We start from the raw sequence: 135,438 nt of genomic DNA, 5'->3' as shown, positions 1-135,438 counted from the left end.
CCGATCCACGCTTTAGAGCTCCGAGCGCAAGACAAGAAGCGCCCGATTGGCACCGGGCCGATGAGTACGGGCATTCGAGACCCTAGGGATGGCGCCCGAAGCGCCTGCCGCGCTCCCTGAGCGCAAAGACTGATGACGGCATTGAGAGCCAACGAAGGTCTAAGGCACAGAAGACAGACTACACAAACCACACACCACCACAGACACAGGCTGGAACTGCCCTGCCCGGCACACCGCTGCTCTCGTGCTGAAAAGCAACCCGCTCCCTTTGCCTGCCTAAAGGGGACTGCTCCTGGACAGCCCTGCCCTCCTACGCTAACTTTCAAACCCCTCCCTGCAATTCCCAGCTGTGTCCCTCCCTCCCAGCCTCTCCCCAGCCCGGGTCCCTCAACTTAACTTTCAGAGGGCCAAGGGTACGAATCCATCCTCCAACAAAAGTCACACGGCCTAACTGGGATGATCCGGCAGTCGCCAGGTTCCTCTTCATCACCTGCAGTGAAGACAAAAAAAAAAAAAGCCAACAAAGTCAGAAGAGGCGGTAACCAACCCATCGGCCAACACCAACTACTTTCCCAACCCCCCACTTAATCACACACACCACAGGGTTACGCCTACCTGCTCATTCCAGAGTCAGACCCTGCGGCCATCATCACTCATGGTACCTGAGACGGCAAGACACACCAAATTAGCATAGCAGTCATGAGAAGTCACCAGCCCCATGCTCCTCCTCCCTAAGCCACAGCTCACCTCAAACGCTCATCCCATTCCAAAGGTGGCCCGCACAGCGCCTGCAAAACAAAAGGTGAACGCTTAACTGAGCAACCACATAATACTTTGATATTCAACAGCAACCCGGCCCACAACCACCTCACCTTCTCAAACTCCTCATCGGCCTGCGACTTCGCCCCTCCGAGGCTGTGTGCTCCACCTGCAAAAGACAAATGACAAGGATGCTTCCAACTTTGCCAACAACACGACACCTCCAAAGGAACAGTTCCTTTAACCCAGTAGTCATGACTCACCTTGCCTGGGACACCTCTGGTACCAATACCCCGCTTTGCTCCTTGCTTCGTACCTTCAAAATAAAAAGAAAAAAAGAACCCTATCAGCTACTCATAGAGCCACCGGCCACATCTTCCCTCTGATTCCACTCACGGACCACCTTCTTGTGCTGCTTCGCTCCCCTCCTCCGTCGCTCTGTGGCACACAACTTGTCCCTCTGCATCTGAAAAAAAACCATATTCAACGAGTCACCTGGATGCACAGCAAGAGCTTCACAATTCCAGAGGTCTTGATGCCATCTGGGAAGACCATCTGGAGTCCAACTACAGCCTGCCATCTTAAAAAAAAAAAAAAAAAGGGCCAAACTTTAAGCCCATCATATGCAAGCCTCAACACTTCAGAGGCTCAAATCTGCTTCAGTGCCCCTCAACAGCCCATGCACACAGCTCCAATCATCTCCCTAAAACACTATTGGCATGGCTGTCCGCAAAGCCCGCCCACAGCTACTAGACCCAAGATAACTGTACAACCCTCACCTAAAGAATTAAGGCAAATCAACATTTCACCCATAGACTCCTACTGCTGTTCCACCTACCCCTGACTCTACAACCGCGGGCAGAGCAGCTCCAAGCCAAACACACCCATGCACACAACACACACAACACAGAACACTAACAACAAGGGGATTCAAAGCGAGAGAAACTCTCAGCAAGAAGAAGGACTCCCGGACGGGAGGTGCCATCCGGCAAGATGACCTACGGCGTCCAAAACCACGAAGCGAGGAGGCCTCTACGACAGCCCCAGAGAAGAAGAGGCAAAACTAACGGCCCCTTACAAGATGGTACTGTCTAAACCAAGGTGATGGATGCGTAAGAAGCCCGTCATCAAGACCTAGGAACATCAAGATGCAGGGAAGAACTCCCAGTCCAAGACGACAGGCGGCTAGGCAGCAGAGCCGCCAAAGCAGCCTGGAAGAGCGCCGCAGAGGAGAACCAGCTGGTTCCTTCCAAAACCGATCCACGCTTTAGAGCTCCGAGCGCAAGACAAGAAGCGCCCGATTGGCACCGGGCCGATGAGTAAGGGCATTCGAGACCCTAGGGATGGCGCCCGAAGCGCCTGCCGCGCTCCCTGAGCGCAAAGACTGATGACGGCATGAGAGCCAACGAAGGTCTAAGGCACAGAAGACAGACTACACAAACCACACACCACCACAGACACAGGCTGGAACTGCCCTGCCCGGCACCACGCTGCTCTCGTGCTGAAAAGCAACCCGCTCCCTTTGCCTGCCTAAAGGGGACTGCTCCTGGACAGCCCTGCCCTCCTACGCTAACTTTCAAACCCCTCCCTGCAATTCCCAGCTGTGTCCCCTCCCTCCCAGCCTCTCCCCAGCCCGGGTCCCTCAACTTAACTTTCAGAGGGCCAAGGGTACGAATCCATCCTCCCCAAAAATCACACGGCCTAACTGGGATGATCCGGCAGTCGCCAGGTTCCTCTTCATCACCTGCAGTGAAGACAAAAAAAAAGCCAACAAAGTCAGGAGAGGCGGTAAGTAACCCATCAGCCAACACCAACTACTTTCCCAACCCCCCACTTAATTACACACACCACAGGGTTACGCCTACCTGCTCATTCCAGAGTCAGACCCTGCGGCCATCATCACTCCTGGTACCTGAGACAGCAAGACACACCAAATTAGCATAGCAGTCATGAGAAGTCACCAGCCCCATGCTCCTCCTCCCTCATCCACAGCTCACCTCAAACGCTCATCCCATTCCAAAGGTGGCCCGCACAGCGACTGCAAAACAAAAGGTAAACGCTTAACTGAGCAACCACATAATACTTTGATATTCAACAGCAACCCGGCCCACAACCACCTCACCTTCTCAAACTCCTCATCGGCCTGCGACTTCGCCCCTCCGAGGCTGTGTGCTCCACCTGCAAAAGACAAATGACAAGGGATGCTTCCAACTTTGCCAACACCACGACACCTCCCAAGGAACAGTTCCTTTAACCCAGTAGTCACGACTCACCTTGCCGGGACACCTCTGGTACCAATACCCCGCTTTGCCCCTTGCTTCGTACCTTCAAAATAAAAAGAAAAAAAGAACCCTATCAGCTACTCATAGAGCCACCGGCCACATCTTCCCTCTGATTCCACTCACGGACCCACCTTCTTATGCTGCTTCGCTCTCCTCCTCCGTCGCTCTGTGGCACACAACTTGTCCCTCTGCATCTGAAAAAAAACCATATTCAACGAGTCACCTGGATGCACAGCAAGAGCTTCACAATTCCAGAGGGTCCTGATTCCATCTAGGAAGACCATCTGGAGTCCAACTACAGCCTGCCATCTTAAAAAAAAAAAAAAAAAAAGGCCAAACTTTAAGCCCATCATATGCAAGCCTCAACACTTCAGAGGCTCAATCTGCTTCAGTGCCCCTCAACAGCCCATGCCACACAGCTCCAATCATCTCCCTAAAACACTATTGGCATGGCTGTCCGCAAAGCCCGCCCACAGCTACTAGACCCAAGATAACTGTACAACCCTCACCTAAAGAATTAAGGCAAATCAACATTTCACCCATAGACTCCTACTGCTGTTCCACTACCCCTGACTCTACAACCCCAGGCAGAGCAGCTCCAAGCCAAACACACCCATGCACAACACAGAACACTAACAACAAGGTGATTCAAAGAGAGAAAACTCTCAGCAAGAAGAAGGACTCCCGGACGGGAGGTGCCATCCGGCAAGATGACCTACGGCGTCCAAAACCACGAAGCGAGGAGGCTCTACGACAGCCCCACAGAAGAAGAGGCAAAACTAACGGCCCCTTACAAGATGGTACTGTCTAAACCAAGGTGATGGATGTGTAAGAAGCCCGTCATCAAGACCTAGGAACATCAAGATGCAGGGAAGAACTCCCAGTCCAAGACGACAGGCGGCTAGGCAGCAGAGCCGCCAAAGCAGCCTGGAAGAGCGCCGCAGAGGAGAACCAGCTGGTTCCTTCCAAAACCGATCCACGCTTTAGAGCTCCGAGCGCAAGACAAGAAGCGCCCGATTGGCACCCGGGCCGATGAGTACGGGCATTCGAGACCCTAGGGATGGCGCCCGAAGCGCCTGCCGCGCTCCCTGAGCGCAAATACTGATGATGGCATTGAGAGCCAACGAAGGTCTAAGGCACAGAAGACAGACTACACAAACCACACACCACCACAGACACAGGCTGGAACTGCCCTGCCCGGCACACGCTGCTCTCGTGCTGAAAAGCAACCCGCTCCCTTCGTCTGCCCGAACGGGGACTGCTCCTGGACAGCCCTGCCCTCCTATGCTAACTTTCAAACCCCTCCCTGCAATTCCCAGCTGTGTCCCTCCCTCCCAGCCTCTCCCAGCCCGGGTCCCTCAACTTAACTTTCAGAGGGCCAAGGGTACGAATCCATCCTCCAACAAAAGTCACACGGCCTAACTGGGATGATCCGGCAGTCGCCAGGTTCCTCTTCATCACCTGCAGTGAAGACAAAAAAAAAAAAAAGCCAACAAAGTCAGAAGAGGCAGTAAGTAACCCATCAGCCAACACCAACTACTTTCCCAACCCCCCACTTAATCACACACACCACAGGGTTACGCCTACCTGCTCATTCCAGCGTCAGACCCTGCAGCCATCATCACTCCTGGTACCTGAGACAGCAAGACCCACACCAAATTAGCATAGCAGTCATGAGAAGTCACCAGCCCCATTCTCTCCTCACTAATCCACAACTCACCTCAAATGCTCATCCCATTCCAAATGTGGCCCGCACAGCGCCTGCAAAAACAAAAGGTAAATCCTAACCGAGCAGCCACCTAATACTTTGATATTCAACAGCAACCCAGCCCACAACCACCTCACCTTCTCAAACTCCTCATCGGCCTGCGGCTTGGCTCCTCCAGGCTGCGTGCACCACCTGCAAAAACCAAAGCAGAAGACGCGTACTGAGAGGCTGCCCGAAACCTCAGCCCCGCCGGACCGATTCCCAACTTGCTCTCCTTTACCTTGGGCGCTCGACCACCCCGCTCTGTCATCAAGAGCTTGCCACGTCAAGGCCTGCATACCACCTGCAAAGACAAATGACAAGGGATGTTTCCAACTTTGCCAACAACACGACACCTCCAAAGGAACAGTTCCTTTAACCCAGTAGTCACGACTCACCTTGCCTGGGACACCTCTGGTACCAATACCCCGCTTTGCTCCTTGCTTCATACCTTCAAAATAAAGAAAAAAAGAACCCTATCACGACTCATAGAGCCACCGGCCACATCTTCCCTCTGATTCCACTCACAGACCCACCTTCTTACAGGGCTCCGCTCCCCTCCTCCATCGCTCTGTGGCACACAACTTGTCCCTCTGCATCTGAAAAAAAAACCCCAGATATATTCAACAACAAGTCACCTGGATGCAGAGCAAGAGCTTCACAATTCCAGAGGTCTTGATTCCATCTAGGAAGACCATCTGGAGTCCAACTACAGTCTGCCATCTTAAAAAAAAAAAAAAAAAGGCCAAACTTTAAGCCCATCACATGCAAGCCTCAACACCTTACAGACTCAAATCTGCTTCACTGCCCCTCAACAGCCCATGCCACACAGCTCCAATTATCTCCATAAAACACCATCAATGTGGCTGTCCACAGAGCCCACCAATGGCTACACAATCTCAGATCACTTTACAACCCTTGCCTAAACAATTAAGGCAAATCAACATTTCACCCATAGACTCCTTCTGCTGTTCCACCTACCCCTGACTCTACATCCCTGGGCAGAGCAGCTCCAAGCCAAACACACCCATGCACACAACACACACCCACTACAACAAGGTGATTCCAAAGTGAGAGAAACTCTCAGCAAGAAGAAGGACTCCGGACGGGAGGTGCCATCCGGCAAGATGACCTACGGTGTCCAAAACCACGAAGCGAGGAGGCTCTACGACAGCCCCAAGAAGAAGAGGCAAACCTAACCGGCCCCTTACAAGATGGTACTGTCTAAACCAAGGTGATGGATGTGTAAGAAGCCCGTCATCAAGACCTAGGAACATCAAGATACAGGGAAGAACTCCCAGTCCAAGATGACACGCGGCTAGGCAGCAGAGCCGCCAAAGCAGCCTGGAAGAGCGCCGCAGAGGAGAACCAGCTGGTTCCTTCCAAAACCGATCCACGCTTTAGAGCTCCAAGTGCAAGAAAAAAAGCACCCGATTGGCACCGGGCCGATGAGTACGGGCATTCGAGACCCTAGGGATGGCGCCTGAAGCGCCTGCCGCGCTCACTGAGCGCAAAGACTGATGACAGCATTGAGAGCCACGAAGGTCTAAGGCACAGAAGACAGACTACACAAACCACACACCACCACAGACACAGGCTGGAACTGCCCTGCCCGGCACACGCTGCTCTCGTGCTGAAAAGCAACCCGCTCCCTTCGTCTGCCCGAACGGGACTGCTCCTGGACAGCCCTGCCCTCCTACGCTAACTTTCAAACCCCTCCCTGCAATTCCCAGCTGTGTCCCCTCCCTCCCAGCCTCTCCCCAGCCCGGGTCCCTCAACTTAACTTTCAGAGGGCCAAGGGTACGAATCCATCCTCCCCAAAAATCACACGGCCTAACTGGGATGATCGGGCAGTCGCCAGGTTCCTCTTCATCACCTGCAGTGAAGACAAAAAAAAAAAAAAGCCAAAGTCAGGAGAGGCAATAAGTAACCCATCGGCCAACACCAACTACTTTCCCAACCCCCCACTTAATCACACACACCACAGGGTTACGCCTACCTGCTCATTCCAGAGTCAGACCCTGCGGCCATCATCACTCATGGTACCTGAGACGGCAAGACACACCAAATTAGCATAGCAGTCATGAGAAGTCACCAGCCCCATGCTCCTCCTCCCTCATCCACAACTCACCTCAAATGCTCATCCCATTCCAAAGGTAGCCCACACAGCACCTGCAAAAGAAAAAAGGTAAATGTTTAATTAACCACCCAATTAGCTAATCAAGACCTACCCAGCCAACAACCACCTCACCTTCTCAAACTCCTCATCGGCCTGCGGCTTGGCTCCTCCGAGGCTGCGTGCACCACCTGCAAAAACCAAAGCACAAGACGCATGCTGAGACACCGCCCGAAACCTCAGCCCGCCCGCACCGATTCCCAACTTGCTCTCCTTTACCTCAGCCGCTCACATGCCCCACCTGTGCCGTCAACAGCTTGCCACATCGAGGCCTGTGTACCACCTGCAAAACACAAATGACAAGGGATGCTTCCAACTCTGCTAACAATACAACGCTACCAAAGAAATGATTGCTTCAACCCATTAGTCACAGCTCACCTTGCCCGAGTCGCCTCCGCTGCTGATAGCCCACTTCGCTCCTTGCTTTGCACCTTCAGAATAAAAGAAAAAAAGAACCCCTATGAACTAGTCATAGAGCCACCAGCTGCATCTTCCCTCTGACTCCACTCACAGACCCACCTCCTCACGGCGCTCCGCTCCACTCCAGAGCCTCCTCCGTAGCTCTGGTGCACGCATCTTGTCTCTCCGCATCTGAAAGAGAAACCCATATTGAACGAGTCAGCCTGGATGCAGAGCAAGAGCTTAACAACTCCAGCTACAGCAAGCCATTTTAAAAAAACAAAACAAAAAAAAAACCCAGAGCCAAACTTTAAGCCCATCACATGCAAGCCTCAACACCTTACAGACTCAAATCCGCTTCACCACCCCTCAAGAGCCTCTGCCACATGGCTACAATCAATTCCATAAAAAACTCTCAACATTGCTGTCCACACAGCCCACCAATGCCTACTCAATCCCAGATGACCGTACAACCCTTGCCTAAACAATTAAGGCAAATCAACATTTCACCCTTAGACTCTTATTGCTGTTCCACCTACCCCTGACTCTACATCCCCGGGCAGAGCAGCTCCAAGCCAAACACACCTGTGCACAGACCAACACAACACAGAACGGTACAGACAAGGTGATTCAAAGAGAGAGAAAACTCTCAGCAAGAAGGACTCCCAGACGGGAGGTGCCATCCGGCAAGATGACCTACGGCGTCCAAAACACTGAGGCAAGGAGGCTCTACGGCAGACCCCGAGGAGTCCAACGTAACGGCCTGTTAAAAGACAGCACTGTCAAAACCAAGAGGATGGATGTACAAGAAGCCTGTCATCAAGACCTAGGAACATCAAGATGCGGGGAAGAACTCCCAGTCCAAGAAAATGGATGGCTAGAGAGCGGAGCTGCCGACGCAGCCCGGAAGAATGCCACGAGAGAGGACCGACCGGAATCTGCCGAGACCGATCCGTGCTTTAGAGCTGCAAATGCAAAAAAAGAAACGCTCCAATGGCACTGTGCCGATGAGTTCGGGCATTCGAGACCCTAGGGACGGCGCCTAAAGCGCGTGCCACGCTCCCCCGGCGCAAAGCGCAATGAGGACATTGAGACCCGCAAAAGGTCTAAGGGACAGAAGACAGACTACACAAACTGCACACCACCGCAGACAAAGGCTGGAACTGCCCTGCCCGGCACACGCTGGTCTCGTGCTGAAAAGCAACCCGCTCCCTTCGCCTGCCCAAACGGCACTGCTCCTGGACGGGCCTCTCTCCTGCGCTACCTTTAAAACCCCTCCCTGCAATTCTCAGCTTCGTTCCTCCCTCCCAGCCTCTGCCCAGCCCTGGTCCCTCAACTTAACTTTCAGAGGGCCGTGGGTCTCAAACCATCCTCCACAAAAACCACACAGGCTAACTGGGATGTTCCTCAAGGTGACACATTGGTCTTCAACATCTGCAATGAAACAAACAAACAAAAAAATCAGAAAAGGGAGTAAGCATCCCGCCGGCCAACGCCAACTACTTGCCCAACTCCCCCCTCCTCATAAGCACCACCGTGTTTGCTTCCCCGCTCGTTCCAGCTCCGCTACTTGCCCACAAAATAAAGTCAAGCCCCAAGGCTTGTAATCTACGAGGGGCCTGCCGCAAGCTGCAAAGGTTCTAGGGACAACACGGCGTTCTGTGGGCAATGAGGAAAGGTGACGAGGCATCCCAGAGCCTGAAAGGCGCTGTGCCTCCTGGCCCTTCTGCTTTCTTCAGAAGTACTAAAACTCCATATATGGATGCATACAAGATGTTCACTCTAACCCCTGCTAAACAACGTCATCGTTGGTCCCGTTAAGAGAGATATCAGCAACTTACACAGCATACAGCAGAACTGGTGAAATAAAACAAGGTTCCGTTTTCAATAAAGTTGGGGATTCCAGGAAAACACAATGCATGAAGAATTAAAAAAAAACCCAAACAAACAATGCATACTATTAAACCAACTTTCTACCCCTGAACACTCAAAACAAAATTACTGACCTGAAAAAAAGAAAGGAAAAAAAGAAAAAAAAGCTGCACACAAGTGTTACTTTCTACTACACATGCTGCCAAACCTTAACCGGTCCTGAAGGTCTTACCTCGAGCAGACACCTCTTCCCAAAGAGCTGAGCCAGCTCAAAAGCTGCAAAGGACTCAAGGATGAGCTGAGCACCAACACCAGAGAAACCCAGGAGCACAATGAGCTCCCTCAGCAGAGGCTGTGGCTCAAATACCCCGAGCCTCCGCCCACCACCCTTCCCACAATCCCCTGGGAAAGGGGAAGGGCAAACCACCAGAAGGTATAAAGTCAGCTGGAGGAGCAGCAGGAGTGTTCTTACCTGCCTTAAATTTACAGTAAGCGAGACCCTGAACAGAGAAAGCGACCTTTACTGGCAATGACGCTACCTGCTCCTGTACTACAGCTACAACTATTGCATCGGCAACGTGACTGGGTAAGGAGTTAAACTTAATTTTTCTGAGGCGTAGACAGAAAAAGATAGATGTGCCTCTAAACTAGGTAGGAAACTAGCTCATTAAATGCAATAACAATGTAGTTATTAAAATCACATCAATCGGCGGCGAGGCCAGCAGACGCAATGGTAAGTCGGTGGCTAAGCGCTACATTGAGGCGGACCGGGAGGTTCCCGAGGCCCGGGAGCCCCGGGGAAGAGCAGAGGGACGGTGCAGAGCCGGCAGCTCTCGTAAGAGAGGCTGACGCGGCGTGGGCGTTGCCAGGGGCGACTGCGGGAGATTTAAATGGCCCTGAGGAGCGCCAGCGACCAAGAGCGTGGCAAACAGGGCGTGGCGTGTAAGGGTGTGGTGCGGCAGTTTGCGCGGCAGTTCGGGCAGGTAGGGCGCAGCCCCCCCCTTCCCAGCTCGAGAAGGCTACTGAAGCGGTGGACGTCGGCCTCAGAAGGAGACCCCGATATGGCTGCCGCTCGGGTGAAAGCCATTGCTAGGAAAAACGTGGCGATGGAGACAGAGCTCCCGTGTAAATGTGCAGCTGTCCAGGTCTCTGGCTGCAGGGAGTGCCTGAGTCTATCAGAAATGATGGAGGTCAGTGGGGACGCCTCTTGTGTGAGCTGTGACCAGGTGAGTGATTTGCTCAGCCTGGTGGTAGAACTGAAGGAAGAAGTGGAAAGGTTGAGGAGTATCAGGGAGTGTGAGAGGGAGATAGATTGGTGGACCCACACCCTACCGTCCCTGAGGCAGACGCAGCAGACGGAGGCTCCGCGAGAAGCGGAGGTTCCCCTGCCCCCTTGCCACCAGGCAGGAGGGGACCTAAGAGTTGGAGGGGAATGGATACAGGTCCCTGCTCGGGGAGGCAGGCGAGTCCCCTCCCGGTCTCCCTCACCTTCCCGGTTGCCCCTACGCAACAGGTATGGGGCTCTGGAACTTGAGGACCGGGTCTGTGAAGATCAGGGTGTAGGTGAAGCCCTATCCAGGGAGGTGCCTAGGCTCAGTCGGGCAGCCCCACGCATTCTCGCAGCCTGTGAAAAAAGGAAAAGGAGGGTAATTATCATAGGCGACTCCCTTCTGAGGGGGACAGAGGGCCCAATATGCAGTCCTGACCCGTCCCACAGGGAAGTCTGCTGCCTCCCTGGGGCCCGGGTAAAAGACATTACCAGGGAACTCCCGGGTCTGGTTCGGACCTCTGATTATTACCCATTGCTGGTTGTGCAGGTTGGCAGTGATGAGATTGCGGGGAGAAATCCAAAGGCAATCGAAAGGGACTTCGGGGCACTGGGGCGATTGGCGGAACGAGCAGAGGTAGTGTTTTCCTCAATCCCTTAGTGGCAGGGAAATATACTGAAAGGAACAGGAAAACACACCTGGTTAATATGTGGCTCAGAGGCTGGTGCCGTCGGTGGTGTTTAGGGTTTTTTGATCGTGGGGAGTTTTTCGTGGCACCGGGCTTGCTAGCGACAGATGGTAGGTATCCAGCTATCTCAAAGGGGTAAAAGAATCCTCGCTCGTGAGATGGCGGGGCTCATAGAGAGGGCTTTAAACTAGGTTTGAAGGGGGTAAGGGATAAGGCTAGGTGCACCAGAGATGAGCCTGGGGGCAGCGTGCCAATATTAGGGGTGGATTCGATAGGCCAGCTCAAATGCATCTATGCCGATGCACGCGGCACGGGCGATAAACAGGAGGAGCTGGAAGCCATCGTGCGGCCGGATAGATACGACTTAGTCGCCATCACGGAAACACGGTGGGACGACTCCCGTGACCGGAGCGCCGCGATGGATGGCTATAAGCTCTTCAGAAGGGATAGGCGAGGTAGAAACGGTGGTGGGGTGGCTCTCTCTGTTAGGGAGGGTTTGGACTGTACGGAGCTACACGATTGTGATGACAAGGTGGAGTGCTTATGGGTGAGGATGAGAGGGAAGGCCGATAAGGCAGATATCGTGCTGGGAGTCTGTTATAGACCGCCCGACCACGTTGAAGAGACGGATGAATCGTGCTACAAGCGGCTGGCAGTAGTCTTAGAATCGTGTGCCCTTGTTCTCGTGGGGGACTTCAACTTTCCAGACGTCCGCTGGAAATACGCCACAGCAGAGAGTAAACAGTCTAGGAGGTTCCTGGAGTGCGTGGAAGATAACTTCCCGACGCAGCCGGTACGTGAGCCCACCAGGGGAGGAGCCTTGCTAGATCTATTGTTTACGAACAGGGAAGGACTGGTGGGAGGTGCGATGGTCGGAGGCCGTCTTGGGCTTAGCGACTGTGAAATGATAGAATTCTCAATTCTTGGTGAGGCAAGGAAGGGGGTCAGCAAAACCACCGCTATGGACTTCCGGAGGGCAAACTTTGGCCTCTTTGAGGCACCGGTTGAGAGAGTCCCTTGGGAGACGGTCCTGAAGGGCAAAAGGGGTCCAGGAGGGATGGACGTTCTTTAAGAAGGAAATCTTAACGGCTCAGGACCAGGCTATTCCCCTGTGCCGCGAGTCAAACCGCCGAGGAAAACGACCGGCCTGGCTGAACGGGGAGCTTTTGCTAGGAGTCAGGAAAAAAAGGAGAGTTTATCATCTCTGGAAGAAAGGGCGGGCAACTTGGGAGTACAGGGATCTTGTTAGGTCACGCGCAGAGGAAATTAGAAAGGCAAAAGCTCAGCTAGGACTAAATCTGGCTGCTGTCATAAGAGACAACAAAAAATGTTTTTACAAATACGGTAACAGTAAAAAAAATCCCAAGGAGAATATCTGTCCTTTAATGGATACAGAAGGGAACGTTGCCACCAGAGATGAGGAAAAGGCTGAGGTACTTAATGCCTTCTTGGCCTCAGTCTTTAATAGGGAGACCAGTTATCCTCAGGGTACTCTGCCTCCTAAGCTGGAAGATGAGGATGAAGAGCAGAATATAACCCCCCTTAATCCATGAGGAAATAGTTAGTGACCTACTACGCCCTCTGGACGCTCACAAATCTGTGGGACCAGATAGAATCCATCCAAGAGTACTGAGGGAACTGGCGGAGGTGCTTGCCAAGCCGCTCTCCATCATCTATGGGCGATCCTGGTCAACAGGGGAGGTCCCAGAGGACTGGAGGCTTGCCAGCGTGACGCCCATTTACAAGAAGGGTCGGAGGGAGGATCCGGGGAACTACGGGCCTGTCAGCCCGACCTCGGTACCGGGGAAGATTATGGAATGGCTTGTCCTGAGAGCGCTCACGTGGCAAGTCCAGACGAGCAGGGGATCGGGCCCGGTCAGCGTGGGTTTACGAAAAGCAGGTCCTGCTTGACCAACATGATCTCCTTCTATGACCAGGCGACCCGCCTAGCGGATGAGGGAAAGGCTGTGGATGTTACCTACCTTGACTTCAGCAAGGCCTTTGACGCTGTCTCTCATGGCATACTCCTTGAGAAGCTGGCGTCTCGTGGCTTGGACAAGTGTACTCTTTCCTGGGTGAAAAACTGGCTGGATGGACGAGCCCAGAGGGTTGCGGTGAATGGGGTTAAATCCGGTTGGCGGCGGGTCGCTAGTGGTGTTCCCCAGGGCTCGGTGCTGGGCCCGGTTCTGTTTAATATCTTTATCGATGATTTGGACGAGGAGATCGAGTGCACCCTCAGCATGTTTGCAGACGACACCAAGTTGGGAGGCAGGGTCGATCTGCTTGAGGGTAGGAAGGCTCTACAGAGAGATCTGGACAGGCTGGATCGATGAGCCGAGGCCAATTGTATGAGGTTCAACGAGGCCGAGTGCCGGGTCCTCCGCTTCGGTCACGGCGACCCCGTGCGGCGCTACGGGCTTGGGGAAGAGCGGCTGGAAAGCTGCCTGGCAGAGAAAGACCCGGGTGTGCTGGTTGACAGCCGGCTGAATATGAGCCAGCAGTGTGCCCAGGTGGCCAGGAAGGCCAACGGCATCCTGGCCTGTACCAGAAATAGTGTGGCCGGCGGGAGCAGGGAGGTAATTGTTCCCCTGTATTCGGCACTGGTGAGGCTGCACCTCGAGTACTGCGTTCAGTTTTGGGCCCCTTGCTACGGGAAAGACGTTGAGGTGCTGGAACGTGTCCAGAAAAGGGCAACCGAGTTGGTGAGGGGCCTGGAGCGTAAGACTTATGAGGAGCGGCTAAGGGAGCTGGGGCGGTTTCGTCTGGAGAAAAGGAGGCTGAGGGGAGACCTTATCGCTCTCTACAACTACCTAAAGGGGGGTTGTAGCGAGGTGGGTGCTGGTCTCTTCTATCAGGTGGCTGGAGATAGGACGAGAGGAAATGGAGGTCCCTGGAGGTATTAAAAAAGTGTGTAGACGAGGTACTCCAGAACATGGTTTAGTGGGCATGGATGATGGTGGGACTCGATGATCTTGAAGGTCTTTTCCAACCTCAATGATTCTATGATTCTACATGCCGAGGAGACCCTCTAAAGCCAGGGGATGAACTAAGAGAAGGGAAAAAAAAAAAAAAGACATAAAGAAAATTTAAAAAGCATCAAGGTATGTGACAAACAAGAAAGAATTAAAAACAAGGGATAGACAGCTTGATAAAAGTAGACACGCAAAGAAAATTTTAAAAGCGACCAGATAGAATACAGGAAAAAAGTAAATAATAGAGACAAAAGCATGTAGAAGTGAACACAAACAAAAATTCAAAAGTGAAAACAGGAAAAACTGAAAAAATAACAAAACCCCCTAAATAGACAGAGACAGAGAGAGAAAATTTTAAAAGCAATGGGATACAGGACAGACTAGAAGGAATTCAAAAATAAAGACGGCGAACTGGCTACAAGTAGATGAGGAAAGAAAATTTAAAAGCGACAGAGCACAGGACAGACAGGAAATAATTAATAAACAGGGAGAGAGATCATGATTAAAGTAGACATAGACTGAAAAATGTATAAGCGAGAGGATACAGGAAACGGGAAAAAAATTAGGAAATAGGGAGAGAAAACGTGATAAAAGTACACCTAGAAACAAAATTTCACAACAAAAAGAATTATGAGAGTACAAAATTGAAAATTAGGGACAGCTAACTAGATAAAAGTAGACATAGAAACAAAATTTAGAAAGCAACGTAATTCATGACAGACAGGAAAGAACTGAAAACCAGGAACAGGGATCAGAGTAGAAGGAAACATTGAAAGACAATTTTAAAAGTGACGGGGTATATGGAAGCAAGGGAGGAATTAAAATCTAGGGAAAGTGAGCGAGATAAAGGGAATTGTTGAAAGATAAATTAAATAGCAAAGGGGTATAAGAAATATAGGGAAGAAATAAAAAATCAAGAAAGGAAGCCAGATAGAGGGAGACATAGAAGGAATTTTAAAAAGCAGCTGAGTACAAGAAACACAGACAAGAATAAAAACACAAGGACGAGGAGATGGATAGAGGACAATGTAGACAGGAAACTTACATGGCGATTGGGTACAAGAAGCAAAAGATGGAAAAATAATTTAAAAATAGGGACAGGGAGATGGATAGAAGGAACCATAAAAAGCAAAAAGTGATGGGGTACAGGAGAGAGGGAGGAATTTTAAAAAGGGTTGGGGCATCAGAGGGAGGGAAACATAGAAAGAGAAATTAAAATGCAACTGGGTACAAGAAACATGGGAAAGCAGTAAAAAATAGGAGCCACAGAGAGGGAAACGTAGGAAAAAAAATGTATAGATGAAGTGGTACAGGGCAGAGTTGGCAGAGGAGTAACAAGTTTTGGAGAGCCAGGCAGGCAGGTGGGCTGGTGGAGGGAGAGGCGGAAGGAGGGACAGGCAGGGAGGCGGACAGAGATCTGGGGAAGGGCGGCAGAGACGGAGCGGGATGCACGCGACAGAATGCGTGACTCTCCGCAGCTCCCGACGCCGGTGGGAGACATTCACCGCCCCGATGCTTTTCTCTCCGCCTCGGCGGCAGGTGCCTCGACGCTCCTCTCCCGTGAGGCTTCCCGGTGGCTTGTGCGCGCGGCTGACGGAGGCGCCGTGTGCTGCTGGCGCGCTCTGCCGGGGATGGCTCGGAGGGATACTTCCTCGCCGCGGGGGCTGGCTGTTCCTTGCTGGACGTGGCTGCCTGCGGGACCCCCTTGGATTCCCTCCTCGGATGGTTCACCTTCGTCAGCTCCCTCAGGTGGGTGTGCCTGGGCAGACCCTTCCCCAGCTAAAGGGAGGGATTCAAAAATAGGGACAGTGAGCTGGATCGAGGGGGACATAGAAATAAAACTTAAAAAGCAATAGGGTATGAGGCAGATAGGAAAACATTAAGAAATAAAGGCAGGGAGATGGACTGGGGGATACATAGAAACAAACAAGAAAGCAGCAGGGTACAGGAAACAAGAAACAATTTAAAACCAGGGACAGGGAGGAAGAGAGAGGGAGAAATAGAAAAAAATTCAAAAAGCGACGGGGTACGATTCACATGGGTGCAAATTAAAAAATAAGGCCGGGGAGCTGGGGAGAGACATACGTATAAAGAAAATTTTAAAACTGACAGGGTAAAGGAAAGAGTGAGAAGAAATAAAGAGGAGGAAGAGGGAGCTAGATAGAGGGAGGCATAGAAAGAAAGTTTGACAAGAAATGAGGTAAAGAGCAGAGGGAGTTTCCTGGTTTTGGCTAGAATAGAGATAATTTTCTTCCTAGTAGCTGGTATAGTGCTGTAGTTTGCATTTAGCATGACAATAATGTTGATAAAACAGTGATGTTTTAGTTGTCACGAGGCAGTGTTTATACTAAGTTGAGGACGTTTCAGCTTCTCATACTGCCCTGCCAGTGGAGGCTGGGAGTCCACACAGCTGGGACAGCTGACCCAAACGAGCCAAAAGGGTATTCCGTAGCATATGATGTCCTGCCCAGTATATCAACTGGGGAAGCTGGCCAGGGGATGCCGCAGGCAGGGGATTGGCTGGGCACCGGTCGGTGGGTGGTGAGCAAATGTTTATTTGTTAATGCGTGTAAGTCCTGGGAGTGAGTCTGCTCCGAGGCTCGGTGCCCGTACGCTCGCCCTTCCCCTGGGACAACTTGGCAGTTGTTACTGCGGCAGCAGATACAGAGAATGAAAATACAGTGTTGGGGAGCAAGAGAGAGGAACAGAAAGAGAAAAATAAAATGAGGGAGAAAGGCTGAGGAGCAGAGAAGGAAAAGTACAGGGAAAAGGACAGTGAGATGGAGAAATCAATAAAAAAGGGATGAGGAGCCCCGCAGGGACGTGGCAGAAGAAACACAGGGTCGGGGAGCATCACGCAGCCCCGCTCGCCTTCTCCCTCGGCGCAGTCGCGGCCCGGCAGAGCTCGGCAACTGCTCCGCTCCTCCCTCGGCCTCTCTGCAGCCAGCCAGGGCAGGGCAGTGCTGGCCCCTCTGCAGGCAGCCACCCCGTTAGAGGCAGGGGCTGTCACCATCATCCTCACTGCCTGCACCTGAGGCTCCTCCAGCCCTGGCCCACAGCTGGAGCCCAGCAGGACCACCAGGGGGCCATCACCCGACCCCCACAATGCATCACCTCCTCCCCTGGACTCCCTCGCAGCCCCTCGCTCTGTGCAAAGGGAGCACAAAGGAGACGGCGAGTGTTTATGCAGTCATGCGTGTAATAAGTTCTGGGAGCAAGTCTGCTCAGGGCCGCCAAAGCTCCCCCTGCCCCTGGGACTCCTTGGCAGTCAGTTGGTTGGCTTCTGGGCTGATGAGCTGGTGGGCAGAGGTGGAGGCTGCCAAAAATGACCAGGGTGCTGCACGCTAGATGAGAGGATAAAAGTGGCAGCCTGCTGGAGAGTGCGGGTGTAATCAGAAAGCATGAGGCAGAGAACGGGACAGCGAGCCCGACAGGGATGGAGAAAGACGCAGCAGGGAGAGGAGGAAGAGATAACGGGACAGTGACTGACGAGGAAGGATGGGGAGCAGGATGGAGATGCAGAAAAAAACTGGTGTAGGCAGCATGACAGAGAGGGAGTTAAAAAGAACAAGGGTGCGCAGCTGGACTGAGAGAGATGAGGAAAGAAAAAGTGACAAGAAACAGGGCACAGACAGAGGAATGAAACAACAGGGACTCAGGACAGCAAATGATGGAGGGAAGGGACAGGGGGGTGGGAAACAACACAAAACAAACAATATAGCTACACACACTACAGGGAAGAATTAAGAAGGGGTAACAGGGAGGAATTAAGGAAGAGGGACAGAGAGCTTGCCAGAGAGAGGTGAAGAAAGGCAAAAGATCGTACGTGTGACAGGGCAGACAGGGAGGAATTGAGAAACCAGGGACAGGGAGCTGGACAGAAAGAGAGGAAGAAATAAAACGGGAAAAAGCAACAGGCCACAGGGCAGAGAGAGAGGAATTGATAAATAAAGGACAGGGGACCAGACAGAGCATGATAGAGAACAGAAAAAACCAGCAGTGGGCTACAGGGAGGAGGAAGGAATTAAAGAACAGGGAGTGGGAGCCGGACAGAGACATAGAGAAAGCAGAGGGGGAAGCAATGGGCTAAAAGACATGTAGGGAGGAAGTAAAAACTAGTGTCAGGGAGCCAGGCAAGAGAGATGGGAAAAGACAAATACTGTGGGGCTACGAGACAGAGACTGTGGAGTTAAAATGCAGAGAGGGAGCCCAACAGAGAGAGGGGGAGCCCAACGGGGGGGGGGGGCAACAGAGAAGAGGGGACCAACAGGAGGCGGGGGGCAACGGGGAGGGGGGCAGCAGAGAGAGGGGGAGCCCAGCCGAGACAGGGGGAGCCAGGGGGAAGTCCAGACATGCTATGCGGGCCAGAGGGAGGAATTAAGAACTGGGGACAGGGAGCCAGACAGAGAGAGATGGAAATCGCGGGGAATAGCTCTGGGCGCAGGAAGGAGGAGGAATTAATAAATAGGGACAGGGAGCTGGACAGAGAGGGTTGGAGAAAGGCAAAAATATCGGCATGGTACAGGGCAGAAAGGAAGATTTTAAAAATGGGGGCAGTGAGACTGACGTAGAGAGATGGAGAAAAGAAAAAAGCGACGAGCTATGCGGAAGAGAGGGAGGAATTAAAAAACAGGGCCGGGAAGCAAGAAAGAGCAAGGTGGAGAGCAAGGTGGAGAAAGGCGAGGGGGAACCCGAGGGTCAACAGGACAGAGTGGGAGGAATTAAAAGTGAGGGACTGGGAAAGGAGAGTCAACGAAAGAAACAGAATCACAACGTGCTGCAGAACCGAGAGGGAAGAAACTGAACAACGGGGACGGGGAGCCAGAGAAAGAAAGAATAGCGATGGGCTACAGGACAGAGAGGGAGGAATGAAAAAATAGAGATCGGGGGTTGGACAGAGAGAGATGGAGAAAGAGAAAATAGCCAGGGGCAACAGGGCAGAGAGAGGGGAGGGAGGAAGGAAAAAACAGGGATCCAGAGCCAAACACAGAGAGAGACGGCACAAGAAAGTTATAGCGACGGGCTACAGGGAGGAGAGAGGAATGAAAAGAGAGGGACAGGGGGCCAGATGCAGGGCGACACACACGGGATGTATAGCAACAGCCAGAGAGTGGAGAGGGAGGAATTAAAATGGCGACAGGGAAGCAGAGGTGGTGGTGGTGGGACAAATAAGGGGCAGGGGGAAGAAAGACAGGCTGCGGGGAAGAGAAGGAGGAATTAAAAAAATTGGTATCCAAAGCTGGACAGAGAGACAGAGAAAGAAAAAAATTGAAAAATAGTAAGAGGGAGCCAGCTAGAGATACAGAGAAAGGACAAAAACGCGATGAGCACCAAGACAGAGAGGGAGGGATTTCAAAACGGAAGGGACCGGGAGCCATGCAGAGAGAGACAAAGGGAAGATAGTGGCAGGCTGCAGGGCAGCGAGGGAAGAATTAAAAAGTAGGTACAGGGAGCTGGACAGAGAGCAACGGAGAAAGAAAGAAAAAAACCCCAAACCACCCTGCAACAGGCTACAGGGCAGAGAGGGAGCGATTAAAGACTCAAGCCAGGGAGCAGGATAGAGAATGCAAAAATAGCAACGGGCCGCAGGGCAGAGAGGGAGGAATTACAAAACAGGGGCGGGGAGCTGCACAAGAGAGAAATGAGGAAAGATCAATAACAACATTGTGCTACAAGCCGAGAGGGAGAAACTGAAAAATAGGGACCGAGAGCCAGAAAAAGGAGAGACAGAGAAAGAACAAATCACAGTAGGCCACAGGGCAGAGAAGGAAAACTTTAAAGAGCGATGTGTACAGGGCAAAGAAGGAGGGAATTTTTTTTTTTTAAGTAAAAACAGGGAGCTGGACAGAGAGACACCGAGAAAGAAAAAACAGCAATGGGCTACAAGACAGACAGGGAGGAATTAAAAAATCCTGGTAGTGAGCCAGAGAGAGAGAGCGCGCGCAAAAGAAATGAAATTGCAATGTGGCACAGGGCAAAGAAAGAGAAAATTGAAAAACAGGGCCTGGGAACTGGAAAGAGAGAGCCGGGGCGGGGGGGAAGCTGCTCTAGGGCAGAGAGGGAGGAATGAAAAAACAGGGGCAGGGAGCCAGAGAGAAAGAGAGACGAAGAAAGACAACTTGAAAAGCGGTGCTCTGCAGGGCAGAGGGGGAGGAATTTTAAAAAAGAAATCAGGATCTTGAGCTGGACCGAGAGAGACAGAGAAAATTAAAATGTTGATGGGTACCAGGGCAGAGGTGGAGGAAACAAAAAACAGGGGCAGGGAGGCAGATGGAGAGACTGAAAGGGGCAAAAGTCCTGACAGGCTTCTAGGGAGAGAGAGAGGGGTGAAATAAAAATGAGAAAGAGGAGAGTTGGACAGAGAGAGACAGAGAAAGAAAAAAGGCTACAACGAGCTATCAGGCGTGTATCAGGCAGAGGAGAAGAGTTTAGAAATGGGGACAGTAAGATGGACAGAAAGGAAAGAAGCAACGGGCGATGTGGCAGATAGGGCGGAATGAAGAAAGAGGAATGGGGAGCCAGACAAACAGAGATGGGGATAGAAAAATATAGTGACGGTCTAGGGGGCAGAAAGAGAAGACTTAGAAAAACAGGAACAGGAAGCAAGAGAGAGTGACATGGAGAAAGGAAAAAATACTGATGGGCAACAAGACAAAGAGGAGGGAATTCAAAATGAGGGGCTGGGAGCAGGATAAAGACAGATGGAGAAAGAACAAGATGCGTGATGTGCTGCAGAGCCAAGAAGGGAGACCTTGAACGACAGGGAGCCAGACAGAGTGAGCCAGAAACAGCAAAAATACCGATGAGCTGCAGGACAGAGAGGGAAGAATGCAAAAATAGTGGCTAGGAGCAAGACAGAGAAGGAAAGAGTTAGCTATGGGCTACAGGTCAGAGACAGAGAAGACCTAAAACATGGGGACAGGGAACTGCTCAGAGAAAAACGGAAAAAGGAGGTACAGGGGAGGAAAAAATGGGGTAAGGGAGGGCCCGGGATGCCCAAGAGGGGCGACAGGGCCCTGAGGGCCCAGGGCTCACCGCAGCTTTCGCTCTTGACGCTGCTGGGAGAATTTGCCAGTTCAGCTGCTTCTTTCTCCTCCTCTCCTCCCTTCCTCTTCTGTTAACTCCGGTCGCTTGGCTATCCTCCACCTAAGAGAATACGCGGGTGTCTCACAGCTGTTACGAGACAAAGCTTCCTAGACGCGTAGTCTCGCTCCCTCGTGCGGTACGCGCAGGAGTAGGACGGAGGGAGAGAGAGAAAGAAGGCAGGAAACAAGCCAGAAATATTGAGGAAAAACGAGACGGCAATCATGAGAAAGGGATGGAGAGATAAAAACCAGTTCCGGGATGAGAAAAAAAGCCAGGGAGCGGGACAGAGGGGTATAATGCAACAGCGAGCTGGGCAGGGGCATATAGCGAGAAACGATGGAACAGGCAGTATGGGCATGTACAGACAAAAAGTTAGGGGGAGGATGGAAGACAGAGAGAATAAGAGAAAAGGGACAGGGCATAGATGGAGAAAGGAATATTAGAGACAGGGAGAGGCGGAGAGTGATAGGACCGAGGCAGAGAGATGGAGAAAGAAAAAAATTGGTGATGGGCAGCAGGCCAGAGGGACAAGGAAAGACAGGAGGAAGGACAGCTGGATATAGAAAATAGGTAAGAGACAGAGAGCCAGAAAGTGGGATACTGCAAAAGAGAGCGGGATGGGGATTGGGACGCTGGCATAGGGAGGCAACGAGAGCAACAGAGAAAATGGGGACGGAGAGTGGGACGGAAAGCGAAGCAACAAATAATAGGGCCGGGGAGCAGGATAGAGGGCGAGAGACAGTGAGGGGGGGACAGGTAAGACAACAGATCATTAGAGAAAGAAAATGAAAGGAACAGCACAGAGGGTCACAGAGAAAAAGAGAGGGAGAGCAAAAAGGAAAAAATAAGATGAGGGAGAAGGACTGAGCAGCAGAGAGAAAAAGGACGGAGACAGAGAAAACAAAGACTGGAGGCAGAACAAAGGGAAAGATTGACAAGGACAGGGAGCGGGATAAAGGGATGGAAAATGAAGAAATAGCGATGGGCAGCAGGATAGAGGAAGAGAGAGGAAAAGAGCAAGAAGAGCAAAATAAGGACTATGACAGAAAGATGTAGAGAGAAAGACCAGGGCACGTCATAAGGGTAGAAAGAAAAAAAGAGGGATAGGGAGCAAGACAGCGTGATAGGGAGGGAGAGGGATGCGAGGATACAGCACAACACAGGCACGGGGAAGAAGAAAGAATGACACGAGAGAAAGTGGGGGATAGGGAGCAGGAGAGATGGAGAACGAAAAAATGGCAATGTGCAGAAGAACAGAAATATAAAAAATTAAAAAATGCTTATAGGGAGCAGGACAAAAGGACAAAGCAAGAGGAAAAATCAACGGGCAGAAGGATGAATAACACACAGCAAGATACTGGGGGAGTGAGAGCAAGGGAACACGCAGCAGGACACAGGGATGAAGAAAGAAAACATAGGGAGAGGAAGAAAAGCTGAGTAATCAACAGAGAAGGGGGGGAAAAGGGAACTGGACAGACTTGGGCAGCAGGACAGAGACATGGAGAAAGAAAAAACAGACAAGGACAGAGGGATGGAGAGGCAAAGAGAGGGAGGGGACGGAGACAGCGGGGTGTAAACAGAGAGGAACGGCATGTGGTACGCAAGAGAGCAGAGCGAGAGGTACAAGGAAGCAGAAAGAATAACAGAGAAGAAACAAGGGGGATGGGGACCAGGTCAGAGAGCTGGAGAAAGACAAAATACTGATGGGGAGCAGGATGGGAGAATGGAGCCAAAAGAGATGAATGGGAAACAGGGCAGTGGGATGCAGACAGCAAAAATAATGATACGTACCAGGACAGAGAAATGAGGGACAGGGAACAGGATAGAGGAATGGAAAGAAAAAATACTAATGAGCAACAGGACAAAGGATATAGAGCAAAAGGAGGAAAAAAGGAAGGGGGAAGGGAGAAAGTAATGGGGATAGAAAGCGCGATACACAGAGAGACAAAAAGCAGGACAAGCAACGGGACTGGTGGCAGTGGAGGGAACCAGATGCAGATTAAGAAAGAGATGGAGGGGGGGGAAAAAACAGACAGAGATAGAGGAAGAAAAAGTAGGGGCAGAGTAGGGAAAAGAGAAAAGAAAAAAGGGACACCTAGCTGGACAGGCAGCTATAACTAGAAACAAGGAGACAGGCAGCGGGACAGAGGGATAAAGGCAGAAAAAACTGTGAGAGGAAGCAGGATGGACAGTGAAACAAAAAAAGGGGCAGGGAGCGGCACTGAGAAATGGAGAAGGAAGCATTAGGGGCAGAGGGAGGAAAAGGCAGGTTGGAGGAAGGACAGAGAGCAAAAGAGAACGACAGAACTTGGACAAAGAGTGGGAGAAAGAAATACCAGTGACGAGCAGCAGGCCAGAGGCAGAGGTGGCACAGGGAAGGAAGGACAAGAGGAAGGAGATAGGGATACCGAAAACAAGCGAGGGACAGGGTGCAAGAAAATGGATACAGAGAAAAAGAGAGGGATGGGGAGAAGGACACTGGGATAGAGAAAGAACGACAGGAAGAATGATAGGGAGATGGAGCCAGAGGAAAAACAGGGACCAAAATCAGGATAGAGAAATGGAAACAGAAAATGAGGAAAATTAGGGTTGGGGAGCGGGACAGAGGGGTGGAGAGACAGCAAAGGACTCGAGGATAACAACAGAGAAAGAGGGAGGGAGAGAGGGAAGGAGGGACGGGCAGCAGCACGGTGGGATGGAGAAAGAGAGGCAGGGGGAGTGGGGCAGAGAAATGGAGAAAGAAAATACAGTGATGGGGAGCGAGACAGAGGAGTAGAAAGAGAAAAATAAGACAAGGGAGAAGACTGAGGAGCAAAGAGAGAGGAAAGGTCAAAAGAAAAGGTCAGATAGGTAGGGAAATCAAGAAAGAGAGAGATGGAACAAGAAGATGTAGGGTCAGTAAACAGGACAGAGATGGGGGTAGAAAGAGAGAACAAACAAAGGAGGAGTGACAACTATGACAGAGCACAGGGCATACAGACAGAGACAGAAAAAGGACAGGGAATGAGAAAGAAAGAAAGGTTCAGATCTGTACAAAGAGATTAAGAAGTGGGGGGGGGGGGAAAGCAACGGGCTAGAGCAGAGAGAGGTGAGGAGGAGAAAAAAAGGGCCAGGGAGCGGGACAGAGGAGGAGAGAAAGGAGAAAAGGGAGAACCAGGTGGACAGGGAGATATAGCAAGAAACAACTGGGCAGGCAGCAGGATAGAGAAATAAAGATGGAAAAAGATGGGGACAGGAAGCGGGACAGAGGAACAGTGAGAGGAAACAAGGGGCAGGCAGCAGGACAGCGGTGGAGAAAGCAGCATTGGGGCAGAAGGCTAGAAAGAGAAAAAAGAAAGACAGAAAGCAGAATGCGGGATGGGGTGAGGGGGAAAGAAGGACAAGGAGCAGGACACAGTATCAGACAGGAACAGTGAGCGAGACAAGGTGATACAGAGAGGAAAAAAAGGGCCAGGGAAACAGGACAAAGTGAAAGACAGGCAAAATTAAAAGACATGGAGCAGGACAGAGACAGAGTGAGAAAAGATAGCGGCAAGGAACAGGACAGAGCATCAAAGAATAAGAAAAACTGCAGAGGGAATAAGACAGAGAAATGGAGAGGGGAGACAAGGAGAAGGACACAGAAAAGGGCCAGGGTGGGTAGGATCCAGGGAACTACAGGCCTGTCAGCCTGACCTCAGTACCGGGGAAGATTATGGAGCGGTTCGTCTTGAGTGCGCTCACATGGCACGTGCGGGACAACCAGGGGATCGGGCCCAGCCGGCGTGGGTTCATGAAAAGCGGGTCCTGCTTGACCAACCTGATCTCCTTCTATGACCAGGCGACACGCCTAGTGGATGAGGGAAAGGTTGTGGATGTTACCTACCTTGACTTCGGCAAGGCCTTTGACGCTGTCTCTCATGGCATACTCCTTGAGAGGCTGGCAGCTCATGGCTTAGACAGGTGTACTCTTCGCTGGGTAAAAAAAACTAGCTGGATGACTGAGCCTAGACAGTTGTGGTGAAGAGGGTTAAATCTGGTTGACTAACGGTCACAAATGGTGTTCGCCAGGGCTCGGTGTTGGGCCAGTTCTCTTTAGTATCTTTATCATCAATGATCTAGATAAGGGGCTTGAGTGTACCCTCAGTAAGTTTGCAGATGACACCAAGCTGGGAGGGAGGGCTGCTCTACTTGAGGGTAGGAAGGCTCTACAGAGGGATCTGGACAGGCTGGATCGATGGGCCAAGGCTAATCGCATGACGTTCAGTGACGCCAAGTACCCGTTCCCATGCTTCAGTCGCAACGACCCCGTGCAGCGCTACGGGCTTGGGGAAGAGCGGCTGGAAAGCTGCCCGGCGGAAAAAGACCTGGGGGTGCTGGATAATAGCTGGCAGAATATGAGCCAGAAACAGTGTGGCCAGCAGGAGCAGAAAAGCGATTGTTCCCCTGTGTTCGGCACTGGTGAGGCCGCACCTCGAGTACTGCGTTCGGTTTTGGGGCCCTCGCTATGGGAAAGACATTGAGGTGCTGGAACGTGTCCAGAGAAGGGCAACTGAGTTGGTGAGGGGCCTGGAGCATAAGTCTTACGAGGAGCGGCTAAGGGAACTGGGATGGTTTAGTCTGGAGAAAAAGAGGCTGAAGGGAAACCTTATTGCTCTCTACAACTACCTAAAGGGGGGTTGAAGTGAGGCGGTGCTGGTCTTTTCTATCAAGTAACTAGAGATAGGACGAGAGAAAATGGGCTGAAGTTGCGCTGGGGAGATTTAGATTGGATATCAGAAAAAATTTCTTTACTGAGATGGTTGTCAGGCATTAGAACAGGCTGCCTAGGGTAGTGATGGAGTCACTATCCCTGGAGGTGTTCAAAAAACAGGTAGACGTGGCATTTTGGGACATGATTGGTGGGCGTGGTCATGTTGGGTTGATGGTTGGACTTAATGATCTTAGAGGTCTTTTCCAAATTTCGTGATTTGATTCGATTTGATTCTATTCTAGGGAGCAGAACAGAGATGTAGCAAGAAAGGAAAAAAGGAAGGGAAGGAGAACAAAGGGAGAGAGAGACAAGGACTGGAAGAAGGACAAAGGGATGGAAGAGGAAAAAAATAGTGATAGGCTGCAGGACAGAGATGGAGAAGTTAAAAAAAAGACACAGGGAACATGACAGAACGAGAGTGAGAAAAAAGGGACAGAGAGCAGGACAGCACTGGAGGAAAAAACAACTGTGTTTGATAGGCAGTGAGAGAGAGAGATAGAGGAAGAGAGAAAAGAGAGAAGGGACAGCTAGCAAGGATGTAAGAGGGAATAGAACAGAGAAATACAGAAAAGATAGCAAGAGGAAGCAGGGCAGAGGGACAGCAGTAGAAGAAAAAAGGGACAGGGATCTGGACAGATGGAGAGAAAAAAGCAGGAGGAACAGATACAACATGATATGATGGGACAGGAAGTAAGACAGAGTGACAGATGAGAATAATGACAAGAGAGAGACTGTGAGAAACACAGGAGGTCGGAGAAAGAGAGGTATTAGGACCCCTGCAGAGAAATAGAAGACGTAAATAGAAAGAGTAGGGAGCACCACAAAGGGTCAGAGAAAGAGAAGAGCAGGAAGAAGAACGGGGACAGGGAGATACAGAATGAAAAAAAACCCCAGATATTATACCCATATTATCCAGTAACCAAGCCCATTTCAGAGTTACACGCTATCTGAGCCCATTTCAGTGCCGCGCCCGAGCCCATTTCAAAGTTACACACTGCCCGAGCCCATTTCGGCAGCGCACCGCGCCCGAGCCCATTTCAGCACCGCACACTACCCGAGCCCATTTCAAAGTTACACTGTAGCCGAGCCCATTTCAGCGCCGCACCGCACCGCGCCCGAGCCCATTTCGGCGCCGCACCGCGCCCGAGCCCATTTCGGCGCCGCACACTACCCGAGCCCATTTCAAAGTTACACTGTAGCCGAGCCCATTTCGGCACCGCACCGCGCCCGAGCCCATTTCGGCGCCGCACCGCACCGCGCCCGAGCCCATTTCGGCGCCGCACCGCACCCGAGCCCATTTCGGCGCCGCACCGTGCCCGAGCCCATTTCAAAGTTACACTGTAGCCGAGCCCATTTTGGCACCGCACCGCGCCCGAGCCCATTTCGGCGCCGCACCGCGCCCGAGCCCATTTCGGCAGCGCACCGCACCCGAGCCCATTTCGGCAGCGCACCGCACACTACCCGAGCCCATTTCGGCGCCGCACCGCACCGCGCCCGAGCCCATTTCGGCGCCGCACCGCACCCGAGCCCATTTCGGCGCCGCACCGCGCCCGAGCCCGAGCCCATTTCGGCGACGCACACTACCCGAGCCCATTTCAAAGTTACACTGTAGCCGAGCCCATTTCGGCGCCGCACCGCACCCGAGCCCATTTCGGCGCCGCACTGCACCGCGCCCGAGCCCATTTCGGCGCCGCACCGCACCGCGCCCGAGCCCATTTCGGCGCCGCACCGCGCCCGAGCCCATTTCGGCGCCGCACCGTGCCCGACCCCATTTCAAAGTTACACTGTAGCCGAGCCCATTTCGGCACCGCACCGCACCGCGCCCGAGCCCATTTCGGCGCCGCACCGCACCCGAGCCCATTTCGGCGCCGCACCGTGCCCGAGCCCATTTCAAAGTTACACTGTAGCCGAGCCCATTTTGGCACCGCACCGCGCCCGAGCCCATTTCGGCGCCGCACCGCGCCCGAGCCCGAGCCCATTTCGGCGACGCACACTACCCGAGCCCATTTCAAAGTTACACTGTAGCCGAGCCCATTTCGGCAGCGCACCGCATCCGAGCCCATTTCGGCAGCGCACCGCACACTACCCGAGCCCATTTCGGCGCCGCACCGCACCGCGCCCGAGCCCATTTCGGCGCCGCACCGCACCCGAGCCCATTTCGGCGCCGCACCGCGCCCGAGCCCGAGCCCATTTCGGCGACGCACACTACCCGAGCCCATTTCAAAGTTACACTGTAGCCGAGCCCATTTCGGCGCCGCACCGCACCCGAGCCCATTTCGGCGCCGCACTGCACCGCGCCCGAGCCCATTTCGGCGCCGCACCGCACCGCGCCCGAGCCCATTTCGGCGCCGCACCGCGCCCGAGCCCATTTCGGCGCCGCACCGTGCCCGACCCCATTTCAAAGTTACACTGTAGCCGAGCCCATTTCGGCACCGCACCGCGCCCGAGCCCATTTCGGCGCTGCACCGCGCCCGAGCCCGAGCCCATTTCAAAGTTACACTGTAGCCAAGCCCATTTCGGCAGCGCACCGCACCCGAGCCCATTTCAAAGTTACACTGTAGCCAAGCCCATTTCGGCAGCGCACCGCACCCGAGCCCATTTCAAAGTTACACTGTAGCCGAGCCCATTTCGGCAACGCACCGCGCCCGAGCCCATTTCGGCGACGCACCGCGCCCGAGCCCATTTCGGCACCGCACACTACCCGAGCCCATTTCAAAGTTACACTGTAGCCGAGCCCATTTCGGCAGGGCACCGTGCCCGAGCAAATTTCAAAGTTACACAGTACCCGAGCCCATGTCACAGTTACATAGCTACAGCACCCCCTTCAAAGTTGTGCAATTACTAGAGCCAGTAACGTGCACCCTTTCTATTAACCCATCAGCAGCTACATTTACCTCGAGGTATCTACAACTCTCCCTTGGATGCCTAATTCTAATGAACTTTCACTTACTTAAACAGCTAAGTTGACCTATGGGCACTAAACACACATGCTTCGCTCTGCACTTGCCTTTGTGATTGCCATTAGTACTGTGACTCTCACAAGGAGACCTAATTACCTGCCTTTTTTTCATTTTATTTTTGTTTCATTTGGTCCATTACTGACTCCACGTACATTCAGCTGTGTCAGTATTTACAGTCCAATTCTACAATGTACTTTTACTACAATGTATAGAAAAGAGTTATGGCCGCATTGGTCAAATATTTGCCACTATTAGTTTCATTCCTCTTTTAATCATTATTTCTACAAATACATTTAAACTCCAAAACTTTAGCATTACCTTAACAAGAATTGCCACTATTTAGTGCCTGCAATTCTCTACGGAGTGGTCTTTTCCACATTCCTCGCTCCCGTTACGTCTGTCGCTTCACGTCCAGAGGTTTTCCTCCCCGAGGTGACGTTACTTCCACGATCCCTGTTCCCAAGCTGAAAACGAGTGAGCTCTGCTCATCTTGACAGACTGTCCACTTCCACACCTAGGCACAAAAATAAAAATTGAAAAATATCATTACATCACAAACTACAAAGACCACCCAAAGATTTGAGAAACCCACCACGGAAAAATACAGTTACACTCACCCACTTCACAACCCTAGCATACTCAATGCTGGCTATCTACTCCAACTCCACACCCCCCACCCCACCCCCCCCGCAAAATCCTCAACTGTCTTCCAAAGACCATCCGCTGAACAAAATAATTCCCTGTGCTAAGTGGCAATTACCACATTCCAGGGCAGCGCTCCATGGGAACACTATTCCCGGGAGCCTTGAAAAAAATCGCCCTGCCTGTGAAAACCCTGGCCCGAGCCGGACCCCGGTCCGAACATTGGCGATCAGCATCGCCTCATGGAGCGGCTAGGACCAGGGGATAAAAAAAAAAAAGGGGGGGGGGGGGCATGGAACGGGATGGGACGACACCAAAAACCAACCTATATCGCAGCTGGGGTTTTTTTATTCTAATTTTTTTTTCTCTCTAATTCCCTGAAAAACATCTCAACTCTACGTCCAACCTGAAAAGAAAAAACATAAAAAGGCTAAACCACATAACCCTACAAGGTTACACATGTTCGCAACACACCACTCATTCAGATCGCATACATGCCAGCCCTCACTCTCAAATCATCCATGCAACTGCCCACCACCATCAAAGGGCCATCACCCCGTGCCTGCGGCACCGGGGGACTCAAAAATCGCCCTACCTGCAAAAACCCTGGCCCGAGCCCACTCCCCTTCCAAACTACCCTTCTGTTACACCAATGTTTCAACACACACCATCATCTCCACCATCCGTGCATTTTCAACCCGATACTTAGCTTTCACAGTGCCACATGTCACAGTCCAACCTCCATAGCAGCCATGTCACCTAAACACAAGGTTCCTTCAAGCACCTCGTGCCCTGTCATCACCTGCAAAAACAACACACAAAGCTTTTTATTAAGACACTTCATCCTTGAGAGAGAAGTCCTCCACCGCTCCCCTCCCCTGCTTCCCACCTATTCCAAAAATAACACATTCTCACAGTCAGTGTCCTCCATGGCACTTGAAAAAACAGAGCATCACAAACACAGAGCTGTCCCAAAGTTACCGATCGCTCCGAGGCCCGTCACGCTGCTACTCGGACCTCGAGGCCTTGACCGTTTCTAGAGGCTTGCCACAAAGCATCCGCATAAACAATATGAACCATTGCCCAGTTACTGCCTTACTCTATGCTAGTTCACAGTCCAATTGCGATCCACTCAACTCCTTGCTTGCAAAGAACCCAAAGTCATTAAGCTTTCTATGCTGTCTCTGCAATGACATACGATACACACACAAACATAGAGCCATGCAATTCGCGTGCAAATATAATGCCATACAAGGCAGTACTCTTATCTCAGTCAAGACAAAAAAACTCAGAGCACTGCCATACCAGACAAAACAGGACAGGGCCAATGCAAGAGACTCTCAGATGACAGTCAATACGAGTGCAGACCAAAACAATACAAAACCAATACAGACCCATAGAATGCAAGGCAGTCTCAGATGGCACTCAATACAAGTACAGAGCACTGCAATACAAAACACAATGCAGGGCCATGAAAGCGAGACAGTCTCAGATGGGAAACAATGCAAGTACAGAACACTACAACGCAAACCAATATCGAGCAATACAATGCAAGATAGTCTCAGATGACAGTCAATACAAGCACAGAGCACTACAATGTCAGAAAAAAACACAATAAAGGTCATACAATGCGAGACAAGTCTCACGTGACAGTCAATACAAATACAGAGCAAAACAACGCAAGACAAAGGCAAATACAGATCAATACAAAGCAAAAAAACCCACAAAGCACAGCAAAGCAAAGCAATCTCATAAAGCCACCGGCTGCATCTTCCCTCCAACTCCACTCCCGGACCCACCTCCTTACGGTGCTCCGCTGCCTTCCCCCGTTGCTCTGTGGCACACATCTTGTCCCTCCGCATCTGAAAAAAAAACCCATATTGAACAAGTCACCTGGATGCAGAGCAAGAGCTTCACCACTCCAGAGGTCTTGATTCCATCTACGAAGACCATCTGGAGTCCAACTACAGCCTGCCATTTAAAAAAAAACCAAAAAAAAAAAAAAAGAAAAGAAAAAGAAACCCAACCAAAAGAAGACCAGCGCCAAACTTTACGCTCATCACGTGCAAGACTTAACACCTTAGAGATTCAAATCCGCTTCACTGCCCCTCAACAGCCCCTGCCACACGGTTCCAATCGTCTCCGTAAAACACTATCGGCACGGCTGCCCACACAGCCCGCCGACGGCTACTCGAGCCGAGATGACTATGCAACCCTCACCTGGACGGTCTAGGCACATCAACATTTCACCCGTAGACACTTATTTCTATTCCACCTACATGACTCTACATCCCCAGGCGGAGCAACTCCAAGCCAAACACACATGCCTACTCACACGCAGGGGGCAGGGAAGAATGGCCAGCGCTCGCCAAACAGGGGTTCAGGGAGGAAATGCCCACACCCACCGACTTGGGGGGGTATGGGTGAATATAAACCACTGCAGACAGGCAGGAGGAGCAGAAGAGAGGAGACACCGACCGACGGACACGCCGGAGCACGGTGGGGGGACATATGGACCAAGGGACAGGCGAGGCAGGGGGAGACACCGACTGACGGACAAGCAAGGGGGGGGGGGGAGTTAACAACTGACGGACACAAAAAGACAGAGGAGAGACACTGACTGATGGAAACACAAGAAATGGGGAGACACAGACCGACAGACAGGCGGGACGGGGCGAGACACTGACCGATGGACAAGCAAGGCAGGGCAAAATGCTCACCGATGGACACGCGAGGTGGGGTGAGACACTGACTGACGGACACACGGAGCGGGGATCGAGAGAAAACCACTGACAGAAACACCGGGGGAGAGGAAAGACACTCACCCACAGACGCATGGGGGAGGAAAGACACCAACCCACGGACAAGTGATACCGAAAAGCCGGTCAAAGAAACTCTCCAAGACTCGTTTGGGACTGCTAGAAAGCAGGCATTCTTTATTGCAGCGCTGGATACACGGGGGATAATTCCACCTAGCGTGCATACCACAGCTTTAGCACAAACAGGTTATATGGAATAACTAATTGCATATTAACCAGATTAGTATACATATTCATAGAAATGATTGTAAGTGATTATCATAGCGCTGCCTACATCCGATCACGCGTAACGAAGGATCCATTTGAGTCGAAGGGCTGCTTTTACAACCACCGACCCATTTGAAGTTCTCGTTGGCTGTCCTCCAAGTCTTTATTCTTGTCCTTGTTCTTTCATCTTGAAGCTTAACGCAGTTTCAATCGCATGCGGTCTGTTTCAACATTGTTCTCATCTAGCGCACAGGAACATCTACTCCTAAGTGCAAAGAACGGCGAAACTTGGGAGTAACTACTTCTACTAGTTAATTGCTCAGCTATACTTTTGTCTATTGTTTCAATCATAGTGTTAGTAGAAGATTTCCAATCATTATTTACCAAATCTCACTTTTACAGTCACCTAGCAGCAAACCAGTCTCCATGGCTGGTACAAAATATTAAAACCATCAAAATATTTAGACATACCATACAGAACGTACGGAAATATGCTACCAATTCCCCCCCCCTTCCCGCTTGAGGCTACTAATTCTTTTAGTAGTCTCGCTTGAACAGAGATCGTGCCGCAGCTCGTTTAAGACAGCTAAAAGCGACACAGATTATAACAATGATGATAACTACTTCTCTTGCTTCGTTGGGGCGACAAGGGAAAGCTTCAGGCTACCCGGTAAAGGTATCGACTAGAACTGGGATATATCAGTATCCCTCTTTTTGAAGCAATTCTGTAAAATCAATTTGCCAATATTTTCCTGGAGAATTTCCTTGCTTAGTCATTCCAAAAAGGATTTTATTATTGGTTTGGGGATTATTACATATACAAACCTACTTGTAATTATTCGGATACTTTTTATCATATCTCTATTCAAAATACACGTTTGTAAATGTTTAACAAGGTTTTCTGTTCCCCAGTGTACTTTGCTATGTTCAGCCAGGGCAATTTCTCTCATTGTTGCGGGTGGGACGCTTATTTAACCTGTTGGTGTTAACGGCCCATCCTGTTTCATTTTTGTTAGCCTGCAATTTAAGAATTAGTTCTTCACCTTTTTCATTATAACTTGGAGCACCTTTAGGTAAATTTACACTTGCTCTGGAACTAGTGCTAGGATGCCTTTTTCTGCAGCCTCTTTAGCAGCTCTAGCAGTCAACTGGTTACCTGTCACAGGGACAGTCCTACCCGACTGATGTGCTTTACGGTGCATTATCACGACTGCTGTTGGCTTTGGAATGGCTTCAAACAATTTCAGCATTTGTTCTGCATGCTGAATGGTGATTCCTTGTGGAGATAACAGTCCTCTTTCTTTCCATATTGCTCCACGCGCATGTACTACTCCAAAAGCATACTTTGAGTCTGTCCAAATGTTGACTTGCTTTCCTTGACTTAGTTCCAGTGCTCGAGTAAGAGCTATCAATTCAGCCTTTTGGGCAGATGCATTTGAAGGCAAAGCTCGCGATTCAATTACCTTCTCGGTAGCGGTTACCGCGTATCCTGATAAACGTTTTCCTTCACGGATGAAACCGCTTCCGTCGGTATATACTTCCCAATCCGTTTCTTCAGGTGGCGCATCTCGGAGATCCGGTCGGCCGGAGTAGACTTCTTCAATTGTCTGCAGGCAGTCATGTTCCAGTTCTCCTTCAACCTGATCGGTTGTTAAAAACACAGCAGGGTCAACGATAGGAGTACTTTTTAAGGAAACATCATCTTGCTCCAGCAACACCACTTGGTATTTCGGCATTCTACTAGGGGATAACCAACGCCCCCCTTTCTGTTCGAGCACAGCGATCAGCATGTGGGGAACATACGCTGCAATTCTGTCCTAGGGTGAACTTACGAGCTTCTTGGATCAATAGCGCAGTTGCAGCGACGGCACTCGGATGACCGGGCCATCCCAGACTCACATTGTCTAATTGCTTTGAGAAGTAGGCCACAGCTCGCCGACTTGGTCCCAGATATTGGGCTGGCACACCCAGAGCTATACCTTTTCTTTCATGAGTAAAAAGTTCAAATGTCTTTGTGAGATCTGGCAGGCCTTGGGCTGGCACCTCCATTAAAGCCCGTTTTAGTTGTTTGAAAGCAGCTTTCCTGGCACCAGTCCAATCTATAAATCCGTTGTTTGAGGTTTTGAGCTGCTCCTATAAAGGTCGGACCAGCAAGCTGTAATTTGCAATCCACAGGCGACACCACCCGACCGTTCCCAGAAACGCTCGCAATTCTTTCAGAGTCTTGGCCTCGGGGACATGACAAATTGTCTTCTTTCTCTCGGTTCCTAATTGTCTCTGTCCTTTCAGGATTTCCAAACCCAAATAAGTTACTTCTCTCTGGGTTATTTGGGCTTTTTCTTTTGACACTCGATAGCCACCGATTCCCAAAAACTTCAAAAGGCTAAGAGTTAACTTGGTGCATGGTTCTTCTGTCTCGGCTGCAAGTAATAGATCACCCACATATTGCAACAAGATTCCTTGATTATTGTCTTTCTTCCAAATCTCTAATTCTCAAGCCAATTAACTTCCAAAAATGGTAGGGCTGTTCTTAAAGCCTTGAGGCAAGACTGTCCACATAAATTGGGGTGCTTCCTGACACCTCCTGCCCTCCATTTGCACCCCGGAACCCCCTTCAGTGGCTGCTCCTCAGGAGCCGCTCTTCTGAGCCACATGCCAAATTCTGGGGACACTCCTAACTCACAACTTCCCAGAGAATCTGAGCTCTGCTACGTGCCCACAAAGTCAAGTCCCAAGGCTTATAACCTACGAGGGGCCTGCCACAAGCTGCAAAGTTTCTAGGGACAACATGGCATTCTGTGGGCAATGAGGAAAGGCGACGAGGCATCCCAGACCCTAAAAGACACTATGCCTTAAGGCCCTGCTGCCTTCTTGAGAACTACTAAAGCTCCATAGACACATGCATACAAGACGCTCACCCTAACCCCTACTAAATAATGTCACCATCGGTCCTATTAAGAGAGATAGTATCAGCAACTTACACAGAATACAGCAAAGCTGGTGAAAAAAACAAGGTTCCATTTTCAATAAAGTCAGGAATTCCAGGAAAACACAATGCATCGAGAACTAAAAAAAAAACCAAAACAATGCATACTATTAAACCACCTCACCACCCCTGAACACTCAAAACAAAATTACTGACCTGAAAAAAAAAGAAATAAAAGCTACATACAAGCGTTACTTTCTACCACACATGCTGCTGAACCTTGACTGGTCCTGAAGCTCTTACCTCAGGCAGACACCTCTTCCCAAAGAGCTGAGCCAGCTCAAAAGCTGTAAAGGACTCAAGAGCTGAGCACCAACACCAGAAAAACCCAGGAGCACAATGAACTCCCTCAGCAGAGGCTGTGGTTCATATACCCTGTGGCCCTGCCCACCACCCTTCCCACATTCACCTGGGAAAGGGGAAGGGCAAACCACCAGAACTTACAATGTCAGCTGGAGGAGCAGCAGGAGTGTTCTCACCTGCCTTAAATTTAGAGCAAGCAAAGCCCTGAACAGAGAAAGCAATCCTTACTAGCAAAAACGATACCTGCTTTTGTACTACAGCTACAACTATGGCATCGGCAACGTGACCGGGTAGGGAATTAAACTTAATTTTTCTGGGGCGTAGATAGAAAAAGATAGATGTCCTTCTAAACAATGTAAGAAACTAGCTCATTAAATGCAATAACAAAGCTGTTATCAAAATTGAAGTGCTTGAGTTTCCTATAAAAAAAGCCAAAATGCTGTAGGGTTACACTTCATTTCTAGCAAGGCTGCACGCACCGCCTAACTTCTGCCAGAACTACCTTCTGGATAGGACTGAATCACAAACCAGAATTACATTCCTTAAGAATCCCTTCTCAAAAATATCTCTGGTTGCAAAGTAAGTTATTTACGGTAAATCGCTGACATTTCAGAGTCGCTATGATTGTCTCTCTGACTGACTCCCTTAAGAGAACTAGATGATTCCCAAAGGACAGAAACCACCAAAAAAACATGGAAATACAAGATACATACCAGGAACTGTATGAAGCAGCCTAATTAATACCTTACTAGCTAAAGCAAAACTAAATTGCAAAACACAATAAACACCACCACGGGAGATGTGTCGATAAAAATAGATGAAGGCTATTGCCTCCTCTGAAAAACTCAAGAGCAGATCTAAGCTGACGATAGACATCTTTGGGGTACCAGACACCAAACAGAAACATACTGTAAGGTGGGGAAAAAAAAAAGACTGCTTTGGACCACAAAGATGGCTTTGGAAAAGGCTCCAGTAGAGCAAGAGGCATCGTCGCAGGGATTAGAGAGATCCAGAAGGGGCCAGAGAGACCAAAGAAGCCTTGGGGGTGCAAGGAGCTCAAAAGGGAATTGAACAAAGAACAGGTGTCCTCAGGGGATCGGGGACCAAATGGAGGTGCACCAAACGGATGACAGGACAGAAAGACCCACCGGGGTACCGGATATGGACTCAGCAAGGGTTTTTTACAACACGTTTTTTTACAACACGGTTTTTTTTACAACAGTTTTTTACAACAGTTTTTCACAACAGGTTTTCACAACAGGTTTTTTCACAACACAGTTTTACAACAGCAACTTCAAAGTTTTACAATAGTTTTACAATACAGTTTTACAGTAGCAACCCTAAAGTTTCACACTTTTTTTACAACACGTTTTTTTACGTTTTTTTGCAACACGTTATTTGCAACACGTTATTTGGCAACACCGTTTTTTTACAGTACAGTTTTTTTACAGTACAGTTTTTTACAACACATTTTTCTACAACACGTTTTTTACAACACAGTTTTACAACAGCAACTTCCAGGTTTACAATAGGTTTACAATACAGTTTTACAACTCAGTTTTACAGTAGCTACCCTAAAGCTTCACAACACGTGTTTTTACACCACATGTTTTTAAAACACATTTATTTTACAACACAGTTATTTCCAACACTGTTTTTACAAAACAGTTATTTCCAACAATGTTTTTTCAACACGTTTTTTACAACACTGGTTTTTACAACACAGTTTTACAACAGCAACTTCAAAGTTTTACAATAGTTTTACAATTCACTTTTACAGTAGCAACCCTAAACCTTCAGAACACGTTTTTTACAACACGGTTTTACAACAGCAACTTCAAAGTTTTACAATAGTTTTACAAAACGGTTTTACAATACAGTTTTACAGTAGCAACTCTGAAGTTTTTCAATACAGTTTCACAATACAGTTTTAGAGTAGCAACCCTAAAGTTTCACAACATGTTGTTTCACAACACGTTTTTTTTACAACATGTTTTTTTACCATACTTTTTTACAACACAGTTATTTACAACACTATTTTTGCAACAAGATTTTTTAGCAACAGGGGTTTTTCGCAACACAGTTTTTTCACGACACGTTTTTTGCAACACGTTTTTCACAACACGTTTTTTCACACCACAGTGTTACACAACACAGTTTTACAACAGCAACTTCAAAGTTTTACAATAGTTTTACAATATAGTTTTACAACACGGTTTTACAACACAGTTTTACAGTAGCAACCCTAAAGTTTTACAATACCGCGTTTCAATACAGTTTTAGAGTAGCAACTGAAGTTTTACAATACGTTTTTAAGGTAGCAACCCTAAAGCTTCACAACACGTTTTTTTACAACACAGTTTTACACAACACAGTTTTCAAACAGCAACTTTAAAGTTTAACAGTACTTTTACAATACAGTTTTATAGTAGCAACCCTAAAGCTTCACAACACGTGTTTTTACACCACGTGTTTTAAAAACACAGTTTTTTACCCCACAGTTTTTCCCCACACACTTTTTCCAACACAGTTGTTTTACACCACGGTTTTTTCCAACACAGTTGTTTTACACCACGGTTTTTTGCAACACAGTTGTTTTACACCACGGTTTTTTGCAACACAGTTGTTTTACACCACGGTTTTTTGCAACACAGTTGTTTTACACCACGGTTTTTTGCAACACAGTTGTTTTACACCAGTTTTTTCGCAACACAGTTTTTTCACAAGACGTTTTTACACAAGTTTTACACAACACAGTTTTACAACAGCAACTTCAAAGTTTTACAATAGTTTTACAATACAGTTTTACAGTAGCTACCATAAAGCTTCACAACACTTGTTTTTACACCACGTTTTTAAAACAAAGTTATTTACAGCACCATTTTGTCAACGCAGTTGTTTCCACAGCGCGCGGTTCTTTTTACAACGCAGTTGTTTCCACAGCGCGCGGTTCTTTTTACAACGCAGTTGTTTCCACAGCGCGCGGTTCTTTTTACAACGCAGTTGTTTCCACAGCGCGCGGTTCTTTTTACAACGCAGTTGTTTCCACAGCGCGCGGTTCTTTTTACAACGCAGTTGTTTCCACAGCGCGCGGTTCTTTTTACAACGCAGTTGTTTCCACAGCGCGCGGTTCTTTTTACAACGCAGTTGTTTCCACAGCGCGCGGTTCTTTTTACAACGCAGTTGTTTCCACAGCGCGCGGTTCTTTTTACAACGCAGTTGTTTCCACAGCGCGCGGTTCTTTTTACAACGCAGTTGTTTCCACAGCGCGCGGTTCTTTTTACAACGCAGTTGTTTCCACAGCGCGCGGTTCTTTTTACAACGCAGTTGTTTCCACAGCGCGCGGTTCTTTTTACAACGCAGTTGTTTCCACAGCGCGCGGTTCTTTTTACAACGCAGTTGTTTCCACAGCGCGCGGTTCTTTTTACAACGCAGTTGTTTCCACAGCGCGCGGTTCTTTTTACAACGCAGTTGTTTCCACAGCGCGCGGTTCTTTTTACAACGCAGTTGTTTCCACAGCGCGCGGTTCTTTTTACAACGCAGTTATTTCCAACACGTTGTTTTTACAACAGCAACTTCAAAGTTTTACAATAGTTTTACAGTTCAGTTTTACAGTAGCACCCCTAAACCTTTACAACACGGTTTTTTACAACACGGTTTTACAACAGCAACTTCAAAGTTTTATAATGGTTTTCGCTACACGGGTTTTAGAGTAGCAACCCTGAAGTTTTACAATAGCTTTACACAACAACAACTCAGCTTTACACAACAACAACTCAGCTTTACAGTAGCAACCCTAAAGCTTCACAACACATTCCTCTACAACACACACGTTCCTCTACAACACGAACTACTTTCCCAACCCCCCACTTAATGACACATACCACAGTGTTATGCTTACCCGCTCATTCCAGAGTCAGAACCTACGACCATCATCACTCATGGTACCTGAGATAGCAAGACACACAAAATTAGCATAGCACTCGTGAGAAGTCACCAGCCCCATACTCTTCCTCCCTAATCCACAGCTCACCTCAAACGCTCATCCAATTCCAAAGGTGGCCCGCACAGCGCGTCCAAAACAAAAGGGAAAAGCTTAAACCAAACTGCCCCATCATACTTCGATATACAACACCAACCCAGCCCACAACCACCTCACCTTCTCAGACTGCTCATCGGCCTGCAGCTTCGCCCCTCCAAGGCTGCGTGCGCCACCTGCAAAAACCAAAGCAGAAGACGCATGCCGAGACATCGCCCGAAACCTCAGCCCGCCCGCACCGATTCCCAACTCCCTCTCCTTTACCTTGGCCGCTCAACCACCCCACCTCTGCCATCGACAGCTTGCCACGTTGAAGCCTCCATACCACCTGCAAAAAACAAATAACAAGGGATGCTGCCAACTTCACCAACAATACACCGCCTCCAAAGGAACCGTTGCTTCAACCCAGTAGTCACGGCTCAACTTGCCAAGTCACCTCCGATGCCGATAGCCCGCTCCGCTCATTCCTTCGCACCTTCAAAATATAAAAAAAGTAAAAACCCTATCACCTAATCATAGAGCCACCAGCCACATCTTCCCTCTGACTCCACTCACAGACCCACCTCCTTACGGTGCTCCGCTGCCTTTCCCCGTCGCTCTCTGGCACGCATCTTGTCCCTCCGCACCTAAAAAAAAAAAAAACATATTGAACAGGTCACCTGGATGCAGAGCAAGAGCTTAACAACTCCAGAGGTCTTGATTCCATCTACAAAGACCATCTGGAGTCCAACTACAGCCTGCCATTTTAAAAGAAAACAAAACAAAAAAAACCCAAAAACACGCCAACCAAAAAAAAACCAGGGCAAAACTTTAAGCCCATCACGTGCAAGACTTAACACCTTAGAGATTCAAATCCGCTTCACTACCCCTCAACAACCCCTGCCACACGGCTCCAATCGTCTCCGTAAAACACTATCGGCACAGCTGTCCACACAGCCCGCTGACGCCTACTTGAGCTGAGATGACTGTACGACCCTCGCCTAAACAGTCTAGGCACATCGTTTCACCCAGACTCTTATCGCTGTTCCACCTACCCCTGACTCTACATCCCCGGGCAGAGCAGCTCCAAGCCAAACACACCCATGCGCAGAACCTCGCCACGTGGAACGCTACCAACGAGGCGATTCAAAGAGAGAAAAAACTCTCAGCACAAAGAATGACCCCCGGACGGGAGGTGCCGTCGGGCAAGACGACCTACGGGGCCGCCACCGTGAGGCCAGGAGGCTCTACGGCAGACCCCCAGGAGAGGAGTCGAACGTAACACCCCATTACAAGACGGCACTGTCAAAACCCAGATGATGGATGTGCCAGAAGCCTGGCATCAAGACCTAAGGACGTCAGGATGCGGGGAAGAAGTCCCAGTCCGAGAAAATGGACGGCTAGAGAGCGGGGCTGCCGACGCAGCCCGGAAGAACGCCACAAAAGAGGACCGACCGGAACCCGCCGAGACCGATCCACGCTTTAGAGCTCCGAACGCAAGAAAAGAAGCACCCGATTAGCACCGGGCCGATGAGTACGGGCATTCGAGACCCTAGGGACGGCGACCGAAGCGCATGCCACGCTCCTCCGGCGCAAAGCGCGACGAGGACATCGAGACCTGAGGAAGGTCGAAGGCACAGAAGACAGACTACGCAAACTACACACCACTGCAGACACAGGCTGGACCTGCCCTGCCCGGCACACGCAGGTCTCGCGCTGAAAAGCAACCCGCTCCCTTTGCCTGCCTAAAGGGGACTGCTTTGGGACAGCCCTCTCTCCTGCTCTAACTTTAAAACCCCTCCCTGCAATTCCCAGCTTCGTCCCTTCCTCCCAGCCTCTCCCCAGCCCTGGTCCCTCAACGTAGCTTTCAGAGGGCCGAGGGGCTGAGTCCATCCTCCACAAAAACCACACAGGCTAACTGGGATGTTCCTCAAGGTGACGCATTGGTCTTCAACATCTGCAATAGAACAAGCACAGAAAAAAAATAAACCAGAAAAGGGAGTAAGCATCCCGCCAGCCAACGCCAACTACTTCCCCAACTCCCCCCTCCTCACAAGCGCCACCGTGTTCACTTCCCCGCTCATTCCAGAATCAGACCCTGCAGCATTTGTCACTTGTGGTACCTAAGGTACCAAGACACACCAAATTAGCATGGCACTCGTGAGAAGTCATCGGCCCCACGCTCCTCCTCGCTAATCCACAGCTCTCCTCAAACGCTCATCCAATTCAAAGATAGCCCACACAGCGCCTCCAAAACAGAAGGTAAATGCTTAACCGAGCAGCCGCATAATACTTTGCTGTTCAACACTGACCCGACCGACAACTGCCTCACCTTCTCGGACCGCTCACTGGCATGCAGCTTTGCAGGAGACCTTATAGCAGACTTCATGGTATGTAAAGGGTGCCTATAAGAAACCTGCAGAGGCTCTTTTTACAAGGGTGTACAGCAATAGGACAAGGTGGTAACAACTTTAGTCCTAAAGAGGGTCCATTTAGTTTAGGTGTTAGGAAGAAGTTTCTCACTATGGGTGGCGAGGCACTGGAACGGGTTGCCCAGAGAACCTGCGGAGGCACCCTCCCTGGAAGCATTCGAGACCAGGTCAGATGGGGCTTTGAGCAACCTGGTCTTGCAGAAGGTGTCCCTACCCATTGCTGGGGGGGTTGGAACCAGAGGATCTTTATGGTCCCTTCCAACCCAAACCATTCTATGACATCCAAATTCAACTGCAAAACTCATCTGAGAAAGGCTGGTGAACCCTCCTCCCTTTCCCCATCAGTCCCAAAACTTTAGAAACCCCTTTTCTTCTTCTCAACTGTCAGGAAAGCAACCCCACTGCTTCCTGACACCTCCCGCCCTCCATTTGCACCCCTGAACCCCCTTCAGTGGCTACTCCTCAGGAGCCGCTCTTCTGAGCCACATCCCAAATTCTGGGGGCACCTCCTAACCTACAACTTCCCAGAGACTCTGAGCTCTGCCACATGTCCACAAAATAAAGTTAAGTCGTAAGGCTTATAATCTACGAGGGGCCTGCCACAAGCTGCAAAGGTTCTAGGGACAACATGGCATTCTGTGGGCAATGAGGAAAGGCGACGAGGCATCCCAGGGCCTGAAAGGCACTGTGCCTCCTGGCCCTTCTGCTTTCTTCAGAAATACTAAAACTCCATATACAGATGCATATAAGACGCTCACCCTAACCCCTGCTAAACAATGTCACCATCAGTCCTGTTAAGAGAGATATCAGCAACTTACACAGCATACAGCAGAACTGGTGAAATAAAACAAGGTTCCGTTTTCAATAAAGTTGGGAATTCCAGGAAAACACAATGCATGAAGAATTAAAAAAAAAAAAAACAAAACATACTATTAAACCCTCTTTCTACCCCTGAACACTCAAAACAAAATTACTGACCTGAAAAAAAGAGAGGAAAAAAAAAAGCTGCATACAAGTGTTACTTTCTACTACACATGCTGCTGAACCTTGACTGGTCCTGAAGCTCTTACCTCAGGCAGACACCTCTTCCCAAAGGGCTGAGCCAGCTCAAAAGCTGCAAAGGACTCAAGGAAGAGCTGAGCACCAACACCAGAGAAACCCAGGAGCACAATGAACTCCCTCAGCAGAGGCTGTGGCTCAAATACCCTGACCCTCCGCCCACCACCCTTAGCACAATCACCTGGGAAAGGGGAAGGGCAAACCACCAGAAGTTATGAAGTCAGCTGGAGGAGCAGCAGGAGTGTTCTCACCTGCCTTAAATTTAGAGCAAGCAAAGCCCTGAACAGAGAAAGTAACCCCTGCAGGAAATGACACTACTTGCTCCTGTACTACAGCTACACCTATTGCATCAGCAATGTGACCGGGTAGAGAATTAAACTTAATTTTTCTGGGGTGTAGATAGAAAACAATAGATGTCCTTCTAAACTATGTAAGAAACTAGCTCATTAAATGCAATGACAAGGTTGTTATCAAAATTGATGTGCTTTAGTTTCCTATAAAAAAGCCAAAACACTCTGGGGTTATGCTTCATTTCTAGCAAGACTGTGCATACCACCTAACTTCTACCAGAACTACCTTCTGGATAGGAATGAATCAAAAAGCAGAATTAGATCCCTTAAGAACTCCATCTCCAAAATATCTCTGGTTGCAAAATAAATTATTTACTGTGAATAGCCAATGATTCAGAGTCCCCCTGAGCGTGTCTCCAACTGACTCCCTTAACAGAGGTACAAGAGTCCCAAAGCGCAAAAGACACCAAAAAAACATGGAAATACACGGGGGGGACCAGGCAGCAGCCATGCCCCACAGGGACAGGCTGGGGGGGTGGGGCAACAACGCCCCCTGCAGTCATGCAGCAAAGGGTCGGCAGCAGCCACGCCCCCCGCAGTTTACGTGGGGACAGCAGCCACAAATGACACCGAGAAAACATGGAACTTTAGGGATACACAGTGGGTGGGGGGAAGGGGGTGACGCCCCCACCAATCGGCATGGGAAAAAACTCGCATGGAAGGTGGGTTAGGTGGATAGTTTGGGGTGGAAAGATATGTGCGCAAGAACATGCACAGGCTGCGGGGGGCATGCATGAGGTTTACCTTCACCAGGGGCTTCACCCACGTAATCCACAGTAGGTAAACTCGTCTGGGATAATCTTCAACAGCAATTCCACTCTGGGTTCTTGACCCAACGCCAGATAATCCACACTGCCTGCCCCATGGAGGGGGTGCTTCCCACAGGATGGGGCATCTGCTGAGCATCACCACACCCTTACGACAACACATCTGAAAAATTAAAATCACAAATTGTATTTCAGCATATTAAAAAAAATAACACCAAATGAGTAGAAGAATTCCAGCAAAGGGAGAGGCTAGCAGGTGCCCTAATTAGGACTCGAGCTAAACAGGTCAGCTCACAATACGACACATCCTTTAGAAGGTAGACTGATGAAAACTGGTTTGCTGCTAGATAACTGTATAAGTGAGATTTGATAAATGATCATATATTAACATTATGGTTGAAACAGTAGACAACGGGTAGCTGGGGACATAATTACAAAAGTGTAGTCAAGTGATTAACTAGTAATTATTCATAAGTTTTGCAGTTCTTTGCTCTTATGACTAGATGGTCCTGTACACTAGATGAGAACAATGCTGAAACTGACCACATGCGATTGAAACTGCATTAAGCTTCAAGATCAAAGAACAAGGACAAGAATAAAGACTTCAAGGACAGCCAACAGGAATTTCAAATGGGTCGGTGGTCGTAAAAGCAGCCCTTTGCCTCAAATGGATCCTTCATTGCGCATGATAGGATGTAGGCAGTACTAAGATAATCAGTTGCAATCATTTTTATGTATATGTATACTAATCTGATTAATATGCAATTAGTTATTCTATATAACCTGTTTGTGCTAAAGCTGTGGTATGCACGCTAGGTGTAAATATCCCCCGTGCATCCAGCGCTGCAATAAAGAATGCCTGCTTTCTAAAACTCCAAAACAAGTCTTAGAGAGTTTCTTCGACCGGCTTTTCAGTATCAGAGAGGTGCAATTGCAACAAAATGAGTCCAAAGGGGGCTTACAGAGCTAAAAGTGTGCTGCAGGGAAAATCTAAGACCTCGGGAGACATTGTGACAGTAGCAGAGGGCTTCTGAGAGGGACAGGCAAAAGAAGGCTCGAGGCCATGATGAAGAAGTCCAGAAGGGATTTGAACAGACTACAGATGTCCTCAGGGGACTAGGGACTGAACAGAGGTATGCTAGCTAGCATAGAGGACAACGTGAGCATTCTGGAGATGAAAGATGGCATCAGGAAAGGTTCTCAGGGAGGGAGAAGGGTGCAAAGTGCACAACAGAGCCAAAAGAGGGCTGTGGGGCACAAGGACGGCCTCAGGAGGCATGATGATGGGAGAAGAAGGGTGCTGAGAGTGAAAGACAGAAGGCAGCTCTGGGACACAATGCAAAACTCAAGAAGGTGTCCCAGCAATGTACAGATGTCCTCAGGGGACAAGCGACTGAATGGAGACATCCAAGATGGCAGTGAATAAGGTAAGAGTGCTCTGGGGCACAATGAAAGCCTCGGGAAGAGTTGTCTCTGAATAAGAAAGAAACAAAGCCTGCTGCAGAACTCAAGGGTAGTGACGGAACACAAGGGTGCTCGCAGGAAGCATCGTGACAGACATAAAGGGGTGCTGAGGTGGCCAAAGACACAGAAGAAGGCTTGAGGGCACAAAGATACTCGGGAGAGGATTTGAACAGAGTACAGAAGTCATGAGGGAGACACTGACCCACTGGAGTCAAGCAAGACAGAGGAGAGGATAAAAAGACTGCTCTAAGGAAGAGGCGATGTTCTGACAAACTGAGAGGGGTGCAAAAGACTCTCCAGAGATAAAAGTGTGCTGAGGAGACCCTCTGAAGCCTTAAGATGAACCAAAACAAAAAAGAAAAAAAAAAAAAGACACTAAGAAAACTTAAAAAACAATGGGGTATGTGACAAACAAGAAAGAATTAAAAAAATAGGGATAGAGAGTTTGATAAAAGTAGACATAGAAAGTTTTAAAAGTGACAGCACTAAGACAAGAAACACTTAAAAAAATAAAAGATGGTGAATAGCATAAAAGTAGACATAGAAAGGACATTTTTAAAAAAGGATTAAGAAAATAAAAGAAAAAAATGAAAAATAAGGACAGCCAACTAAACAAACAGAAACATAGAAAGTAAATTTTTAAAGTGGTGGGGATTAACAGAGGAAAAAAGTGAAAAATAGAGACAGAAAACTAAATAAAATAGACATTAAAAAGCTTTAAAACCCATGGGACTAAGAGAGGAAAAAATTAAAAAATAGGTACAAGCAAACGAAATAAATGGAGATATAGCAAGTACATTTTAAAAGCGGCAGGGTACATGACAGGAAAGAAATAAAATACGGAGATAGGGAGCTTGACAGAAGTAGACATAGAAACAAGAGGGAGTAAGAGAAGAAAGCATGAAAAAATAGGGAGAGCGAACTAAATAAACGACGACATAGAAAATTTAAAAAGCAAGGGCACTAAGGAAATGCAAGAAATAATAAAAAAATAAAGACAGTGAACTGGATAAGAGCAGACACAGAAAGATAATTTAAAAGCAACATATTAAATGACAGAGAGGAAAGGATTAAAAACTAAGGATAGGCCTGTTCATAAAAGTGGTCATGGAAAGAACACTTTATAAGCTATGAGGTACAGGACAGACAGGATAAAATTTAAAATAGGAACACCAAAATAGGTTAAAGTAGACATAGAGACAAAATTTTAAAAGCCAATGGATTAAGAAATGAAAAGATTAAAAAATAGGGACAACAGTTAGAAGGCAGACATAGAAATAAAATTTTTAAAAGAGACAGCACCAAGGAAGGACAAGAAATAACTCAGAACTAAATACATGAAACAGGATGAAAGCAGACATAGAACATTTTAAAAGTGACAAGGACTAGGAGAAGTAAAGAAAAAGCACCTGAAGTATAGAGACAACAAACTAAACAGAGACACATAACGTAAGTATTTTAAGCGATGCGGTATGTGAAAGGCAGGAAACAATTAAAAAACAGGGATAGGGAGCATAGTAGGCATAGAAGAATAATTTAAAAAGCAATGAGATACAGAACAGGCAGGAAAGAATCAAAACTAGGGACAGCAAACTAGATAAAAGTATACATAGAAGTAGCATTTTAAAAGCCAAGGGATTAAGAGAGGAAAGAATTAAACAATATTGATAGCAAATGAAAACGCAGACATAGAAAGAAAATTTTAAAAGGGAGGGCACTCAGGAAAGACAAAAAATAGTAAAGAAATTAAAACAGCCAACGGGATAAAGGTAGAAAGAAATAAAGTTTAAGAAAATAAGGAAAAATAGCAAAGGCAAAACAGAGATGTAGAAATGAAATATAAAAGCCACAGCACTAAGAAAAGACAAGAAATAATTTTTAAAAGACAGTGAAGGGAATAAAAAGTAGGCATAGAAACAACATTTAAAAAGCAATAGGATTAGGGAAATGTGATGGGTTGACCCTGGCTGGACGCCAGGTGCCCACCAGAGCCATTCTATCACTCCCCCTCCTTCTCAGCTGGACAGGTGAGAGAAAATATAACAAAGAGCTTGTGGGTCGAGATAAGGACAGGAGAGATCACTCACCAATTACCGTCACGGGCAAAACAGACTCCGTTTGGGGAAAAATTAACTCAATTTATTACAAATCAACCGGAGTAGGGTAATGAGAAATAAAACCACATCTCAGAACACCTTCCCTCCACACCTCCCTTCTTCCCAGGCACAACTTCACTCCCGGATTCTCTACCAACCCCCACCAGTGGTGCAGGGGGACGGGGAATGGGGTTTACAGTCAGTTCATCACACATTATTTCTGCTGCTTCATCATCCTCAGGCACAGAACTCATCACACGCTTCCCCTGCTCCAGCGTGGGGTCCCTCCCACAGGAGACAGTCCTCCACAAACTTCTCCAACGCGGGTCCTTCCCGCGGGCTGCAGTTCTTCACAAACTGCTCCAGCATGGGTCCTTTCCACGGTGTGCAGTCCTTCAGGCACAGACTGCTCCAGCGTGGGCCCCCCCACGGGGTCACAAGTCCTGCCAGAAAACCTGCTCCGTGGGCTCCTCTCTCCACAGATCCGCAGGTCCTGCCAGGAGCCTGCTCCAGCGCGGGGTTCCCACGGGGTCACAGCCACCTTCGGGAACCCACCTGCTCCGGCGTGGGGTCCTCCACGGGCTGCAGGTGGAGATCTGCTCCACCGTGGACCTCCATGGGCTGCAGGGGGACAGCCTGCCTCACCATGGTCTTCATCACCACGGGCTGCAGGGGAATCTCTGCTCCGGCACCTGGAGCATCTCCTCCCCCTCCTTCTTCACTGACCTGGGTGTCCGCAGGGTTGTTTCTCTTACATGCTCTCACTCGTCTCTCCGGCTGCCGAATACCTCCGTCCCAACTTTTTTCCTTCTTAAAAATGTTATCACAGAGGCGTTGCCACTATCGCTGATTGGCTCGGCCTTGGCCGGCGGCGGGTCCGTCTTAGAGCCGGCTGGCATGGGCTCTCTCGAACCCAGGGGAAGCTTCCAGCAGCTTCTTACAGAAGCCACCCCTGTAACCCCCCCCGCTACCAAAACCTTGCCACGCAAAACCAATACAGGAAATAAAGGAAAAATTTATGAAATTGGGACAGCAATCTAAAGCAGAGATGTAGAGAGAAAATTTAAAAAGCAACAGCACTAAGGAAAGACAAGAAATAATTTAAAAAAATACAGACAGCAAATGGGATAAAAGTAGACAGAAAATTTTAAAAGAAACAGGGACTAAAGAAATAAGAAAAAAATTAAAAATTAGCAATGGTTGTCATGGTTTAACCCCAGGCAGCAACTAAGTGCCTCACAGCTGCTCACTCACTGCAGTTGTTGGATCCAGAGACCTTCTCTTCCCTTTGAGGGTACTGAGGAGTGTTGAACAGGGCTCAATAGGCATGGGCCTGGCCCCAGCACATTGCAGCGATTTGTGTTTCCCTGGAATTGTTGGGGTGACAGCATACTTTTTCCAAATGTTCTACTAGTTTTTCAGGATTCTGCACTTGTTCAAGGATGAAGTTCCAAAACACTGGAGGTACCCACTGTCCTAGGCATTTGCCCATACTATCGCACACACCCTGCCACTCATAATTATCCAGCTTTGGGGCAGATCTCTAGGCGATATTCTTAAATAGTTGTTTAACCCTAAACAAGACCAGAACCGCACTCAGGAAAATGCTAGTTCCTAGCAGGAGGACCATATCCTAAGGTTATTGAAATTTTTAAAAATTCTCAAATGCTGTTGTAATTAGCCTGGTAGAGAAGGGGAAGGGAAAGAAAGGTGTCTCACCCATAGATTGGCTCTCCAAGGAGAAAAGGTAAATGGTGTAATTATTAATAGTTTCCCACAGATGGCTCCTGAAGTATAGAGGTGATGACCATGCTGAGCACAAATGCTGGACTAGTCCCATGACTGATAATTTTATCATACCGTAAGCCAGTATTACATAGTACATCAAAGCAAAAACCTTAATCCATGGATAATAAGCAGCAGCACAGGGACTATACACAGCAAGTGCGGTGATACATAACAAAACTCTAAAAATGAGTGCCACAACTCTAAGAGCCAATAAATCAACATTGTGATCAGTCAATATTAAATTAATAATATGAATGCTTGTAATAAATTTGTTTTAACAGATCTGACCAGAGTGTGTTATCTCAACCCTTTGTGCCCCATGTTGGGTGCCAAAAAGGACTGCCATGGTTTGACCCCAGCCAGCAACTAAGCACCATGCAGCCGCTCACACGCTTCCCCCCTACCCAGGGGAATGGAGGAGAGAATTGGGGGGGGGGGGGGCGCGCAGGGAGTAAAACTCATGGGTTGAAATAAGAACAGTTTAATAAGACAGAAAGGAAGAAAATAATAACGATAACAACAACAACAACAAAATGACACTAATAATAATAACAGAATTGGAATATACAAACCAAGCGATGCACAATGCGATTGCTCACCACTCGCCAACCGATGTCCAGTTGGTCTGGAATATCCCTCGGGTCACTTGGCGTCAGCTGTCCCAGCTGTGTCCCCTCCCAACTTCTTGTGCACCCCCAGCCTCTTCACTGGGGGGGGGGGGGGGAGCAGAACAGCCCTTGACCCTGTGTAAGCACTGCTCAGCGATAACGAAAACATCCCTGTGTTATCAACACTGTTTTGAGCACAAATCTAAAATGTAGCTCCATACCAGCTACTGTGAAGAAAACTAACTCTATCCCATCCAAAACCAGTACACGCAGAAATAAAATTTTAAAAGTTAAGTGGTACAGGAAACACAGGAAAAAATTTAAAAATGGGGACAGAGAACTAGATAAACAGAGACATAGAAAGAAAATTTAAAAGGGGCAGGGTACAGGAAAGACAGGAAAACAATAAAAAATAGGGACAGCAAACATAATTGTTGACATAGAAAGTGCAATAAGCAATGGCATTAAGACAGACAAGAGAAAAATAATAAGGATAGGGTAAAAGACACACACACATGGAAATATAATTTTAAAAGTGACAGGGTAAAGGACAGTCAGGAATAAATGAAAAATATGGATAGAGAGCTTGATAAAAGTAGACGTAGAATGACAAAAGAAAAAGCAACAAGGTTCAGGACAGACAAGAAAAAACTTCAAAATAAAGACAGGGAATTGGTTAAAGCAGACATAATAGAAGAATTTAAAATCAACTTGGTAAAGGACAAGTAGGGAAAAAAATTAAAAATGGGGCAGAAAACTGGATAAAAGTTGACATAGAAAATTTAAAAAGCAAAGGCATTAAGGAAATACAAGAAAAACTTCAAAATAAGGGTAGAGTGATAGAGACATCGGAAGAAAATTTTAAAAGCAGAGGCATTAAGGGAAGAAGAAAAAGTTACAAAATAAGAACAGGGAGAAAAACTACAGGGAGACATAGGAAGAAAATTTCAAAAGCAATGGGGTACAGGACAGACGAGACAAACAGAAAAGACAGACAATGAATTGGTTAAAGTAGACACGGGAAGAAAATTTTTAAAGCTACAAGGTACAGGATAGACAGGAAAACAAAAAAATAGGGACAGCAAAGTGGATAAACATTGACATAGAAAGAAAATTTAAAATGTGACAGCTTTAAGGAAAGACAGGAATAAATTAAACAATAAGAGGGGTACACGGCACAGGAAAGAATTAAAAAATACCAATAGGGAGCTTGATAAAAGTAGACATAGAACGACAATTGAAGAAGCAACAGGATATGGGACAGACAGGAAAGTATTAGAGAATAAAGACAGTGAACTGGATAAAAGTAGCCATAGAAACAAAATTTAAAATTGATGGGAGTATAGGACAGAAAGGGAGGAATTAAAAAATAGGGACAGGGAGTCAGATTAAGGGAGACATAGAAAGAAATTTTACAGAGTGACAGGCTACAAGAAACACAGGGGAAAAAAAAATAGGAACAGGGATGGGAATAGAAGGAAACATTGAAAGAAAATTTACAAAGTGACAGGGTATGCAGAAAGAAGGGAGAAATTAAAAATTAGGGAAAAGGAGCCAGATAAAGGGAGTTGTTGAAAGAGAAATTAGATAGCAATGGAGTACAAGAAATAGAGGGAAGAATTAAAAAAAAAAAAAAACAAAAAAACAAAAAAAGGGAGACGGATAGAGGGAAACATAGAAGGAATTTTAAAAAGCACCTGAATACAAGAAACAGACAAGAATTAAAACATAGGGACAGGGAGATGGATACAGGACAACATAGAAAGAAAATGTAAAAAGTGATCGGGTACAAGAAACACAGACATATTAAAAAAACAGGGACAGAGAGATGGACGGAAGGCAACAGAAAGAAAATTTAAAAAGCAACAGGGTACAGGACAGAGGGAGGAATTAAAAAATGGGGAGCTGCGGAGAGGGAAACAGAAAAAAATTAATAGGTGAAGTGGTACAGGGCAATGCTGGCAGAAGAGTAACAAGTTTCAGGGAGCCGGACAGGTAGGCGGGCCGGCGGAGAGGGAGACAGAATCAGGGACGGGCAGGGATCTGGGGCAGGGCAGCAACGATGGACCGAGACGCACGGGAGAGACCACGCGACTCGCCACAGCTCCTGGTGCCAGCGGGAGACCTTCACCCCCTCAACACTTCTCTCTCTGCCCCTGCGCCTTCCTCTTCCACAGTGCCGCCTGCCCGGCCCTCACCCGCTCCGCAGCACGCAGTGGATGCCTCAGTGCTCCTCATCCACAAGGCTTCCTCGATCCACGGTGGCTGACGCACATTGCCGACAGAAGCGCCGAGCTCCCAGCGCTGCATGCTGGTGGTCTGCTCTGTCGGGCATGGCTCAGAGGGAGCCTTCCTCGCTGCAGGAACCGGCCATTCCTTGCTGGAGGCACCCGCCAGCAGGACCCCCTTGGACTCCCTCCTCAGCCAGTTCCCCTCCATCAGCTCCCCCAGGCAGGCTTGCCCAGGCAGCCCCCTTTACAGCTGGAGCCCCTTCACGCAGCAGGGCCAGCCCCATCCTCAGCCTCACTGGCCACACCTGGGGCTGCCCCAGCTCCAGCCCCAGCCGGAGCCCATCGGGAACAGGGGCCACTGCCAAAGCCCCACAGCACAGCACACCACCCCCTCCCCTGCACCTGCCCACATCCAGGGACACCACTTACATGTACCCTACCTTATCCCAGAATCAGGCAGATAGCTTGCTTCCTCCCACACAAAACACTCACGTATTCCACAAATACACAAAATAGAACAACTTTGTGCTAAACATAACAAAGTCCTTATCCTCTGACATGCTGTGAAAGGAATTAGTGCACCCACATTGTATCTACTTCACACAACTGACCCATGTACTGGACTTCCTCAGGGTCAGCCCTGCAAAGATGAGAGGGAAGCTTGACATTACCTCCCTGGATGCCCCGGCGCTCTGCTCTCCTCTCCACTGTTCCCATCGTGGGAAAATGGTGATGAGGATATCCAGGAAAAAGAGAGGAGAAAGAGCTACAGGCACCTGGATGCCAAAAGACCACCTGGCTTTACCTGCAGGAATAAACAAAAGAAACCCTGCCAAAGAGAATTCTAACCAAAAACCAGAAAAAATGAAAAACCTGGAAAGCTCAAAAAGACAGGACACCATACCATGCAGCAGCCGAGACTACCTGACAAACAAAGCTCTGAGGAAGAGAGGTCCCAAACGGCTTCACCAGCTCAATAGCTGCAAAGGAGCGAAGGAATAGCAGAGCACCGACACCTCAGGAGCACCATGAGCTCCCCGAGGAGAGGCTGTGGCTCATATGCCCCAGGGCCCTCGCCCACCACCCTTCCCACAATCACCTGGAAAAGGGGAAGGGGCAAACCACCACAAGGGACAACAGCAGACACAGGAGCAGCTGTGAGTTTTCTCACCTGCCTCCAATTTACAGCGTGCAAAGCCCTGAACAGAGAAAGCGACCCTTACTGGAAACAACAATACCTGCTCTTGTACTACAGCTACATCTAGTGCATCAGCAACGTGACCAGGTAGGGAATTACACTTAATTTTACTGGGCCAAATTTAACGTTTCTTTAAACAGATATCAATAACTTGAGGTCATACCAAGCTATGTGGGAAAGTAGCTTATTAAAGGTAATAATGCTATTAAGAGCGGAAATGATACGCTTTAGTTTCCTATAAAAAAATCAAAACACTATGCTGTTACAATTCACTTCCAGGAAGACCGTGCATATCGCTTCTACCAGAACTATGTTCTGGGTACAGCTAAATGACAAAGCAGCATTAGATCCCATAAGAATCCCTTCTCCAAATATCCTGTGGTGCAAAGTGCATTATTGACTGTAAATTGCCGACGATTCTGAGTCACCAAGATTCCTTGACAGTCTCTCCAGCTGACTCCCTTAACAGAATCAGGCGAGCCCCAAAGGACAGAAAATACCAGAAAAGTGCAGAAATACAAGAAATGCATCGGAAAATCGCATGAAATGGTCTAGTTAACACCTAAGTAGCCAGAACAAAAATAAATGACAAGAGGCAACAAAAAACACTGTGGGAGACACATCCAAAAAAATGGATGATTCCACGCATAGAAAAAAATGAAGTTGTCTGCCTGGGAGGAGTGCGAAGGCAAGAGAAGGCTCTCACCTTCTCTGAAAAACTCAAGAGGAGATCAGAGCTGATAATAGATGTCTTTGGGGTACCAGGGACTGAATGGAAAAAGTCATAAGTGAGACAGGAACTGAACAGAGACACCCTAGACAGCAGAGAAAAGATAAGAATGTGCCAGGTGGCAAAGAGAGACGGCAGACTCTGAGGGAATAGTAGAGATGGAAAGGGAGCAAAAGTGCTACAGGGTGCCATGGAGAACACGGAAGCATCCTGACTGGGAGGAGGAGAGGTGTCCTGAGGGGCCAGAGAGACAAAAGGCGGCTCTGGGACAACAAGGAGGAACTTGGGTGGTCTTCTCACCAGGGTACAGATGTCCTCAGGTGGCCAGAGTAATCCTAGTGGTCTGTGGCTCAAAGATGGCCTCACCTAAAGTGCCTCAAGACTGCTATGGAGCACAAGGCATCGGGGCTGGGAGTAGAAATGGCTCAAGGGAGCCAGAAAAAAGATTGGGGACACAATGATTAAATCCAGAAGGGGTTTGAACTGAGTAAAGGTGAAGTTGGAGAGCCAGGGGCCGACTAGAGGCACGGCTAGAAGGGAGAGAGGACAGAATAACAGGGCTGGTCACAGACAGGGACTCGGGAAGGTTTCTGAGGGAACGAGAGGGGTGCAAGGACCGCTACAGAGCTAACAGTGTGCTAACAGCAACCTCGAAGGCATCAGAAGGCATCATGATGCCAACAGAAGGCTCCTGAAAGGGACTAGAGGGACCAAAGAAGGCTAGGGGACACAAGGAGGAAGTCTAGAGGGGATTTGAACAGAGTACAGATGTCCTCGGGGGCTGGAGAGGCACCCTGGATGAGAGAGAGGAAGATAAGAGTGCTCTGAGGCACAAAGTAAGCCTGAGGCGGGGTTCTGAGGAAACAAGAGAGAATCAAAGTCTGCTACAGAGCAAAGAGAGAGCTGCAGGACACAAAGAAGGTCTCGGGAGGTATGGTGACTGGGAGCACAGCAGTCGTGAAAGGCTCGGAGGGATGAGAGAGATCAAAAGGGAGGTAAAGTGATACCAGAATGCTGTGGAGCACAAGGAAGGTCTCAGTAGGCATCCTAGATAGCGTAGGGAAGGAAAAGACCACTTTGGGGAGTGGAGATCTTAGAAGAGGTGAGATTGGAACAATACTAGTCCAAAGGGGGCCTACAGAGCTAAAGGTGTGCTGGGGGGAACCTCTAACACCTCGGGAGGCATTGTGACAGTAGGGGAGGGGTTCAGAGGGGGACAGACCAAAGAAGGCTGTAGGACACACAATGAAGTCCAGAGGAGATTTAAACAGACTATAGATGTCCTCAGGGAGCCAGGGAGTGAACCGAGGTATCCCAGCTAGCATAGAGCACAACGTGAGCGTTCTGGAGATGAAATAAGGAAAGGTTCTCGGGGAGCAAGAAGGTTGCAAAGTGTGCTACAGACCCAAAAGGGGGCTGTGGAGCACAAGGAGGGCCACGAAAGGCATGGTGAAGGGAGCAGCACGGTACTAAGAGCATGAGAGACAGAAGGCGGCTCTGGGACACAACACAAAATTCAAGGGGGTGTTCCAGCAACATACAGAAATCCTCAGGGGATGAGGAACGGAGTGCGACTGCTGGAGGACTGACGGCCCATAGAGCGCGACTGCTGGAGGACTGACGGGCACTTCCGGCACCGGGAGGACCGACGGCCCATAGAGCGCGACTGCTGGAGGACTGACGGGCACTTCCGGCACCGGGAGGACCGACGGCCCATAGAGCGCGACTGCTGGAGGACTCCCGCCTTAGCCCCGCCCCCACCTTAGCCCCGCCCCTCCCGCCGTAGTCCCCTCCCCAGCAGGGTTTGTAGCCAAAATCGCTTTAATTCGCCTCATTACAGGACTAGCCCCTCCCCCGCCGGGGGGGGGGGGAGGGTTAATGCTCGTGGATGGGGACGGGGGTCCCTCCCGGATGCCGGGGTCCCTTTTCCGCGTGAAGTCACGTGTCCTCCTGGATGCTGGGGGAGGGGCCTGGGCGGGGTCACCTGCCCCCTCCCACCTGGCCCCGCCCCTCCCGGGGGCGGAGCCGAGGGGGCACAGCAGGGTGTTTGCCCGCCTCGGCCAGCATCTGTGATTGGTCCATCTGGGCTGCCTGCAGTGGGCCCTGATTGGCCTGCAGACCCAGGGAGACAAGTGGGCGGTGCAAGGGCCGTGGCACGAGGGGATTGGCTGTGGCCTCCTGGCCAGGCGACGCCAGTGGGTAGAGGCAGGCAGGGTCCAGGTGGGCATCGGCCAATGGCAGGGCGAGGGCAGGGCCAATGGTGCATCCCATTGGCTGCCCAGCACCGCCTTCGTGCTTCACCCCCAGGTGGGGCCCTGGCCCTTGCACCCCATTGGTCGGCTCAGCAGAATCCACCCTCTGATTGGCTGCAGTCGGGGTCTGGGGAGGGCTGAGGGAGGCTGGGGGGGACGCGGGGGAGGCGCGTCCTGGGGGGGGGGAGGGAACAGCAGGGTGGTCAGGGAGGACCCCCGACCCCCCCAGGACCTTCATTGCCAGGGGACACCCCTGACCCCCCCAAGGACCCCCCATGGGACCCCTCAGTCACCCCCAAGACCCTCAATGCCCCCCGAGCCACCGAGAGACCCCCCCAAATCCTGGGACCTGCCGTGGGACCTCCAGGACCCCCCAGGGACCCCCCAGTAACCCCCAAGACCCTCTAGGACCCCCCAGACGTGTCGTGTCCCCCCCAAACCCTCCCCAGGCTCCCCCAAAAAATTCCCACCACCACTCAAGACCCCCAGGGACCTTCCCCTAACCTTGAGACCCCCCTCGCCCTCGCCCTGGAGAAAACACCCAAAACCCTAGAAGCACCCCTTGACACCCGCCCCCCCAAATCCCTGGAACCCCCAACCTCGCAAAGGTGTCCCCCTCACCGTTGGGTGCCTGGGGGGGGCCGTCAGGGGGTGGGGGGGGGCTGGAGGGGGCTGGGGGGGGCCGTGAGGCCTTTCCCCGGAGGATGTCAATGACCTGGGGAGAAGCTGGAGTCAGCACGGGGGAGGCCCCCCCGCCAATACCCCCATGCACCCCAAAACAACCTGTGCCATCCCGCCAGTCCCCCTAGTGCACCCGCAGGCCCTCCCCAGCACTCCCTGCCGTGTCCCCCCATATCTCCCCAAACCCTTCCACTGCACCCCAAGCTGAGCGGCTCACCCCCCTGCACCCCAGTACCTCCATTACACCCCACGCCTGCACCCCATTACCCCCATTCCACCCCAGTATCTCCATTGCACCCCATTACCCCCATTGCACCCCATTACCCCCATTGCACCCCACTCCTGCACCTCAGTACCTCCATTGCACCCCAATACCTTTATTACACCCCAGTACCTCCATTGCACCCCACTCCTGCACCTCAGTACCTCCATTGCACCCCAATACCTCCATTACACCCATTGCACTCCATGCCTGCACCCCAATACCTCCATTGCATCCCAATACCTCCATTACACCCCACGCTTGCACCCCATTACCCCCATTGCACCCCACTCCTGCACCCCAACCCCACCATTGCACCCCACTCCTGCACCCCAATACCTCCATTGCACCCCACCCCCCCCACCGTCCCCCCGCAGGAGACCCCCCCCTACCTGCCGGCTGCTGGCCACGGCCAGGGGGGTGTCGTTGTGGTAGTTCTTGAGGGCGCAGTCGGCACCGCTGCGCAGGAGCAGCCGCAGGACCCCCAGGAGCCCCCGTCCCGCCGCCGCGTGCAGCGCCGTGCACCCCGCGTACGACTGGGCGTTGACGCTGGCGCCCCGCTGCCAGCACCCCAGATCAGCCCCGGGACCCCTGGCCCCCCCCCCCCGTGGCCCCCCGCCTGCATTCCCCAACCCCCAGGCCCCCTGATTTCTCATAGCCCCCCGCTGCATCCCCAAGGCCCCCCAATTTCTCATAGCCCCCCCCAGCCCCAATGCCCTCTGAAGCCCCCAAATTCCAAGCTCCCCCAGAGCCCCCCAAACTGACCCACATCCCGAAAGCATGCCAAATGCCCCAAAGCCCCCCCAGCCCCCCAAACTGCCCCCCAGCCCCCCCAAAGCTCACCTGGATGAGCAACTCGGCCATCTCCAGGCTGTTGCTCTCCACCGCATGCAGCAGCGGCGAGCGGCCGCTCTTGATGTCCTGGGCAAGCCCGGGGCGGGCGATGGGGGGGGAGTGAGGGGATGCCAACCCCCCCCCCCCCCGACACCCCCCACCACCCTCCCCTGCCCTGGGACCCCTGGACTGCCCCAGTTCCCCTCTGGGCCCCGCCTCCCCCGGGCCCCCCCCCAGCCCCCTGAAGTCCCCCAGACTCCTCCAACCTCCCCACCCCAATGCAGCTCAGACCCCTCCAGCCCGTGAGTGCCCCCTCCCGGGGCCCTCCAAGCCCTCCAGGATCCCTGAGCCCCCCCCCACACCCCCCCCAGGCCCCCCGAGCCCTACCACTGCGTCGACGTCGGCCCCGTGCTCCAGCAGCAGCAGGACGCTCTCGCGGGCGCCCGAGCTGACGGCCACGTGCAGGGGGGTCAGACCTGGGGGGACCAGGGGGCTCACGGGGGGGGCCGGTCCCCCCCGAGCCCTCGCCAGTCCCATGCAGGTTTGGGGCAGCACAGCTAGTTTTGACAGCCCCGTTGGCCCCTGTGGCGGTGCACCCCCCTTTCTGTGCCACCCATCACCCCCCCCCCTTTCTGTGCCAACTCTCGCACCCCGCTTTTCTGTGCTCCCTCACTGCCCCCCCCCTTCTGTGCCCACCCGTTGCCCTCCCCCTTTCGTTGCTCCCCATCAGCGCCCCCGTTTCGGTGCCCGTATACATTTCCACGCACCCCCACTCCTGCGTTCCCCATCCCCCCATTCCCACCGCCCCCATTTCGGGGTGCCGCCCCTTGTAGCCACTTGCCGGCAGCGCGGGGACCCCAGCCCGCTGCCTCCCCCCATACACACACCCTGTTTCGGGGTGCTTACCCTCGTAGTTGCGAGCCTGCAGGTCGGGGCCCCCCCGGGGGCCGGGGCGCAGCAGCTCGCGCAGGCAACGGGGGCTGCGGCTCTCGCAGGCCAGGTGGGCGGCCGTGCGCCCCAGTCGGTCCAGTGCCATCGGCGAGGCCCCGTGGGCCACCAGCAGCCGCACCAGCCCCGGTTGCCCCGTGATCACCGCCAGGTGCAGCGGGGTCTGAGCAGGCGGGTCAGGGCGTGCCCGGGAAGGCGTGGCCGGGTCGTGCCCAGGCGTGCCCAAGGCGTGGCCGGGCACGCCGGCTTCTGGCAGGCACCGGGGACGGGCGAGGGTGCACAGCATCCAGCTCCTCCCATATGTCCCCCCACACCCCCATGTCCCCACATCCCTGTGTCCCTCCAGCCCCCACGTCCCCGCACGCCCTGCCCGCCCCCCGCATCCCCCCCGTCCCCCCCACACCCCCCCCGCCCCCCACATCCCCCTGTGTCGTCCCCCCCCGTCCCACCTGCCGCAGGCGGTTGTAGACGTCCAGCTCCCGACCCCCCTGCAGGAACAGCCCCACCAGGCGTCGGGCGGCCCCCAGGGCCCCCTGAGCCACAGCGATGTGCAGCGCCCTGGGGGACACGAGGGGACACGGAGTCACGGGGGGACACAGAGGGACGTGGGGGGCCACGGGGCCACGGCGACGTGCGGCACCCTGGGGGACACGAAGGGACACGGGGACATGGGGGGACACAGAGGGACGTGGGGGGACACGGGGCCGTGGCGACGTGCAGCACCCTGGGGGACACGAGGGGACACGGGGACGTGGGGGGGACATGGGGGCCACAGCGATCTGCAGTGGCCTGGGGGACACGAGGGAACACGGGGTCACAGGGGGACATGGGGGGACATGGGGACACGGGGATACGGCGATGTCCAGCACCCTGGGGGACACAAGGGGCCACGGCGATGTGCAGGGGGGACATGAGAGGACGTGGAGCCATGGGGAGACATGGGGGAACACAGGGGTCACGGGGGGGACATGGGGGGACAAGGGGCCACGGTGATGTGCAGCACCCTGGGGGACACAGGGTCATGGGCGGACACGGGAGGACACAGAGGACACGGGATCACAGGGAGACATGGGGGGACGTGGGGGGACAAGGGGCCACGGTGATGTGCAATGCCCTGGGGGACATGAGGGGACATGAGGGGACACGAGGGGACACGAGGGGACACGGGGGTCACGGGGGGACACGGGGGGACAAGGGGCCACAGCGATGTGCAGCGCCCTGGGGGACACGAGTGGGCACGGGGGGGGACATGGGGAGGGGCGTGGGGGGACTCGGGGGGACGGGCGGGTGTGGGGGGACACGGGGGGGGTCACCGGGGGGGGACACGATCGGTTTGAGGACACGAGGGGACGCGTTCGGGGGGAGGTCGCAGGCACCTGGGTGGGGGAGGGGGAGGAGGAAGCGGCCCCTCCCCCCCGCGCTTCCAGTAAAGGGGCGTGGCCGGGGCGGTGACGTCAAGCGGCGGCGGGGCGGGGCCGGGGCAGCCCGGCGGGGCCGGGGATTCCCCGCGGGGGGGAGGGGGGGGTGTCAGCGAGGGGTCCCCGAGGGGGGGCCCCACGGGGAGTCATTGGAGGGCTCCCCACTTTGGGCGGGGGGTCCCACCAGGGGGGTGTCCTAACCGAGGAGTCCCCATGGTGGCGGGGGGGTCCTAACGCGGGGGTCCCCACCGGAGGGGGAGGGGCCCATTAAGGGGGGGCATTAGGGGGGTCCCCAGGGGAAGGCTCATTCTGGGCTTCCCATTGCGGGGCTCGATCGGGAGGGCCCTCCTGGGGGGAGCCCTATTGGGGGGACCCCCATCGTGGGGGGGGGGGGGGGGTCCTCGACTCACGTGTCACCGTCCTCGTCCTGCCCGGTGGCGGCGGCGATGTCGGCGGCCAGTTGGGTCTCGGGGGGTCCCAGCAGGGCCAGGGGGGCGGGGGGGAGGGCCAGGACCCCCGGGGGGGCCGCCAACCCCGCTCCGGCCCCCCCCAGCAACGGCAGCGGCAGCTCCCCCCGCAGCCCTGCGCGGCGGGTGTCAGCGGGGGGGGGGGGGACACCCCGGCGTCCGGGGGACCCTCAGCCCCATCCCACCCACGAGGGACCCCGGGGGGGTGGGGGAGCAGGCCCGGGGGGGGGGGGGGTCTCACCTGAGAAGAAGGCGGAGGGCTGGGGGGGGAAGCCGAGGCCGAGGCCGGGGGGGGGCGCAGGCGGTGGGGGGCGGTGCGAGGGGGACGCCGCGGGGCGCTTTCCCCGGGGGGGGGTCCCTGCCCCGGGGGGGGTCCTTGCCCCGGGGGGGGGTCCCCCCATCTCCCCCCGCATCACCGAGCGCCGCTTCCGCAGAGGCAGCGACGTTTCGGGGGGTCCCGATCCGGGGGGGGCCCCGCGTCGCGTCCGCAGGTCCACGGGTAGCTCGTCCGCCATGGGGAGGGGGCTGGGGGAGGCTGGGGAGGGGGGGGTGGGCGCCGGAGTCCCCCCCCCCCCGGGAGCCTGGGTCCCCTCCCGGACGCCTGGGTCCCCCCCGGACGTCTGGGTCCCCTCCCGGACGCCTAGATCCCGCTGCGGAGCGGAAGAGACCCCGGGACTTCCCCGCCGGCAGCGACGGGACTTTCGGGGCCGCCTCCGCCGGGGGGGGGCCCCGGGGCCGCCCCCCCCCCCACCCCGTCCCGGCCCCGGCCCCGGCCCTGGCTCCGCCCCCGCCCCGGGGACCCCTGGGGGGGCGGGGGGTTCCCCGCGAGTGGCCCCGCCCCCTGGGAGGGGTCCCAGGCGGCCGAGTGTTGCACTGCCCCCTGGCGGGCGGGCGGGGGACACGGGCGTCCCGCCGCCCCCACCCCAATTAAGGGGGGACCTGGGCGTCCTGCAGCCCCCACCCCAACAAAGTGGGGGGGACCCGGGCATCCCTGCAGCCCCCACCCAGAAAGGGGGGGGACCCGCGTGGCCAGGGCAGCCCCCGCGCATGCACACACCTGCAGACGTGCACCAGCCAAAGCCTGTCCCACATACACCTCATAGTTCCCCTGTGCACCGCACCACTGCTGTATGCCCTGCACACGCGTGTGCACCTGTGTGTGTCCTGGGCTGACCCCCCCAGGGCCCCCCCGGCTCCACCCCGGCCACGTACCAGAAACAGCCCGGAAAGTCCCAGTGGTGTCGCGCGGTCAGGGCCGTGCAAAGCTCCCCGAGCCCCTCACACACCCCCATGCTCGTGCACGGGCAGGCAGCTGCTGCCCCCCCCCCCCCGCCAGGGCCCCCAGCAAACACCCCCTGTGAAGCACATGCCCGCACATGCCTGCCCCGAGCACCCACACGCGTGTGCACACGCGTGACCGGGCCTGCCCCCGGTCCCCGCCGCCCCCGTGACTCAGGCCCGACAGGTTCGGCGGCTCGGGGCGTGTCTCCCACGGCCATGGGGCCCCCGTGGGCAGGCGACCTGCAGCCACCCGCCATAACTGGCCCCCCCCAGCACCAGGTCCCCCCCCGGCCTCGCCCTCCGCAACGCCTGACGGCACCCCCCGCGCCCACCGGGGCGCCGGCCTCGGGACCGGCCGGGGCCCCCCCATTCCTGGCCTGGGTGGTGGCGGGGGCCCTGGTCGGGGTCCTGCTGGCCGGGGCCCTCGTGGCCGCCATGCTCCACCGGCGAGTCCAGCCCCACGCTCGACGCCCAGGGTAAGGCCGCCCGGACGCCTGGGTCCCCCCCTCCCCAGATGCCGGGGTCACCCCCGGTCCCCTACCCTGGACACCTGGGCTCCTGCCCACCTGGGTGGGTGCTCTGCCCCCCCCCCCCCCCGCCCGAACTGCTGGGTGTCGTCCCCCCCCGGACTCCGGGGTCCCCCCCCAGGCTCCCCCTTGGCTCTTTGCAGGGATGCGAGGAGCGGCCAGCTGGGAGAGAGGAAACCGGCGGCCTCCCGGGAGGGTGATCGCGGCACCCGGACGCCTGCATCCCCCCCGGTCGCCGGGGTCCACCCCCGGAGACCTGGGTCCCCCCCGGACGCCGGGGACCCCCCATCTCCGCGGGTGCCCCCGGGGGCGGAGGCGCCGAGCTGTGAAGCGGGGGAGTCACCGCCCCGGGCGCTGCGGCCCCCGCCCCCCCGAGCCGGCTCCGCCCCCCGAGCCGGCGCTGCACTGGGGGGGGGCCGGTTTCGGGGTGCCCCTGACCCCCCCCCGGGATTAAAACGCCACCGCCTCCCCCCCCTCGTCTTCTTCTGCCCGGGGGGGTGCGGGGGGGCCCGACCTTCGGGGGAAGGTATGGGCGGGGGGCTGGGGTGAGGGGATGGGGACAGTGAGATGAGGGCTGGGTTAGGGTTAAGGTTAGGGTTAGGCTGGGTTAAGTAGGGTTCAGGCTGGGTTAGAGAGGGTTAAGGTAGGGTTAGGCCGGGTTAGAGAGGGTTAAGGTAGGGTTAGGATGGGTTAAAGCAGGGTTAAGGCAGGGTTAGGACAGTTTAAGGTAGGTTAAGGCAGGGTTAGGATGGGCACAAGGAAGAAACATTTTACGTGGGACGTGGCACCCTGAGTGTCACATGCGTGTGCGAGAGAACGTGCGCATCACACGTGTGCGCGAGGGTCTCTCCTCCCGTCACCTCCTTTATTACAAAGCCAGCCCCGCATGGGGCAACCCCAGACCCCCGGGACCAGCCGGGGGGCCCCGACCCCCTCCATGGAGACCCAGGCATCCGGGGTGGCCCCCCTATTTCCGTCTGACCTCGGAGTAGACAGTGCCACCGTCGAGCCGGGGCGGGCCGTGGGGTGCCGGCCCCCCCGGGGCGCTGAAGGTCAGGGTTGAGTACTTGACCTCCTCCTGCAAGGCACCACCATGCGTCTGGGCCCCACAGCCCCCCCCGCCAGGAACGGGGAGGGGACCCAGGTGTCCGGGCCCCCCAGCTACCACCCAGAGCCACTTACCGTGCTGTCTGTGCCATCCGCAGCCGGGGCCTCTGTGGGGCAAAGAGGGGGGTGAGATAAGCCCCCCCCAAGGCCTGGGGGTCCCCACGATACCCCAAGACATGGTGGCGGGGCAGAGGACTCACCGCGGGAGGAGGCGCTGGGTTTGGCTCCATTGAGGGAGATGGGAGTGGAGGACCTGGGGGCAGAGGGGAGCTCTGAGCGGGGCCGGGGGGCCCGGGGGGGACTGAGGGGGCCAGGGGGGTCCCATCCCGTTACCTGCCAACGCGGCGCCAGAGCAGGTACCCGGCGGCCCCCAGCAGCCCCAGCCCCAGCAGCGTCCCCAAGATGATGCCGGCGATGGCCCCGCTGCTGAGACCTGCGGGGAGGCAGAGGGGCACCCCAAAAGGGGGGGCCCCGGCAGCGAGGGAGCGGGGGCACCCGCCTCATCGGGCATCCTCCGCGTGAGGTGGCACGGCCGCCCCTGCTCCCATCGCCCCCGGGCCCCACTCACCCTCGTCCTGCAGCAGCAGCACGGCGGCCTCGGCGGCACGGCCCAGGATGGGGTTGGTGGCCCGGCAGCGGTACTTGCCGGCCTGGCTGGGGTCCCCAAAGTCGAGGCGCAGGTGGCTGCCGGTGGCCAGGCTGGCGTTGCCGCGGGCCCAGGCAAAGAGGGGCGGGGGGGCGGCGGCAGCGGCGCAGCGCAGGTCCAGGTGGGAGCCCAGCCGCAACCGCAGGGGGCCCGGTGGGGTGACGGTGACACTGTCGGGGGCCGTCTGCGGGCGGAGGGGTGAGGGGTCGTGGGGGTGGTGGGGGGGAGACGGGGGGCACGGGGATGGGGATGGCATAGGGGCCGGGACAGGGACAGTACGGGACACGTGGGGATGGGGACGGAGACAGGGACAGCACAGGGGATGCAGGGATGGGGACAGCGTGGTGGACGGCGGGGACAGGGATGCCGTGGGGACTCACAGAGGATGGTAACGTTGACATCGTCGCTGCGGTTGGTGCTGATGGCGTTGCTGACCTGGCACGTGTAGGCGCCGGCGTCACCCCGCTGCACCGGCCGCACCGTCAGCGTGCGGTTGTCCAGGGACAGGGACAGGCGGCCGCCGGCCGACACCACTGCCCCGTCGCGCAGCCAGGCCACCGTCTCGGTACCAGGGGGGCTGCGGCAGGTCAGGCTGACGGTGTCGTTCTCTGTCACCGTCACGTTGTCCGGCGTCACCGCTGGCTGTGTCAGCAATTCTGCAAGCAGACGGGCACGGGGTGTCAGGGGGGTCCCAGCTCGTGCAGGGCCCTTGTACCCACTCCCCCACGGCTCCCCTCTCGCTGCGCGGCGCAGTGGCGGGGATGGTGGCGGTGGCATCAGTGGGAACAGTGACGGCGGCGGCAGCCCTGGCTACTCACCCCAGACCCGCAGCTCGAGCCGGGAGCTGTTCCGGCCGCGGCCGCTGTGGGGGTTCAGGGCCTGGCAGACATAGCCCCCCGCATGTGCCACGGACAGGCGGTCGAGGACCCAGCTGGCCCCAGGGTGCCAGGTCTCCCCAAAAAACCAGGTGAAGATAGGGGCCGGGACGGCAGCGGCGGTACAGGTCAGCGTCAGGAGGGACCCGGCCGGCAGATCAAGGGGCCCCGGCGGGGTGACGGTGACGGCGTCAGGACCGTCTGCAGGGGAGAGGGGTCAGGCACGGCGCGGGGGACGGCGGGGGGACGACGCAGGGACTGATGGGGGGCAGGGGTGGCACAGGGTCGTGCAGATGGAGACGACGACGGCGCTGGGAGACAGAGGAACAGCATGGGGACGTGGGGACGGACATGGGGAGGCTGCTGGGGATGTGTGGACAGACAGAGGGACAGCATGGGGACGTGGGGGGACGTGGGGACAGACATGGGGAGGCTGCTAGGAACGTTTGGACAGACACAGGGACAGCATGGGGACATGGGGACAGACATGAGCAGGCCGCTGGGGCCAGCATGGGGGACATGTGGACAAGCACAGCGTGGGGTCGTAGGGATGGAGCTGACAACGGTGCTGAGGACATGGGGACAGACAGAGGGACAGCTCGGGGACATGGGGACAGAGACGGGGCCAACGCTGGGGCCATGGGGATGAAGGTGGCGTCAGCACTAGGGATGTGGGGACAGACACAAGGATGGCACTCGGGACACGGGGACAGACGCGGGGATGGCGCAAGGGACATGGGGATGGACACAGGGTTGGCACTGAGGACGTAGGGACAAACATGGGGTCGGTGCTGGGGACATGGGGACGGCGCAGGGGACATGGGGATGGACACGGGGCCAGCGCAGGGGACAGGGATGCCGTGGGGACTCACAGACAACGGTGACGGTGGCATTATCACTGCGGTTGGTGCTGATGGCGTTGCTGACCTGGCACGCGTAGGCGCCGGTGTCACCCCCGCTGCACCGGCTGTACCGTCAGTGTGCGGTTGTCTGGGGACAGGGACAGGCGGCCACCGGCCGACACCACTGCCCCGTCGCGCAGCCAGGCCACCGTCTCGGTACCAGGGGGGCTGCGGCAGGTCAGGGTGACGGTGTCGTTCTCTGTCACCGTCACGTTGTCTGGCGTCACCACCGGCTGTGTCAGCGGGACTGCGCGGGGGACAGACGGTGTCACCAGGGCCTGAGGACACCAGGGGGGGAAACGGGGACGGACAGGTCGGGATCGGGCTGGTGCTGCCCCGCGCGGGGACAGGGACAGCGATGAGGGTCCCGAGTGCCCCCCGCGTCCGGCTGCTCCCCCCTCTCAGTGTCACCCTGTCTCCGTCCTGAAACCCCTGGCGGGTGGGGTTGTCCCCACACCCCCATCCTGAAACCCCAAAGCGGGAGGGTTCCGTCCCCGAGTCCCTGTCCCCAAAACCCGCAGGGGGACACGGGCTTGTCCCCACGCCCCCATACGGAAACCCCAGGGCTTGTCCCTGACCCGAAACCCCGCGGGGTTTTGTCCCCACGTCCCCACCCACCACCCCGGGGGTTTCCCCACGCACGACGCCCCAGGGGGACACACACAGCCGCCCGGTCGAGGTGGCCTCCGCACCCCCCATACCCCCAGTGCCCAGGGCAGCGCAGGAAGGCGGAAGCCCGGCCAGTGGTTAATGATTCACCGGGTGCCGCCGGCAGCGGGGAGAGGATGGGGACGGGGATGCCTCCAGCACCCCGAAATGGCGCAGCAGGCAGGGGTGTAGCATGGCCAAAGGCCGCCAGGCACGTCACGGTCCCCACCCTCGCCGTGCCCTTCGCTCGGGGGGTTCGGTGCTCGCTGGGGCGGGGCAGCAGCCAAGAGGAAGGACGGATGGACGGACAGACGGCAGGTCGCCCTGGAGAGGGCCCGGACTGTCCAGGAGTGCTACGGGCGGCAGGGACTCACCGTAGACGGTCAGGTTGATGCTGGCGGTGGTGATGGTGGGGTGCCGCACAGCCACGGTGTAGGCGCTGGTGTCATTCAGGCGCAGACGGCTGATGCGCATGGAGCAGTCGGCGGCACCTGTCTCCCGCTCAGTGTACGCCGGCCCGTTCTGCTGCCCCAGCTCCGGCTGCTTGAAGTAGGTGAAGATCTCGAAGTCCAGGCTGGCGGTGGGTGCCCGGTGCCAGGCGCAGTACACGACTCCGCTGGGCAACAGCTCCAGCGCAAAGGTGACGTCCCCCCCGAGCCGGGCGGCCTCGGGGTCCTGGCGGATGGTGAAGCGGGGGGCCTGGCCCCGAGCCGGCGGTGGGCAGGAGAGCAGGAGGGCGGCTGCGGGGCGAGGAGGCAGCGTCAACCTCAGGGGATGCGTCCCCGGCAGGTTTTCATGGCAGGATAGGGACGGACCCCCGAGGCTGGAGGGGACCGCCGAGACAGACCCCTGTGTGGGCCCCAGGCCGGAGGGAACCCCCGAGGGACCCCGAGGAGACTCTGGGGCAGAAAGCAACCAAGACAGACCCCAGGGGAGACCCCGGGAGACAGAGGGGACCCCTGAGGGAGCCCAGGAGGGCCCCAAAGGCAGAGGGGCCCCGTCGCACCCCGCCACCTCCCACCTGCCAGGACAGCGCTCCAGGGGCTCCGCTGGGGGCCCGGTGTTCGGTGGCCCATGGCCGCTCACCCGGACGCCCGGGACCTCCGCCCGCAGCTGTGCCTGGCGAAAGGGAAGGGACGGCCCAGCCCTCCCCGGGGGACGGGCTTCCCCGCGCCAGCCCCACGGTGGCATGGCACGTGTGCCAGGACCCGCCAGCGTCACCGCGGCAGAGAGCCCGGGGTGCCCCGGCACAGCCGCAGCCCCTCCCCGGGGAACGGAGCCCCCCTGGGGGGCACTGCTGGGACGGGGGGGGTTGGGGTGAAAGCAGCAGGAGCCGGTGACGGGCACGCGGGAGCTGCCATCGGGGTGCCCTAACGGCCCCCCCAAGCCGGGGCCTGTGACGAGGGTGCCCCGAAAGGCCGCAAGGAAGATGGGGACGGAGGTGGGGATGGCGTGAGGACAGGGGGACGTGGATAAGCATGGTGACAGCATGGGGGACGTGGGGACAGACATGGGGATGAGGATGGACGTGGGGACAACACAGAGGGTCCGGGGATGGCACAGGGAGATGGGGACAGACGCGAGGACAGGGACAGCAGGGGGGAGGTGGGGCCAGGGCTGGCCATGGGGACACGGGGCAGGTGGGGGGCACTCACCCCACAAGCACGGTGTCACCCCAGCTCCGGCATAAAGGTGATGTCCCCCCGCTCCCAGCTGACATCGCGGCCCCGCAGCGGGGGTCGAGGGGGGGCCAGCCCCACGGCAGGGGCAGGAGCCCAGAGGGCAGCTGTGGGGAAGGAGACGCCATCAGCTGGGGGGCCTGGAGCAGGAACAGGGGTCTCGGGTCCCAGTGAGGGTCCCGGGCCAGTGTGGGGGTCCCAGTGCCACTGTCCCGCAGCCACCCCCCCATCCCACCGCACCCGGACGCTGTGAGCCCATTCCCACCCATCCCAAGGAGAGTGCACACCCCAGCCTCCCCCCCAGTCCTGGGGGGGGCCCTGCCACACCAACCCCGGGGGGGCTTTGGGGTGAACCCAAACCCCATGAAGCCCCAGGGTCTTCTGGGGGGGGGGGGGCGGAGCCCCTGGGGAGGGGCCCAGCCCCTTTGGGGGGGCAGGTGCCCGTTTTGGGGGGCACCAGGCGCCAGCGTGGGCGCGGCAGGTGGGCGCCCTGCCAAACCCCTCCAGGTACTTCCCGCAAGCGCCGCCCCACGCCGGGGGGGTCGCGGGTGGCAAGGGGGGAATAAAGGTGCGGCTGGGCCTCCCCCCCCAGGGGCAAAATGGGTCCATTGCTGCTGCTGCTGCTGCTGCTGCTGCCGCGCTGCCCGGGGGGTCCTCGCCGCCCCCCGGCCCCTCCAGAGACTCCCAGGGGTGGGGGCTGCCTGCCGGCATCGCCCCTCCCTGGCGATGCCCCCCCGCGAAGTCTGGGGGTGCTTGCGGCATCGGTGGCCCAGCAGCCCGCCCTGGACGGTCGTCGTGTGCCTGCAGGAGAAAGGGTGAGGGAGTGAGGTGGGGGCGGGCGGGGGGGGCGGTGGTTTTGGGGGACCCCTCTGACCCCCTCTGCCCCCCCCCCAGGGTCCTCTCGCTTCCCCAGGAGCCGCCAGGAGCGACGGCGAACCCCACGCTGCTGCCTGCGCACCCCCACCAAGGGGCTCTCCCTGCCTCTCTAGGGACCCCCGGACCCTCCTGGACGTGCATGGACCCCCCCCCGGACCCCCTGGACCTCCACAGACCCCCCAGGATCTCCTTGGACACCCCCTTGCCCCCCCCGACCCCTGCAGATCCCCTCTGTCTGCCCCGCAATGCCCCCCCGAACCCCCTAAACCTCCCCCCGACCCCTTTAACCCCCGACCCACCCCCGAACCCCCCCCAGGCCAGACATGGGCCCCCCCCTCAAGACATGGGCCCCCCCCACACCCCGTAAACCCTTGTTAGACACCCTCGCCCCGCCCCCAAGACCCCCCTACGACCCTCCACAACCCCCTGTAGCCCCTCTGGACCCCCCCTGTGACACACACCCCCCCCCCCCCGGACCCCTCTGACCTCCTTGACCCTGCAACCCCTGGGGGGTCAGGGGTCACGCCCCCGCCCCAATAAAGGTCTCAGCATAAACGCCCGACTCCGTTGCGCCGGGTCAGGGGTCGCGACCCCGCTCGGGGGTCGGGGTCGGCGCGCATGCGCGGCTGCGGGGCGGGGGGGGCGGGCGGTGGCGGTTGCCAGGGCGACGCGCGCGGCGCCCGACGGCGATTGGGCGTCGCGGGTCACGTGCCCGGAAGCGGCGGGGAGGGGCGGCGGACCGCAGGTGGGAGACAGTCCGGGGGGGGGGGGAGCACCCCGAAATTGGGGGGGGGGACACCCCCAAAAGGGGGTGGTGGGAGAATCGGCGAGCGAAACACCCCAACGCGGGGGGGGCGGCGGCGCCAGGCCCGAAACGGTGCGGGGGGGGGGCGGCGGGCTGTGACCCGGGGGGTCACAAGACCGGGTCGGCCGCGCACCCCACGGTCACCCAGACACCGATCTGTACCCCACGGCTGCCCCACGGTCACCCCACGGTCACCCAGACACCGATCTGTACCCCACGGCTGCTCCACAGTCACCCAGACACGTCCCTGGTGCCCCACGGTTGCCCCACAGTCACCCAGACACCGATCTGTACCCCACGGCTGCCCCACAGTCACCCCACGGTCACCCAGACACCGATCTGTACCCCACGGCTGCCCCACAGTCACCCAGACACCGATCTGTGCCCCACGGCTGCCCCACGGTCACCCAGACACCGATCTGTGCCCCACGGCTGCCCCACGGTCACCAAGACACATCCCTGTGCCCCACGGCTGCCCACAGTCACCCAGAAATGTCCTCTGCCCCACAGCTGCCCCCATAGTCACCCAGACGCCTCCCCGTGCCCCACAAGAGCCCCACAGTCATCCAGACACATCTCTGTGCCCCACAGCCGCCCCACAGTCACCCAGGCATCTCCCTGTGCCCCACAGCCACCCCACGGCTGCCCCACAGCCACCCCACGCTCACCCAGACACCTCCCTGTGCCCCACAGCTGCCCCACGCTCAACGCAGACACGTCCCCGTGCCCCACTGCTGCCCCGCAGTTGCCCCACAGACACCCCACGGCCAACTGGGCTTGTCCCATGCCCTTGGCCCCCAGTCCGGGGCCACACGGGGACGTCCCCGTCCCCATCCCCACAGCCACCCCCGTCCCCGTCCCCCCTGCCCCAGTGTCCCCGTCCTGTCCCTGTCCTCCCTGCCCCACTCCCTTGCTCAACCCTGGCTGGCCCCTGCCCCAGACACCCCCTTGGGACCCGACCACCGGCCCCCCGCCTCGTGCTCCCCCCCCGGGGAAGGAGTTGCTGTTTTATAAAGGGGTGACGGCACCCCGTAGCCCTTCCTCATGCCCTCTGCCCCACTTGCTTTGCCCGCCCAGCCCCAGACACCTCCCCGGGGCCCCCAGGGAGAACCAGTGCAGAACCAGTCCCCACAAATCCCACGTCCTTTGCTCCTCCTTGGGGTGGAGCCGGTGGTTTTTACTGGGGCACTGGCACCCTGCAGCTGATCCTCGTCCCCCCTGCCCCACACCCTTGGCCCTATAAGTGACCCTCGTTCCCCATAACCCTTCCTCGCCCCACTGCCTTGGCCCCGCAGCCCTTCTTTGCCCCACCCGCCCTGCCTGACCCTGGCTGGCCCAGCCCCGGCCACCTCCCGGGGTCCCCTGTGCCAGCCCCCCCGGTCTCCTGCTCCTCCTGGGGGCAGAGGGGCCGGTTCATAAGGGGGTGCGGGCACCCCCTGACCCTCCCGCCCCCGGCAGGCATGGACGCCCGGCCGCTCTTCCAGTCGCTGCAGGCACTGGCGGAGGACAACGCCTCCTTCTTCCAGCGGAGCGGCACCGAGAGCGGCCGTCGATTCGCCGCCGCCTTCGCCGCGCTGCGGGAGCATGGCCGGCGCCTGGAACCGGCCCTGCGGCACTTCGCCCCGCCTCTACCACCGCTTCGACCTGGACGAGGCCACGCCGGGCAACGGCTACCGCAGCCTGGTGCAGACAGCGCGCTGTTGCCTGGCCCACGCCGTCCATAAGAGCCGCTACGTGGCCGCCCACCGCCGCAGCGTCTTCTTCGCGCCGGGCACAACGTAGCCGAACTGGAGGCCTACTTGCGCTGCGCTGGCCCAGCTGCGTGCCCTCCTCTGCCTGGCCCAGCGGCTGCTGGCCCACAACCGCCCCGGCTGCCTCTTCCCGCCCGAGGAGGACGGCCTGAGCGAGCTGGTGCTGCGTGAGTACAGCACCATGCACAACGGCTGCTTCTACGGCCGCTGCCTCGGCTTCCAGGTGACAGGGGCGCGGGGACACTGAGGGAGCTTTGCATGGGGGTTTGGGTCTGCGGGGCACGGGGACACGGGGACAGCTTTGTGTGGGGACGAAGGGACAGGCTGGCACAGGGACTAGCTTGCGCGGGGGGCCTTGGGTTTGCGGTGGACAGGGATGTGGGGATGCGGTGCGTCGGAGCCAGGGGGACGTGCAGGGACGTGCCGGGACGTGGCATTGCGCTCACACGGTGCCTGGGGCCACAGGCGTGCCGGGACACGGGAACACGGTGATGTGAGGACAGATCCTGGGGGGCTTGTGTTTGCGCAGGGCTGGGGTTACAGACGTGCCGGGACACGGGGCCACCAGAAGCGTGGCCGCCTGCGCGGGGACAGGTGGGGTCCCACGGGGGCACGCGGTGACAGGCGGTGCCATCCCCACAGTTCGCTCCCTCCATCCGCCCCTTCCTGCAGACCATCGCCATCGGCCTCGTCTCCTTTGGGGAGAACTACAAGCGCAACGACATGGGGCTGGGTGAGCACCGGGGGGGCTGGAGGGCTGGGGGTGGGGGGGTGGTCCCGGGTGCCAGCCCACCCTGTCACCCCTCTGTCCCCCCCCCAGGGGTGGCTGCCGGGTCCCTCTTCACCAGCGGGAAGTTTGCCATCGACCCCCGAACTGCGGGGGGATGAGTTCGAGCGCCTGACGCAGAACCTGGAACGTGCATTTCTGGAAGAGCTTCTGGAACCTGACTGAGAGCCGAGCTGCTGGCGGTGAGCGGGGGGCCCCAAGGACCCCTCCCTGGGACCCCCTGAGCCCCCCCCCAGGGGCGTAGCAGTCTGCTGGGGGACATGGGGGGTCCCACTATGGTGGCAGAGGGAAAGGGCCGTCTCCTATGGGGGTCCCTGCTCCGGGGGCTCTCTGCCGGGGGGCCTGCGGGGACCTGAGCCCCTGACACCCCCCCCCCCCCCCCCGCAGTCGGTGGCCAGCATGACGGCCACACAGGTGGGGGTGTGCCGGGCGCTGACGGTGCCCCCCGAGCCCCTGGAGCTGCCGCTGGCTGCCGACCCCTCGGTCACCGTCACCATCGCTCCCCCCGTGGCCCACACCGGCCCCGGCCCCCATCCACATGCGGCTGCTCTCCTACCAGCTGCGGGAGGGGCAGGTGAGGGGCTGGGGGGGGCTGCTGGGGGGGGGCACGCAATGGGGGGTGCATGGGGGAAGCCGCTGCGGGGTGTGTGGGGTGGAGAACCTGCTGGGAAGGGCTGTCTGCTGGGTGGGCACGGGGTTAACCCGCTATGGGGGGGCACAGTGGGGTGTCCCTGCTGGGGGGGGACACACTGCGGGGGTCCCTGATGTGGGAGGGCAAGCTGGGGGTCCCTGCCATGGGGGTGCGGGGCAGGGGCTGTCTGCAGGGGGGGGGGGCACACTGGGCGGCAAACTGGGGGCTCCTGCCGGGGTGGGAGGGTGTGGGGCAGGGGCTGTCTGCTGGGGGGCACGCTGGGGGTCCCTGCCATAGGGGTGTGGGGCAGGCGCTGGGGTCCCCTGCAGTGGGGCTCACCCCGCTCCTGCCCCTCCCCCCCCCCCCCCAGGGACAGCGCGGCGCTGAGCGCCCTGACGCGCGCCGAGGGTCCGCGGGGCGCCACTGCGGTGGTGGCGGGGGCCCCCCCTACCGCCCTCACCCCCGCCTTGCTGGTGCATTTCCACGGGGGGGGCTTTGTGGCGCAGACCTCCCCGCTCCCATGAGCCCTACCTGCGGGGGTGGGCCCGCGAATTGGGGGCCCCCATCCTCTCCGTCGACTACGCCCTGGCCCCCGAAGCCCCCTTTCCCCGCGCCTTGGAGGAATGCTTCTACGCCTACTGCTGGGCCCTGCGCAACTGCCGCCTGCTGGGTCAGACCCCGGGGGGCTGCTGGGGGGGGCGTGGGGAGGGGTGGACTGGGGGAGCAGGATGCGGGGAGCCCCCCCGTAGCCCTGCGGCTGCTCGCTCCGCAGCCGTGCCGCCATCGTCGGCGTCAGCCCCGCCGCACCGGCTGACGCCTCCGGCGTCGCTGTCGGCGTGACCCCCCCGTCCGTCCGTCCCCCCGTCGCAGGCTCGACGGCGCAGCGCGTGTGCTTGGCGGGCGACAGCGCGGGCGGCAACCTCTGCCTGACGGTGTCGATGCGGGCGGCCCGCCGTGGGGGTACAAGCGCCCGACGGCATCATGGCGGCCTACCCCGTCACCCTGGTGCAGGCGGCCGCGTCCCCTTCCCGCCTGCTGACGTTGCTGGACCCGCTCCTGCCCCTCGGCGTCCTCTGCAAGTGCCTCAGCGCCTATGCAGGTGGGGGGGGGGGGCGTGGGGGGGACACACACGGGCGTTTGGGGCTGGGACGCGGGCGTCTGGGGGAGACGGGGGCCGGGGGACGCGAGGGGCTGGGGGACGATGGGGACACAGGGTGGCATGGGGGGGGGTCGTGGGACACGGCGGGGACTGGGGCAGCCCTTGGGTGCGCTGCCCCTGCCCCCCACCCCCCCACCCCAGCGGGGCTGCTGGGGCGGGTTGGGGACCCTCTGCCCCCCCAGGCACGGAGGGGGAGGCAGAGCCCCCCACCCTGGAGACCCTCAGCCCCACGCGACTGCTGCGCCGGGACACAGCCCTGCTGCTCCGCGACCTGCGACGGGGGGCGGCTGCTTGGCTGGGGGGGCTTTTCCGTGGGGCCCCCACCCACCCTGGTACAGCAGGGGAGTGGGGGGCAAAGCCTGCCCCGCACCAGGGGGTTTAGAGAGCTTGGGGGGCACGGGGGGGAGGGGGGGGATTTGGGGGCACGGGGGGTATTGGGGACGTGGGGGGTGGGGGGGGGATGCGGGGGAGGGTGTTGGGGATGTGGGGGGGGGGGGTGTTGGGGACATGGGGGGGCATTTGGGGTCCTGGGGAGCATTGGGGGATACGGGGGAGGGTTGGGGACACAGGGGGGTGGGGCACCAGGAGTTTTGAGGAACACGGGGAGGGGATTTGGGGGACATGAGGGGGCGGGTTGGGACACTGGGGGGGGCAGTGTTGGGGACCCCAGCAGGAGAGGATTTGGGGTCCTCACACCCCCCCACCCTGCAGACCCGGCACGCAAAAGCATCTCGGAAGCGGCGGGGGCACCGCAGGAGGAGGAGTCCCCCAGCAGCTGCCCCCCAGGGGCTCCCCACGACAGCGAGGGGACCCCCGAGGACGGGGGGGACTCACTGGAGTACCCAGACGAGTTTCAGCCCCTGCGCAGCCGGGGGCCCCCCGCCCGCTTCGACCTGCCCCCCGCTCCCCTGGCCAGGAACCCCTACATGTCCCCGCTGCTGGCTCCTGATGGCATGCTGGGGGGGCTGCCCCCCGTCCACCTGGTGGTGAGTCCCCTGAGACCCCCACAGCTGCCCCGGGGTGGGAGGGGACACAGACACCCCCCCCCCCATCCCTGACGTGTCTCCACAGACACCCCCGCGTCCCCACCGATGTCCCACGCCCCCCCCCCCACGCTCCACGCGCCCACGTCCCCACCGACAACCTGCATCCCCGTGGCCCCCCCGCCCCCGACCCCTTGTGCCCCCCACCCCACCTCCCCCTGACCCCCTGACCCCCCCCACCCCCAGGCCTGCGCGCTGGACCCGATGCTGGACGACTCGGTGGCGCTGGCCCGGCGGCTGCGGGCGCTGGGGCGGCCGGTGACGCTGCGGGTGGTGCCCGACCTGCCCCACGGCTTCCTCAGCCTGGGACCCCTGAGTCCCGAGACCCGCCAGGCCACCGCCATCTGCACCCGCCTCATCCGCGACATCCTGCAGCCCCCCCGGTGCCCCCCCCGGACGGCGCCCGCCGCGGGTCGCTGCTGCTGGGCCCCCGCAGGGACAGCCTGGCCCCACAGGACGGTCTCCGCCGTGGGTCGCTGCTGCTGGGCCCCCCGTAGGGACAGCCTGGCCCCACAGGACAGCCCCCGCCGTGGGTCGCTGCTGCTGGGCCCCCGCCGGGACAGCCTGGCCCCGCAGGACAGCCCCCGCCGTGGGTCGCTGCTGCTGGGTCCCCCGCCGGGACAGCCTGGCCCCACAGGATGGTCTCCGCCGTGGGTCTGTGCTGCTGGGCCCCCCGCCGGGACAGCCTGGCCCCACAGGACAGCCCTCGCCGTGGGTCGCTGCTGCCAGGGGCACGGCGGGACAGCCTGGCCCCACAAGAAGGTCCCCGCCGCGGGTCGCTGCTGCTGGGGGGCCACCGGGAGAGTTTGGCGACCCACGGCATGGGGGCCACAGCGAGCCTTGGGTCCCTGGCTGCAGCAACCCACAGCGTGGCAGACGTGGGGGGCCTTGGAGCTGCGCCGACCCCACGGCTCAATGGCTGCAGCCAACCCCGGCGTTGGGGGCACGCTGACCCACAGCGATGGCACCACCCCGACCCACGGCTCTACAACTGCAGCGACCCACAACGATGGCACTGCTCTGACCCACGGCACCAGCACCGGCTCGACCCGTGGCATTGGGGCCACCTCAACCCACGGCAATGGCACTGCTCCAACCCACGGCACTAGGGCTGGATTAACCCACAGCACCAGCACCGCCCTGACCCACGGCATTGGCACTGCATCAAGCCACACTGACGGCGCCGTCCTGACCCACGGCACCAGCACCGCCCTGACCCATGGCATTGGCGCTGCATCAAGCCACACTGACGGCACTGTCCTGACCCACGGCGCCAGCAACGCCCTGACCCACGGCATCGGCACTGCGTCGACCCACCCTGACGGCGCTGTCCTGACCCACGGCATCGGCACTGCGTCGACCCACAGCGCCATCAGCACTGCATCGACCCACCCTGACGGCGCTGTCCTGACCCACGGCATCGGGGCTGCCCCTGACCCATGGCACCACCGCCCCCCTGCCCTGCCACACGGGGTCCCTGTCAGCCCCCGAAGCTGGGGCCCCCCCCCCGATGCCCCTCAGCAGTGCAGCCACCCCCGTGCTGCGGGGCCCTGGCAGAGGGGGGGACCCCCAGCCCCCCAGATGGCCCCAGCCCCTCCCGGGCCCCCCCCCAGACGGCGGCACAGTGGGGCCCAGCCAGTTGCCCGCCGCCCCAGCGGCCCTGCAGGGCGTGAGGTGGGGTCCTGAGCCCGCCGCGGGGGGCACCCCCAGCCCCCCGGGTGCAATAAAGACCCTCTGATACCACCAAGGCCTGCCTGCGCCGATGGGGGGGGGGGGGGGTGACCCATGGGAAGGTGCTACGCAAAGGGCATAGGGCAAGCGGTGGTCGCTGCCGTGGGAGTGGGGTGGGGGGGAGCCTGGGCTGCCCCCCCCCCAAGGTCACCCACAGCTGCAGCTGCTCCCCCTAACCCAGGGCAGGAGGGTTTGGGGTCCCCAGGGGAAAGGGGGGGCCTGGGGGGCACCCCAAGGTGTTTTGGGGGGCCCCCGCTGACCCTCCACCCTGTTCCCTCGAGGGCTGTGCGGTGGAGGACTGGGCAGCCATCTGCCAGCTGGCCTGGGGGGGGTCTCCTCCTGCCCCCGAATGGAGGGGATTTGCCCCATAACCTGGGTGAGGCACCCCCAGGACAGCAGAGATACCCTGAAATGGGAAGATTCACCCCAAAATGGAGCTATTCACTTGGGAATGGAGAATCCCACCCCAAAAAGTGGGGATTCACCCCAAAATGTGGTGCATCCCCAGCCCCCCAATAAACTCCTTGACACCCCCCACCCCCATGTCTTGGCTGATTTCAGGGACAGACCGGGGCGGGGTGGGGGGGTGGGGGGCAAACAGTGTTTATTAAACCTCCCCCCATGGCAGCGGGGGGGTACAAAACAGGCTGCAAGGAGGCCCCCCCCCCCCAAAATGCTAGAGTGACCTCCCATGGCAAAGTGCTGGAGGCAGCACCCCCATCCCCCCCCCCCCAATAAATACAGGCATAAATGGGGGGAGCAGCACCCTGACACACCCCCCCCTCCCCAAAATAGGGGGCAAGAGGCTGCCCCCCATAAATACTGGAGTGGTTTGTGTTGGGTGGGGGCAGGGGCAGCACCTGCTCCCCCAAATAGGGGTGATGCGCTGCCCCCCAATCCAAGAGTGCTGGCAACACTGCGGGCAGCCCCTGCCCCCCCCCCAAAATGTTGAGGTAACACATTGTACCTGCCCCCAAAATACTGGGGGGGGGGGGGTAGTGCCCTGTCTCTCCCTGCGAACACCGGGGTGCTGCACCCCCCCATCCTTCCCCCAACACAAGAGGGCTGTTCTCTGACCTGGGGTGCAGGCCCCCCATTCCCCCCCCCCCCCCCAGATACTGGGGTGCCATATCCCCACTCCCCCCCCATAAATCAGGGGGGTGCCCCCACACCGCAGACATGAGGAGCAGCACCCCCCCTTCCCCTCCCCCCCCCACAAGTCCAGGGGTGCCCCTCCCCCAGGGCCAAGGGTCACCCCGAAAGTGGGGTGCCCCCCCTTCAGAGCGCCATGGAGGTGAGCTCGTGGGCCAGCCCCCCCTTGCGCGCCGGGGGCCCCCCCCCGTACTCCTGCAGCCCCTGCCGCAGCGTCACCAGGGCAGATGCCAGGGCGGCACGGTGGGGTCCCCGCGGCCCCCCCGGCAGCTGCAGCAGGAGGGTGGCCACCGCCGCCACCCCATCCTCGGTGGGCTCCAGCGTCACCGGCCCGGCGCCAGGCGGAGGGGGGGGCCGGGGTGCCGGCGGGGCGGCGGCGGGGGGGGCCCGGCGGGTGCCCCCCGCTCGAAGCAGACGGTGACCTTGGCGAAGGGGCGGCTGGCCATCTTGCTCATCTCCTGGAGGTGCCGGCGCTGTTCGTGGCGGGCGTCCAGCCCCTGCTTGGCCTTCCAGAGCAGGACGCAGAGGGCGAGGAAGAGGAAGAAGCAGGAGAAGAAGACGGAGAAGAAGACGAAGAGGTCGATGTGGGCCTGGTCCTGGCGGAAGAAGAGCAGCCCCTGCGAGGGGCCGCCCCGTGGGCCCCCCCACACCCAGCAGCAGCAGGTAGAAGCGGCTGGACTTGAGGGGGTGCAGGGCGTGGGGGTAAGTCAGCACCAGCCGGTCCCGCACGCCCCGGACCACCAGCGCCGCCGCCGCCTCCCCGCACCGTCAGGTAGGTCACCAGTCCGCCGGCGCGCTCTTCCCGCAGCCGCGTGGCGTTGGCGGCGCCGGTACCGGCACCAGCGGCGGGGTGGGGGGTCTGGAGGCGGACGACATGGCGGCCGGTGGCGGGGTCAACGTCGACGGCGAAGGTGTCGTAGGCGGTGGAGACGAAGAGGTCGACGCCGCCGAAGGTGACGTCCAGCGTGATGCGGATGTCGACGTTGGTGAACTTGGGCTGGACGCCGAAGAGGACGGTGCGGCCGGGTCCCAGGTGCTGGAGTTGGGGCTGGTGGAAGCAGTTGCTCTGCGAGGTGGGGTCCAGGCAGTATTCCTGCTCCACCGCCATCAGCCGGTAGCACTGCTGCCCACCCACCGGGTGCCCGTGGAAGGAGTCGCGGCACTTGGCGCACTGAGGGGGGACACACACGGGGCCTCAGCACCGGCGCGACGGCAGCACCGGCACCGTGGGTGCAGGGGCAGGGGCAGGGAGTCGGGGCCGTGGGGGCAAGAGCGGGAGCACGGGGAGAGCGCCAGGATGCTGCGCGCACAGAGGGAAGCACAGGGACGGCACGGAGGGGAGCACGGGGACACCTGGCACAGGGACAACGGCACGAGGGCGTGGGGATGACACGGGGACACGCAGCTGCGGGGACAACAGGGACATGGGCGCTGGGACAGTGCTGGGACAGTGCTGGGATGTGGGAGGGGGGACGTGGGGTGGGTCCCGCAGGAACGTGGGGACACTGGGGTGTAGGAGGGGGGCGATGGCAACGCGGTGCCGGAGCCCTGACCTGCTGCTTGTAGCAGTCGTCCTTCTTGTCGGCGGGGCTGTTGCCCTGGCAGCTGCCCGTCTCGGTGTTGTTCTGGCAGGGACACCCCGTCCCGTCCAGCTCGTTGCACGTGTCTGCGTGTCCATTGCACTGGCACCTGGGGGACGTCACACGACGCTCGCATGAGGGGACCCCCTTGCGCGAGGGTCGTCCCCGCCTTGCACGAAGGCCCTTCCTCGCACGAGGGTCCGTACTTGGTGCAGGCGCCGTCGAGCAGGAAGAAGCCGGGCCGGCAGCCATCGCAGCGCTCGCCCACGCTGTTGTTCTGGCAGTTGACGCAGACGGCCGCCTCCTCGCTCGGCCCCTCCGACACCCACGTGGGGATCTGGGGGGCAGTGGGGTGGGTGGGGGGCACAGCTGCCCCACGGGAGGAATGGGGACCCCCCCTTGCAGCGGGGGGTGGCAGCAGAGGCGTGGGGGGGTGTGTTGGGCGAAGGGTGTGGGAGGTGGTGGGGCAGGGGAAAATGGGGAGCCCCAGGACCCCCAGGATGCAGGGCAGGGTGAGACGGGACCCCCCAGGACGTGGGGCAGGTGAGCGGAACCCCTCCACCCTGTTGCTGTGGGGCAGCCCACGGGCCCCCCCCGGGAAACCCCCAGCCCCATGCCGTGGGGGCACCCCACTGACCATGGCGGGCTCGAGGGGGAAGCGGGCTGGGTCGCGGCGGGCGCGCTCGTACTCCTCCCGCGAGATGCAGACGGCGGCGTTGTGGCGGCAGAAGCTGCGGCAGGGTCGGCACGAGCCCCCGGCCCGCGCCGAGCCCACGAAGAGGGGCCGGCACCGCTCGCACTGCGGGCCCTGCCGTGGGGCAGGCTCAGCCTGCGCTGCAGCCTGCCCCACACCCTCCTTACGTGCCCCATAGCCCCCCTGCCTCCCGCCCCACATCCCTCCCAGCTCCCCTCCTTCATCCCTGCCCCAGGCAGCCCCCCAATGCCGCCCCACAAACCCCCACCCTGCCCCACAGCCGTCCCACCTTGGTGTTGTTGAAGCACTGGAGGCACTGGTCGCGGGCGGCGGGGTCACGGCACTGGCTGTGCCCGTTGCACTGGCACTGCACCGAGCAGTTGTGCCCCACGTAGCCGAAGTGGCAGCGGCAGCGGTTGGGCTCCACGCACGTCCCGTTCACACAGCCCTGCTCGCACACCGGCCGGCACAGCCCCGTGGCGCTGCGAGGAGGGCTCGCACGGGGGCACAGGGGGCACGAGGGGGGTGCCCCTCGCACTCCCAGGGTGTGTGGGGGTGGGTCCCTGTGCATGCAAACCCGCTCCCTGCACCGTCGCGAGGATGCACGGTGCACCTTGTGTGTGCAAACCCACTCACGAGTTTGCATGGGGCACCTTGCCTGCAAACTCGCTACCTGCACGCTTGCACGGGGGGGGTACTGTGGTAGTGCAAAAGCCACACGCGTGCGGCCCCAAAAGCAGCGCAACTTGTGCAATGCCCTCGTGCAAGCTCACAAGGGCCGTTTGCTCTGTGCACACACCAGAGCCGGTGCAAGACCCTGTGGCTGCACACTTAAGGGGGGGATTTGCACCGACCCACCTCTCGCATGCCCACTCACTTGTCCAGCGTGTAGCCGCTCTTGCACGCGCAGCGGTAGCCGTGTGGGAGGTCGCGGCAGTCCTGGGTCTCGTTGCAGTCGTGGTGCCCGTTGAGACACTCGTTCTCGGGGGGGCAGCCCAGGAAAGCCCATTCCGCCTCTGCCCCACACGCCTGCGCCAGCCCTGGGGTGGCAGGGAAGGGGCTGGGGGAAAACGTGGCTTCCCCTGCTCCATACCCTGCCCCCAGGCTCCCCACGGCTGCCCCAGGCACCCCACTGCCCCCCCCAAGCCCCCTAAAACCCACCCCCAGCCCCCTGTCCCAGGCACGCCACAGCCCACCCCAGGCACCCCATACCTGCCAAAGACATCCCATAGCCCACCCCTGGCAGCCCACAGCCCACCCTCAGGCATCCCACGGCTGTCCCAGGCAACCCACGGCCCCCCCCCAAGCACCCCACAACCCATCCCAGGCACCCTATAGCCCACCCTATGGACCCCACAGCCCACTCCAAACACCCCATCCCTGCCCAGGCACACCACAGCCCCCCCCCTCGAGCCCCCCCCGTCCCTGCCCCACAGCGTACCGTGGCGGGGGCCGTGGAGGCCACCCTCCAGGCAGCGGCCGCTGCCGTTGTGCCCACGGCGGGCGCACCAGCCGCAGCGGGGCTGGCGGAGGCAGCGGGAGCACTGGGGGGCCCCCGCACACCCCGGGGTGCAGCTCTCGGCCCCCCGCAGCAGCCGCCCGCATGCCCCAGCCGCGCACCGCAGGGGGACATAGCTGGGGCTCATGCACTGGGGAGCGGGGGGGGGGGGGGGGAAGTCAGTCAGGGGGGCCCCTGTGCCCCACAGCATGCCCCCAACCCCCCCCCCATGGTCCCCCAGCCTACCCCCAGCCCCCCCCAATCGGCCCCCCTGCCCCATAACCCACCCCAAGCACCCCATACCTCTCCCCCCAGTCACCCCCTGATGCTGTGGCACCCCCAACTCCCCACAACGGGGGACCTTAAGACCCCATACTCGGACCCCCAAGCCTCCCCATCTCCTCCAAACCCCTGATGTACCCCCTACACCCTACAGCTGGACCCCCCCAAGACCCCCATACTCAGACCTCCAGAGCTCCCTGTCTCCCCCAACCCCCCCACAACTGGTCCCCTAAGTCCCCATACTCAGACTGCCAGACCTTGCTGCCCCTCGAGTGCCCCCCCCCCCCCGCCAAAAGCCTCCCACCTGCTGCAGGCTGACGCTCCAGACGCAGTGCTGCCAGCCCCCGTCCGCCCCCTTGGAGGCCAGGCAGAGAGGGCAGGAGCTGTGGTTGTGGCAGGGAGTGGGGCAGGGCAGGGGGGGCGACGACTCCACGGGCATGGGGGAGACGTTGAGCAGCGAGTGGCTGAAGCAGGTCCAGTCGTAGGTGGGCTGCACGCTCAGGATGCGGCGGGTCTCGCCTGGGGGGCAAGAGGGGCTGGTGGGGTGCCCCACGCTGTGCCCCCCAACCTGGGGGGAGGTCTCAGTGCAGCCCCCCCTCCACGGCTCAGCTCTGCTGCAGCCCACTCCCAGCCCCATTGAACCCCCTGATCCTGGCCCCACTGCCCCCTCGGTCTCAGCCCCGCCGTACCCCCGGTCCCGTACCGGTACGCTTGAACTGCCGCGTCCACATGCACTTGCCGGAGGCGGTGCACTTGGGGCAGTCGGAGGCCTCGCACGACACCTCGGAGCAGTTGGCGGCGGCGAAGATCTCCCGCTGGTTGATGCGACAGTCGTTCTCCGACGTGCAGCTGCCGCCGCTGCCGATGCAGGCACCCTCGGGGCAGTTGGTGCACCACTTGCACTGCGGGGGGGCCTGGGGACGAGGAGGGTGCAAGGTGAGGGGTGTCCGGGGCAGGGGGGGGATCCCCAGCCCCGTCCCAGCGTCGCCCCGTCCCCCCCCCGCTCACCGGGGTGCCCTGCCGCAGGGCACGGGGGTGCTGGGCCAGGCACTCGCTGCAGGTCCGCAGGCGCCGGCAGTCCTCGGGGGAGCGGGGTGTCGGGGAACAGGCGGCCGGCCCCGGGGCGCAGCCCAGCCTGGTGGCATTTGCATCTCATTTGCACGCTCCACCCGCTCGCCCCACGCTGTGGACCCTCAACCCTAATTCATACCCCCACCCCACAGCGCCCCGTACACCCCCATACCCCCTCCCACCCCACAGCTGGCTCCCCCCAGACCCCAGACCCCCCCCCTGCCCTTGCTCTCCAAACTCCATTGCCCCCTGTACCCCACAGCCGCCCCCCCCCCCCCGAGCCCCCCCTCACCGCTCGGCAGCATCGGCGGACAGGCAGCTGCCGTGGCACCAGGAGCAGGCAGCGCCCGAGCGGTTGCAGGCCTCGGGGCCGGGCAGGGACAGGCAGGGGTCTGCGGGCAGCCGCAGGGCCGACAGCCGCCCCAGGGCCACCCCGTTGAAGCCCCCCGAGACGTAGACCCGACCTCCCGCCACCGCCACCGCGTGGGCCACCGACCGGTTCATGGGCTCGCCCACCACCGCCAGCTCTGGGGACAGACAGACAGACAGGGAGACAGCGTCAGTCCTGGGGTCCCCAGCCCCTCTGGGGTCCCCCAGCCCCTCCGGGGTCCCCCTGCCCCAGGCTGCAGCCCCTTCCCCGTGGAGTACCCGCTCCCCTGAGCGTTTCGGAGACTCCAATCCCCTTGCGGGGTCCCCAGCCCCATTCCCCCCAGTACTGGGGGTGCAGTCCCACCCACAAGGTTTCAGGGTCCCCTCCCCGTCTCGGGGTGCCCAGCGCCGCCCCGGCCCCTCACCGGTGTGGGGGGGCAGCACCCAGGCGTTGCAGCGCAGCTGGTAGAGCAGCAGGTGGTTGCTGAAGTCATGCGTCTCCGTCCGGCCCCCCAGGACCACCATCACGTCCCCCACCACCGCCGCCGCGTGGAAGAAGTGGGGCAGGGGCTGGGGGGGGACACGGGGGTCACAGAGGGGCCCCCCACATCCCCCAAAAGCCCCGCATGCCCTAATGCCAAACAGATGTCCCTTACGTGCCCCCCCACAAGCACCCCCAAATGCTCCGTAGACGTCCCATAGATCCCCTCCAGTGCCCCACGGATGCACCCAATGTGTCCCCAATCCCTAATACCCTACAGGTGCCCCCAGACACCCCTCAAGGACCCCTGGACACCCTCCAACCCCCCCAGCTGCCCCCAAAGGACCCCAAGACACCCCCAAGGCCCTCCCCCCCTCACCTTGCGGCCCTGGGAGGGGGCGAGGAGGCTCCAAGTGAGGTTGGGGCAGTAGAGGCTGTAGAGCTCCGGGGAAGCCGAGACACTCTCCACGTGGAAGCGGTGGCCCCCGAAGACGTAGATGGCATCCGTGTCCTCGTGGTAGACAGCCGAGTGGCCGTAGAGGCCTGGGGGGGGGGGGGCGAGATGGGGCTGAGCCCAGCGCAGAGGGGGCCGGGCAGCACCGGGGGGGTCCCAGCCCCATTAGTGGGGGGGTACTGGCTTGGCACCCCTTACTGTAAGGATCTGGGAGGTCCCAGCCCCGTTACCTGGGGGTCCCAGCTTGCTACCCCCCCACCATCTAGACCCAGAATCCCTGTTACCTGTGGGGGGGGTCCCGGCCTGCTGCCCCACCTCCCAGCTCTCCGTCTCCACCCGGTACTCCAGCAGCTTCTTGTTGAAGCCATTTTCGGGCGAGTACCCCCCGATGAGCAGCAGCGAGGTCCCACGCCGGGGGGTCAGCGTGTGCCCCGCCACCGCTGGCAGCAGCGGGTCCTGGTGGGGACGGGGTTGGCGGGGGGGGGCTGCAGGTGACACCGAGCCCCCCCCCAGCGGCTCGGCACGGGGTCGTATCCTGGGGGGTCCCTACCTGCTCCTGCCGCCACTGCAGCGTGGTGAGGTTGAGCACCCAGGCATCGCTGGCCACCCCCGCGGCCGTCAGCCCCCCCAGCACCAGCATGGCGCGGCGGGCGGGCAGGGGGGCGGCCGCGTGGAAGTAGCGGGGTGAGGGGCCGGGACCCCCGTCCTCCGCCCCTGCCAGCATCTGGGTCCAGCGGCGCTCAGGGATGGAGTACCTGGGGGGGGGCAGGGGGGGCAGAGTAAAGGGGATCCACGGGCGCCTGGGCGAGGCCGGGGTGTGGCCAGGGCGGGGCCTGCTGACCTGTACACGTTTCCCAGCAGCCCCTGGGGCAGCGAGAGCCCCCCAAACATCCAGAGCGTCCCCTCCGGACCCTCCACCAGGCTGTGGCCCAGGCGGTGCAGGAACCGGCTGGCTGTGTCCTGGGGGGCACGGGGACAGGGAGGGCGTCAGCCCCGGAAGGGGTCAGGAGGGCCGTGGGGAGCAATAGGGGTGATCCTGGGGGGGGTGTTGGGGGGTCTATGGGGCACTGGGGGACGATGGGGGCAGTCCTGGGGGGTTATCAGGGGTCTACAGGGCACTGGGGGACAATGGGGGCAGTCCTGGGGGGGTGTTGGGGGGTCTATGGGGCACTGGGGGACGATGGGGGCGGTCCTGGGGGGTTATCAGGGGTCTACAGGACACTGAGGGACGATGGGGGCAGTCCTTGGGGGGGTGTTGGGGGGTCTATGGGGCACTGGGGGGTGATGGGGGCAGTCCTGGAGCAATATCGGGGGTCTACGGGGCATTGAGGGACAATGGGGGCAGTCCTGGGGGGGGTATTGGGGGTCTATGGGGCACTGGGGGGTGATGGGGGCAGTCCTGGAGCAATATCGGGGGTCTATGGGGCATTGAGGGACGATGGGGGCAGTCCTGGGGGGGGTATCGGGGGTCTATGGGGCACTGGGGGGCGATGGGGGCAGTCCTGGGGGATGTTGGGGGTCTATTGGGCACTGGGGAAGGAGACAAGGGGCCCCCCAGACCTGTGGGGCAGGATCCGTGGGGACAGAAGGGGGATCTGGGGGATTCCAGCCCCTGAGGGCTCCCCCGGGGCGGAGGGCGGTGCCTGACCCCCCCAAATGTGGGGCACAGGGGATACTCACGGCTGCCAGGTGCCCGTCGACGAGGGTCTCCCAGACGATGCTCCCCGGCCCCAGCGGCACCGAGCAGTCGGGGCCGGCGAAGCCCTCACTGCAGATGCAGAGCCCCAGGGTCTGGGGGTGGGGGTGAGGGGGGGGCTGCCAGCTTCCCCCTGCACCCCCAAGCCCCCCTGTGTGTCCCCTGCACCCCCCTGCATCCCCTCTGCACCCCCACACCTCCTGCATCTACCCTGCACCACCCCTCCACCCCCAAACCCCCTGCACCCCCTCCTGCATCCCCAAACCCCCTCCTCCCCCCTTCCCCACCCCCCCCCAGCCCCCACCCCACTCCTGCCCCCCCATCTCCCCCCTCACCGCGTTGCAGATGCCATGCCCGGCACGGGCACCACAGTCCCCGGGGCAGAGACGCTGGCGGCAGCCGGGTCCCCCATGCCCCCCCCGGCAGGCGCAGCGGCCCCCCCCGGCACTCCTGCCCCCCGGGACAGGGCGGGCGGCAGCTCTGGACCCCCACGCTGGCGTTGAACCCCGTCGGCTCGCTGCCGTTCGCCTCATAGTAGAGCACCAGCACCCCTGGAGAGACATGGCGGGTGAAGGTGGGTCCCAGGGCACCCCGCCCCCCCCCCGAAATCCACGCTACCCCCCCCCACCTGAGTGGGCCTCCAGGGTGAGGGGCTCCGGGCGGCCGTGCCCGCAGAAGGCCCCCAACAGCGTGGGGTCCCCCTGCAGCACCCCACTGTCCAGGAAGGCTGGCACCCCCGTCAAAGGCATAGGCGTAGCTGGTCTGGGGGGGGGGAACACAGGGGTCTGGTGTGGGGGGGGGCGCACGGCACCAGCAGCACCCCCCTGTGCTCTCGTGTGCCCCCAGCACACCCCTGTGCACCCCACAAGTCCCCAGCACCCCCCATGCACCCCCTCATCTCCCCAGCACCCCCCTGTGCACCCCCCTGTGCACCCCCCCGTGCACCCCCCGAGTCCCCAGCCCCGCCCCGTGCCCCCCTCACCATGCAGGGTGTGTGGAGGTCAGGCTGTAGGGTCAGGCTGATGGTGGGGCAAGGCTCCCCGGGGGGGCACAGCTCCAGGCCCCCCGTGGCTGACAGCACCCATACACAGTAGGAGAGGCCCCCCCCAGCTGCCGGGCCCCCCCCGGCTAGCCGGGACCCCAGGGCCACAGGCGAGGAGAGGTTGACCAGCAGCGAGCGGCCCCCGCACTCCCGGTAGCACGTGCCCCCGTCCCTGGGGGGCAAAGAAAGGGGTGGGGGGGAGCTGAGCAGGGTTTGGGGCTTGCGTGAGGGGCAGGGGGCTGCAGAGGGGGTCAGAGGCCTGTGCACAGGGGCCTGGGGCTGCTGAACAGGGGTTGGGGGCTTGCACGGGGGTCTGGGGCTGCTGAACAGGGGCTGGGGGCTTACATGGGGGTCTGAGGCCAGTGAATTGGGGCTGGGGGCTTGCATGGGGGTCAGGGGCTGGTGTATGGGTGGCTGGGGCCAGTGCATGGGGGGGCTGGGGGCTCACACTGGGGGCTTGCACAGGGGTCTGGGGGCTTGCACAAGGGTCTGGGGGCTTGCCCGCGGTTGGGGTTCCATTGGGGGGGTGCGCGCAAGAGGGTGCATTGCCCCCCGTCCTCACCTGGGGTCCCCGAAGTACCCAGGGGCGCAGCGCTCGCAGTGGGGCCCCTCGGTGGGGGGGGCGCAGAAGCAGGCGCCGGTGGTCCCGTGGCAGTGTCCCCGCTCAGGCTGGCCGTGGCCATGGCACCGGCACTGCCGGCAGCCCCCCGGTCCCGTGGCATCCCCGAAGCTGCCGGGGCGGCAGAGCTGGCAGCGCTCCCCGTGGGTCCAGTCTGCGAGGACAGGGGACACGTGGGGACACGGGGGACACGCCACGGTGCGGGGGGCAATGCTGCGGTCCCTCTGGGGACTCACTCTGGCAGCGGTCGCAGACGCCGGGTCCAGCCGTCTCGCAGCTGCTGTGGTAGTGGCAGCCGCAGTCCACGGAGCAGAGGGCGGCCGCGTCCCCTGCGGTGTCCGCAACGGCCGTGTCCCCCGCGGTGTCCCCGTGGCCGGTGGCATTGGCAGGCGGCGAGGTCCAGCCCAGGTGGCAGACGCAGGTGTAGTTGGGGGCCCCGCTGCAGTAGCCGTGGCCGCAGTCCTCGTAGCACCTGGGGGGACACGGGGGGGGCGGGTGTGGGGACCCCCGACAGCAGCACCCGTGTCCCCACACATCCCTGCAGCACCGGGATGGCGGGAGCCAGCTCCTGCGTCCCCTCGGCATCCCCAGTACATGGGACGGGTGTGTGTGGTCCCCATGTACCCCAAAACATCCCCATCCCATGGGGCGGACGTGTGTGATCCCCGTGCCCCCCAAACGTCCCCATCCCATGGGGTGGACGTGCGTGATCCCCGTGCCCCCCAAATGTCCCCATCCCATGGGGTGGACGTGCGTGATCCCCATGCCCCCCAAATATCCCCATGGGGTGGACGTGCGTGATCCCCGTGCCCCCCAAATGTCCCCATCCCATGGGGTGGACGTGCATGATCCCCATGCCCCCCAAATATCCCCATGGGGTGGACGTGTGTGATCCCCATGCCCCCCAAACGTCCCCATCCCATGGGGTGGACGTGCACGATCCCCATGCCCCCCAAACGTCTCCATCCCGCAGGATGGCCGTTGCGTGGTCCCTGTGGCCCGCAGGATGGCCGTGTCTTGTCTCCGTGCTCCCCAAATGCCGGCCACCCCCCTCGCCCCCCCGTGCCCAGCTCACGTGCGGTTGCAGTGGGTCGTCCCGTCCCCGGCATAGCCGCGCCGGCAGCGGCACTCGAAGGCCTGGGGGGTGTTGTGGCAGGCGGCAAAGGGGTGACAGGCGGCCATGCCCAGGCGGCATTCGTCCACATCTGGGCACTGCCCATAGGACCAGGCAGCTGCCCGGCCGGGGGGCAGCCCCCCCGGCTCCCCCAGAGCCACTGAGCAGTTGGGGTAGCCCCGCAGCCCCGAGAAGTCCCCCTCCAGGCACCTGGGGGGACAGGGGGGGCTCAGCTGACACAGCTTGGGGGGCGTCCCCAGGGCTCAAGGGGTGCCCCCAGCCCCCTGACTCTTGGGGACCACCCCCCCACCCCCCCACGGTCCCCCCTCACCGTCCCAGCGTGGGGTTGTCGGCGTCGCCGCACCAGCCGCACTCAAGGTTCTGTAGGCACTCACGGCATGTGTTGAAGCGGGAGCAATCCAGGCACTGGGGTGCCGAGTGGACGCTGCCGGGAGCCCGGGGGTCACCCAGCCAGCCATGGGACCCCCAGGGCGTCCCCTGGGCCCCCAGGCTGTCCCCCTGCTCCTCAGGACCCCCAAGATGTCCGCTGGACCCCCAGGATGCCCCTGTGCCACCCAGGACATCCCTATGCCCCCCAGGACCCTCCAAGATATCCTCTGGACCCCCAGGATGCCCCTGTGCTCCTCAGGACCCACAGGGCATCCCCTGGACTCCCAAGACTCTCTGGGACACCCCTGTGCCCCCCAGGACCCTCTAGGACATCTCTGGGACCTCCAGGATGCCCCTGTGCCCCCCAGGACCCTCTAGGACATCTCTGGGACCTCCAGGACACCCCTGTGCCCCCCAGGACCCTCTAGGACATCTCTGGGACCTCCAGGATGCCCCTGTGCCCCCCAGGACCCTCTAGGACATCTCTGGGACCTCCAGGATGCCCCTGTGCCCCCCAGGACCCTCTAGGACATCTCTGGGACCCCCAGGATGCCCCTGTGCCCCCCCAGGACCCTCTAGGACATCTCTGGGACCTCCAGGATGCCCCTGTGCCCCCCAGGACCCTCTAGGACATCTCTGGGACCTCCAGGACACCCCTGTGCCCCCCAGGACCCTCTAGGACATCTCTGGGACCTCCAGGATGCCCCTGTGCCCCCCAGGACCCTCTAGGACATCTCTGGGACCCCCAGGATGCCCCTGTGCCCCCCCAGGACCCTCTAGGACATCTCTGGGACCTCCAGGATGCCCCTGTGCCCCCCAGGACCCTCTAGGACATCTCTGGGACCTCCAGGATGCCCCTGTGCCCCCCCAGGACCCTCTAGGACATCTCTGGGACCTCCAGGATGCCCCTGTGCCCCCCCAGGACCCTCTAGGACATCTCTGGAACCTCCAGGATGCCCCTGTGCCCCCCAGGACCCTCTAGGACATCTCTGGGACCTCCAGGACACCCCTGTGCCCCCCCAGGACCCCCCTGCAGCCCTCTGCCCAGCCTTACCTGTCGTACCAGCCCCGGCAGTCCCCGTAGGGATACTTGGCCAGGTAGGCGGCGAAGAAGAAGCAGCTGCGGGTGGACTGGCACCAGGCGCACTGGCTGGAGTTGGAGAGGCACTCGGAGCAGGAGCGGCGCCTGTGAGGTGGGCACTGTCAGACCCCTGCCCGCCAGACCCCCTCCCCTGGACCCCCCGGACCCCTGTCCCCAGCACTCACTGGCTGCAGAGGCTGGGGCAGTGCTGGGGGGCACGGACAGCCCCCGCCTGCCGCCCTCGGCGGCTGCAGACAAAGTCACCCTTCTTGCTGCTGTGCACCTGCCACTCGCAGAAGGGGTCCTGGGGGCCCAGGGGAGTGAGCCCCTGCACAGCCCCCAACCCCTCCCCAAGCCCCCCTGCAGACCCCAACCCCTCCCCAAGCCCCTCTGCAGCCCCAAACCCCCTCCACAAACCCTTCTGCAGACACCAAACCCCCCACCCAAGCCCCCCTGCAGCCCCAAACCCCTCCCCAAGCCCCCCTGCAGCCCCAAACCCCCTCCACAAACCCCTCTGCAGCCCCAAACCCCTCCCCAAGCCCCCCTGCAGCCCCAAACCCCCTCCACAAACCCCTGCGCAGCCTCCAATCCCCTCCCCAAGCCCCCCTGCAGCCCCAAACCCCCTCCACAAACCCCTCTGCAGACCCCAACCCCTCCGCAGACCCCAAACCCCCTCCCCAAACCCCTCCCCAACCCCCCCTGCAGCCCCAAGACCCCCTGCAGGCCCCCAAACCCCTCCCAGCCCCTCTGCAGCCCCCCAAACCCCTTGCCCAGACCCCAATCCCTTCTCCAGCCCTCAAGCCCCCTCCCCAGACCCTCTGGAGCCCCCGGCTCTCACAGCGGCACAGGCATGGCAGTCGCGGTAGTCCTCGCAGAGGACGCAGTTGGCGGGGGCCAGGACGAGGCGGGGGCCCCCCCCTCCGCAGAGCCCCCCCGGAGGGTGCAGGCGGCCGTGGCAGGAGGCGCTGGGGGGGCACCAGCCGCAGCCCTGGTCAGCCAGGCAGGCCAGGCAGGAGGGGTAGGAGGGGCAGCGCCCCGGGGGGGAGCGGAAGGGCTCCAGGAAGAAGAAGGAGATCTCCTGGGGGGCACGGAGGGGGGTGTCAGGGCGGGGGGCACCCCCAGAGCTGCGCCCACACCCCCAGACCCATGGCCCCCAGAGAGCGGCCCCCGGCCAGAGAGGGCACCCCGAAGGGAACCTCCGCCACAACCCACAGCCCCATACAGACCCCTGTGCACCCCATAGGGACACCCCTACCCCAACCTGCACCCCACAGAGACCCCCTGCCCCAACCTGTGCCCCACAAGGGACCTCTTACCTTGATCTTGTACCCCGCAGGAGCCCCTTACATGAATTCAGGATCACAGAGACCCCCTACCCCAACCTGGATCCCCATACAGACCCCTTAGACCAGCTCTACAATCCCCAGAGACCCCTAACTCCAACCTGCACCCCCTGAGACCCCCCCACCTCAATTCCGCACCTCCATAGGGACCTCCAACCCCACGCTGTGCCCCACGAGGAACCCTTTACCTTAATCCTGTACCCCACAGGAGCCACTTACACCAATTCTCCACCCCATAGAGACCCCCCACCCCGACCCACTGCCCCCCAGGGACCCCTGCACTCACGCTGCCCCCCGGGACACCGGTGCGGTCCCAGACGAGGGTAAGCTCGCTGCTCTGCCCGCTGCCGGAGCTGTTGAAGTGTCCCTCCACCTGCACCGCGTACTTGTTGCCCCGCTCGGGTGCCCCAAAAAGCCGCTCAGGGCGCGGACGCTGCAGGGGACGCGTCTCCCGCTCCTGCTGCACTGACCAGCGCCCCACCTCCTCCTGCAAGGGGGGACCCCAAAACCCCGGGAGGACCCTGAGCCTTGCTGGGACCCCCGGCACAGCATGGCACCCCACCTCCTCCTGCAAGGGGGGGGCAAGGGAGACCCTAAACCCATGGGGAGGTCCCCAAACTCCCCCAGACCCTGTTATCCTACCTCTTCCTGCAAGGGGATGACCCCAACCCCCCCAGGACCCCTCCCAAACCCCATTATCCCCCCTCTTTCCGCAAGGACGGAGCCCGAACCCCCTGGACGCCCCCCACCGCACCCCGTTACCAGCTCAGGGGAGTTGGGGTGCCGTCCAAGGCGGGCGACAACATAGAGGCGCTGGATGCGAGCCCAGACGCTGGGGCCAGGGCCGGGGACCAGGGGGGGTCCCAGCAGCGGGTAGATGAAGCCCCGGTAGACGAGGGAGACGTCGGTGTCGCCGCTGGGACTGAGCGTGATGGTGGTGCTGCGGACGATGGAGACCTGGGGGTGGGGGGGCGGCTGCCACCGGGACCCCCCGCCTGGACCCGGGGGACCCTCGGGGAGGGGGGGGGGCACAGGGCACCCACCTTGTCAGGCTGGGAGTCGTTGCGGGGCTGCTGGTAGGTGACGAGGTGGAGGCCGGGGAGGAAATTGGCGGTGCGGCAGTGCTGCAGCGCGGTGACAAAGACGGGGCGCGGACCCCACCAGCCGTAGGTCCCCGAGATCTGCCCCACGCGGCAGCGGTTCTGCTCTGGGCAGGGGGACACCGGGGGGGGGGGGGCGTCAGGGGGGCTGCGTCCCCTCCGCGGACCCCCGTTCCCTCCACAGACCCACCGTCCCCGGCGTGGACCCCCACTCACCCGCCACGGGCATGCAGGTGTCGTTCTGCACGCACCAGCCGAAGGGACCGGGGGCACGGGGGGGGCCCGGCCCGGCCCCCCCGAAGGCCAGGCAGGACTCGCAGTCCACCAGCAGACGGGCCAGGCCCAGGCAGCCGGTGCTGGGACACTGCGGGGGGGAGGACGACAACATGGGTCAGCAGTTACCCCCCGCATCCCCAAACAGGGGGCTACACGCAGCACTGAGCTCCCCCCAATGCATCTATGCATCCTGGCCCCAAAACTGCCCCCCCACAATGGACCCAGGTGTCCTGGCCCCCCAGCTGTCCCCACCAAGGGGACCCCAACACCCTGACCCCCAACACTGCTCCCTCCCATTCCCCCAGGGGTCCCCAGCATCCAACCCCCCAGTTTCCCCAAGGGATCCCAGCATCCATGACCCCCGCCCCCCAAATTTCCCCACAGGACCCCGGCATCTGCCCCCCTGCCATTTCCCCAGGGGACCCAGCGTCCGGGCCCCCCCCCCACTCACGTTGCTGTGGGGCGTGGGGCTCTGGCACCCCCCGAGGCACCAGGCGCACTGGGGGTCCTTGGTGCAGGTGCCCCTCTCGGCGTAGAGCGAGCAGTAGTCCAGGTGGTACTGGGGGGACAGCGGGATGGAGATTCCCAGCACTGGGGGGGGTCGAGGACCCCACAGCCCAGGGGCTGGGGACCCCATGGCGAGGGGATGGGGGAGCCCAGGGACCCCATGGCATGGGGAGAATTGGGAACCCCATAGGGAGAGGTGGAAGGGGCAGGGGGACTCAGGGACCCCCAGGGTGGGCTGGGGGACCAGGGGACCCCTCAACCGGAAGAGAGACCCCTGGGGTGGGTTAGGGGACCTGGGCACCCCCCAGATGGGAGCAGGGACCCCATAAATGAACTAGTGGAACTGCTAACCCCCCCAGATGGGAGCAAGGACCTCCAGGGGGAACTGGGGGCTCCAGGGACCCCCCAGATGGGCTCAGGGACCTTAGGGGTGGGTGGGGAGCTCTAGGGATCCCCCAGATGGGCACAAGGACCCCGGGGGGCAACACTCACGTTCTGGGCCGGCACCTGGAAGACGAAGGCCGGCACTTTGTAGGCCAGAAGATCTCCTCGGGGGGCCCCGCTGAAGCCCCCCGCCACCAGCAGCACACTGCCCCGCAGCACCCCGGCCACGTGGGCATAGCGGCCCTGCCCCGGGGACCCCCGGGACCCCTGGTCTGGGAGCACATGTCAGCATCGAGGGACCCCCGGGACCCACTGGGATCCCCAGGACCCCCAAACCCCTGTGTGACCCCCAGTCTGGGGGCACATGTCAGCATCGAGGAATCCCCAGGACCCCCAGACCATCACAGGATCCCCAAATCCCTCAGGGATCCACAGACCCCCCCCCCCGTCTGGGGGCACATCAGCATCACAGGACCGCCAGATCCCCAACACCCTAGTGTCCCGTGTCCCACGGCAGACCTATCCCTGTGTGTCCCCCCACCATGGGGCAGCCCCACATGTGTCCCCCCGCCCGTGGGGCAGCCCCCACCCCCTCACCGTGGGGCAGCCCGTGGGCCAGCTCGGCACTGGGGACCCACTGGTGGCAGCCGAGGTGATAGAAAAAGATCTCATCCTCGTAGCACTTCTCCTCGTGGTAGTGGATGTGCACGTTCCCCCCTGCATGGTCAGGGCGGGGGTCAGCCCCTGGGGGGCCAGACCCCCACCTGGGGTAGTGGGGACCCCCTGGGGGGCAGCAGGGCTCTGGGGACCCCATTCACCACAAACCACAACCATGGTGATGAGCGGCGGGTCCCTGGGGGTCTCGGGGCTCGCCCTGGACCGCCCTGCTGCCCCCGATGGGGGTCTGGGGGTCGCCGGGGGTCCCTGCTCACCATAGACCACCATGTAGTCGCCGATGACGGTGGCGGTGTGGAAGGCACGCTCGCGGGGACCGCGGGCGCCGTCCCGAGCCCGCAGCGTGGTCCAGTGCCGCAGGTCAACGTGGAAGAGGTCGGTGGTGTTCACCCGCATGCTGAACCTGGGGGCGGCCGTGGGGCGAAGGGGGGGCAATGCCGGGGGTCACGGGGAGCATGGGGACAGCGCCATAGGTGACAGGGATGGGACACTGGGACAGGGACGTGGGGCAGGGACGTCCCTGGGACCCCCCCCATGGCCACCCCAAAGCCCCCTGGCCTGGCCCAGGACCCTCCAGGGTCCCCCCATGGCCCCCCCCAGCCCCCCTGTCCCCCCTACCGTGCGGTGGAGGGCCGGTGTCCCCCGTAGACGAGGAGGGTGCGGGAAGGGGGGTGGAAGACCATGGAGTGGCCGGCGGCGGCGGGGGGCTTCCCGCCCCACGGGACCACCCGCTCCCAGCCCCATGTCTCCAGGTGGAAGCGGAAGAGCTGGGAGGAGAAGACGTCCTCGGCCGTGCGACCTGGGGGTGGGGGGGACCCGCTCAGATGGGGACCCTGGCGTCCAGGACCCCTGCTATGGGGTGCCCAGCCCCTCTGCCCCCCACGTGCCGACCCACGGACCCTATAGACAGGAGGGGCCCTGGTATCCAGCCCCACAGCCCCCCCGCAGACCGACCCACGGGCTCCAGAGCTTGGAGGGATGGTCTGGCCCCATCACCCCCCCCCAGACCCCACAGCCCACCAGACCCCACAGCCATAAGGGACCCCAGGCCCCCAGCCCCCCCTGCCCCCCACCTCCAAAGATGTAGAGCCAGTCGTCAACGAGGGCAGCAGCGTGGCCGGCTAGCCCGGGGGGCCGGGTGCTGTTCTGGGGCTGCAGCTCCCGCCAGCCCCCCCGGAAGGGGTCGAAGACCCAGACGTCGTGGGCCAGTGCCCCCCCTGCCAGCTCGCCCCCGCTCAGCACCAGGGCATCGCGCCAGCACACGGCCACGTGCGAGTGCCGGGGGGCCTGCGGGGAGGCGTCAGTGGGGGGACTGGGACCCCCAGCTTTAGGGGGGACAGGGGGACATGCCGGGGCCGTGGCGGGGAGACACGCACCGGCGCCGGGGTCAGCTCCAGCCGGGACCAGCGGTTGGTGGTGAAGTTGTAAACCACGAGGTCGCCCAGCGCCGTGTTGAGGTCCAGACCTGGGGGGACACACACGGGCTGGGGACCCCCACATCAGGGCCCAGCCCCTTCCCCTGCCGCCCCCCCGAGGGTCCCATAACCCCCCCGCTGCCTGCGTCTCTGTGACGGCCCCCCAAAGTCCTCCAACGGCAGCTCCCGGCCCCCCAAATCCCATCTCTCCCTACAGACCTCCACAGGCCCCTATACCCCACAGACCCACATCCTTCCCCACACCCCTCTACAACCCCCTGAGCCCCATATCACCTCTCCCATACTTCTCTATAGCCCCCCCCCAATCCAACAAACCTCTCTGTAACCCCACAGCGCTCTAGAGCACCCCATACCCCTCTATGGCCCCTCTACACCCCCGTATTTCTCCCCATAGCCTTCTAATAGCCCCCCACAATCCCATATTCCACCCCATAACCCTCTATGGCCCCCCAGGATCCCATATCCCTCCCCAGAGCCCCCCCAGGATCCAGTATCCCATCCTGTAGCTCTCCAGAGCCCCCCCAGGATCCAGTATCCCATTCTGTAGCTCTCCAGAGCCCCCCCAGCCCCCAGCTGCCCTCCGGCCCTCCCATCTCACCCCCGAAGACATAGAGGGCCCCGGCACGGGGCAGGACAGCACCGGCGGCAGCAGTGCGGGGCGGGAAGCCGGGGTCCCCCTTGCTGACGTTGTACCAGCGGCCGCCCCCCCGGTTCTCCCCCAGCGCCAGGTCACAGGCTCGCCCCACAAAGCCCGGCCGGCACTCACAGCGCCCTGTAGCCTGAGGGCAATGGGATGATGGGGGGAACATGAGGGGACATGGCTCTCCCCGTGGGACCCCAAACTGGGGGACGCAGAGGCCCTGGCCCCAGCAGGCTCTGGCTTCGGGGGCCCCAGACCCCCATCCCTGGAGGTTTGGGGGGGGGGGCAGCAGGTTTGGGCATCCCCTAGCTTCACCTCCAGCATGTCTGGGGGTCTCCCAGTGGGTTTGGGGGTCCCGCAGCCCCATCCCTGTGGGTATGGGGTTTCTCCCACCCCATCTGTCCAAGTTTCGGGGTCTCTAGCCCCATCCCTGGAGATACAGAAGTCTCCCATCCCCATCCACGCAGGTTCGGGGGTCTCCCAGCCCTATCCCTGGGGGTACAGGGGTCACCCATCCCCACAGGTTTAGGGGTCCCACAGCCCTGTGGGTTTGGGGGTCTCCCATCCCTGCAAGTTTGTGGTCCCACAGCCCCATCCCTGAGGGTACAGGGGGGTCTCCCAGCTCCCCAGGTTTGGGTGTCCCCCAGCCCCACAGGTTCAGGGGTCCCCACCTGGTTGCAGGTGCCGCCGTGGGCCTGACAGTAGGTCGCACAGTGGGGCTGGGCGCAGTCGGGACCCCCCCAGCCGGGCTGGCACTGGCAGCGGCCCTGGGGGTCGCAGCCCCCTCGCCCCGAGCAGCCCCGCGGGCATAGCGAGACGCTGTAGGTCGCGTTGAAGCCCAGCAAGTTGTAGTTGGCGTCGCTGAAGAGGTGGAGCAGCATCTGGGGGACAGAGAGGGGTCAGGGCACCCCACAGATGCCCCACGGCCGCCCCCTGCACCCCACAACCACCCCATCACCTTCCTACACCTCCCCACAGCTGCCCTGCAGCCTCCCCCTGCACCCCACGGCCACCCCACAGCTGCACCCTGCACCCCACGACCACCCCAACGCCATTCTACGCCTCCCCACAACCATCTTGCAGCCCCCCCACTCCCCACAGCCACCCTGTAGCCTCCCCTCGCACCCCACAACTACCCCACAGCCTCCCCCTGCACCCCACAACCACCGCGTAGCCTTTCCCTGCACCCCATAGCCGCTCCACAGCCTCCCCCTGCACCCCCCAAAGCCACCCCACGGCCCCCCCCGCCCAGGGGGCACCTTGCCCGAGGTGGCCTCAAGGGGGGCGGGCAGGGTGCTGCCGCTGAGGCTGGCAAGGAGGGGGCTGCGGGGGGAGTCTCCGTCGTAGACGAAGAGGTAGTCATAGGTGCACTCCGTGTCCATGAAGGTGAAGGTCAGCAGTACCCGGTGCCGTGGGCTGGGGGCTGGGGGGACGGGCCATCAGGGGGGGCCCCAAACCCCGGGGATGGGGGGCAGCACAGCCCTGGGGCGCATGAGCCCCCCAGGATGGGGGCAGCAGCTCCCCACCCCGCACCCCAGGCGATGTGGGGTATCCCAAACCGCTGTGAGCCCACCTCAGCCTCCCCCAAATCATGGGGACCCAGGATGGGGTAACCCAGGGGGAGCAGGGAGGGACTGGGGGGTCTCTGGGGGGACTATAAGAATATTGGGGGAAACTTGGGCTACCCTAGAAGGGACTATAGGGATCCTGGGGGGGTCTTTGGGGTGCTCCAGGTGTTTTGGGATGTCTCAGGTGGGGCTTTAGGGTGACTGGGGGTTCCTTGGGATGTCCCAAGGGGGCCTGGGGGCGGTTTTAAGGATGCTGGGGAGTGCTTTGGGGTGCCCCAGGGGTTACAGGAACACTGGGGGCCCTGGGGTCACCCTGGGGTCCCGTCCCCGTGTCACCTTCCACCAGCCACTCGCAGTTGCCGTTGACTGAGTAGTTGCCGGGGCCGTCGGTGACGAAACCGGAGGGACCCCGTAGCACCCGCCGCTGCCCCTTGCAGTCGCCGGCGCCGGCCCCGCGCACCCCGCTCAGCGCCAGGGCCAGCGCCAGCAGCACCCGGGGGGCCGCCATGGCGGGGCACGGGCCTCAGCGCCGGGGCAGCCCCATGCCGCCTGCGGGGGAAGCAGGGTGAGCCCGGGGGGGGGGGGGGGGCTGGCTGGGGTGACCCGTCCCACAGGGGGTCCTTGGCCCCCGAGGGCACCCCAGCCCCACAGGGACCCTGTGGGGAGCCCTGTCCCACAGAGAACCCTCGAGAATCCCCTGCCCCACAGGGACCCCCCCCAACCCCACAGACACCCCGCGAGAACTCCCTGCCCCACAGAGACCCCATAAGAACCCCCTGCCCCACAGGGACCCCCCCAACCCCACAGAGACCCCCCAACCTCACAGAGACCCCACGAGAAACCCCTGCCCCACAAGGACCCCCCCAACCCCACAGAGACCCCACGAGAACCCCCTGCCCCACAGGAACCCCCCAACCCCCCCATAGGATGTTATGGGGCCCCTCCCCACCTCTATAGGATGCTGCAGCCCGCCCTCTCCCCATATGTCCCCCCCCGTGGGTCGGAGCGGGGCCCCCCCACGGGGCATTCCAGGTCCGGCGCACCCCCACGGGGGTCTGGGGGGTCCCACGGGCCTCTACCGGGGTCTGAAGGGGCTGGGAGGGGGCCCGGAGGGATGCCGGGGCGCTGGGGGGGGGCTCTGCGGGTTTCCTCGGGCCCCCATAGGGCGCCTATAGGACTCCTATAGGGCCCCTGTACATCCCCACCCCACCCCTCACCCGCTCGCGGCGGCTCCTGAGGGCGGAGGCGGAATCCCGGGCCCGGAGCAACGAGACGAGGGGCCAGAGCGGCCTCGCCGGAGGGAGGGGAGGGAACGGAGCGGCGCCGCGGAGCAGTGAGGGGAGGGGCCAGAGCGGTCGCGCCGCGGGGGCGGGGCTACGGCGGCGGGGCGGAGGAGCGGAGCAGAGAGGCGCCAGGGCCAGAGTGGTGCTGCGGCAGCAGCGAGAGGAGCGGCTAGAGCGGGCCCGCCCCGCGCGGCCTCCGGCGGCTCCCGGCCCCCCCCCTTCCCCCCCAGTCACTCCACAGCCCGTGGAAACACGAGAAATCGCTTTATTTTGGCAAAATCCTTCTCTCCAGAAACAGGGGGGGCGGGGGGAGGGGCCTGCTGCGCCCGGGGGGCGGGGGGACGAGGGCCCAACCCCGGGGGGGGGGGGGGCTCTTCGGGTCCCCCTGGGGCAATACTTGGGGACACTGTGGGGCAGGATTTGGGGTCCTTGGGGGACAATACTTGGGGGTCCTGGGGGGCAGGATTTGGGTCCCTGGAGGGCAATATTTGGGGTCCCCCTGGGGCAGGATTTGGGTCCCTGGAGGGCAATACTTGGGGGCCCTGGGGGGCAGGATTTGGGGTCCCACTGGGGCATAAATTGGGGTCCCTGTGCGGCTGGATTTGGGTCCCTGGAGGGCAACACTTGGGGGCCCTGGGGGGCAGGATTTGGGGTCCCACTGGGGCATAAATTGGGGTCCCTGTGGCGGCAGGATTGGGGGTGGCCATGGGGCAGGACGGCCCCCCCCCCCCCCGTGGTGGGGGGCTACAAGTGCCGCCCCCCGCCCGTGTGCATGCTGAAGTACTCGGTGTAGCCGTTGTGGGCGTGGGGTGGGGGTGCCTGGAGCTGGGAGGGGGGGCCCTGGCCCTCGCCCCCTGCCCCTGTGCCCTTTTGGGGGGGGCGGGGGGCCCCCAGATCCATCGTGGTCACCACGCGCCCGGGGGGGGGGTCCCCACTCCGCCGCCGGCGTCTCCTCCACCTGCTTCCGTGCCTGCCGGTGGGGGCACAGAGACATTTTCTGGGGGGTCCCCTCCCACTCCCAGTGCCTGGCTGGTTTGGGGGGGGGTCCCTCCAGATGCTGGGACCCAGGTGGTTTTGGGGGGGTCCCCTCCCATCCCCGGAGCCCAGATGGTTTTGAGGAGTCCCCCTTCCCACTTCTGGGATGCAGATGGTTTGGGGGGGGGGTTCTCTCCCACCACTGTGACCCAGATGGTTTTGGGGTGCCCCCTCCCAGCCCCCAGGACCCCAAGTATTGCGCCCCAGGGGCCACCCCCAGACTCACGCTGGGCGATCCGTTGGGGCCGGGGGGGGGAATAGAGAAGAGCTCGGTGAAGTTGGGGACGGAGTCGCTGATGAAGGTGACGTTGCCGTAACCGTGCCGGGGGGGGAACTTGGCGGCTGCCCCCCCCCTCCGCGGAGCCGATCTGGGAGGTCCGCACGTGGTAGGGGAAGTTCTTGTTGGCGGCCGAGGGTCGCGTCATCACCTGGGGGGGCACAGGGAGAGGGTGAGGGGGGGTCCCCCCCCGCCGCGGGACCCCCCCGGGGCTCACCAGGAAGACGGCGTGGGCGTAGAGGTGGATCCCCAGCTGGATCCCGTTGACGATCTTCTCCCGCGCCCACTTGGGGATCCCAAAGTTGGCGATCAGCGCCGTCACCGGCACCGCGAAGAACCTGGGGGGCGGCGGGAGGGGTCCTCGTGCGAGACCCATCCTCATGCGAGACCCAGCCTCGTGCAAACTCCCCGGTGTGCAAGCCCCGGCCCTTTGCACGCTGACCCGTTGGCGCGAGCCCCGTGCAAACCCCATCCCTTCGCACACCCGCCCCATCTCGCCACCTCCCCCTCCGCTCACGCCCTGGCTGCCCCCCCCCAGCCCTCGTGCGAGGCTGGTGCGAGGCGTGTGCTCACCAGAGGGTGTACGCGGCGAAGAAGGGCAGGTAGAAGGGCTGCTTCTCGGGGACCTGCTTGAGGGTGACCAGGACGGCGTAGCAGAACCAGAGGTAGGCGAGGAACTGCAGCCCGATCAGACCGTAGCCGGCCGGCGACTCGTAGGTGTACAGCACCTGCGCGGGGTCGAAGAACTGCCCCCCCCCCCCCGAAATACACCCCCCCGGGGGTCAGCAGGGCCGGGGCGTGTACCTGGCAGGGCAGAGGGGTGTCAGGGGGGGTCTCACCTCGGCCTCATAGGTGAGGAGGACGATGTGGGTGATGCTGTAGAGCGTCATGTAGACCGAGAGCCGGACCGAGCCCGCGTGGCTGATGCGGCCCCTGGGGGGGGGGGCACCGGCGGTGGGGGGGGGGGGCAGCCCCATAGCAGCCCCATGGCCTCTTCCCCAGCAGCTCGGGGCTGTCCCCTGGGCCCCAAAACCACCCCCCGGCTGCCCCCCCCGGCCACCCCCGGTACCTGGTGACGGTGAAGCCCTTGCCCAGGAGGATGAGCATGAGGAGGAAGATGAGGAAGCTGACAGAGAACAGCAGCTTGGCTGGGGGAGAGGAGAGCTCGCACCAGCGCGTGCCAGGGGCCGTGCACGCACACCCATGCACGAGGAGCCATGTGCAAACCCCCCCCGTGCGTCGCACGAGGGCCGTGCATGCATGCACCACCCACCCAGGATCTTGAGGCTGCCGCTGCCGACCCCATCGCAGGCGTACTGGCCCCAGTAGACGCAGCAGAAGAGCAGGCTGAGGACTGGGGGGGCACCGGGGAGGGGGGTGTGTGAGCATGGGGACCCCAGCTCCCCCAAACCCCCTGCCCATCCCCCCCCCCGGCCCCCCCTCACCCTCCACGCCGGCGGCCGCCATGAACATCTTGTAGGTGGTGTGAAGCAGCTGCCGGCCCTTCAGCAGGTCTGGGGGGGGGGGACGGGGAGGGGCATCAGCACCGTGATTCCCCCCCGGCAAGGCCCCCCCCAAGTCCTCCCCACTCACAGCCGAAGTAGCAGGAGACGAGGAAGATGAGGATGAAGATGAGAAGGAAGGTGATGTCCGTCTCCAGGATGCCTGGGGGGGGATGTGGGGGTTGTCATTCACCCTCTGTGCATCCCCCATGAGCCCCCCCCAATACCAACCAGGGCACCCCACAGATACCCCCCCAGCATCAGAGCCCCCCGTGTCCCACCCTGCGCTGCAGCCCCCCATTTCCCTCTGTGCATTGCAGCCCCCCTATTCCCCCCACCATGTTGCAGCCCCCCCATATCCCCCTGTGTTGCAGCCCCCCTATTCCCACCTCCCCAATTCCCCCCTTGCACACCCCCCCCCCAGCTGAGGCCGCACCGAACTCATCAGCGGAGAAGTGCCGGGTCCAGAAGGATTTCCCGTTGGTCAGCACCATCTCGTACTCCAGCTCCAGCCCATCGCCCTGGGGGGGGGGGGTGGTCCTGGGATCAAGGGGGGGCTTGGGCATGGTGGGGAGGGGTCCAGGGGGGTACTCACCCCACATTTGCTGAGGGCCACGTACCACCAGCGCTCGCGGACGGAGCGGAAGCTGCGGCCGCTGGCGCAGCTCAGGTACCGCACCGAGTCCTCCAGCAGCACCTGGGGGGGGGGGGGGAGCGTCAGCCTGGGACCTCCTGGACCCCCCCGGGATGCCCCCCCTGGCCCCCCATACCTGGCAGCCCGACCAGGCGTACTGGGTGGTGAGGTTGATGACCTGGTTGTTCTCGGGGCGGATCACCGACTCCTTGGCCAGACAGTCCTGGGGGGCACAGCATGGGAGCCAGAGCCCCCCCAGATTCCAATATACCCCTAGACCCCATTATAACACCACCAGACCCCAATATACCCCCAGACCCTAATGCACCCCAATCCCAGTGGGCCCCAATAACCCCCCCCAGACCCCAGCGCACCCCAATGCCTGCACAGCCCCTCTACCCCCCAGACCCCAATAAACCCCCCCCAGACCCCAACGCACCCCAATGCCTGCACACCCCCTCTATCCCCCCCCCCAGCCCACCTTGTTGCCCTTCTTGTAGACGGCCGGCCATTGGGAGGGGTCATCAAAGTAGAGCAGGATGTTCTCGCAGCACTTGGCCTGGGGGGGTCGGGGGGGGGTCAGTGGCACGGGGGGACCCCAGCATCCCAGCGGGGATGAACCCCCCCCCACTCACCTCGGGGTATCGGAAGTGGAAATCGAGGCGCCCATAGTCGGAGAGGAAGCAGAAGCGGGTCAGGAACACCCAGTCCTGGGGGGCAGCAGATCGGGGGGGGGGGCCTGGCATCTGGGACCCCCGGCCCTGCTCCCCCCCCCGCGACTATCTGGGGACCCAGGCATCCGGGAGCCCCCTCCACCCCCCAAGGCTGTCCTGCTGCACCCCAGGGACCCCCCCATCCCCAGGGGACCCAGGTGACCGTGTGCCATGGTGACACGGCGTCCCGGCAGGACCCGGGGCTGGGGCCCCCACGGGGGATGGGGGGGGTCACCCTCATCCCCAGGACCCCCTGCATCCCCGCCGTTGTCACGGCAACAGCCCTGCTCCACGTTTCCACGGCAACGGCCGAGCAGGCCCGGGTGGGAGCTGGGAAGGGGAGGAGGGGGGGGGTCCCCGACCCCCACAGCCCCCCCCCCCCGGCCCCACAGCCTCCCAGGGCCCCCCTCCCCGAGACCTCGCATCGCCCCCCCAGCAGCCTCCCAGTGCACCCCTCAAGAGAAACGGGGGGGGGGCGAGTGCAAATGGGGGGTCTCGGTGCAAATGGGGTCTCGGTGCAAAGTGGGGAGGGGTCCCGGTGCATCCCGGGGGGGGGTCCCGCTGCAAAAGGGGGGGCTGTCCCGGTGCAATTGAGGCCCCGATGCAAACGGGGAGGGGGAGTCCCGGTACAAAAAGGGGAGTGCCGGTACAAAAAGGGGGGTCCCGGTGCAAAGGGGGAGTCCCGCTGCATCCGGGGGGGGGGGGTGTCCCGGTGCATCCCGGGGGGGTCCCCGCTCACCTCCTTGGTGCTGATGCGGCCCCGCACGTACTTGGCTCCGCCGCCCGCAGGCAGCAGCAGCAGCAGCAGCAGCAGCGGCAGCAGCGCCGGGGCCCCCCGGGGCCCCCCCCCCCACCCCCCCGGGCCGCGCCCCCCCCCGCGCCCCCCCGCCGCCGCCGCGCCGCCGCAGCCCCATCGCCCCCGGCCCCTGCGCGCTCCCGGGCGCGGCCCCGGCCCCCGGCTCCGGCAGCGGCCCCGCCCCCGCCCCCCGGCGCAGGCTCCGCCCCCCAGGCGCAGGCTCCGCCCCCTCCCGGCCCCGGCGGCGGGGCGGCCCCGCGGGGGTCTGCCGAGGGAGCGCCCTCCTCCCCAGTATAACCCAGTATAACCCAGTATAACCAACACGGGCAGCCCTGTGCAGCACAGCAAACTTCTCCCTGTATAACCCAGGACAACCCAGTATAACAGGGGCAGCCCTGTGCAGCACAGCAAACTTCTCCCAGTACAACCCAGTATAACGTGTGGCAGCCCTGTGCAGCACAGCACCTTCTCCCAGTATAACCCAGTATAATGTGTGGCAGCCCTGTGCAGGACAGCACCTTCTCCCAGTACAACCCAGTATAACCTGTGGCAGCCCTGTGCAGCACAGCACCTTCTCCCAGTAAAACCCAGTATAACAACACGGGCAGCCCTGTGCAGCACAGCACCTCCTCCCAGTATAACCCAGTATAACATGGGCAGCCCTGTGCAGCACAGCACCTTCTCCCAGTACAACCCAGTATAACAACACGGGCAGCCCTGTGCAGCACAGCACCTCCTCCCAGTATAACCCAGTATAACATGGGCAGCCCTGTGCAGCACAGCACCTTCTCCCAGTACAACCCAGTATAACAACACGGGCAGCCCTGTGCAGCACAGCACCTCCTCCTAGTATAACCCAGTATAACATGGGCAGCCCTGTGCAGGACAGCACCTTCTTCACGGGCAGCCCTGTGCAGCACTGCACCTTCTCCCTGTATAACCCAGGACAACCCAGTATAACACGGGCAGCCCTGTGCAGCACAGCACCTCCTCCCAGTACAACCCAGTATAACGTGTGGCAGACCTGTGCAGCACTGCACCTTCTCCCTGTATAACCCAGTATAACAACACGGGCAGCCCTGTGCAGCACAGCACCTCCTCCCAGTATAACCCAGTATAACGTGTGGCAGCCCTGTACAGCACAGCAAACTTCTCCCAGCATAACCCCGTGCTACCCACTATAACCCCGTGCACCCCAGACCTTTTCCGCCCAGTATAACCCAGCACCTTGCCCCAGACCACCTGCTCAGCCCCGTACAAGACCCTGGCCCCATCCCAGTATCAACACCAGTGCCCCCCACTGCTGCCCCCCAACCCCCCATGGGGGAACCAAAACCACGTGGGAAAGTCGGGGAGGGTGCAGAAGGGGAAGCGAGAGCAGCCTGTGGGGGCACGGGGAGGGGCACGGCGGGTACGGGGTGGGGGGCACAGGGACGGGGGGAGCACGGGGACACCCCGGTCCCCAGGGGGTCTGCAGGCCCGGGTGCATTGGGGAAGTGACCCAGGTGTGTGGCCTCATCCCCCCCCCAGCCCCCCCAGCGACCCTGCTGCCCGGCCTGGGAGGGGCCACCCCGCCCCCGTCCACGTCACCTGGGGGGGCAAAGCGATACCCCGCACTTCTCTTTTCCACCCCAAAAAGGCAAAGGCAGCCAAAGAAGAGGAGAGCTGGCACGGGGACGGCACGGTAGGACCCCAAAGAGGCGGGGAGAGGGCCCCCAAACCCCCCTGCCTGCACGGGGGTCCCTGTCCCCAACCCCCCTAACCCCCCCGCCGCCAAGCATCCCCATCCCCATTGCCCCCCCTCCTCTCCAGGGTGACCCAGGCATCCGGCTGCCCCTGGGTGCGGGGCAGGATGCGTCCCCCTGCCCCGCCGCCACGCCGGCTGCCACCGCCGCCGCCGCCACTGCTGGTGCTGCTGGTGCTGGTGGTGGTGCCGGGGGGCTCAGCCTACGGCTTCCGCAACTGCATCCAGTCGCCCTGGGACCCCGGGCTCTTCCGCTGCATCCAGCGCTTCCTGGAATCGGTGGCCAGCGCGGTGGACGACCTGCCGCCAGCCGCCACCTCGCTCAACCTCTCCCACAACACCCTCCGTCTCCTGCCGCCCGCCGCCTTCGCCCGCCTGCCCCTCCTGCGGACCCTCGACCTGGCCCACAACCACCTGGCCGGCATCGCCCCGGGGGCCTTCACCGGGCTGGGAGCGCTGGCCACCCTCGACCTGTCCCACAACCGCCTGGTCGCGCTGGCCGAGGGCACCTTCGCCGGGCTGGGCAACCTCTCCTCGCTGCGGCTGGACCGAAACCCGCTGGCCAGCCTGGCCCCCGGCGCGTTCCTGCCGCTGGCCAACCTGCGCTGCCTGTCCCTGCGGGGCGGCCGCCTGCCCGCCCTGGGGCCGGTGGCCCTGGCCGTCCGGCGCCTGCCGCGGCTGCAGCTGCTGGACCTCTGCGGCAACAACCTGTCGTCGCTGGGGCCGGGGCCGCCGCTGCCCCCCCTCGCTGCTCACCCTGCGCCTCTGCAACAACTCGCTGCGGGGGCTGGCCGGCGGGACCCCCGGGCTGCTGCCCACCCTGCGGACGCTCGACCTCTCCTACAACAACATCTCGGAGCCGGCGCCCTTCGCTCGGCTCTGCCTGCGCAACCTGGGCTGGCTGCGGCTGGCCGGCAACCCCCTGGACGTCTTCGGGCTGCTGGAGGTCTCGGACGTGCGGCCCGCGCAGCTTGGACTTCTCGGGGCTCTGGCTGGGGCCCAACGGGGTGGACAAGGTGTGCCGGCACCTGGCGGGACCCCGGCTGCAGCGCCTGCGGCTGCGCCGCAACGGCATCGGGGTGCTGCCGGACGAGGCACTGGCTGCCTGCCCCCCTCATCGGCACGCTGGACCTGTCCGGGAACCGGCTGCGGTGGCTGGGCTGCGTGGCGCGGCTGCTGGGGCCGGGGCAGCAGCAGGAGCTGGCGGGGCTGGTGGTGGAGCACAACCTCCTGCGCCGGCTGCCCCCCTGCCGGGGGACCCCGATCCTGCACCGCCTGTACAACGTCTCGCTCCGCTTCAACCGCATCCTGGTGGTGGGACCGCAGGCCTTCGCCAACGCGCCCCGCCTGCGGGCGCTGCGCCTCGACGTCAACGGCCTGGCGCGGCTGGACCGGCAGGCGCTGCAGGGGCTGGGGGAGCTGCAGGAGCTGCGGCTGGACAACAACCTGCTGACCGACCTCTACCCCGGCTCCTTCGCCGACCTGGGCCGGCTGCGCACCCTCAACCTGCGCAACAACCGCGTCTCCGTTCTCTTCCCCGGCGCCTTCGCCGGGCTGGCCCAGCTGCAGACGCTGGATCTGGGGGGCAACAACCTGCGGCACCTGGCGGCCGCCGCGCTGCAGGGGCTGGGGGAGCTGCGCCGCCTCTACCTGGACCGCAACCGGCTGCAGGAGGTGAGCGCCGAGGCCTTCCGCCCAGTGCAGGCTTCCCTGGGCGTGCTGGACCTGCGCGCCAATGCCCTGCGGTACATCAGCCGGCGCCCCGCGCCAGCAGCCGCCCTTCCGGCACCTCCGGCGTCTCTACGACCTGAAGCTGCAGGCGCAGCAGCCCTACGGCCTGAAGATCATCCCCCACCGCTTCTTCCAGGGCCTGACCGCCCTCCGCTCCCTCTTCCTGGCCCAGAACTGGCTGCTGGCCATCCCCGCCGACGCCTTCGACGACCTGGCCCAGCTGCGCTACCTGACGCTGGCCGACAGCAGCGGCGGGATGGGCGACCTGCCCCCCGGCGTCTTCAAGAACCTGAGCCGCCTGCGCAGCCTGGACCTGGAGAACGCGGGGCTGCGCAGCCTGGGCCCCGAGGTCATCGGCAACCTCAGCCAGCTGGAGCGGCTGCAGCTGGCCAAGAACGAGCTGCGCACCCTCGACTGGCGCCTGGACGACCAGCTGCCCGCTCTGCGCTACCTGGACCTGCGCAAGTGCCCGCTGAGCTGCGCCTGCGCCAACGCCTGGCTGCCGGGCTGGCTGGGCCACAGCCGGGTGCAGGTGGTCTACCTCTACAACTACAGCTGCGGTGGCAGCGGGCTGCCCACCTACCTGCACAGCTTCGACACCCGCGTCTGCTTCCTGGACGTGGGGCTTTACCTCTTCGCCAGCACTGCCCCGGCGGTGCTGCTGCTGCTGGCGCTGCCGCTGCTGCACCACCGCGCCTACTGGCGCCTCCGGTACCACTTCTACCTGCTGCGTGCCTGGGCCAACGGGCGCTGGCAGCGGGAGGAGCGCCGCTACGCCTACGACAGCTTCGTCTCCTACAACTCGGCCGACGAGGGCTGGGTGTTGGGAGAGCTGGTCCCCGAGCTGGAGCGGGGCTCCCTGCGCCTCTGCCTGCACCACCGCGACTTCAGCCCGGGCAGGGCCATCATCGACAACATCGTCGACAGCATCTACAACAGCCGCAAGACGGTCTGCGTGGTCAGCCGCAGCTACCTGCGCAGCGAGTGGTGCTCCCTGGAGATCCAGCTGGCCAGCTACCGCCTCTTCGATGAGCTCAGGGACGTCCTGGTCCTCGTCTTCCTGGAGGCCATCCCCGACGCCGAGCTCTCCGCCTACCACCGCATGCGCCGGGTGCTGCTCAAGCGGACCTACCTGCGCTGGCCCCCCGAGCCCCAGGCCCAGCGGCTTTTCTGGGCCAAGCTGAAGCGCGCCCTCCGGAGCAGCTACACCGAGGGCGAGGAGGAGGAGGAGAAGGAGGAGGAGGAGGAGGAGGAGGAAGGCTGCGGGGAGGGCAGCCAGCTGCCCTGGGGCGGCCCTCCCACGGTGTGGCCGGGACCCCCTGCTCCTGACCCCCGGTGACACCCGGGGACACCCCACGGCGTGGCGCTCCCAGGCATTCCGGCAGCACCGGCTGATGAAGCCGGGGCCGGCCACAAGTGGAAGTGCTGGAAAGGGGAAATGGCTTTCTGCTGGGTGCCCCAAAACCGCCAGTTCCCCTCCCAGCACCAAGAAATGGCCCAGAAAGGGCTTTTCTCACCCCAAAATGCTGGCCGCGCTTCCCTTCCCGGGCACGTCTGGGCCCTGACCCTGCGGCTGCTCTCGCCAGGGGGCCGAGGCGTTGTCGGGGGGCTCCCAGGGGGGTTTGGGGGTGCCCAGAGGGAACAGCGGCAACACCATGGTCAGGAGAAACAGCCTTTATTGAGCCCCGGGGCGCCCCGGGAAGGGGAGCGCCCGCTCGCACCCCAAGAAAGCAAGGACACCCCCCCCCTCAGTACAGCCCCGCGCAGGGGCAGCCCCAGGTCTCGCGACTGGGCAGGGGGGAGCCGTCCCGCTCCAGCGCCTCTGAGGGGGGTAAGCAGGAGAGGGGCAGGTGCCTGAGCGCCCGCAGCCAGCCCTGCTCCCCCAGGCCCCGACGGCACCTTGGCTCCGCCGCATCCCAGCAGGCCTCCCAGTCCCACCGCCGGCGGCTTGCTGGGGGGGGTCTGCGCTCCAGCGACGGCTGCCAGCAGCAGGTGCCGGGGCTCGGGGGCACCGATGGCCGCCCAAGGCGGTGGGAGCCATGCCGGAGCGGGTGGTGCCGGAGCGGGTGGTGGTGACAGCGCTGGGCTCGGCGCTCGTCATATGGCCGGCCTGGCACGAAGCCCAGCCGGCGCGACGCCTCTGGGCTCCAGGTGTCGGGGGTCTGGGCGTCCAGGCTGGTCCTGCAGCACAGGTCCAGGCACCGGGGAGCAAGCTGCGCCGTGATGGAGCGGTGTGGTGGATGGCGATGCTGCGGCGCGACTGGGCTGAAAGACGGCGGGGCAATCGGCGGCCGGCGGCTCCAGCTGCAGCCCTCGCCAGCATCCTCCCCGAAAGCCGCCGGGGTGGGCTGCGGAGCGGCGTGGGACTGCGCGAAGGAGGGATCCCTGCAGGTGCAGCCAGGGGGGACGCGGGTGGGGGGGGAGCCGGGCAGGACCCTGCCGTGGGGCAGGGGCCCCCTGTGCCGGTGGGGATCCCCCCAGGATGGCATCCTCTCTCCTGGGGGCTGGAACAGCGGAGCCGGGCTGTCGGGGCGTGGGTTGTCCTCCTCGCCTGATGTCCAGGAGAAGGGGGTCTGCAGGGAGGTGGCGGGTCAATAAACCCCCCGGGGGTCCCCCGCGGCTGTCACCCCGCTTTCGAACTCACCTCCCTCTTCTGTCCGTCGCCTCCAAAAATGGGGCTGGGGGTGCCTGGCCTGGCGGGGTAGGTCGGGCTCTGCCAGGAAACAGCATGGGGTTGCAGCAGCGGCAGCAGAAAAAGGGGCAGGGGAGAGAGGACGTCCCCGTTTTGGGGAGGAAAGGCAGGTTTTTGGGCACTCACCCTATTCACAATGGCTTGCAAGGGGGCAGGGGTGCTGCTGTAGGGGGGTGTCGTGTCCCAGCTCTGTTTCTGCTCCCCAAAATCGCCCTGCTCTGCGCTCCCACCACCACTCAGCTCCCGCTCAGGGGTCCGAGGGCTCCAGCAACCTGCAAGGGGCGATATGGCTGAGATCTCGGGGGGACCACTGCCCCACACACCCCCAGGGCCTGCTGTACCTGGGGGCGCAGCATCTGCCCCCCGATTCCGGTGAGCCAGGAGGAGGGACAGGTCGGGCAGGGCCTGGTGCCGGTGGAGCAGGGCAGCCAGGATGGCCTGGCGCCGCTCGCCCACCAGATCACGTCCTGGAAAAGCCATGGTGTGCCCCAGGATGGCGCGGAGCCGGCCGGCCAGCTCCCGCAGGGGCAGCTCTGCGGGGACCCCCTTCTCCCCCTCGGTTTGGGGTGCCTGGGGGCCGCTCGGCAGCGGATCCTGCTCTGAGGGGTGGGGGTCTCCCTCGGGTGCCGGGGAGGGGTCCCTCGGGAGGGGGGGTTTGCTGGGGTGGGCCAAGTCCTGCCCGGGACAGGGGCTCAGCAGTCGCTCGACGTTGACCGACTTCACCTCCCGGTTGAACATGCCCTGGTGCTGGCATAGGCGGTTCTGGGTGATGACGATGGTTTTGGGGGCTGGGAGGGGGCTGGCAGGGGGGCGGCCCCCCCACAGGGGCAGCAGCCTGCGGGGTGGGAGTCCGGCCCCCCGCTGCCTCCCGCTGGGGACCTTCCTGCCAAATTTGGCAGTGTCCCGCTCCCGCTTGGTTTTCCGGCGCTTGATGCGGCCGGGTCCAGGTCTGGGTCCAGTGGGGTGAGGGCCCCTCCGCGGGTGGGGGTCCCCCACATCCCTGATGTCCCCTCTGCTCCTGCGGTGGCTCATGGCAGCGGCTGCCAGCTGGGAAAACATAAAAAAAGGGTCTTTTTGAGCAAAGGATGGGCAGAGGGGGGAGAAATGCTTAGCAGGCACCGAGGGTGGAGGTTTTGGGGCAGCCTGTTAATTAGGACCCCCCTCAAGGGCCCCCATTTCCTCCCCAGGACCCTTCCACTATCCCCAGCACCCCCATTTTCCCCTTAAACTCCTCCAATATCCCCAGGCCCCCCTGAAGGGCCCCCATTTCCCCCCTCAGACCCTCCTCAACATCCCCAGGGTGCACCCAAGGGCCCCCATTTTCCATTCAGGCCCCCCCAATATCCCCAAGTCCCCTTCAAGGCCCCCCATTTCCCCATCAGACCCTCCCTGGACCCCTGTTTTCCCTGAGGCCCACCCCAAGGGCCCCCCTTTCCCCTCCAGGACCCCCCCAGTATCCCCAGCACCCCCATTTCCCCCTCAATATCCTCAGGAACCCCTCAAGAGCCCCCCATTTCCCCCCCTCAAACCCTGCTAGGCCCCCCCTTCCCCCTCAATATCCCCAGCCCCCCCCCCAAGGACCTCCACTTCCACCTGAACCCCCCCGATATCCCCAGGCCCCCCTCAAGTGCCCCCATTTCCCCCCTCAGAACCCCCAGGACCCCCATTTTCCCCTCAGCCTGCCCCCAATGTCCCCAAGTCCCCCTCAAGGGCTCCCATTTCCCCCTCAGACTCCCCCCAGGACCCCTCAGAGACCCCCGTTCCCTCCCATTGCCCCCCCCAGTATCCCCAGTACCCCCCCACTGCCCCCAGAGCCCCCCGCCCACCTCCGACCGCTGCCAACGGCCCGACAGGCCCCGCCCACTGGCGAAAGGGGCGGGGCCTTCGGGCGGCGAGCGGCGGGGCCGGTCCTCGCGCCTCGGCCGTTGGAAACCAGCCGCTCGCGCGCGCGAGCCCTGGGGGGGGGAGGGGGGGTTCGCCTTTCCCGCGCTGCCCGCGGATTGGTCCCCGGCCTCGAGGCGCCCGCCGCTGATTGGCTGGGGGCGCGGCGGCGGGAAGGTCTCGTGCAGCGGGAGAGTGCACCGCAGCTCTGAGGTGAGTGGCGGGCTTGGGCTGAGGGGACCATGAGCCCGCAGAGCCCCAGGGCTGAGGGACCTGTCACCCCAGGGGGACCAAGGGCTGAGGAGAGCGTGAGCCCACAGAGCCCCAGGGCTGAGGAGAGCGTGAGCCCACAGAGCCCCAGGGCTGAGGGACCTGTCACCCCAGGGGGACACAGGGCTGAGGGGACCGTGAGCGCACAGAGCCCCAGGGCTGAGGGACCTGTCACTCCAGGGGGATCTAGGTCTGAGGGGACTGTGAGCCCACAGAGCCCCAGGACTGAGGGGACCGTCACCTCAGGGAGACCCAGGGATGAGGGGACCATGAGCCCACAGAGCCCTGGGGATGAAGGCATTGTCACCCAGCACAGCCCCTGCGCCAAGGACACCCAGTGAAGCCTCAGAGCCCTCACCGAGGTGCAGCACAGGGGGGACCACCACCCCAGGGAGCCCACGGTGCCTGCCCTGGCAGTTGAGGGAAGGTGAGGAGCTGCAATGGGAGGGAGGTGGCTTCATGCAGGACAAGGGTGGAAGACGGGGAGACACCGACCTCCCCCGCAAAGGACAGCTAAGCTGCGCCAGGAGGGGAGGACAGCCTGCACCTCTGGGTGCTGCTCCCTACCGCCCGGCAGCAGAAGCCCCCCCCCCAGCTGCCGCCGTGCTGCACCACGGCCCGCGGCAGGCTGGCAGGAAGTGGAGGCAGCTTCACGCTCGCTGCCTCTCTCCCGCACTCTGTTTATGCTCCCGACAAATGTTTTATTAATACCTCTACCGGCGCAGCTGGGGTTGGGGGGAGGCAGAGGGGGGGGGGGGGGGGGTGGTTTCCCTCGGCTGGAGCACGGCCCCCTCCACACCACACAGACCCCACCCAGCAGCTCGTTAGCTTTATTGGGGCGGGAGGGCCATGCCAAGCGAGCCTCGTGCTAACAAAGCGAAGCCTGCAGGGGCGGGGGGGCAGCACAGGGGGCAGGGGTCCCGCCGGACCCTCGCCCCTCAGGGCTTCTCCAGCTGTGCGTCGGCGGCATTGAGGCTGCCCACGTCCTGGTAGGTGGGCTGCAGTCCCCGCGAGATGTCCTCGTACATGGAGCACTCGTCCAGGTTCAGCCCCTGGGGAGGGGGACGGGGTGGGGGGGTCAGGCTGGCAGGCACCAGCCTCCCCCCCTGCCCCTCCCCAGCAGGCACAAAGTCCCCGGCTCACCTCGTAGAGGTTCTCCTCCTCGTAGGCGTTCTTCTTCATTTGCAGTAGCCGCTCGTTGGCCCACCGTTTCTGTGGCCACCGAGCAGAGCGGCAGAGTTAGCAAGGGCGGGGGCTCCCCTAGACCCCTCCCGCGCCCCCCCAGCCCCCCCCACCTCCCTCCCGGCCCCCCCGTGCGCCCCCTCACCCTGAAGAGGAGGAAGAGGCCAGGCCCCACGGCACAGAGCAGCAGCAGGATGCCCTCGGCTGTGATGATCCGGTTCTTGGTGGACTCCTTGATGTTGAGGAAGGGCACAGCCGTGGGGTCTGCCGTGGGGATGAGAGGGTGGGGGTCAGCCCCAGCCCCCCAACACGTCCGTCCCCCCCCCCCGCACCCCCCCGCACTCACCGCGCACCCGCAGGAAGGTGCCGCAGGACTGCCCGGCGGCCTGGCTGGCCTCCACCCGGCAGTAGTAGAGCCCGCTGTCGTTGTGCGTGAGGTGGAGGAAGGTGAGGGTGGCGCGACCCTCCTCGTGCCGCAGCTGGCGGCCGGCCTGGCTGGCCTCGACCAGGGCGCGGGGCTGGCTGCAGTTGTGGCGGGGGCACACCTGGTACCAGGTCACCCGGGCGTCCCCGGGGGCCTGGAACAGGCACTCCAGGCTGAGGTGGTCCCCCACGGTGGCGGTGCGGGACGTGGGGCCGGCCTCCACCGTCACCGCCCCGGGGGAGCAGCGGGCCGCCACGCTGCTGTTGCTCTCCACGGTCAGGGGGCTGGTGGACAGCCGGGAGGGGGCTGGCGGCGAGGGCACCGTGCACTCGCCCCCCTTGCACGCCGTGGTGGACGCCCGGCAGAGGTACCCTGCGGGCAGCAACAGGGGGTCATCGCGGCCCCCTGAGCCCCTGGCATGGGGCGAGGGTCCCACCCGGCCCCGCCCCAACACCCCCAGCCCGGTTTCGGTTCCTCCACCGGGCGCTGTTGACAGGAAGCGCCAGGGCCAGGCCCGGCTGTTCCGGGGTGTCTCGGGGGACACGCTGGCAAATGGGGGGCCGGGGAGGGCCGCTGCCTTTCGGGGCACCGCACCGACCCCCTTGCTGGCTGGCCACCCTTTGGGGGGTCACCGCTGCCGCGGGGCGCGCAAGCGGCCAGCACGGCTGCCCCCATTCGAGGTGCAAGGCGGGGGCACCCGCAGGCCCCCCCCACCCACGTGCCTGTACCCGGAGACCCCCGTCCCGCCGCGGCCCTGCGCCCCCCCCCGCCTGCCCCTACCTGGGAGGAGGCAGAGGAGGAGGGGGAGCGGGGCACCCCGTTTTGGGGGGGCACCCGCCATGTCTCCGCAGCCACCACTGCTGTCTGCTCCAGGCCCCGCCGCAGGAGATGCGCCCCGGCACCCCGTGCCCGCCCTCCTGGGGGGCCTGCGGTGGGCGGGGCACGCAGCGGGGAGGGCGTCCCCCTGCCCCACCCCAACGTCACCCCACAGCCCGCCCCAGAGACAGGGGTCTGTGGGGGCACCCATGGGACCTGCCTGGGGTTGCAGGGGTCTGAGGGCACGCGAGTTTGGGGTGCGGGGTTTGGGGGGGGGGGGGCGCAGGGGGCTCTGAGGTCTCGGTGGCCCAGGGGGCTCAGGTGTTTGAGGGTCTCGGGGGCCCAGAGTCCTGGGGTCTCGGGGTTCGGGGGTCCCGGGGGGGGGGCGCGGCCCCGGGCGGGGCGCAGGGGCGGTCTCGGCCTCGGCCTCGCTCCTCCCGCAGGAAGCGCCGGGAAGGGGCGGGCGGCGGGACCCGCCCGGCGACAGGACGCGGGTTCCTGCTCCCCCGGTGCGGCCCGACCGGACCCGCTACAGCCCCGACCAGACCCGTACGGTCTGGCCCGGCCCGGCCCGGCCCGGCCCGGTGCGGTGCGGGGAGCGGAGCCCGGCCCGGCCCGGCCCGGTGAGTGCCCCCGCGGAGGCGGAAGCGGCCGCTTCCTGCCGGGCCGCCGCGGCGCCGGGGCGGGGGGGGACGACGACGACGACACAGGCGTGGGGCCGGGGGGAGCGCCTGTGGGGCGGGGGGGCCGCCAGGCCTGAGGGCAGCGTGGAGGGCTGGGGGCGCTTGTGGGGTGTCCCACGGAAGGGGGACACCTGGGGGTGCCTCTGCGGCCGCCCCCCCGCCGTGCCTGTCAGCAGTGGAGATTGGGGGGGTCCCCACGGGGGGGGCCTCACCCCTCGGTTTGGGCTGGGGCACTGCTCTCGCTTTCCCTGGTGGCCTGGCGGTGCCAGGGGTCCCCGAGGAGTTCGGATGGGCCTGTTTCCCCTAGATGACACCCCCACCCTGCCCCACTCCGCCGGGGGAGCCCCCCGCGAAGCAGGGGCACCCGCTGCCACTCGCCGCCAGCCCCCCCGCGGGCTGGGCTGGACAGCAGCCCACGGGGACAGGGCAGCAGCTGGCACCGCTGCCAGCTGGGCCGCAGGGCTGTGGGGCAGGGGTGAGGGGCACGGGGGGCGGTAGGACTGGGGGGGGCTGTGGGGCAGAGCTGAGGGGCGGGGGGGGGGGCAACACCAGGGGGGTCCGTGGGGCAGGAACGGGGGTCCCATTAGTCACGGGGTGAGGGCACGCCATAGGGCAAGGCCCCATCACTGCCGTGGGGTGGTACTGAGGCGCTGTGGGGTAGGGTTGCGTAGAGGCTGTTGCGCAGCCCCACGGCCCTGTGGGGCAGGGGTGCGTGGGGGCTGTCGTGCAGCCCCACGGTGCCGGGGAGGGGGGGCTGGGGGTTGTAGCCGCCGCGCTGCACATCACTTCCTGCAGGAAGCCTCGCTCGCTCCGTAAATAATCTGGGGGCCGCTGCTTTGTTTTACAGCCCGGGGAGACGCCTTTCCGCTGTGGGGCGACGGGGGGGTGCCCCGAAGAGCCCAGACCCCCGCTGCTGCCCCTCCGCTCCTTGGGGGCTGCCCCCCGCACCTTGGGGGCCGCCCCCCTGCTCGGCAGGGCCGGTGGGGGGGGGGGTTGCCACATTTCCTGCCCTGCCAGGATCATTTCGCCAGCTCGGAAACAGGTAGGGGGGAGGGCCGGGGGGGGCGGTTTTGGGGAGGGGGGGGAGTGCTGGATCACCCCCAGAGTGCTCCCGCGCCTCCAGCGGCTGCCCCCCGAAGTGCCGTCCCCCAGCCGGCAGAGGGGCGCACGGTCGGGCATATGCGCGGGGCTCTCAATGGGGCCCTTTGTGCGGCACAGAGCCCCTTTGAAAGCGGGCACCGCCCCCCGGCCCCCCCCCAGGCCTTGGCGCCGGGGGCGGGGAGGACGCCTCCGCCCACCCGCGCCCCCAAACCACCCGCCTGCTGCCGGGGGGGGGGGGGGGCGAGACCCCACAAACTCATCTCAAACGTGACAACCCCCCCCATGACACCCTCCCTCTCTGCAGCTCTGACCCCGTGAGCCACAGGACGAGACCCCCCGTGCCGCCCCGGGGGCAGCATGGAGCCAGAGGAGGCCTTTAACGGGGTGAGCGGTTGCCCCCTGCCCTGGTGCCATTCTCTGGGGGGGACCCAGAGCCCCCCAAGAGGATGTTCTCGCTGGGGGGGCCCCCCTGAATGCCCCCCCCTCGCACCCCACAGTGCCCCTTCTCTCCCCAGAGCCCGGCGGTGGGCGCTCGTGGTGCCGGCAGCTCGGTCGTGGCCATCATCGGCGCTGAGGATGAGGACTTTGAGAACGACATCGAGCCGGTGAGCTGGGGGGTGGGGGGGCACTGCCGGGGCGGGCACCAGGCACCTTGCCGGGGCTGGGGAGTCCCTGGAGCCTGACGGGGCCCCCCCATCACACCCCCAGAACCCTGACGACCAGAACAGCCTGTTCCAGAGCCTGGAGCTGGTCCGGCAGCACCCGGCCTATCTCATGGCCTTCCTGCAGCATGTCGTTCTCCAGTTTGACTCCTGCCCCGTGGTAAGCATGGCCCTGGAGGGGTCAGCACGGCCTGGGGGGGGGGGTCAGCACGGCCCGGGGGGAGTCACCATGGTGGGGGAACGCCCCTGGGGGGGCACCCCTGGGTGAGTGGCTGCACCCCCACCTCCCCTCGAATAACCTCTTGTCTCTGTTCCCCCCTCCCCGCTGGCAGGGGCTGGAGCTGAGGTAAAATACCGGGGGCGGGAAGGTTTGGGGATTTGTGAGGGCACGGGGGGGTCACCCTGCCTTCACCCCTGCCCGTGTCCTCCCCCTCCGCCCCCCAGCTCTGCTACCTGCACGTGGACATGCTGCGCAGGATGAACCCCAAGGAGGGCAAGAAGCAGTTCCTAGAGTTCTGCCACATGTTCCTGGACAAGGCGGGGGTGAGTGCCTCTCACACCCCTGCAGCCCCCCATAGTCCCCCACAGCCCCCCCACCCCACGGGGGCCTCGGCGGGGGGGGCGCCCCCATCCTCACCCCCCTCTCTCGCAGCTGCTGCGGGTGCCTGTCCCCCACCAGGTGCAGTTCGAACTGGGTGAGTGAAACTCCGCTGCTTGTGGGGCTGGGGTCGCGGTTTGGCCTCCTGCTCCCCCCTACAGCTCCCCTCCTTTTGGGGGGGGGCCCCCAGCGCCCCCCGGCACCCGCCGCCCTGGCCCTTCCTCCACCCGCCGCACCCAGCTGGCTGCGGCTGAGGCCGGAAGCCGCCTGGGAAGCCCCAGCCAGGGTGAGCTCATGGGGCTGCGGCTCTGAGGGGGGGCCAGCAGCACGAGGCAGCACTGCCTCCCGGGGGCCGCCAGGGTCCCCCCAAGGAGTCGGGGTGGAGGGTAGCCATCGCTGACGCCCCCCTCCCCGCCAGACCGGACACGTCCCGAGCTGCTGTCAGATGATGTGCAGCGCCGGTACCTGCAGGAGATCCAAGCCTTCCAGGAGCCCGAGATCTCCCGGCAGCTGGAGGACTTCAGGTGGGGGGAGGCCCCGGGAGGGGCGGGGGGCTCGGAGCTTGGGGGGAGCCCTGCCAGCTGACGCCCCTTCCCGCAGGTCCAAGCGGCTGATGGGGATGACGCCAGGGGAGCAGGAGCTGACGGAACTGGAGTCCTACCGCACCCGGGACCACGGCATCCGCGAGGCCAAGGAGAAGCAGCTGGCGGAGGTGCTGCTGGCCCGCCTGGAGGAGATGCAGTGAGTGGGATGCCCCAGGGAACCCCCCCCCCCCCGCCAATGCCGGGTAGCCCCCCCTGAAGCCGCGTCCCGGCTTTTCAACAGTCCCCTCCTTCTGCCACATCTGGCGGCCCTCCCCTGCTGGGCACCGGTCCCAGACTGGAGCCAGCTGCGGCGGGCTGGGGGGGAAGACCCCCCTTTCCTTCCCACCCCCCCCCCCTTTTCCTGGGTATTGCTCCCGATTGCATCAGCCCCGGCACAGTATAAACCCCCCCCGCCCCCCCACCCCAGCCCAGTCCGTCCCAGTCTGTCCCCGCACACACACAAGTCTCCTCACCGGATCATGCTCCAGCGCCCGGCACCGACATACCAACATGGGGCTGGCCTGCCGGTGAGGGGCTGGCGGGGGGGACCCTGGTGCTGCCACGGGCTGGGGGGGGCTGAGGCGCGATTTGGTGGGGGGGGGGTGGGCGGGTTGGGCTCCCTGGACACCTGGTTTCACGCTCTTCTCCTTTCCCCAGCCTCACCATTTCTTCCGACGAGGAGAAAAGGTGAGGGAAGCATTTCAGGGCGCCAGGGCCAGTCAGTTTGGGGTGGGGGGTGTCTTTGGGGGGGCGCTGGAAGTGTGGGGGGCAGCTGTGAGGAGGTGGGGGGCTGCATGGGGGTTGGGGGGCTCCTGAGGGGCCCTGGGGGTGCTCTCTGCCCCCCAGCCCCATGGGGGTCGCAGGCTGTGGGGACATGGGGGGCAATGTTTGTCCCCTGCTGGGGTGGGACCGTGGCCCCCCCAGCCTCTCTCACCCCTGTCCCTTTTCCAGCTCTGCCATCTTTGGAGCGATCGTCACCTACATGAAGTACCTGGGGGTTAAAACCAAACTGGGCGATGGCAAGAAATCCAAATCCAACTTCTTCCGCAAAAAGGTGAGACACCCCCTCCCCACCCAGGGCGGGGAGGGCCCCCCCAGTTCCCTCTGACCCCCCCCCCCCCAATTAATTCCCTCTGGCCCCCCCACCTCCCGCAGATTTCGGGGAGCAAGAAGGCAGACGAGCTGCAGGCGAAGTCACGGAAGGGCTTCAGCCTGCCGGGGGCGGCCCTCTGGGGCCGTGATGCCCACAGTAAGTGGGGGGCCGTGGGGGGGGCTCCCTTCCCACCTTCTTCATGCCCCCCTACCCCATTTCTCCCCACAGCCACATGCCAGAGGCCCCCACTGCGAGCCTGGGGGGAGATGCCGGGGGGCACAGCCCGGCCCCCCCCCCTCGCCCCGCCGCCTTAGCTCCCCCCTCCCCGTTTTTTCTCTTGCAGATGCCGATTTCAGGCAAAGCAAAGTCCCTGAGAGCGAAGGTACCCCCTCCCGCCCCCCCGCATGGGACCCCCGACCCCAAGGGGCTCAGCCCCTCACCCCATTAACACCCACCCCCCCAGGGGGGCCGAGAGCAGCCCCCCATTATATGCTAACGCTTGCCCTGCATGCTGACACCCCATCTCCCACCACCTGGGTCCTCGGGGGGGCAGGGGGGGCTGGATTTGGGGGGGCAGGGCTCGGAGGAGATATTGGGGGGGAGCTGAGGGGATTTTACTGACCTCTACCCTGGCACCCCCCAGCTGAAAAAGTGCTGCACCCCGAGAGGAAGGGCCCAAAGGCCAGCGAGAGGATGGATGGGGGGGCTGCGCGGCCCAGAGCGGGGGCGGCTGGGACCCCCGACCCCCCCAGCGTGGCCGTCACCATCAACCCCCCGCCAGGGGAGGGTGCCGAGGGCGATCCAGGTGAGGGGGGTCCACGGGCTTGGGATGGGGGGGGGGGCCTCAGCATTCCCCTGGCTCATACACCCCTCCCACCCCATAGGCTTGGACCCCCCGGGCTCCTCAGAGCTGGGAGACCCCACCCCCGCGAGGCCTCTGCCCCACGGAGCCCCCCGCCGGCGAGCAGCACCCCACGGAAGAGGGGGCCGAGAATGAGAGGTGAGACGCCCCCCTCTCTGCTGAGGGGGCACCTTGTCCCCCCCATCCCCAGTTCAGTGAGCAACCCCCCAAATCAGCGCACACACCCCCCCAGGCTGAAGGCTGTGGGGAGAAGGGGGGTGCGGGGGCCCTCTCCTGTCCCCGCCCCCCAGCTTGGCTGCTGCCCCCCCCACCCCCTAACCCGCTCTCTCTCCCCAGAAGACGGATCAGGTTGGTGACCCCGGCCCCCCCTTGCATGCCTGGGGGGCGCGACGGTGCCGGGGGACGGTCACTTTAGAGCCGCCCGCTGACTCAGCTAAGTACCCGGGGCCCCCCCAGCCCCATGGCCCGGCCCAAGCGCCGGTGGGGGGGGCGCCCCCCGGCCCCCTCCCTCCCCCCAGGCCTCCCGGGCTGATGCATGGCTCCACACCCCCCAAATCGGACGCATGCCCCCCCCCCCAGGAGATCTCACGCCGTTTCTCTCCCCCCCCACCCCGTCTGTGCATGCCCGCTCCCCCTGCATGCTCCCCCGGGTGCCGCTCCCCCCGTGCTCTCTGTGCTGCCTGTCCCCGTCCCCTCCGTCCGTCGTCGTCCGTCCGTCCGTCCCGCTGGGGACGCGTGTCCGCGTGTCCGCGTCCGCCCCCTTGGCTTCCCGCCTGCCGCGGGGCGCCCCCCTCCCCTCGCCCCCCCCCGCCCCGCCGCGCCCCGCAGGCTGCCGGGGAAGCTGGGGCGCTCGGAGAGCCTGCGCGTGTACGAGCGGAAGCGTTCCCAGCGCGGCTCGGCCAAGGGCAAGCAGCCGCGCTCCCGCAGCGACGTCGACCTGCAGGCGGCCGCCCACGCCACCCACCCGGAGGAGGGGCCCGCGCCCCAGCCTGGCCGCCGCCGACCCACGTAGGTGGCGGGCGCCCGGCAGCCCCCCCCCCCCCCCCAACAGTGGGGTTTGGGGTGGAGGGGGCGCCCCAGGATCACTGCCCGGCCCCCACCCGTGGGGTTTGGGGTGGGAGGGTGGGTGCCCCGGGATCACCACCCTCCCGCTCCGGCGCTGAAGCCTCCCCCCTTCCCTCTCTCCCCGCAGCCTGGAGCCGGGGGGGCCGGGGGGGGGCGAGCCCCCGCAGTCCTTTCTGCCTCCCCAGTCTGAGGAGACTGAGCCGCGCGTTGCGGAGCTGGAGCTGGAGCCGCCGCCCTGGCGGCAGCTCGCCGCCCCCGACGCCCTCCTCAGGCTGAAGAAGAGCGAAGTCAAGCGGCAAGAAGTCATCAATGGTGAGCTCCCTCCTGCCCCGCATGGACCACCCCCCCTGCCCCGGGACCCCCGCCCGCCAGGCTGACCCCCCCACCACCCTCCAGAGCTGTTCCTGACGGAGCACGCCCACGTGCGCATGCTGCGCGTCCTGCTGGAGGTCTTCTACCAGCCCATGCTGCGGGAGGCCTTCTTTGACGAGCAGGAGCTCTCCAACATCTTCCCCAGCCTGGAGGACCTGGTGGAGGTGCACAGTGAGTCGGGGGGCCCGGGGGGGGTGGTGGCGGCCTGGGGGGGGTGGGGGGGGGCCAACAGGGGCCGACCTCCGCCCTGCCCCAGCTCTCTTCCTCGACAGCCTGAAGAAGCTGCGGGAGGAGAGCGGCTACGTCATCTCGGAGATCGGGGACGTCCTGCTGGCGCGGGTGAGGGGCACGCGCGCGTGCAAGGCGCTGGAATGGGAGGAGCTGGTGTGAGTGGGTTTGGGCGAGCCTGCGGGGCTGGTGTGAGCATGTGGGGTCCACAGGAGCACACAGGGTTCACAGCAGTGAGTGAGGCCGGTGGGAGTGAACTCACGTGAGCGTGGTGGGATGACGTGAATGAACTCACACGAGCATGCAGGGCACGTGTGAGCGGGTTCACGTGAGCGTGCAGATACACATGAGCGTGCGGGATTCACGTGAGCACACAGGGCTGAGCCTAGCTTGCAGAGTAAGCGTGTGGGTCATGTGCAAGTGTGCAGGCTAAGCGTGTGGAGCTGGTGCAAGCACGCATGGTAAGCGTGCGGGGTGAGCGTGCAGGGCTTACGCACACACCCCCCCCCCCCCAGTTCGAGGGCACGGAGGGCAGCTGGTTCCAGAAGATATCGGCGCGCTTCTGCAGCCGCCAGTCCTTCGCCCTGGAGCAGCTCAAGGCCAAGCAGCGCAAGGACACCCGCTTCAGCCAGTTCATACAGGTACTCTGCCCGCCTCCCACGCTCCAGGACCCCCCCCGGGGGGGGGGGGTGTCTCTGAACCCCCCGATACCCCCCTGTGCCCCCCCCCCACGCCCCCCAGCGCTGTCTCGTCCCCCAGGAGGCGGAGAGCCAGCCCCGCTGCCGCCGGCTGCAGCTGAAGGACATCATCCCCACTGAAATGCAGCGCCTCACCAAGTACCCGCTGCTGCTGCACAACATCACCAAGTGCACCGGTGAGAGGGGTGGGAGGGCCGGGGGGGCCACGCCACACCCCTAAACCCCCTCAACACCCCCCCCCCACCTGTCCATCTGTCCATCCATTTATATGTTTGTCCCCCGCAGAGGCCGCGGGGTGAGCGGGCCAAGGTGGAGCAGGCGGCTGAGTGCTGCCGCCAGATCCTGAACCACGTCAACCAGGAGGTGCGGGACATGGAGAACCTCATGGTAAGTGCCCCCCCCCCCCCCCCCCGTGTGTCCCCCACCCCGTGTTGTCCCCGCATCCCGCCCGCCCCTCTCCCCCTCCCCTCACTCCCCCCTTCCCCTTGGCAGAAGCTGAAGGACTACCAGCGGCGCCTGGACCTCTCCAACCTGAAGCAGAGTATGGACCCGCTGCTGAGTGAGTTCAAGGTGAGGTGAGGGGGGCTGCTGCGGGAGTCGGGGGGGGGCCACTCCCCCCAACTCCCTCCTGACCTCCCCCCCCCCGCCCCCAACTCCCCGCTGTCCCCAGAACACAGACATCACCAAGAGGAACCTGGTGCACGAGGGGCCGCTGACCTGGCGTGTCACCCGGGACAAGGCCGTGGGTGAGTGAGGGTGGTCGTGGGGGGGGGACAGGGATGTAGCGGGGCGCCCCGCTCTCCCGCTGACCCCTCCCCTCCCGGGGTTTTGGGGTCCCCCCCAGACGTACATGTGCTGCTGCTGGACGACCTGCTGGTGTTGCTGCAGCGGCAGGAGGAGCGGCTGGTGCTGCGCTGCCACAGCCGCACCATCACGCCCACGCCCGATGGCAAGCAGATGCTGAGCCCCATCATCAAGCTCAGCTCCGCCATGACCCGTGAGGTCGCCACAGGTGGGGGGCAGGGGGGCTTTTTTGGGGGGTGTGGGGCTTTTTTTGGAGTACAGGGTGTCTTTTTGGGGAAGAGGGGCACAGGTGAGCGCTCGCTGGAGTACCAGGAACTGGTCAGGAGTCGCCAGCGGTGCTTGTGGGGCACATGTGTGGGGCAGAGCGGAGTGGGGGGTGCTGGGGTCACCCCGAAATGCCCCCCTTCTGACAGCCCCCTTTGCTGCCCCCCAGACCATAAGGCCTTTTACGTCATCATCAGCTGGGAGAACGGGGCCCAGATCTACGAGCTGGTGGCACAGACGGTCTCGGAGAGGAAGAAGTGAGTGGGGGGGCGTGGGGTTTCGGGGGGAGGGGGCACAGGGCTCGGGGGGGGTGGGGCGCAGGGTTCGGGGGGTGCTCACCCCACATCTCACCCCCTACATCTCTCCCCCAGCTGGTGCGCCATGATCAGCGAGACGGCCGGCTCCCTCAAGCTGCCGGGGTCCCACCGCGCAAAGACATCGCGGGTGGGGCAGAGCCCCCACAGCCCCATCTAGTGAGCAGGGGGTGGTTTTGGGGGGGCGGAGGGTGGTTTTGGGGTGCGGGGGGGGGTGTTGAGCTCTTTGCTGAGCCTCCTCTCCCCCCCCCCCCCCCCAGCGGTTACCGGGAGCCACTGCTGAGCAGCTCAGAGAACGGGGGGTCCCTGAAGGAGCAGCTGCCCCTGGACGGTGAGCGGGGGTCCAGGGGGCGCAGCGCCGCCAGCCCCCACCGGGGGGCGGCCGCGCCCCACGCGCGGCTCTGCTGGGTGGAGGGACAGCGGGGGTCTGACGGGCCGTGCCCCCACCCCAGAGCGCGAGAAGGACGGGGCGGTGGAGGGCACCGAGTTCGAGGGGAGCCCTGAGAAGAGGGAGGCCGAGCGGGCGCTGGCGGAGCTGCTGGCCCTGCGGAGACCCCCCCGGCCGGGCGGCGAGGGGGGCCTGGCCGCCGCCGCGCTGGGCAGAGGTGAGACGGACGCGTGGCCCCCGCCGGACCCCCTGCCCCCCACCCCAGACCCCCACCCTGCTGCTCTGCCCCCAGACACCAAACCCAGACCCCCATCCCCAGACCCCCACCGTGCTGCTCTGCCCCCAAACCGAGACCCTCTCCCCACACCCACACCCTGCTGCTCTGCCCCCAGACCCCCACCCCAGACCCCCACCCTGCTGCTCTGTACCCAGACCCCAATGTCTGTGGCCACCCTCTCCCCACGGCACTCTCTCACCCTGCCTTCGGCCCCACAGTGTTGGCACTGAAGCAGCTGCTGCCAGGGCTGACGCCGGCGGTGGGGGACGGTGATGGGGCTGCCTCACCCCCTGAGGATGCCTGGGGGGGCCTCGGCCCGGCCCCCCCCGAGGAAGAGCGGCGGGACGCAGGCGACGGGGCTGAGAGCGAGGGCGAGGGCCGTGGGCAGCGCCCCGAGGGGGGGGCTGCAGGTACGGGTAGGGGGGAATGGGGTTTGGGGGGGGCACGGCGGGACTTCAGGCTGTAACCACCCCCTCTCTCCCCCTCACAGGGGGCACCCCCAACGGCCCCCGCTCGCCACAGTGGGGGTCCCGGCTGCCTGAGGCGGGGGGGCCTGGGGCTCCCCTGGCACTCCCCCCCCAGCAGGCAGCCTGGCTGGGGGACGAGCTGCAGGGCCTGGAGGAGTCGCTGCAGAGGCTGAAGGTGAGGGGCGGCTGGGGGAGTCGGGGTCTAGGCCCCCCCTAATGGGGTGTGGGTCTGGGCTCCCCCCCCAGTGGGGTGTGGGTCTGGCCCCCCACCTAATGGGGTGTGGGTCTGCTGGGCCCCCAGGAAATCGAGGAGCATTACTGGCAGCTCCAGGAGTTCCTGGCCAAGCGCGGCTCCACTGGCTGCCTCTTCACATGAGGACAGGTAAGGGGGTGCCATGGGGCTGGGGGTGCTGTGGCGCGGGCTGCATCGCAGCAGTGGGGGGGAGAAGGGGGCCGCCTTGTGCCGTGGGGCGCGCAGTGAGTCACATCCCGGGCTCGCTGACCCATTTCTGCCTCTTTCCCCCACCAGGCCCCCCGCGGCGGATTCGGGGCCCCCCTCACCCCATGCCGTGGGGCAGCAGCTCGGGGCCGCGCTGCCGTATCCCGACTCGTATGTAGCCCCGCGCCGCGCCGCCGGGGGCACCCTGCCTTCCCTGGTACCGGTCTGGGGGGGCCCTGTGCCTCCCCCACCCCCAAGCTGTTTCTTTTGTTTTTATACATTTGCTGGGATTTTATATAAATATATATATATATGGGACTGCAGCGGGGTGGGGGCACCGGGGGAGCCCCCCCGAGCCGTGGGGGGGCTGGTTGGGTTTTTTTAACCTTTGTACAGAAAACAGGGGGGCCCTGAGGCGGCCCCCCACTGCTGCCACAGGGACCCTAGACCCCCCCCACTGCTGTGAGCAGGCGCTGGGCTGGGGGGTCCCCCCCCAGAGCCCAGGAGGGGGTTTGGGGTGTGTGGGGCGGAAAACCAAAGAATCTGGGAAACTGCCAAATAAACTGTTGTTGCTTCTGCCCCACTTGGTCCTTTTTGAGGGGGGGGCACAGCGGGGCCCCCCCAGTCACCTGGGTCCCCCCATGCCCCCCCAGAGGCGGAGGCGAGGCCGAGCGAGGTGACTTTATTGCTTGAGCAGCCGCCGGGGGGGCGGCGGGGGGGCCGCCTCGTACACACGCTGGGGGCTGTATTTACAGGGGGGGGACGCGGGGGGGCAGGGGGCTCGTTCCTCCATCACAACGACGCACAAGCGGGGGCACGGGGGGGGGGCACAGACGATATTGCACTTCCAGTGGCGGGCGGGGAGGGGGGGGGCGACGTCTCCTGCGCCTGGGGCTGGGGGGGTGGGATTAAAAAAGGGGGGGCCGCGGCCCCCCCCCCCCCCCCCCCCCCGAACAGCGTGGACGCCTGGGTCCACGCTCGAGGGGCGTGGGGGGGCCGGACTTCCCCCCCCTCCCCCCGGCTCTGTCCCCTATGGGGTGGGGGTTAGGGCCCCCCCGGGCCCTGTCCCCCCATGGGGTGCAGGGGGTCAGGGCCTGGATGCTGGGGACCCCCCCCTCCCCGGATCCTGGGGGTTCTAGAGCCGGACAGTGGGGTCGTCCCCCCCCCATCTTGGGGGGGGTCAGGCTCTGTCTGCCAGGCCCCCCCCCCCGGATCCTGGGGGGTCCGGCCGGCGGTGTGTGTGTGTGTCCCCCACCATCCTGGGAGGGTCAGGGCCCGGACGACGGGGTCCCCCGCTTTCCACGGGGGCCGCATCGGTGGGCGCTCAGCTGCGCGCCGGACCCTTGCCGCGGCCGGCGGGGGGCGGCGGCGGCGGGGGGGGGCTGCCGGCCTCGTCCCCCGAGCTGCCGCCGCCGCCGCCGTCCGTCACCTCCAGCTCCGAGTCCGAACCCGGCTCCAGCGGCCGCCCCGGCCCCGGCAGCGGCGGCGGGGCGGCCGCGGCGGCGGCGGCGGGCGGCGGCGGCGGCGGCGGCGGCGGCAGCGGCGGGTAGAAGGGCGGCGGGTAGAGGGCGGCGGGCAGCTTGGAGGCCGGCAGCGGCAGCGCCCCGGGCACGTAGGGACCCCAGCCCCAGGGGTACTCGGGCACCGGCGGCCGCCCGTACGCCCCCAGCAGCGCCGGCGCCTTGGAGTAGCCGGAGAGACCTGTGGGGCGGGGGGGTGTGTCAGCGTTGGGCGGGGGGGGCACCGGGCCCCTCTCCCGGCCCCCCCGGTGCTGAGCCGCGGCGGGGCTGGGGTCCCCGCCACCTTCCCGGGCCAGTACCGGGGTCCCCGCTGCCACCCCCCCCGTCCCCATCCTGCCCCTGGCTCACCGGAGCCCAGGAAGGGCATGGCCGCCTCCAGTCGAAGCTTCTCGGCCTCGGGCTGCCGCTCGAAGAGGGGGGGCCGGCCGGGGGGGTCGGCGGGGCGCGGGCCGCAGAAGAGCGACTGCAGCGTCTGCGGAGGCGGGGGGGCGGGGGGGTGAGCAGGGGCGAGGGGGGCTCCGGGCGGAGACCCCCACCACCTCCTTGCGCCTTCCCCCCGCGCCTCGTACCTCGGGGGTGAGCGGGGCGCAGTCGGGGCCGTGCCCCCCCCCGGGGAAGGGCCCGGGGGCCAGCAGCAGCGGGGCCCCACCGGCCACGTCCAGCAGCGGGTAGTTGACCAGCACCACCTTGCTGAAGTTGAACTTGTAGGTGAAGCGCTTGCCCTTGGTCTTGTGCAGGATCCGCTTGTTGTAGTAGTACCTGGCAGGGGATGTGGGGGTGGGGGCGCGCCGGGGGGGTCCCCGGTGACCCCCAGGACGGCCAGCATACCCACTATCCCCAGTGCTCCCCCCCCCCCCGGTATCCTCCAACATCCCCAGTGCACCCTAGTACTCCCCACTACCCCCTAGTGCCCTCCAGGACACGCAGCATACCCACCACCCCCAGTGCCCCCCGCTATCCCCCGTACCCCCCAGCACCTCCTGTACCCCCAGCATCCCCAGTGGCCCCAGTGCCCCCGGCATCCCCAGTGCCGCCCAGCATCTCCAGTGCCCCCCAGCACCTCCTATGCCCCCGGCATCCCCCAGCTCTGCTGCCACTAGCCCCTGGCACCCGCCGCCTTTGTCACCAGCAACAAGTTGCCCCATGGGCATGGACGGGGCTCCCGGGGGGGGGGGGTTGGGGGTCCCCGGGGTGGGGGGGGGGGCGGCTCACCTGAGGGCCCGGCTGAGCTTGTCGTAGTTCATGTGGGGCTTGCACTTGCGGACCCCCCAGAGCCGGGCCACCTCGTCAGGGTCCTTGATGACGAACTCGCCGTAGTCGCCCTGCCAAGCGATCACCTCCCGGTACTCCTCCTTCCGCAGCAGCTCCAGGATGAAGTGCCAGAGTTGGATCTGCCGCGAGCCCGGGCTCGACTCCGGTTTGTACGCCCAGTCCGGGAAGGCGAAGCCTGCCGTAGCGGGGGGTGACGGACCATGGGTGGGTGACGGACCGTGGGTGGGGGGGCTGTGTGACGGGGGACGGTAGATGGTGACCCAAGGAGCCGGGAGAGGGGCCTGAGGGTTTTGGGGAACAGCGGGGTGCCCAGGACAATGTCCCCGTGGGCCGCAGGTGGCAGCGGGGTTCCCCAGGTGAGGGGGGGGTGCCCGGGACGATGTCCCTGCGGGTCCTGGGTGACATCAAGGTGCCCGGGACGTCGTCCCCGTGAGCCCCGGTGACAGCAGGGTTCCCTGGCCGAGGTCCACGCGTGTCCCCACCAGCCACACTGCAAGTGGGGGGCCGCGCTGTGTACGGGGAAGGGGGAGCCGGTACTAGTGGTGGTGGGGGGGAGACAGGGGCACAGCGGGGTCCCCAACGGCGTCCATGCCCCCCCTTCCACGTGTCCACGGCACCGCAGTGTACCTGGGGTCCAGAGGGCTGGCACCGGGGAGGTGAGGAGCAGGTCGGAGACACAGCTGCAGTCCATGGCGCGGGTCACACCTGCGGGGGGGGGGGGGGCGACAGGAGGGTTTGGGGGTGCAGCCTTGCTGGGGGAGGCATGGGGGGGAGCAGGAAGGGAGAGGGATGTGGGGACGGGGGGATTTGGGGGTGTGGGGATGGGGTGCAGGGAGGATTTGGGGGCACAGGGAGGATTTGGGGGTGCAGGGGCGGGGTGCAGGGGAGGATTTAGGGGTGGGGGGGATTTGGGGGTGCAGGGAGGACTTGGGGGTGCAGGGATGGGGCGCAGGGCAGGATTTAGGGCCTGGGGAGGATCCCCGCCCCCCCCCGCCCCCCCTAGCCCCCCCTTCCCCCCCCCCCCCCAGCCCCCCCCGTGCCCCCCCGGCAGCGGCTCGTTTCCTTGTTAGTTTTGATTCGGGTTTCGGTGCTTTCAACTCGGCGGCGGCTCCCGAAGCCGGCACTAACGAGCAGCGCTGGGAATTGCGGCCCGCGGCCACCCGCCCGCTGCCGGCACCTACGCCCGCACGCGGCCTTCGCACACGCATCCCCCCCGCTATACACACAGCCCCCGTACTCACAGCCCTTATACGCACATCCATGAAACACGCAATCCCCTATGCACACATATCCCACCCGCCCGCTGCCAGCACCTACGCCCACACTCAGCCCTCGCACAACGCAAACCCCCCCCAGCCCCTCTACACGCCGCCCTTATATACGCATCCTTTTTACACACATCCTTTATACACACATCCCTTATATGCCCATCCCCATACACACAAGCCCCTATACACATGTATACACCACCCTTCTTACACTTGTGTACATGCCCCTTACACACCCCCCCGTCATACTTCCACCACCCGCTTGCCTTCCCCTACACATGTGTACGTGTCCCTTATACATAGGCACTTGTAGACCTCCCTGGCACACACACCCCTCCCTCACACACTTGTACACCTCCGTTACACATAGACACGCCACTTCACACACGTACGTCCCTTACACACACTTCCTTTATACACACCTCCCTCCTACACATACACCTCTCCCTTGTACACATACACCCCCTTATACACACTCCCCATGCCCAGATGCGCGCACACACCCCCTACACCCTCTCCTTACACACAAACCCTGACACACACAGCACACGCACCGAGCCACACGGACAGCCCTGAGACACACACCGAGGCATGCCACGTACATCCCTATACACACGATACGCACCTTAGGCACACACCTTATATGCTCCACGGACATCCCTTGCATGTACAGTCACACGCACCCCTTGTCCCTGCAGACGTGTCCCCTATACGCACACCGCATACGCACTGTGCACACACCCTATACACACACCGACAACCCCCCCCCGTACACAGCCCCTGCGCAGAGGGGCAGCGCGCCGTGCGCACACCCCGACACGTGCACCCCCTATATGCTCAGATCCTTTATGTACACCCCTATATGCTTAGCCCCTGCACGTACACCCCCTATACCCTTAGATCCTTCACATACACCCTTATATGCTCAATCCCTGCGCATACATCCCCCATACAGTTAGAGCCTTCACGGACGCCCCTGTATGCTCAGCCCCTGCACGTATACCCCTATACACTCAGTCCCCGCACATACATCCCTATACGCTCACCCCGCTTCACGTACACCCTTATACATTCAGATCCTTCACGTACACCCCTATATGATCAATCCGTGCACGTACACCTCTATACCCTCACTCCCCGCACATACATCCCCTATACCCTCAGATCCTTTACGTACACCCCTATACATTCAGATCCTTCACGTACACCCCCTATATGCTCACTCCCTGCACATACATCCCCTACGCATTCAGGTCCTTCACGGACACCCCTATACGCTCAGATCCCAAGTGCCACACACGCCCCACACTCCCCCCATACAAAAGTGCCCACGCATGGGCCGCACGGGGATGGCGGGGGGGGCTGATTTACCCTGCCCCCCCCCGCCCCTCCCCGCCCCCCCCTTTCCCACGGCCCAGCCCCCCCCCCCCCCGTCCCTGCATTATTCATGGCCCCAATTAGCGCCCGGCCGCCGGCCCGCCTGGGCTCGTTGTTTCATGACCCGCGGCGATGGAGCGCGGCCCGGCCCCCCCCGGCCCCCCCCCGGCCCCCCCCAGCCCGGCCCGGCCCGGCCCGGATCGATGCGGGGATCAATGGGGCCGCTTTGATCCGCCGGCCCCGGCAGGATAACGAGGGGCCGCCCCCGGCCGGGGGGGGGGTGAGAAGGGATGGGGGGGGCGGGAGAGGCGGGGGGGGGGGAGAAGCGGGGGCGGGACGACCCCCCGCCGCCTATGCCAGCGTGCCCGGTGTGCCCCGGCGGGGGCAAGGGGGTCCCCCACGAGTGTGCAGAGTCCTGGAACGCCGGGCACGGGTGTGCAAGGCCGTGCAAAGCTGGGCACGCGTGTGCAGAGTCCTGCAATGCCGGGCACGGGTGTGTAATGCCGTGCGATGCTGAGCATGCCGGAGCTGCACCGTGCATGGGTGTGCAAAGATAGACACGTGTGTGCACGCCTGTGAGCACGGGGTCAATTTTGGCTCCAAGCCGCGAGGGGAGCTGGCACCCCGATGGGGGTGTGGGTGCCCCTGTAGCACCCGTATAGAACTACGCAGCCCCGCTGTATAGAGCTATGCAGCCCCGGTATGTATAGATACACGTCCCCACCATATAGATGTATACAGCCCCACCACGCAGCAGTACACAGCCCCGCTATACACAGATACACAGTCCCACTATACGGCCGTGTACAGCCCCGCTACATGCAGATATACAGCCCCACCGTATAGCGGTATACGGCCCCACCAGGCGAGCCCGCACGGCTGGAGCTCTGCAGGGACGCGGTGACACCGGCACCAGCACGAGGGGTCCGTACGGCGTGTCTATAGGGGAATGCAGCAGTATATACTGAACAGGACGAGCAGCCTGCATGTGCCGTGTGTTATCACACGCTCTGTAAATATAGATACCAGTATAGAAACAGCATCAGCCTATAGAGGAAGCTTGCCTATATAATATATTTTTAAGGGGACGATGAAAGTAAATGCCCACAGCAGCTATACATCCCTCTATAGAGGACACCGACTCTCTGTAGTGCCTCTGCCTGTGCTCTGAATAAACAGCATAAATAGAGATATCGCTATAGGAGTCGTACCCTACAGCTATTTGCAGAGGGATAACATCCCGCGGGCAGCACAAGCACCGTGCCTATATGTGCCGTGCAAACACACCGAGGTGAGAGAGCGTAGCCGGTACCACATGTCCCCGTATAGCCATAGTATTTATATAATGCATCTATAGGTATTTCTGCAGAAACAACAGCCGAGAGCCAGATCTGTGCAGGAAACGTGTCCCCTATATAATTCAGCTATAGCCAGCTGCGGGAGCAGAGCAGCCGCTGTACATTGGGTCTGTATGAGATGCGTCCATATAGACAGCTTAAGTGTAGCCGTTGATATAAACCCCCAGTCCTATAGGGATGGCTACAGAGGAATATCCCATCCCCTATATATGTACGTGCAGGCTGTTACGGCACTGGCATCGATGCAGGAGCCCCTGTCTCTACATTTTCCCGCAAAGGCAGCGTACGCGCTGTATAGGTGTCTCTATACTGTGGCCGCCGGGATGCACCTACATCGAGGGCTGCTGCTACAGCTCGGTTGCAGCATCCTACGGCCGGCGGCAGGGACACATCCCTGCGGACCCTATGGAGCTGACAGGGACAGGAGTGTGTCCGTATGGACCGGGAATAGGGGACGGTGACGGTGATAGGAGTGTGTCCATACATACCGTGCACAGGGGAACGTGACAGTGACAGCCGCATGTCCATACAGACCGTGCATAGGGAACAGGGATGGCAATAGCAGTGTGTCCATATGTACCGTGCATAGGGGACGGTGGTAGCAGTGTATCCATGCAGACCATGCATAGGGGACGAGGCTATGGACTGTGCATAGGGGATGGGGATGGTGATAGCGGCGTGCCATACGTACCGTGCATAAGGGATGCAGACAGCAACAGCAGTGTGTCCGTACGGACCGTGCATAGGGGATGGGGGGGACTGTACAGACCATGCATAGGGGATGGGGGGACTGTACAGACCATGCATAGGGGATGGGGTACCGTATGGACGGTGCATAGGGGATGGGACAGTGATAGCAGCGTGTCCATACAGACCCTGCATAGGGGACGGGGGGGACCATATGGCCCCTGCATAGGGGACAGTCCCAGTGCCAGGAGCGGGTCCCTATGGCGGCCTCCTGCCCGTGGGGTGGTGGCGGGGGGGGGGGGGGCTGGTCCCGGCGGGGTGGGGGGGAGCAGGGGGGGGCCCGGGGCTGCCACATCAAAGCGCTGCCGCCGCCGGGCGGATCCGGTCCCGCCGCGCCGCGAACACGCGTGGCCGGGGGCTGTTTGCGCTCGGCGGCTCCCGGGAGAGTGGGGGGGGGCCGCGGGGGGGGGGGTGGTGAGAGCGGGGGGGGGCGGGGCTGGCGGGGCCGCCGTAATTAGCCATTACCGGGTGATTAATGCGGCGGGGCGATGCCTGCACACGTGGGGCGGGGGGGGGGTGTGAGTGCACACGCGTGTGCAGGGGAGACCCATGGTGGGGGGGCTCAGTGCTGACCCCATGGGGGACCCAGTTTCATAGGACCCCCTACCCGGCAGAG

At 61.5% G+C, this 135,438-nt stretch overlaps 12 protein-coding genes across 12 annotated transcripts; 5 read left to right on the top strand and 7 right to left on the bottom strand.

Annotated features, from left to right (window-relative positions):
* Nucleotides 1-56,442: 56,442 nt before the first annotated feature.
* Nucleotides 56,443-62,261, bottom strand: BCL3 (BCL3 transcription coactivator). The gene is made up of 9 exons (XM_052779519.1): nt 61,743-62,261; nt 61,445-61,616; nt 60,066-60,174; nt 59,575-59,779; nt 59,056-59,144; nt 58,678-58,755; nt 58,227-58,394; nt 57,513-57,606; nt 56,443-57,065 (listed from the first exon to the last, which is right to left on the bottom strand). The coding sequence occupies exons 1-9, from the start codon at nt 62,014-62,016 to the stop codon at nt 56,620-56,622; spliced, it is 1,635 nt and encodes a 544-aa protein (XP_052635479.1). The 5' UTR covers nt 62,017-62,261; the 3' UTR covers nt 56,443-56,619.
* Nucleotides 62,262-62,879: 618 nt separating this feature from the next.
* LOC128138186 (translation initiation factor IF-2-like) lies at nt 62,880-63,858 on the top strand. The gene is made up of 2 exons (XM_052779495.1): nt 62,880-63,258; nt 63,453-63,858. The coding sequence occupies exons 1-2, from the start codon at nt 62,999-63,001 to the stop codon at nt 63,856-63,858; spliced, it is 666 nt and encodes a 221-aa protein (XP_052635455.1). The 5' UTR covers nt 62,880-62,998.
* Nucleotides 63,859-64,276: 418 nt separating this feature from the next.
* On the bottom strand, nt 64,277-68,765 carry LOC128138185 (carcinoembryonic antigen-related cell adhesion molecule 2-like). The gene is made up of 8 exons (XM_052779494.1): nt 68,509-68,765; nt 67,862-68,227; nt 65,325-65,718; nt 64,985-65,232; nt 64,750-64,849; nt 64,617-64,669; nt 64,492-64,523; nt 64,277-64,387 (listed from the first exon to the last, which is right to left on the bottom strand). Exons 1-8 carry the CDS (start codon nt 68,561-68,563, stop codon nt 64,277-64,279), a joined length of 1,359 nt encoding a protein of 452 aa, XP_052635454.1. The 5' UTR covers nt 68,564-68,765.
* Nucleotides 68,766-69,686: 921 nt separating this feature from the next.
* LOC128138184 (uncharacterized) lies at nt 69,687-70,409 on the top strand. Its single transcript, XM_052779492.1, has 2 exons — nt 69,687-69,981; nt 70,061-70,409. The coding sequence occupies exons 1-2, from the start codon at nt 69,893-69,895 to the stop codon at nt 70,407-70,409; spliced, it is 438 nt and encodes a 145-aa protein (XP_052635452.1). The 5' UTR covers nt 69,687-69,892.
* Nucleotides 70,410-72,236: 1,827 nt separating this feature from the next.
* On the top strand, nt 72,237-77,904 carry LIPE (lipase E, hormone sensitive type). Its single transcript, XM_052779491.1, is given in 15 exon segments — nt 72,237-72,481; nt 72,483-72,821; nt 73,241-73,331; nt 73,419-73,465; nt 73,467-73,514; nt 73,516-73,557; nt 73,743-73,913; nt 73,915-73,958; nt 74,387-74,528; nt 74,530-74,686; nt 74,887-74,966; nt 74,968-75,115; nt 75,358-75,507; nt 75,887-76,161; nt 76,405-77,904. Coding segments are annotated over 15 exon segments (3,408 nt in total). The 5' UTR covers nt 72,237-72,307.
* Nucleotides 77,905-79,205: 1,301 nt separating this feature from the next.
* Nucleotides 79,206-100,729, bottom strand: MEGF8 (multiple EGF like domains 8). The gene is given in 45 exon segments (XM_052779503.1): nt 79,206-79,457; nt 79,460-79,731; nt 79,733-79,860; nt 79,862-80,272; nt 80,655-80,790; nt 80,888-81,018; nt 81,319-81,489; nt 81,665-81,857; nt 82,253-82,415; nt 82,817-83,024; nt 83,460-83,674; nt 83,859-84,069; nt 84,164-84,290; nt 84,519-84,753; nt 85,021-85,165; nt 85,456-85,619; nt 85,815-85,986; nt 86,081-86,285; nt 86,372-86,490; nt 87,211-87,321; nt 87,562-87,777; nt 88,209-88,440; nt 88,831-89,041; nt 89,124-89,359; nt 89,963-90,211; nt 90,333-90,446; nt 91,446-91,577; nt 91,658-91,776; nt 92,311-92,550; nt 93,102-93,302; nt 93,578-93,772; nt 93,859-94,022; nt 94,132-94,279; nt 94,643-94,750; nt 95,191-95,354; nt 95,680-95,799; nt 96,015-96,160; nt 96,376-96,556; nt 96,831-97,044; nt 97,134-97,222; nt 97,792-97,972; nt 98,505-98,714; nt 99,093-99,256; nt 99,738-99,950; nt 100,619-100,729. Coding segments are annotated over 44 exon segments (7,953 nt in total). The 5' UTR covers nt 99,910-99,950; nt 100,619-100,729; the 3' UTR covers nt 79,206-79,227.
* Nucleotides 100,730-101,428: 699 nt separating this feature from the next.
* On the bottom strand, nt 101,429-106,509 carry TMEM145 (transmembrane protein 145). Its single transcript, XM_052779490.1, is given in 17 exon segments — nt 101,429-101,551; nt 101,946-102,066; nt 102,068-102,147; nt 102,214-102,334; nt 102,570-102,742; nt 102,836-102,929; nt 103,066-103,144; nt 103,270-103,350; nt 103,442-103,510; nt 103,590-103,661; nt 103,935-104,019; nt 104,094-104,195; nt 104,269-104,355; nt 104,614-104,691; nt 104,768-104,842; nt 105,585-105,715; nt 106,482-106,509. Coding segments are annotated over 17 exon segments (1,599 nt in total).
* A 984-nt stretch (nt 106,510-107,493) lies between these two features.
* LOC128138181 (toll-like receptor 13) lies at nt 107,494-111,399 on the top strand. The gene is given in 5 exon segments (XM_052779489.1): nt 107,494-108,123; nt 108,125-108,346; nt 108,348-108,494; nt 108,496-109,143; nt 109,145-111,399. Coding segments are annotated over 5 exon segments (2,958 nt in total). The 3' UTR covers nt 110,456-111,399.
* Nucleotides 110,865-114,420, bottom strand: PRR19 (proline rich 19). The gene is made up of 7 exons (XM_052779488.1): nt 114,318-114,420; nt 113,635-113,897; nt 112,480-112,855; nt 112,150-112,389; nt 111,935-112,080; nt 111,761-111,829; nt 110,865-111,689 (listed from the first exon to the last, which is right to left on the bottom strand). Exons 1-7 carry the CDS (start codon nt 114,418-114,420, stop codon nt 110,865-110,867), a joined length of 2,022 nt encoding a protein of 673 aa, XP_052635448.1.
* Nucleotides 114,421-114,585: 165 nt separating this feature from the next.
* CD79A (CD79a molecule) lies at nt 114,586-116,731 on the bottom strand. Its single transcript, XM_052779520.1, has 5 exons — nt 116,346-116,731; nt 115,488-115,937; nt 115,287-115,405; nt 115,103-115,171; nt 114,586-115,011 (listed from the first exon to the last, which is right to left on the bottom strand). Exons 1-5 carry the CDS (start codon nt 116,590-116,592, stop codon nt 114,898-114,900), a joined length of 999 nt encoding a protein of 332 aa, XP_052635480.1. The 5' UTR covers nt 116,593-116,731; the 3' UTR covers nt 114,586-114,897.
* Nucleotides 116,732-116,861: 130 nt separating this feature from the next.
* Nucleotides 116,862-127,858, top strand: ARHGEF1 (Rho guanine nucleotide exchange factor 1). Its single transcript, XM_052779521.1, is given in 35 exon segments — nt 116,862-117,004; nt 117,912-118,106; nt 118,470-118,549; nt 118,681-118,770; nt 118,874-118,987; nt 119,272-119,370; nt 119,480-119,522; nt 119,844-119,949; nt 120,026-120,166; nt 120,667-120,696; nt 120,961-121,063; nt 121,165-121,258; nt 121,446-121,484; nt 121,746-121,907; nt 121,987-122,042; nt 122,044-122,102; nt 122,301-122,312; nt 122,793-122,972; nt 123,157-123,341; nt 123,426-123,572; nt 123,658-123,740; nt 124,145-124,270; nt 124,389-124,520; nt 124,628-124,714; nt 124,820-124,897; nt 124,998-125,073; nt 125,172-125,339; nt 125,565-125,652; nt 125,767-125,868; nt 125,970-126,040; nt 126,162-126,314; nt 126,593-126,790; nt 126,865-127,016; nt 127,143-127,223; nt 127,371-127,858. Coding segments are annotated over 32 exon segments (3,276 nt in total). The 5' UTR covers nt 116,862-117,004; nt 117,912-118,106; nt 118,470-118,522; the 3' UTR covers nt 127,218-127,223; nt 127,371-127,858.
* Nucleotides 127,859-128,491: 633 nt separating this feature from the next.
* ERFL (ETS repressor factor like) lies at nt 128,492-130,807 on the bottom strand. The gene is made up of 5 exons (XM_052779505.1): nt 130,700-130,807; nt 130,013-130,247; nt 129,370-129,559; nt 129,149-129,272; nt 128,492-128,981 (listed from the first exon to the last, which is right to left on the bottom strand). The coding sequence occupies exons 1-5, from the start codon at nt 130,761-130,763 to the stop codon at nt 128,605-128,607; spliced, it is 990 nt and encodes a 329-aa protein (XP_052635465.1). The 5' UTR covers nt 130,764-130,807; the 3' UTR covers nt 128,492-128,604.
* Between the last annotated feature and the right edge of the window lie 4,631 nt (nt 130,808-135,438).

Source organism: Harpia harpyja, unplaced genomic scaffold (genome assembly GCF_026419915.1).
Source record: "Harpia harpyja isolate bHarHar1 unplaced genomic scaffold, bHarHar1 primary haplotype URTXT_28telo, whole genome shotgun sequence".
Taxonomy (NCBI): domain Eukaryota; kingdom Metazoa; phylum Chordata; class Aves; order Accipitriformes; family Accipitridae; genus Harpia; species Harpia harpyja.
The sequence above is the reverse complement of the archived record's forward strand: the minus strand, read 5'-3'. Positions and strand labels throughout refer to the sequence as shown.

What these genes read in the sequence shown, in the direction of transcription:
- LOC128138184 (XM_052779492.1), top strand. Translation starts at nt 69,893, where the DNA reads ATGCCCCCCCGCGAAGTCTGGGGGTGCTTGCGGCATCGGTGGCCCAGC. An exon ending in GTGTGCCTGCAGGAGAAAGG is followed by an intron (nt 69,982 to 70,060) that starts GTGAGGGAGTGA and finishes CCCCCCCCCCAG; the next exon opens with GGTCCTCTCGCTTCCCCAGG.
- LOC128138186 (XM_052779495.1), top strand. Translation starts at nt 62,999, where the DNA reads ATGGGGCCCCCGTGGGCAGGCGACCTGCAGCCACCCGCCATAACTGGC. An exon ending in CCCCACGCTCGACGCCCAGG is followed by an intron (nt 63,259 to 63,452) that starts GTAAGGCCGCCC and finishes GGCTCTTTGCAG; the next exon opens with GGATGCGAGGAGCGGCCAGC.
- BCL3 (XM_052779519.1), bottom strand. Translation starts at nt 62,016, where the DNA reads ATGGCGGACGAGCTACCCGTGGACCTGCGGACGCGACGCGGGGCCCCC. An exon ending in CAGGACGAGGACGGTGACAC is followed by an intron (nt 60,175 to 61,444) that starts GTGAGTCGAGGA and finishes CGTGTCCCCCAG; the next exon opens with GGCGCTGCACATCGCTGTGG. An exon ending in GGGCCGACGTCGACGCAGTG is followed by an intron (nt 58,756 to 59,055) that starts GTAGGGCTCGGG and finishes GGGCTTGCCCAG; the next exon opens with GACATCAAGAGCGGCCGCTC.
- PRR19 (XM_052779488.1), bottom strand. Translation starts at nt 114,420, where the DNA reads ATGAAGCCACCTCCCTCCCATTGCAGCTCCTCACCTTCCCTCAACTGC. An exon ending in GCCGTTGGCAGCGGTCGGAG is followed by an intron (nt 112,856 to 113,634) that starts GTGGGCGGGGGG and finishes ATGTTTTCCCAG; the next exon opens with CTGGCAGCCGCTGCCATGAG. An exon ending in GGCAGATGCTGCGCCCCCAG is followed by an intron (nt 112,081 to 112,149) that starts GTACAGCAGGCC and finishes CGCCCCTTGCAG; the next exon opens with GTTGCTGGAGCCCTCGGACC.
- LOC128138185 (XM_052779494.1), bottom strand. Translation starts at nt 68,563, where the DNA reads ATGGGCCACCGAACACCGGGCCCCCAGCGGAGCCCCTGGAGCGCTGTC. An exon ending in CCCGTACTGTCCCTGTCCCG is followed by an intron (nt 65,233 to 65,324) that starts GCCCCTATGCCA and finishes GGCCCCCGACAG; the next exon opens with TGTCACCGTCACCCCACCGG. An exon ending in CTCTGGCGCCGCGTTGGCAG is followed by an intron (nt 64,670 to 64,749) that starts GTAACGGGATGG and finishes CTCTGCCCCCAG; the next exon opens with GTCCTCCACTCCCATCTCCC.
- CD79A (XM_052779520.1), bottom strand. Translation starts at nt 116,592, where the DNA reads ATGGGTGCCCCCACAGACCCCTGTCTCTGGGGCGGGCTGTGGGGTGAC. An exon ending in CCTCCTCTGCCTCCTCCCAG is followed by an intron (nt 115,938 to 116,345) that starts GTAGGGGCAGGC and finishes TGCTGCCCGCAG; the next exon opens with GGTACCTCTGCCGGGCGTCC. An exon ending in CACCTTCCTGCGGGTGCGCG is followed by an intron (nt 115,406 to 115,487) that starts GTGAGTGCGGGG and finishes TCCCCACGGCAG; the next exon opens with ACCCCACGGCTGTGCCCTTC.
- ERFL (XM_052779505.1), bottom strand. Translation starts at nt 130,763, where the DNA reads ATGGACTGCAGCTGTGTCTCCGACCTGCTCCTCACCTCCCCGGTGCCA. An exon ending in AAGCTCAGCCGGGCCCTCAG is followed by an intron (nt 129,560 to 130,012) that starts GTGAGCCGCCCC and finishes ATCCCCTGCCAG; the next exon opens with GTACTACTACAACAAGCGGA. An exon ending in CATGCCCTTCCTGGGCTCCG is followed by an intron (nt 128,982 to 129,148) that starts GTGAGCCAGGGG and finishes CCCGCCCCACAG; the next exon opens with GTCTCTCCGGCTACTCCAAG.